This window comes from Strongylocentrotus purpuratus, unplaced genomic scaffold (genome assembly GCF_000002235.5).
Source record: "Strongylocentrotus purpuratus isolate Spur 01 unplaced genomic scaffold, Spur_5.0 spur5_scaffold_16, whole genome shotgun sequence".
Taxonomy (NCBI): domain Eukaryota; kingdom Metazoa; phylum Echinodermata; class Echinoidea; order Camarodonta; family Strongylocentrotidae; genus Strongylocentrotus; species Strongylocentrotus purpuratus.
In genome coordinates, this window is record NW_022145601.1 from 22,905,436 (window position 1) to 23,049,614 (window position 144,179).

The 144,179-nt window shown below is 38.4% G+C and overlaps 4 protein-coding genes and 1 long non-coding RNA gene across 5 annotated transcripts; 4 read left to right on the forward strand and 1 right to left on the reverse strand.

The window, feature by feature from the left end:
* The first annotated feature begins 2,283 nt into the window (after window positions 1-2,283).
* On the forward strand, window positions 2,284-17,019 carry LOC583803 (allene oxide synthase-lipoxygenase protein). The gene is made up of 11 exons (XM_030987066.1): window positions 2,284-2,330; window positions 3,315-3,443; window positions 6,813-6,910; window positions 8,187-8,319; window positions 8,852-8,947; window positions 9,595-9,809; window positions 10,074-10,333; window positions 11,803-11,903; window positions 13,482-13,655; window positions 15,163-15,326; window positions 16,151-17,019. Exons 1-11 carry the CDS (start codon window positions 2,286-2,288, stop codon window positions 16,263-16,265), a joined length of 1,530 nt encoding a protein of 509 aa, XP_030842926.1. The 5' UTR covers window positions 2,284-2,285; the 3' UTR covers window positions 16,266-17,019.
* A 6,628-nt stretch (window positions 17,020-23,647) lies between these two features.
* Window positions 23,648-52,673, forward strand: LOC579368 (arachidonate 5-lipoxygenase). The gene is made up of 12 exons (XM_030987067.1): window positions 23,648-24,320; window positions 38,790-38,834; window positions 39,917-40,045; window positions 43,664-43,761; window positions 46,323-46,455; window positions 46,941-47,036; window positions 47,376-47,590; window positions 47,892-48,151; window positions 49,602-49,702; window positions 50,468-50,641; window positions 51,339-51,502; window positions 52,092-52,673. Exons 1-12 carry the CDS (start codon window positions 23,835-23,837, stop codon window positions 52,204-52,206), a joined length of 2,016 nt encoding a protein of 671 aa, XP_030842927.1. The 5' UTR covers window positions 23,648-23,834; the 3' UTR covers window positions 52,207-52,673.
* A 16,749-nt stretch (window positions 52,674-69,422) lies between these two features.
* LOC115924581 lies at window positions 69,423-70,581 on the forward strand. The gene is made up of 2 exons (XR_004064373.1): window positions 69,423-69,467; window positions 69,750-70,581. It is a non-coding gene; the product is annotated as an uncharacterized LOC115924581 (long non-coding RNA).
* Window positions 70,582-78,534: 7,953 nt separating this feature from the next.
* On the forward strand, window positions 78,535-110,769 carry LOC754628 (arachidonate 5-lipoxygenase). The gene is made up of 12 exons (XM_030987068.1): window positions 78,535-79,035; window positions 93,805-93,849; window positions 94,904-95,032; window positions 96,135-96,232; window positions 97,990-98,122; window positions 98,652-98,747; window positions 99,980-100,194; window positions 101,918-102,177; window positions 105,682-105,782; window positions 108,360-108,533; window positions 109,205-109,368; window positions 110,119-110,769. Exons 1-12 carry the CDS (start codon window positions 78,550-78,552, stop codon window positions 110,231-110,233), a joined length of 2,016 nt encoding a protein of 671 aa, XP_030842928.1. The 5' UTR covers window positions 78,535-78,549; the 3' UTR covers window positions 110,234-110,769.
* A 7,643-nt stretch (window positions 110,770-118,412) lies between these two features.
* On the reverse strand, window positions 118,413-132,293 carry LOC591570 (coiled-coil domain-containing protein 63). The gene is made up of 12 exons (XM_030987069.1): window positions 132,209-132,293; window positions 130,458-130,577; window positions 129,802-129,901; window positions 128,332-128,462; window positions 127,605-127,786; window positions 126,815-126,928; window positions 125,268-125,523; window positions 124,334-124,551; window positions 123,094-123,262; window positions 121,024-121,199; window positions 119,335-119,511; window positions 118,413-118,912 (listed from the first exon to the last, which is right to left on the reverse strand). Exons 2-12 carry the CDS (start codon window positions 130,528-130,530, stop codon window positions 118,796-118,798), a joined length of 1,713 nt encoding a protein of 570 aa, XP_030842929.1. The 5' UTR covers window positions 130,531-130,577; window positions 132,209-132,293; the 3' UTR covers window positions 118,413-118,795.
* Between the last annotated feature and the right edge of the window lie 11,886 nt (window positions 132,294-144,179).

Genomic DNA, 144,179 nt, shown 5'->3' on the forward strand with positions numbered 1-144,179 from the left:
GTAAAATTGCGCTGCTGTCGGGGAAAAAGAGAAAAGGGGGAAGGGAAAAAAGAGAGGAAAAGGGAAAGAAAAGCAAAAAGAAAAGGAAAAGAGAAGAAAGAAAGGAAAAGAAAGGAAAGAGGAAGGGGAGGAAAGAAAGGAAAAGAAAGAAAAGGGAAAAAAGAAGAAAAAAGAGTAAAAGGGAAACAAAAGAAACGGGGGTTAATTAAGAGAGGAGAGAGAGGAGAGGTAAGAGTCTGAGAGAGGAGGAGTGGGAGTAAAAGAGAGAAGGGGGTTGTTGGGTGGAGTCGTCTCGTCGAGGGAGCAAGAAAGACACGGGTAAATATGTTGCTATGTCGGGTCAGCTGTGTCGGTATTCGTGCTCGATCCTCGTGTACTATTTTAATGCAAAAGTTTGTAGTCGGTAACATGTATATTGTCGGTCGGCAGACAATTTTTTTTTCCCAGGAACTGTGCCTTTTTATCCGCTGTAACAATTTCGAGAGTGCTACAACTACAATACTTGTGCTTTCTCGAAGTTTCACTTTCCTATAATATCAGCTAAAGAAGTCAGAGGTTTAAAATTTTCGGGGAAACTAAATTCAAACAAGGTTTAAGACTCAACAATGGTACGACGATCGTCTTCCTTTCTCTAATTGTGATGAAACGCCCCAAAAAACAATTCGCGCTTTACGCGGATGGGGAAAACTTCATTTAGACGAATCGAGACAACGAATCGTCTTCTTTCTCTAATATTTTAAGGAAACGTCAAAGCTTCCGCGCTTCGCGCTAAAGGGGGAAACTGAATTCAGATAATAATAAGGGCTTATTAAGATTCGAAAACGGTACAACGAATCGTCTTCTTTCTCTAATAACTAAATGAAACGTCAAAACTTCCGCGCTTCGCGCGGGAGGGGATGCATTATTCAGACAATGATTTAAGAGTCGAGCACGGTTCAACGAATCGTCTACTTTCTCTTATAATTTAAGGAAACGTCAAAACCTCCGCGCTTCGCGCGGAAGGGGGAACAACTGAATTCAGATATGAATTAAGAGTAAAAAACAGTACCCTAAATAGGGCTTATTAAGAGTCTTCTTACATGAAACGCCAAGGATTTAGAGTCGAGCACGGTTCAACGAATCGTCTACTTTCTCTATATGAAACGCCAAAACTGGAGGAGAAACTGAATTCAGACAAGGATTAACAGTAGAGAACTGTACAGCAAATCGTCTTCTTTTCAAAATAATTTAATGAAACGTCAAAGCTTTCGCGCCTTCGCGCGGGAGGGGGGGGAAACTTCATTTAGACAAGGATTAACAGTCGGGAAAGGTACAATAAATCGTTTTCTTTTCCTAATAATTTAGAGGCCTATCACCCACACCCCCTAATGAGCGCTCTTTAAGTGATTCGCTTGCTCACTACCGCCCTCCCTAAAATAAGATCCTAGCTCCGCGCCTGCATTAAGATATATCAGCTATGATGCTGACTAAGTTGACGAAATAATTCGTATATTTATGTCGTCGAGGAAAATGACCATTTGCGCATACGCAAGTACTAGATAGTCCATAGGAAAAACAATTTAGCCTTCGGCCCCGGGTTTATAGGGTTAAATTTGTTGATATTGGACATTTAATTTTGTCTGTAATTGGTCGCTAGTTTTGTCGGTTATCGTTGGCCTCTACATCCCCCCCCCCTCCCACTGAAAAAGGTCTAGCGACGCCCCTGACAATAGGAAAAAGATAATACATGCTCAGGGGACAGCATACTCAGGAAGTCCAATCAATATTTGTCTCTGATTAGTCTAGCACCTTTTTGAAACAATGCTCAGTGCACAAAAGCTCTGGGGCCTTCCCTAAATCTCCTCCCTTTGCTTGCTCTTATATTGGCTTTTCTTTTGGTCGGAATATGTTGATTTTGGCATCGCTGGGAAGCTTATTGAATCATATGTGAATATAAAACACTTGTCATTAACGTAGGAACAAAATAGAATGCTAAATTTACGTGAACATATATTTACATACCAAAAATACAGGCAGAGAACACTAATATACCAAATAAATGTGATATTATAACAAATGTGATAAAAAAACTCTACAACTTTGCTACATAATATTTATCTTCAACATTTTCAAGTAAAAAGTTATAGCCTTCTGAAATCTGAGATACCTTCTTAACGCAGAAAAAGTTTGATTAATTTATATCTCATGATCAGGATAATGATCAGGATAATTTATGATGAGTTTTTTTTTTAATAAGGGCAAATTCAATTCGCTCAATATTTCGTCTTTCTATTTTTGTGTTTCAGATGGCCAGTCTTCCTAAGGACGAAATGTTCTCCTTCAGTGACCAGGTAATAAGAGACAAGATTGATTGTAATGATAATGATAACAATAATAATAATGATTACAACGCAATATAACGATTTTCTGTGGGTCTTAACCTATACCATATTGCACTGTTTTGTTCATGGTAGGTTTTCTACACCAAACGAACATTTTTAGGCAAAACATGTGTTCTAAAATGCATAGTAAAAGCACTAATGAGCCCCTAAGACATATACATTGGGTACTTCGGAAACTTATTTTCAAAAAATCAGTCGGCGGCACCGTTTTTAGCATTATATTTTTACTTCGGAATCAACAACTGTTGGAGCCGTCTGTGTACGTTACTAATAGGGTAAAAAGACATAAAAACTCGTTTGTTTCCATGGACATGAATTCCGTTATACGACGGAGTTGGCATTACTACGAAATAGCTATGTTTTTGTAAATATTTATGGAATGAGACAGCAGCGACATTTGGTGTCCGACTGAGAACCAATAGTGAAAGACGCAAAATGAAAGCTTTCTGTCAAATTTGGAATATATTATGACGTTTTTTAATTTTTTTTTATTACGGACGGTTCTTTTTGGAGCAGCTGAAGAGCGCGCCCATTAGTAAGACATGTTGGACCTTAAAGGGATGTCCCTTCTTGATGATTTATAACACCCGTTATCGGTGAAATGCGTCATCAACTGCCCTATAAAGGGCTACAAAAAATATAATAATAATAATAATAATAATAATAATAATAATAATAATAAAACAAAATAAAAATAATTATAATAATACCAAATGATAATAATAATAATAATGGAAAGTGCTTAGAATTATATATAGCGCATAATATTTCGGAGAATTCTGTATGCGCTTTACATTCTCTTTAAAACAATAATACATTAACATACATTGTTTCAGAACATATATTATACGTACGTGTGATATTAGGGATACGTGTATTTGACACCTTTTTCCCCTCTCCTTTCTTTTCTCTTTCTTGTTGACGCAATCGCAGTTTGATCTCAAAGCATTAGGAATGAGACTTAAGCTTGAGCACAAACTGATAGGATTTACATCAGAGAGATGGAAGTCCTTAGAAGATCTGGAGAACGTTTACAAACCCCCGCACTTCCCGAAACCAAGTGTAAGTGTTATTAATATAGAGGATTTTCTTTTTTCGGAGTTGTGCTAATATAGTACATATTTTGTTTAACATAGCCAGCATACTTCAAAGCCATGTTACATGTCAATGTCCATTTTCGAATTTGTTCAGGGGTACCTTGCGCAGCACACCCATAATTTGGAAACTTTTGCTTGGATTTGTCTCATAACAGAGGTTGCCCACAAACTAACTCCCACACAGTGTTGAGTGCAGGGGTCACGGGCCACTGGCTTCATCGGGCAGGTAGTGCAATTATGTGAATGGGTAAATTCCGTCGACAATATACAACCAATCAAAACCCTTCTCCAGCGCACCAGAGACAACATTGTGCTGGAATAATATGTTTTTTCCGAAGTACACAGTAAGCGCCACATATTTTTTTGTACTTTTTATACTTTTTTATATTTTTTGAAAGGTTACCTAAGTGACTTCCGGGCAACCAATGCTGGAAAGAAACGCACTTTTAGAATACTTCATGGAAAAATGCTTATTTTTTCTAAGCACGCAAGTCAGATTGACCGGATGATACAACGTTTCCATATGCCCTTAGCCTGTAGGTTACGCCCTGAAGATGGCCCGCGTGAAAATGGTTTCCAACTGGACTCGACTGGTTTTAGTTACTGTCATTCGCATTTTTGGGAGATTGCGTATGTACATATATATTATGTGCATGTAGGCAGTGGTGTACGCAGGATTTTTAAAGGGGGGGGGGGGTGTTCAAATCGGCTCCCAAATTTTCGCAACGATTCCGCCAGCCGCTGAATAAGCGGGGGGGGGGGGGGGGGTAAGGTCACCTTTTTTAGGTCAGCCATTGGTATAATTTTTTTCTCAAAAGGGGGGGGGGGTTTCCGAAAAAACATACAAAAAAACATACACATAAAAAAATCAAGGGGGGTTTAACCCAAAAACCACCCCCCCCCCACCCCTGCGTACGCGCCTGCATGTAGGTGGGCGTGGGGGGTTGTATGTGCGTTTGGGTTTGTGGATGTGTGTGAGGGTATATCTATCACTTGTTCAGTGCAGGATGATGGTATAAGGTCCGTGGGTAGATGAAGTTGAGAGTGGGGGTAACCATAGTAAACATGAAAACCATCGGCATGGTCTTAATAGACTATTAAGCCATTACAACTGACGAAATAGGCCACTATATTGCACCCGGGTAGAACTCCTCCCCCCCCCCCCTCCCCCTCCCCCTCAATCATGATCATAATGGTACACATTTTAGCTCAAGTGCAGTCGTACTTTCTTTGTCAGGAGCAAGTTCTGTTTATACGTGTTCAGAACTCCCCCCTTTCCATATTAGAAATCTGCCTACGCTAGAGAGACCCTGGACAATAGGCGCCGGAAGTGGGGGGGGGGGGCAGGGGGGCAAAACGCATTTTTGCCCCCCCCCCCCCCCCATCTATAAAAAAATTAAAAAAGCAGTACAGGAGTAAACATTCTTTGTATTTTTAACCCAAAAGAACATAACAATAATTAAAAAAAACCTGAATAAAATCACATATACAATTCCATTCAAAGAAAAGAAAAGTTCACATAGAGTCATAAACACTGCGCATGCCACCTATACGGTATTTATCAATGGAGGGCTTTACATTAACGATACGCGCATATCGTGGACATATTGTGCGAGAATGAGAAAGCGTGTCTGTTTTGTTGTTGTTAGGGTGAGAAGACATGAGCCCCTGAACGCTGTTGTACTGATGGGGGGGGGGGGGGGGTGGTGTATTTCTTATTCGATACCAGTGATTTACAAATGTTGCTGTTATGACATGATCTTCCGGTATTTTTTCTCTATTTTTTGGTAAATCATACCTTTTCATGCGTTTGTTGGAAAATAAGAGATTCCCAAATTACGGTCGGGCGAAAAATACGCTTATTTAAAAGCCTTTATGTCATGGTCTGCAAAGTGGCTGGGCTCGAGCCCCCTCCCCCTCACTTTCTGAAAAAGTATGTTAAAGAGAAAAAGAAAGAAAGACGGAGAGAAAGAAATAAGTGACCTGCCAATGTCACAAATAAGGTATTAAAAAATGCTCATCTGACCGTAACTAAATGCCTAAAAGCACAGAGCTTACGGGGACTCCGCCCCCGAACCCCTCCAAGAGCCCTAAGGCGTTTTCCTGGTACTCATCTGACCGTAATTAAATACCTTAAACCCCCGAGCTTTCAGGGGCTATGCCCCCTAGACCCTACCAAGGGCTCTAAGGCGGGCCCCTGGATGCTCATCTAACCGTAATTAAATACCTAAAACCCCTGAGCTTCCGGGGGCTCTGCCCCCTGGACCTACCAAGATCCCTAAGGCCGGCCCCTGGATGCTCATCTGACCGGAATTAAATACCTAAAAACCCCGAGCTTCCAGGGGTTCTGCCACCTAGACCCCACCAAGGTCTCTAAGGCGAGCCCCTGGATGCTCATATGACCGTTATTAAATACCTAAAACCCCTGAGCTTCCAGGGGCTCTGCCCCGTGGACCCCACCAAGGTCCCTTAGGCAGGCCCCTATATACTCATCTGACCGTAATTAAATACCTAAAAACCCTAAACTTCCAGGGGCTCTGCCCCCTGGACCCCACCAAGGTCCCTTAGGCGGGCCCCCTAGATGCTCATCTGACCGTAATTAAATACCTAAAACCCATGAGCTTCCGGGGGCTCAGTGCCCCCTGGACCCCACCAAGAGCCCTAAGGCGGCCCCCTGGATGCTCATCTGACCGTAATTAAATACCTAAAACCCCCGAGCTTTCGGGGGCTCTTCCCTCTGGACCCCACCAAGGGCCCTAAGGCGGCCCCCTGGATGCTCATCCAACCGTACTTAAATATTAAAACCTCTGAGTTTCTGGGGGCTCTCCCCCTCCCTGGAGCACGTCAATAGCCTTAAAGAGGGCCCCGGATGCTCATTTAACCGTAGGTAAATACCTTTAAAAAAACCTGAGCTTCCGGGGGCTCAACCCCTTGACCCCCTGCCGAGGCTCATTCCCTGGACCCCACGCCAATTCACGCTCTACGTGATCGTTAATACTACATTTTGAAAAACGTTCCACGGGACCTGCATGTAACGTGTAAGACTGGTGGTGATGCAGATTTTTTTCGTCTGCCCCCCCCCCCTTCCGAACTTTTTTTCTCATTACGTCACTGCCCCTGGAAGGTGAGCCCCTGGAATGTTTGCCCCCCCCCCAAATCCCAAACTGCTTCCGGCGCGCCTGCCCTGGACCCTGGTGTTAGTAAAATCACTACTTTCACATAAATCAAATCGATAATGTCCCTTTATTTGCCTTTTGACGTATTTGTTGATAGATATGCATAATAACACACTTTTTAATCTAATTTATTGAGTTTTTTAAAATTTGTATAAAAGGTGATGGAAAACTGGAAGTCAGATAAGGAGTTCGGTAATCAGAGACTAACAGGATGCAACCCTGCTATGATCCGACTTTGCACCAAGATACCGCCCAAGTAAGTCTGCATTTATTCTTTAGAGTCAATGTATTTAACATTTCAGTCTTTATATAAAATCTATCTTTTTTAACTGCTTTCTTCTTGTTTTTCATTTTTTTAATGAAAAACACGAATAAGCAGTGTATGCCAGTGATTTTGTCATGCACGCACTATGATATCAATCATATATTTTCGTCATTCAAATTAAAGATTTATTCAAGCTTTTCGCCAATTGTTCATTCACATAAGCATAACATGATCATGTGATCATGTATTCCTAACAAACTCTCTATTAATGGATCTGAGTATTCCGCCATATTACAGGTATCACATATCACACGCGAGTATAACCTCTTTTACCATCTTTTTTTTCTTCATTTGGGGCAAAACTTTTCTGAAAAGTTGGAGAATAATTATGTGAGTAGAGGTGTTTCCGGGTCCTTAAAACGCTGGAAACCCAGGAGCTTATGGGGGTTATGCCCCTTGACCCCCGCCATTAGCCGCTGAGCTCACCCCACTTGCATTAGGGACTTTTAGATTGAGTGGACGAGAACACGACAAGCGCCGACTGATCATGCGTGTCAACGTATTCAACTGCCCATGTTGACTACAATTAGAAATCTTAGATGATAAACATGCATGCAGGAAGTAACACTATGAACATGACAGACAAAAGAACATCCCTTCACTGCTATTATAATATGCATGTGGCACCTGTTCTACACATTTTTACATAATAGCAGGGAAGGGATTGATGTTCCTTTGTCTACCTGAGGAACTGTATATTTTATGCGCACGCGACATACTAGTACCGTACTAGATTTAGGAAAATCAAGGTTGAAGCATTCTCGATCGCCTACTGAGACGACGTGACGCATGCGCAGTGCCTTAAAATGGCGTCACACGTTGCAGTCAAAGCTGTAGACGTGCAAATCTAAAAGTCCCTATTAATAGCTGTACTAAGACCCACAACATCATGCTTCACCCCTCCCACCCTCCTTATCCTAAAATCCTGCACACGCCCATGTAATGTTAACATCAAACCAAACAAACCATTCATGCGTAGCTATTTTTGGTAAACACAATCACACACACAACACACACACACACGCGCGCGCACACGCGCATACACACACGCACACGCACACACACACACACACACAACAAAAAGATGTTTAAAACCTTCAGTTGAACTCGATGGACTTCTACAAGATAATACCATACTAATTGTAGGCAATTGAAATACGAAGAATAGAACAAATTGGAGTTTATCAGTCCTTTTCCCTCCTCTCAGTTTCGCCGTGGACGAGAAGGACGTTGAACCTCTTCTCGAAGGCCTAAATGTGTCGGAAGCCATCAAGAAGAAGCGTCTTTTCATCATCGATCTCAAGCTCCTCAAGGACTTGCCTTGTACAGATGGGCGAAAGGTATGAATTAGTCCCTTCTTGTTGTTACTGGACAGGTCTTTTCAAAATATTCGCCGATGTAATATTTGTTTATTTATTAATTTTATTGTATTTATATATTAATGTATCTATTTTTTGTTTGTATCTATATAAACAATTTTACAGAAAATATCATTCATAGATCGAATTCTTTTATTAAAAAATATTGCTATAAAATTCATTAAAAAGAAAGGTTAGCAGCAATTGACTGAATAGGCGTAATTAAGAAATCCCTTCGAGAAGTTTCGAATTCATTAAAAATGAATCAAGGAAAAAAATACGTCAAAAAAGCCTACGCCATAGAATTGAAAGTTTCCTAGACGAGAAACATTTCATATTAGTACGTACATGTATGGTACGAGAAGTGAATGCTTTATACATTTAATTCAACGATTCTTATCTCATATCAAATGAAGATTGGTTTATTCGAAGCAATGCATATTTCTGAAGACAAAGAGAGAGAGAGAGAGAATTTTTTGTCAATGATATTTGAAGCTTTACTTGCTTCCGTCAGATCCCTGCACCCATTGCGCTTTTCTTCGTCAACAAAGACAAATATTTGATGCCGGTCGCTATTCAGTTGAATCAAGACCCAGCTCCAAACAATCCGGTAAATATTGATAGTGATGATGATGATGATGATGATGATGATGATGACGATGATGACGATGATGATGATGATGATGCTGACGACGATGGTGTTGGTGGTGATGATGATGGTGATGATGAGGATGGTGGCTTTCAAGATGATGGTGATGATGATGATGATGATGGTAGTGATGGTGGTGAGGACATGGATGGCGATAATGATAATGGTGACGATCATAAAAATAGTGATGATGGTGATGTTGTCATGGTGATGGCAACTCTGTGATGTATCTTTGCGAGCTCCCAATCCAATTTGCTTTGTACTAAAAAAAAATTCAGTCATACATTATTCCTAAATATTCCGTTATCAATAACTAACAAAATGAAAGTTTATGACATTTTCTGTACAGAGCACTTTGGAGAGGAGCTCACAAAGTGTTGTCAATTTTGTTTCACTGATGACAACTTCAAAAATTCATAACTCTCCTATTTTTTAAAAATCGGATATTACTCAAACTTTCACTGGTGTAATTATCTCATATTTCCTGCTTTTATTAAACCAAGATAACATCATTGTGGACTTTCCCTTTAATGCGTCCCCCACCCCCTTTAAAAAAAAGAGGACGAATCGACGCATTTGTTCATTCCTTGAATTTTGCTTTATTGCAGGTGTTCTACCCGACTGATCCCGAGTACACGTGGCTCTTGGCCAAGTGTTACTTCAACTTGGGCGAGGCTGCCATCCATGAGTCGGGATCCCATCTTGGATTCACGCATCTTATTGGTGAAATCATCGTCATAGCAACGCATCGTTCCCTGTCTCCATCTCATCCCATCTTCCGTCTTCTTGCTCCTCACTTCTTGTACCTCCTCGCCATCAACTAGTAAGGCTCTTTTATATGTTGAGCATTGCAGTTTATTGTTAATGATATTAACAACAATATAATCATTATACTATTGATGATAATGATATTATCAATCAAATAATAATGATAAGGATAACGATAATGGGAATAATGATCACAATAATAACAATTCGTTACTATAAGTATATAACAAAAGACTACAAATAATTTTAAGAAATCAACTATGAACTCCCCAAAGCATGTTTTTACCATATGTTTTATTCAAAATCATTCATTTTATAGCAAAGGTATGACGCCTTTGCTTGCAGCGGGCGAATTCACCGACTTAAATATGACCATTGGCGCCGTCGGTATGGCAGATATCATCAAACGCACCTTCTCTACATGGCGATTCGACGTAGAGGGCTCCCTTCCGACTGACCTTCTTGTAAGGGGCGTCTCTGACCCTGAAGTGCTACCGAACTACCATTACCGTGATGACGCCTTGCTCCTACGCGAAGCAATATACGACTACGTCAAGGAAGTTGTGGACCACCATTACGGTACAGTAACCACAATCGCGAACGCTTCTTAGAAATCAAGTCAAGGGAGATTTTAATACTCTACCTCTAATAGTAATCATAAACAGATTATGTCATTGTATAGCTCGCAGATTTAAAAACAAAAAGGCCATCGAAATTGCCTTAGGTTGAGTTTTTAAAAGAATTCGTGATCGTACTCTCTTAATTCAGAGGAGAGGAAATTAGATCGTTCCATCAGGAACGATCTAACGCACCCGTTGGATGACTGATTTAATTTAAACAGATCTGGGCCCCATCTTAATAAAGAGTTGATATCAATCGCAACTTTGTACTTTAGAGACAGAAGACTGCAAACTTGCGATTGACTGGAGGACAAATTGCGATTGATTTGGATCAATTGCAACTCTATATAAGAAGGGGCCCTGGATTACATTTGTGTGTACCACGCAAGTGTCGGGCGAGATTCAGTGTTTTGATTGTGGCCAATGTTCTACTGTGAGGCGATAGTGTATGTGTGGGAGGGAGCGGGGAGCTGTGATGTGAATCAAACAATAATAGATATAAATATTTCGTTCACTCATACGCTATAGAGTACTATTCAGTTTATGGAATCAATCAATTTCCTTTTCCCGTATTTTCGTCTGACACAAATTGGATTTATAACTTTCTTAAAACCTTTTTTTTGTATTTAAAAAAAATAAAATAATAATCACATAGTGAACATTCGTCATTGCACCCGTACGTCTTTGTTTTGTTTAATTGTGTTGTGGCATGATCCTTGTTATTCTTAACCAACGGACAAATAATTTCTATATTACAGGTGAATCAATAAATGTTCTCTCTCGTCTATGACGATAAATCGTTCCCTAATGCATCCCCTATCGTTAATAAGTAAAATGCATTGGAAATCCCTGTTCTTATTCAGACTTCAACAATTGATGATAAATTAGCAGCCAATGAGCATCCCTCCGAGATTTCATCGGCTCGTTTGAATCGTTTGGCCACCCTTTATGATATCGGACGGACCTCAAAGATTAAAAGCTTTCAACGTCAACTATACTGATTTATCTAAGAGTCGATCATTTTACTCCTTAACAAAAGGAGAATGGCAAAAACAGGCAAATTGGCTTACGGCGATCACCACAGATACCCATTATCTCCTTGGTGGGAAGAGACAATTGAATGTATTGTCAAAAAGTGTTAGTGCCGCGAATGGGGACCCGAACCGTTTATCATGTGATTCACAGTCCAGTGACAAATCTACTAGACCACGGAACCTCTAAAATATCTTAATTGCCGCAGCCGAATAGTAAACTCAGTTGCAGCTGGAGATAAAATGTTCATGTACCGTATACATGTTTACGTTGGCATGATAAATAAGATATTAAAAAGTTCTGTGTGTCTTAAGATGTATTCTAACAATATAGCAGATAAAATGAGACCGTATCGCTGCATTGTTATTTTCTCATGCGTGTTTGTTTACCTCTTAGATGTTCCCGGGAAGATAGCTGCCGACCATGAATTGCAGGAATGGATCCGGTTCATGGGGACCAAGCCCAAATTTGAGGGAGAGGTCATAGGTTACATGAAGGTACTCCATACTCCTTAAGTGGCAGGGTTGAAATACCACTCTTTTGAGGATTAATATGACTTATATCACTTCATTTTTAGAGCGCCGCGTCGCATTTTTCTCTGTAGCCGCTCGAGCTCTGAGTAGCGGCTCATACAATTAAGGCTTAATAACAAACATGGGGATAGAAAATAGGATTTCACTTTAAAAGCAGCAAAAATGTACGAGACAAATTAAGTATCGGTGTTATGCTGAGTCCTTGAAAACATTGATTTGTTAAAGCAGAAGTCGGTAGCAACGTTACAATTTCAAAGTATAAATAAAAAATATCTCAAAATGTGCACGTTCAATAGCAGTTAGCTTATGAATATAATTTTGTTAGGTTCCGTATTAGAACTCATTGATATTGTTCAATGAGTATTGAGCCTAACCGTGCGCTACAACAGACGGATCTTGTTTTCAGAAATGAAAATGGGGCTATAATGACTCTCAGAAATAATATCATGAAATGGGGCAAACAAGCTTTAAAGGCATGGTATTATTTTACTGACACTACTTTAGATTTACATATACCGCCATCTGCTACTTACAATGTCCCGATGACAGCCATGCCCCACAATCACCAACTGATGATGCGCGCGCGTGGTAATTATGCTTGGGTACGGGAACCGGAAATAGCTCTATGTATGCCTTCGCTGAAAGATGGCGCAATTGAAGAAAAAAAATTAAGAAGTGGTAGCGTTGTAGGCAAAATGCCAGTTTAAGCTACGGTCACAAAGCTCCCTGTTTTTAATTTAATTAATAATAATAATAATAGTCCACTCCAAATTTTATTAAACCGAAACGGAAATTCTTTTTGCCCAATTGATCGTGAGCCCGGCAGCCACTGAGCAGCGCCAGATTATTTATTATTGTTGAACGCCAAACAAGGTAGCAACAACTCCCATCTTTTAACGTCTTTTGGTATGACGCGGCCGGGGTTCGAACCCACGACCTTCCGGTTGTGAATTGTCTTTCCGAATTTCCATTGTCTGAAAATCGTTCGTACGGCGTTCGTAGCAGTTCGTAATAGTATTTGTGATCTAGGCTTTATAACATTGCTCATTTAAAATAGATTAGAGACGATATTTCATGAATATTATTGTAAGAAACACGATCCCAACTATTATCAAAAATCAACTCAATGGCCATTTCAATACCCTATTGTACATCCAGATGAAATCATGTTCGGGTTACGTAATACTTAATAGTCATTTCGATAGGTGATACACAAGGCAATTAATTAATATTGCCTTAATATGTTGATTTTTCGAAAGTGTTGATACGGGTAGCCCAAATATTACTAGCTAAGGTTTGATTTGAAACATGCGAATGAGATTCAGAGTTTTTTTAAAAGATTTTTTAGACCTGTATTTGACAAATAAAAAATACTAAAAAATGAAATAAAAACGCTTATGGGAATTATGCCTAATGTCTTGTTTATACTAGTAGAAACGTTTTTATCTATGGACCTATCGCATACCTTTGTCCATTGATTGATCAATACATTCGCTGATACCAATTTTTCTCTTTCTCTCTCTCTCTCTCTCTCTCTCCTAGGGACTTCCTAATGATGGCCATTTTAAAACCGCAGAAGAGATCACCACCGTTGTTACGGATTGTATCTTCATCTTTAGCGCTGCTCATGCTGCAGCGAACTTCGGCCAGTATAATAACTATGGTTTTCCCCCGGCCTACCCTCTCTGGATGAATGGATCCCCACCGCAAGATAAGGTAAGATCGAGATGGGACAACGATCGAGTGCGCATATCAAGTCCATTGGGAAATTTATCTCCCAAGATAACAATAATATACACTTTGAAATGATAAATGCGGCTAATTTGCGGCTATAAAACGCGACGCGAAGTTATTTTTGTATTGTTTAACCATATTGCTCCGGTTGTCTCATTTTCGCTCGCTAGACGTATATAGCAGACGGCAATCGGCGGATAAGACGACACTTGGTAGTGGATTTGTATGTGAGATTGCTTTGCTAAATATAAAATACAAGAACATTTTCCATATCTTTAAACTATCATTGATATCTGATAATTACACAGTTATTAAAATAAACCTACCAAACTACATAATACAATGAAATACCTGACTTAAAGTAGGGGAGTTTGGTGTGGTGCACAATTGCATCCCTCTCTAAATAATCAAATAGCCCATGGCGATCATGAATATTCATGTTTTCGCTTACCTCGGCAAAATGCTTGCCTATACTAAATGGAAAAAATGGATCAAATTGCGTCCAAAGTTCGACTTGTTTCACATGTTTTATATAGGCAATGGCGAGCTAGCGAGCTATTTTGACCAAATTACGGTGTTTGAACTTTCAAAAGTCAATGGGACATGAGGGTTTCCATGAAAGAGCTAGTGTCCGTCGGGATGGATGTGCTTTTCGTTTTAATAAACAAAAAAAAATTGGTAAAAGTCATCAGTAGGCTAACATGTTAGGCTGCTGGACTCTGACGATAGGGGGCGTTATCCAATGAGACTATCAAAGAGATTCGATCATACACGTATGTCCTCCGTAGACTATTCGGAGCCATAAGCAAAATCCATACATTGGGGACTTTACTCTCTCGCCAACATAGCGATGTTGTGCTCTCATAAAATATATGACCAGAAATTTGTTGCGACAATCTCTTACTAATAAGTATATAGTAGCGAAATTTGACTAGCGAGATTATTGTTTCCCCATAGATTGGCCATTGGCGGATGCAATCCTTTAAATTTACCCCATAAATAAGCAACTATGAAACTTAAATTACGTAACTTGACCTTCAGCCAATCAGACTCACGCATTTTAGACTTGTGTTTTATTACATGTGTATATTTCATTTTGGTGTGGGTCCCAAACTAAACAGTATGGCACTTGGATTTCCATTATTATTATGATTATCATTATCATTATTACTACTTTTATTATGATGATGATGATTATTTTAATGATAATGTTTGTTATTATTATTATTATTGTTATCATTATCATTGTTATTTTAATTATTATTACAATTTTGTATTGTTATTGATTATTATGATTATTTCTTTAAGTATTATCAATATTTTATCATTATGATTATTATTGTTATTATCGTTAATGATTATCATTGTATGTTATCATAATCAAAATACATTATTATTGTTATTAAAGTCATCATTGCTGTTGATGTTGTTATTATTTTTATTGTTACACAACCACTTTTGAATATTAATATTTTCTTTATTTCTCAAGACTCCTCTCACGGAGGCCGACATCATTGAGCAGCTGCCCAACAAGGAACAGACCCTAGACATCATGGCATTCATGAAGCTACTCAGCACTCGAGGCAGCAAGCCTCTGGGAGACTTTGAGGTGCAGTACATGCATGGTGCTACCTATCAAAAGGCCTTAAAGAAGTAAGTTTCAGAGCTTTCTGCAATTTAAAGGCCCACTGCACTACTTGTAGCTTCTTGCGCCCTCTATATAACAAACAATGCCTAATCGGTGACCATTGGTCCCCCATGATCCTCTTTTTCTTATGTTAACTGAGAGCTGAGTTGATGAGATAGCCACATGTCTAGTAACCTTGCAGGGCGCTCTAATCCCTCCTGTAAACTATGGCAGATAAGCTTTAAGATTTGGTGAAAGACGAGATGTGCAGAATCTTCTACCATTGCACTCATGATCATTCACTATTTGTGTAATATTCGGCGGCGAGGTGCCGGCATACAGTACGTTCAATCGTTTCTAGTTCTAATTTGTTATCATTTTGAAAATGTCTCCTCCTTTGTTATTCCTGCTTGTTCACTAAATTAAGGGGGATAATTGTCCTCGGGGGTTATTGTTCTCGGGGGGGGGGGGGGTAATTCTCCGGGGGGGGGGGGGGGGTAACTGTCCGGGGGTAACTTTCCGGCGGATGATTGCCCAGGGGGTAATTGTCCTAGAACCGTCACAGAGCTGCTAATTCCTGTTTTTATTGATCGCAACTACAAAAATGTAAAGCTTTTCTATTTTTAAACAGATTTGGCTAAAGACTTTTGCTGATCGGCTACTTACATTGTTCTGATCTAATAAAAAACAAATTACTTATCATCAGGGTTGCCTTCACATTGAGCCAATAGAGTAAAAATATGTATCCATTAATGTATATTCTATTTCCCCCACCCCTTTCCCCTCTCCCTCTCCATCTCTCTCTCTATCTCCCTCTCTCTCTCTCTCTCTCTCTCATTCTCTCTCCTAGATTCCGAGCTGAACTCAAACGCATTGGAGACATAATCGACAAACGGAATGAGACAAGAGAAGAGAAGTATCTTTGGCTTCATCCACGCGAAGTGCCCAACTCTATCACAATCTAGCTCCTAAATGTCAAGAGAGGAAATACATCAAATGGCTATTGACTTCGAGTAAAAATAGAATAAAGTTCGTTGTGGATGACCATGTTGTTAGTCGATCTTTTAATGGTTATGGATTAATCTTTTGAAGATACACATGTACACAGAATAGAGACTTCGTGAAAAACAAGTGTGCGATGTTCTGCTTGCGTAAATGTTAGATAAGGTCTATACAATATATATATATATATATGTTAAGAAAATTCTAACTTTTGAACATTTTGTTTTTCAAGTCATAACCTTTAATTTAAAAAAACGTTGTGTTCCTTGATTCTACATGTATTTACATCGTTTTTTGATATTCTGTGTCATGGTCATGTTTTTATATCTAGTATGTATGCTAAGACATTTTTTTTACCACGGGGATTTGCATGTACTGTATGTACTCATTCTTTATATTCTGTGTCATGGTCATGTTTTTATATCTAGTAATTAAGAATGTTTGTTTCCACGAGGTTTTTATGTTTGTACTCATTCTTATATATTCTGTGTCAGGGTCATGTTTTTATATCTAGTACGCTAAGAGTTTGTGTTTCCACGAGGTTTTCCTGTATGCACTCATTTTTTAGCAAGGCCATGGATAATAGAATAACATCTTTTGAAATGTGGATTTACAGAAAAATGATGAAAATATCCTGGAAATGAATGAAAACCAACAATGAGATTTTGCACATGCCAGGGTGTAAACAAAATGCACTAGTAGGATTAGTTAAGGAAAAATAAATCAATACTTTGGTCATGTTAAAAGGCACCAAAGCCTCGTAAAGGAAGTTTTTTGGAAGGAAGAGTGGAAGGAAGTAGACTGAGAGGAAGACCCAGAATCAACTGGGAAGAGAATGTCAAGAACTGGAGTGGACTAAAACTGCAAGAGTGCACCAGAATGGCAGAAGATAGGGTGAAATGGAGAGATGTTGCAATCAACCTCCGAACCGGGAGAAGATACTTAGATAGATAGACTCATTCTTAATATTCTGTGTCACGATCTTGTTTTTATATCTGGTATGCTAACAAAATTATTTCCACGGGGATTTGCATGTATGTACTCATTCTTTTATATTCTGTATCATGATCATGTTTTTATATTTAGTATGCTAAGAAATTTTGTTTCCACGGGGAATTTATGTTAATCATGTACTACTTGTGGTTTCTGGAATGGTTTTTGTTATGCCAGTTTGCATGTTATATCATTCTAGTTGAGGTTGGATCAATTCAACTATTTTCTCTATACGACTCGACATGTACAATGTTATTTGTATGTTTTTGTTTAAAGGGACGTGTAGGATTTATAGTAAAAGTAGCGTTTATTTTAGATGGGTGTCTGTATGATATCTTTAATCATTTAAATACACATTATTGCTCAGCTGTCCTTTTTCTGCAATGTGTATGTTTTTAATTGGTGTATTTTCATTCACAAAATATGGTGTGATATGTTGATCATGCATATTCCCTTGTGTTTGCGTACATTTGTTATCTCCTTGCTTTTAATGTGTTCACCTTTCTGCATTAATCATGTTACATACATGTAATTTTAACTACAAGACTTTTATGCACTACTCGTGTAAAACTCTGTAAAACAGCATTGTTATGCTAACAACGCTGAGTAGGGCCATCCCTCCGTTTTCCTTTTTAAGAAGTGTGTCTTTATGATTGTAAATTTATATTGATGTGTTTTTTTTAAATTCACGTAAATAAATACAATACAATAGTTTAAATACAGGACAGTATATAAATATATATAGGGCCCAGGAGTTCCCTGTGCAAAAATTTAAACTCTTGAAAGGAATCAAAACAAGCTGTCCGTTCAACAGAGAACTGAAGAAAAGAAGAGATTAGAAGTATAAAGTTGAACAAAGTTTATTAACTGAAATACAATAACAGCTGTTGCCATCGGCATTCAAATGCAAGTATAGGTTAAATATGGTTGATGCAAAGATAATGAATCATTGGCGAAATTACAGCAACATGTACCCATGTACCAATATCTGAGCTCAGTATAACATTGTCATAACAGGTTGAGTACTCAATTAAATGCTGCAAATTATAGCAGAGTAAAAATTACCGATCAAGTATTGCCGGTTTTAATGGTTTACTGTTCATTCATTCCGAAGAAATTAATGTGTCGTATAAATACAAAAACCTGTTGCGTTGGGATCCAGCGGATGCGTCACGCGATTTGCAGATGTGGCGACTGGTCAATTGACAATGAAAAAGATATATTCACATGAACATGTATAAATGATGATAGTCGACTTTAACAATCATTTAAATAATTAGAAAACAAGCTGCTGCATGCATTTTTCGAAACTTTTCACATGGTGGGCCGTGAATACAGGTATTCCTCTTGCGTACAACAAATTATTTGAAAGTTCAAAAGTACAGAGAGATAATTCTATTACTAGTCATGGCTCTTTAGTAATAGGAGTAAGTTTTTTGATTTTTTTTTTCATCCATTATCTCATAAAAGATAGGCCTACGTCAACACCTCTTCTTTATTGTTGATTTTTGCCCCGGCCACTGCTCTTTAAACGCTCAGTAGGGCCATTGCGCATTTACGAGCAGTGAATATGCTCGTAAATGCGCAATGGCCTTACTGAGCATTTACAGAGCAGTGAATCTCGAACGACCGCACCGAAAAGGGGGAAAGTCCAGTGGCGGATTCAGGGTGGAGGGCGGGGGTCCGCCCCCCTGGGAAAACAAACTTGTTTTAAACACGTCTTTTTTTTGGGGGGGGGAATGGGCGTCAAGGGGGGGGAGGGGTGCAAATTTTCAAATTTTCGAGGGCCCCCCCCCAAAAAAAAAATTGCTTACTTCCCCCCCCCCCTTCACCTCCCTCCCTCCCTCCCTAAATATTCGCCCCCGTCAGGTTGTTCACGGGGGCGATTGCAAAATTAAAAATCGCCCCCGTGGAATTATAAAATAAAGATTATCTTTTCTGTTAGGACTTTAACACAATATTGAGTTTCAATTTACAAACCTTAAACCAATGAAATGGAACTTAGATTAGCGTGCAAGATTTCTCGTTCTATGAGTAGGCCTACCGATTCAGCTCGCAGTGCAGTGCCGCCGTCAGTAGTGGTTATAGGCCTACTGCGCCGTTAGTAAGGGTACGTGTGCACGCTGCCGCGCCATGTCTGCTGGAGCTATGAAGGCGATCGCGCAAGGGCAGAAACATGGTCATGGAGAAGTTTTTCGTTGTGAAAGCGTAAACCCGCTGAAATCTGGTGATTTCAAATGACCAGCAAATAATGAACCTTAGATTTGCACGATGAGAACGTGGACTGCAACGTGTGACCTCCTTTTAAGGCACTGCCAGTGCTTAAAAGGACGTCACATGTGACTGCCAGTGCCTTAAAAGAACGTAACACGTCCACGTCCACGCAAATCTAAAAGTCCCTATTGAGAAGAAGAGGAAGACCAAAATGTCGTGGAATGATATGGTAACAATGGTAGATCTACGGGGGGGGGGGGGGTTAGGGGGTTTAACCCCCTCCTCGATCCCCCGGCCCCCTTGGGCTGCCAAGTGAAAATGTGATGTGCATATAAAAACGCCATTATGTGTCCAGATCGACCCACACAGTAAGATGTTAGTAGATGCCAGGAAAACAATACGGGGGTTCAAAATAGCAACAACAACAAAATAGCCTCGACGCTATGCGGCTCGTGGACGATGCTTCGCATGTAAGTAGATGCCAGGAAAACATCACTTACGGAGGTCCAAAATCAGGGGCGGATCCAGCCGGCGGCAAGAGGGGGGGGGGGGGGCAAATCTTGAGAAAATATTTAGCGACGAATCAGCCAGCCGGCGATCGGCGAATGAGCGGAGGGGGGGGGGGCTGGATAAATGCACATATATTTGTTTTGGGGGGTCCAGTTTTGGGGGAACATTTTTGCGCCGACTCAGCGTGAATATTAAAGCGGGAGGGGGGATGCTGGAGAGGAGGACCACTAATTTATTTTATTTTGTTCAGGTGGGGGGGGGGGGAGGTGAAGCGTCGTTTTAGCATGACTTTCTTTTTAACTCTTACTTTCACCTATCTCAGATAACCCTAAGTTTTTGGTTGCTGCTTTATAATTATTGTAGTTGACAATGCATGATTAAAATAAAGAGAGAGAGAGAGAGAGAACCACCATCATTTTGCAATGGTTCAGGGTTTGTGTAATGTACTTTTAAAACCATTTCTTAGCGTCTCAACCCTAATAAAAAAGCGAAACTATTTTTGAGGAAAAGCATTATACTGAAATGAATAAAGAATAATAGCTTTATATTAGGGACTTTTAAATTGAGTGGACGAGAACACGACGAACGCCGACTGATCATGCATGTCAACGTACTCAACTGCCCATGTTGACTACAATTAGAATTCTCTTAGATTGCACTCGACGAAATACATGCATGCAGGAAGTAACACTATGAATATGACAGACAAAAATATACAGTTCTCATTCTACCCTCAACAATAGGCCATTTTCGTAATGTAACCAAATTTAATGCATAGGTCTTTGTGAAGTGCCTCAATACAAATTATTTCATTCACCTGATAGGAATAATAGTATTTCAATAGTCAGAATGCAACTGCATATATTAAGTATTGCTAGGTAGGTCAAGCCATAATGTTTGTCCAACCTGGCAACAACTAATGTATGCAGTTAGGATTCTGTCTATTGAAATACTATTATTCTTTTCAGGTGAATGAAATAGTTTGTATTGAGGCACTTCACAAAGACCTATGCATTAAATTTGGTTACATTACGAAAATGGCCTATTGCTGTGGTAGAACATCCCTTCACTGCTATATGTAAAAATGTGTAGAACAGGTGAATGTGCATGTGACACCTGTTCTACACATTTTAACATAATAGCAGGAAAGGATGTTCCTTTGCCTACCTGAGGAACTATATATTTTATGCGCACGCGGCATAAACCAGTAGAGAGAGAGCTACGTGGACACACCACACACCACAGTTTTTTCCCCCGAGTTATTCCCATATGGAACAGACTCCCAGCAGTAGCTGTAACATCTAGCTCGATTGCTGGTTTTCAGACCTCCGCAGTCCCGTCCATCATAGCCATGATGGGCATGCCCACCAGGGCCCTGTAGGGAGGGAAGCCATGAAGCCGACATTAATGTTCTCACCAGATGCACCCTACTTCTTCGTACTCTCCAGTTTACATGTCTTCTTCTGCACAATGTCTGGCTTCTTTTACTTGCACGCATCACGCACTCACACACTACCACTATTACTCCACCCTGGACAGCTGTCAACGTAGCTTTTTGGGTGCAACAAATTCAAGATTCAAGATTCAAGTACCGTACTAGATTTAGGAAAATCAAGGTTGACGCCCTCTCGATCGCCGACTGAGACGACGTGACGCATGCGCAGTGCCTTAAAATGACGTCACACGTTGCAGTCAAAGCTGTCAACGTGCAAATCTAAAAGTCCCTATTGGCTCATACTAATACTGATACGGGCTAAAGACAATGTGGTATTTGTATAGAGGTATTCCAAAATGACGTTCTGATAATCAACATTTTGTTCTGGTATCATATGTACATACGCATAATACAACTGATCTTTATGATTTCTTAACGTGACATAGCTTTTCCTTCCCCTGCAATCAAAAAGGAAAACAAGCTTATTTAATAAAAGGATCATGCGACAAATAATCATTGTGATTCAAATTGATGCAAGGATTTTTTTTTTAATAAGCAATTAATGCTTTTCACCAGAATCTTCTTTGTAAAAACGACTTTTACAAATCTCAGCCATGCAATTCTGCCACTGTGTTGTAAGCACTATGAATATGACAGACAAAGAGAGCGGACAAAATATACAGTTCCTCAGGTAGACAAAGGAACATCCCTTCACTGCTATTATGTTAAAATGTGTAAAACAGGTGTCACATGCATATTCACCTGTTCTACACAGTTTTACATAATAGCAGTGAAGGGATGTTCCTTTGTCTACCTGAGGAACTGTATATTTTGTCCGCTTTCTTTGTCCGTCACGTTCATAGTGAAGATCACTATGTCTTTCAGATTAGGAGATGTGTATTCTTTAATGAGTATTTTACATTGAATGGAACGTCTCAACTCAGTAAGCATGGCTGAGATTTGTTTTTACAAAGAAGATTCGGGTGAATAGCAGTGCTTATTCAAACAAATATTCGCATCAATTTGAATCACAATCATTATTTGTCGCTTAATCCCTTTTAATGACCTTGTTTTCTTTCTCGTTTGCAAGGGGAGAAGAAGACATGTCACGTTAAAGACATCATAAAGATCAGTGTTGTATGCGTATATATTATATACACAGGCCCCGCGGAACGTTTATCAAAGTGGTGGGGGGGGGGGCTAAAGTATTTACGATCAGGTAGAGGGTAACGAGCGTAAATTGGTGTGTGGGGGGGGGGGGGTTCAGGGGTTTTAGGCATTCAATTACGGTCAGAGAAGCACAAATATTTTGATGACGCATTTGTGTCACTGGCAGGTCAGGGGGGGGGGGGCGTTTTTTTTTTTTTTTTAAGGTAAAATTTACGTTACTATCCTATTTTTTTACCGGTTTGGGAGGCTAGGGGGGGGGGGGGCGATAGAATCGGCCCGTGGATCCGCGCCTGTTCAAAATAGCACACACACAAAATCGCCTCGACGCTACGCGGCTCAGTAAAGAAAGAATGTAAAGGTTGCTCCCAATAATGAGGAGGAAAAAATCTGCAGAACGGGAAGAAACGAAAGAATGTCATCACGGGATGAAAGTCAGTAACAGCTATGTAGCTTGTAAATTTGTAAGACGGAAAATGCTGATTAAAATGATAATGATGACATAGCAAATAATTGAGGAGTATCATAGGTACCAATTCAATGGATATTTGTATAAAAAAGAGCCCCCGTGGATAAAAAATTAATTTGAGCCCTGTTCATCACCCAATTCATCAATTTCACACTGGGGTGATCGCCCAGGGAATAATTGTCCTTGAACCCTTTCTGATGCAGTTGAATGAAGGATACTTCATATAAAATATTGTCATTTGATCGACACGCTATAAAAAGGATCTTAGAACTGCTGACCACAATTTCTACACCCCAATGCCCCGGATTTAGGGATCCTCAATCTTAACGAGGCACTATTGAAGAAAAAAACAAGAGGCCCCAAGGTGGAGGGGGCGCGTGCTTTTTATTCGAAATTTTCAAAACTTTGTGAAGTGTGACATGTATAAAGAGCCATGGGCGTAAATCCTTACGTAATACCTATTGTTCAGGGGGGGGGGAATGATCTTCATTCACCCCCCTGAACAATAGGTATTACGTAAGGATTTACGCCCATGTAAAGAGCAGAGCACTAGGTTATACATGACATAATCGCTATCAAGTTCAGCTAGCAAAACCAACCTCCGTGCATTTCGTAGATCGGAAAGTTTTTTCAACAGGTTAAGAATTTCTTATTTTATGAGAGGTCTGGGTGTTCGATTGTATATTTTGAATATCATCTTCATGTGTCTTTCCTTCGTCGGCTTACCTTCGTATTCTAGCTAGCATGGGGAACAAATCTTCGAAGAGGAATTTTACCGTGTACGTGAAAACGGGTGACCGTCTGGGCATGGGCACCGACGATACAATCTCGGTCGTCCTTCAAGATGAAAACGGGCTCAGGTCCGGCAAGTGCCAGCTCGACAACCTCCTGAGCAACGACTTCGAGTCCGGCCGGCTAGATAGCTTCCAGATTGCGATTGAGGATGGGAATTTTGGAGACCCTGTCTACATGGAGCTCCGGCGGGACAAGTGCGGTTTACTCGATGACGAGTGGTACTGTGAATTCGTCAGGGTGCTGAGCGAGAAGACCAATCACGTCCACATGTTCCCGATTCATAGATGGGTTCGTGCTGGATGCCCGATTAAGGTGAAGGAGGACGACGCGGTGCTCCCTCAGGACGACGAAAACGTGATCCAACGACAGGAAGAGCTCCAAAGGAAGCGAGACATGTATGTTCCCGCTTTCAACGAGGCAACGGGAACGATCTTGGTAAGCGTTTTCCCTTTTCCTTTCAAGTTATATTCTTGTATGGGGAGTAGGGAGGGGGGGAGTCGAAAAATCTCCGGAAGACAAATGAGGGGGGAGGGTGAAATCACAACCACGGCCACAACAAATCCTTGCACCCCCTCGTCTTCTTTTGAAACCAAAATGGTAAACACGAATCTACACTAAAGTCAGGTCCCGGCCCGGGAACGATTTTTTTTCACCGGGGTGCTGAGATATATATATATATATATTCTTCTTCTTCCCAGAGTAGGAAGCATTTGCAATTTTAGAACCACATTAGGCGTATTTTCAGGCACTTCCTGGAGTAACATGACGTAAATTTGCTTTCTTCTACCCCCTCCAAGAGTAGGGATCTTTTGCAATTTGAGAACCACATTTGGCGTATTAATGTCCACCGGCACTTCCTGGAAAAAAAACGAGGCCTTCTGATCGGTTAGAAGTTAGAGAAAAGTAATCTGTCACTTCGCGAGACGTATTTGCTCCGTTGCTGCACAATGCACAAAGATGGTGGTTTGGCCTGATACATCACCTGGGCTGGCAGACAAAACAATCCGCATCACCCCACTCTTACATGCAGGCCCCGCTGAACGTTTTTCAAAGTGGGTGGGGGGAGGCTAAAGTATTTACGATCAGGTAGAGCGTAGTGTAAATTGGCGTGGGGTCTTGAGGGCTGAACCCCTTGAAACTCAGGGATGTGAGGCATTATATAACGGTCATTGAGCATTCAGGGGCCCGCGTTAGTCCCCCTAGTGGGGTCGAGGGGGCGGATACCCCGGAAGATGAGCATATTTTGATACCTTATTTGTGACACTGGCAGGACACTAATTGACGTGAGGGTCCAGGGCCAAGCCCCCAGAAGCTCAGGGCTTTTGGGGGCATTTTATAACGGTCAGATGAGCATATTTTAATTCCTTATTCATGATACTGGCAGGTCACTAATTGGTGTGGGGTCCAGGGGGCTGAACCCCCTGAAACTCAGGGATTTGAGGCATTTTATAACGGTCATTGAGCATTCAGGGGCCCGTTTTAGGCCCCCTGGTTAGGTCGAGGGGGCGGAGCCCCCGGAAGCTCAGGGTTTTTTGGCATTGAATTACGATCAGATGAGCATATTTTTATACCCTATTTGTGACACTGGCAGGTCCTTAATTGGAGCGGGGTCCAGGGGGCGGAGCCCCGGAAGCTCAGGGGTTTTAGGCAATAAATTACTGTCAGATGAATATCCAGGGGCCTGACTTAGGGCCATTGGTTAGGTCCAAGGGCAGAGCCCCCTGGGAGCTCAGGGGTTTTAGGCGTTTTATTACGGTCAGATGAGCAATTTTGTTTGATACCTTATTTTTGACACTGGCAGGACACAATTGGCGTGGGGTCCAGTTGCGGAGCCCCAAGAAGTTCGGGGTTTTTAGGCATTAAATTAGTTAAGCATCCAGGGGCCCGCCGTAGGGCCCTAGGTGGAATTCAGGGGACAGAGCCCCCGGAAGCTCAGGGGATTTAGGCATTTAATCACGGTCTAATGAGCATATTTTGATACCTCATTATTTTGTGACACTGGCAGGTCACTATTCTTTCTTTCTTTCTCTCTTTCTTTCTATTTCTCTTTAGTATACTTTTTCCAAAAAAGTGGGAGCGGAGCTCGAGCCCCGTCGTTCTGCGGGCCCTGCCATGTAGGCCTCTAAATAAGCATATTTCCTGCCTGACTGTAAATTTACTTTGTAATTTTCCAACAAACGCATAAAATTTACTAAAAAGTGAGGAAAAATCTCGGAAAATTATGTCATTTCAGCAACATTTGTAAATCACCGGTATCGAATTAGAAATGAACCACGTTTGAATTTAATTGTGACAAAGGCAGGTCACCTTCTTTATTCAGGAATTTGCCATTTCCCAACAAACGCATACAAAAATGTATAATTTACTTAAGATTGAGGAAAGATCTCGGAAAATTATGTCATTTCAACAACATTTGTAAATCACCGGTATCGAATTAGAAATAAACCACATTTGAATTTTATTTGGGGGGCATCTATCCCCCAAGCCCCCTCCCTCCCCCATCAGTACGCCATTGCCCCCCCCCCCCCCCCCGATCTATATCTTGTGTGCGGGAAAAATCGCAACTAAACTCCCCTACCTATCTTCTTTCTCTCTTTCTTTCCTTACCTTTCCCTCCCCCTTCCCCTACCCTTCCCTTCCCTTCCTTCTCTCTCTTTTAGGTTTGCTAGGGGGTGAGGCAAGGGTCTTTCGCCCCCCCCCCGATCGACATGTTGTTGGCGGGATTAATCGCAACTGATCTCCCCTTCTTTTCACCCTTTTCTTTTCTTCTTCCTCTTTTTTGTTCCCTTTTAGCTCTCCTCTTTCCCTTTTCATTCTTTCTCTCTTTTTTTTTGGCGGGGGCGGGGGGAGGAGGGGGAGAGGGGCAAGGGCATTTTGCCCCCCCCCCCGATCCACAAAGTGAAGAGTCTAGACTGGATCGGAGAGCTCGCTAGTGCTAGTGTGAATTTACACCGAGGACAAAGTTTGCTTAACTTTTTCTTGGAACACTTGAATGGTTATGGAACCTGTTTGTGTTTATAATCTTCAAATATTAATGTTATTCTGCATCAAATATAAAATATTGATTTCTACTGTGGTATGTAAAGGCATGAACAAATATACTTTTTTTTTAAACCAAAAAGGTGCATCATGGTAATAAATTTTAACAAACACATCAACACTTTACCTAGACATCTCATCACCATAGCCATTGTATTGAAAACCATATATTAATGATAAATGTAAAATGAGGAATTAAGCAATTCTCGTCAATTGGCTGTATCCTGAGAGTGATTTATATAATGGATTTTTGGTAATATTTGCATCTACCTGTACTTGTAGAATAGATACAGTGCATAAACTGGAATATATGGAGATGGGGGGGGGGGCAATATTAAAGCAAGAGAGATTGGGAGATGAGGAAAGCAAAAAGTGATTGAAATCGAGAGATGACTCGCGAGATAGCCTTTATATAATGTTGTCTTGAGAGGAAGCTAGTAGACGAAGTATTTTTTTTTTTAATTGGAGATTAGTGTAAGTATTAGAAAAATCGGAAATAGCATTGATGAGAAAGTTATATATTTGTTTTTATCGAGATCAATACATGTAATTAGATGGGGAATCTCCAACTGGCATTTATGTGCGATGTCACACGTACTCGTAACGCATGTCACACACTCCAAGGATAATTCCCATTTGATTTGTGCACACAATAACTCGAAGTGTCGATTTTTCTGGATTTTTAAAATAATGGAACAGATATTTATTCACAGGGGGTCATATTAACAACTAAAAGTACATCGCCCATAACAAATTACGAACACATGCCATATGTAATGTCACTTATGATGACATAGCCATATTGATATGGCTTTGCCATCATAAGTGAGAAAATTGTATTCTTTTATGGAAATGGGAAAAAGAGAGAACGATGGAAGGAAAACATGAGAAGAGAAAGACATAATAATTTAAAAAGAGAAGAATATAGAGGATGGAGGGAAAATAGAGAGACAGAGAGAGAGGGAGACAGAGAGAAAAAAAAAGGAAGAACATGAAACTTAAATTTACACTTACAGATCACATTTCCGATGAGTTGGCTCGACATATGTGCCTAAAAAGTCTGCGGACGAAAGTACAACAATACGAAAACAGAAGTTCTATAAAATTGTCTTTAAGAGAGAAGGAGAGGTTATTTCTAAAATGAAATGAAAGGGGCTTTGTGACTTTCAAGGAGGAACCCACAATTTATATCGCTTGTGACGACTAATTTGAATTTCCTTTTTTTTTTAATTCAAGAACTTCCTGGGGCTCCTCCCCAAGACTGCCGGCAAAGACAAAATTGGAGAGAGAGTGAGTTTTATGTAGTTAAAGCTTCTAACAACCACTCCTTTGGACCTTTTATTATTTACACAATTTCTTGCTGTCTGCTGCCTTGAGATCACTGGAGCGAAGAAAGGTAACAATGTATAGCAATAATCCCTATCCTTTTTATGCAGATGATTCTTCTACCATTCTTGACCAGAAGTGCGTTTCAAACTCAATGATGTGGGCGTCATTCTAATGAATGTTTATTTATTTATTTATTTATTTATTAGTCTTTTTTTAGTAGGGTGGCTCCATCAGTAGTTCAATACTGTTTTCCGTGGAGGCCCTACAACATAAATACAAAATTAACAAACATATTGAAAACAAACGATCCAAATCGAAACAAAATGAATTAAGTTACAACATTTTCGAACAAAAGAAAAGAAACGAACACAACGGACCAGTTCAATGATTTCAATTATTATAGCGCCAAAACAAAAGAGTAAATGAAGAATTTGATGGCGCATTTAAAAAAAAAAAAATTATGTTGTGTCCAGTATTAAGGGCGTTTTCTGCTACTTAATTGCTGCCTAATCTGAAGGCTTTTTTGTGCTCTTTAAAAAGAACACACAATAGGGGCAGCGTAATTTAAATAGCAAGGGATGGATAAGAGTTTATCTCTAAAAAGAAATGAAAGGGCTATTTGACTTTCAAGAGCGATAAAAACTATATAATCCATCCCTTGAAGTTTAAATTGCACTGCCCCCATTGTGTGCTCTTTTCAAAGAGCACAAAAAGCCCTCAGATTGAACATTCCATCTCATAAAATTGTCTTTAAGAGGTAAAGAGAGGTTATTTGTAAAAGGAAATGAAAGGGCCATTTGACTTTCAAGAGCCCTTTCATTTCATTTTAGAAATAACCTCTTTTTCTCTAAAAAAAAAATTTCTCTCTTGAAAGTCAAATAAACTCGAGAACATCCTGGGATTCTGCTCTGCCAGGCCCCTCAGTGGATCTGCCATGTTGTAGGGATCCATTAGAAAGCAAAATAAGCCCACTCAATAATTAATATTTATATTCAAACGTCATAGCGATTCATCCAAATAAAAAAGAGTAGGGAGATAGAGAGAGATCGAGAGAGAGATGAAAGAGTTATGAGGGAGAGAAAGATAGTGAGAGAGAGAGAGAGAAGGGGAGGGACGTCCTGTGGAAAAAGTATGGTTGAAACAAGTTATTCATAGTTGATACCACTCCAACCATTTGAACACAATAACAGATTCCGAGCAGTTACATATATTAAACAAAAATATTTGTATTTATTTTTGCAATTTGCTGTTGAATATGAGAGCAGAAATCAGCGCAGCGAGCGTGAACATACACACACATGTACACTCAACACCCATCGACAAAACAATTTCATTACATTGTCAAGATATCAGTACAGTACGTACGTGTAAAGGTTTAAAATACAGTCTAGGCTTTCCGCGAGCGGTTTCATTGGAATTAATCGAAAAATTCCCCTCGCTAGTGTGTAAATAAAAAATACGCAGGCCGGTCTTACGGGTATCCAGACTTTTCGCTAAACTGGATCTACGGTTATCTACTAACTAGCGTTACCGTTAGTGGCCACTAAGGCCCATTAGTGCAACAGAAATGGAGAAACGCGCATTTTGTTGAAAATCATGTGATATCACGAACATTTATAACTCACTTAATTGTATGAAATTGAAAATAAGTCATGGTTTAATTTTATTGGGGGGGGGAGGGGGCTGGCGCCCTCCCCCCCCCCCCCCCCCCCACCAGTACGCTAGTGCCGGTACTTCCAAAGTGTCTCGAGTGTATAAATGTTATTAGGGGCGTCGATCGCTATACCTTTTTCAGTGGGGGGGGGGGGGGGGTGGTGTAGAGGCCACCGATTACCAAACAAAACTAGCTACCAATTACCGACAAAATATATTAAAGGTAAAGACCAGTCTTGGAAAGCCCCCTCTCACAAAATGAAATGGAAGCTCTTATTATACCAATCAGGTGAAAAAATATGTTTTGGCTAATACGTGTGAATACAAATGTTGACGAGAAACCGCCTACTAATTGACATATTTGGTAAATTGTTCCATCTATTTGGACCTGATAGATATCGCGCACGTGTCACGCACGTGTCGCCTAGTCCGATATACATCTTTCTGTGTTTAATGCTTGTAACTTTACCAAGACTGTGCTAACAATTCTTATCATTTTGATGATTCCAGAACCTTGCAGTGCACACTTATATGCTAGATAATTAACCTTTTCTGATCGATTCCACAACGTTTCTTTCACAATGCAATCGCATGACCATAACTGGTCTTAATCTGTAATGCCAATGTCCCAATGTCAACAAATTTAACCCTATAAACCCGGGGCCAGGAACTAAGTTATTTTTCAGTTCCCCCCTCCCGTGCAAAGGCGGAAGCTATGACGTTTCATTGAATTATCAGTTAAAGAAGACGATTCGTTGTACCGTTCTCGACTCTTAATCGTTGGCTGAATTCAGTTGCCCCCTTCTCGCGCGAAACGCGTTTGCTTTTACGATTTATTAAATTATTAGAGATAGAAGACGATTCGTTGTATCGTGTCCCTCTCTGAATTCAGTTCCCCCCCCCCCCCCCCCCCGCGCGGAAGCTTTGACGTTTCATTTTATTACCGGTATTACTTTTCATCCTTGTCTGAATTCATTTCGTCCATCGCGCAAAGCGCGGAAGCTTTCACGTTTCATTATATTATTAGAGAAAGAAGACGATTCGTTGTACCGTTCTAGACTCTTAATCCCAGTCTGAATTCAGTTGCCCCCTTCTCGCGCAAAGCGCGAAGCCTCGACGTTTCATTAAATTATTAGAAAAAGAAGACGATTCGATGTACCGTTCTCGACTCTTAATCCTAGTCTGAATTTATTTTCCCCACCCCCTCCACCCGCGCAAAGCGCGAAAGCTTTCACGTTGACATTTCACTGGTCGCGTGCCAGCTAGGGATACATGTTATAGGATTTTGTGATAGAAGTTATAACAAAAAAGAAAAGGAAAAAGCGTCATTTGTGTCTGTTGGCTGTGGGACAATAATTATATTATTGATATACATTAAATATATCATACCAAAAAAATTGTTCAGGGGGTGCTGTGAACCCCCTGAATAATTTCCGGGGGTGCTGCAGCACCCCAAGCACCCCCGCTTCCCAGGGCCATGACTAAAGTATGCTCCCTTTAAACATTTTAGCACCTAAAAAAATATGATGATCTTAACCATACTTTCTGAATTGTGCACCTTATATGAAAATCCGGATCCGCCCATGTTTAAGGTGCTCTAAATCTTAAATTTGAAACGGGGTAAAAGAATTGTTTATGGCGCACACTTTGTTTTTCTGTGCATGCACATGCATGATTCATTTTTTAAAGTGTCGCGGGTGAGTTGTCCCACCCTCCTTATTACATAGGTAAGGCCAAAATATGGTATATAAGTATATGGGACGGCGGGCGGATTTTTTTTTTTTCAATATAAAAATATAAAAAATCATTGGGATGTCAAGCATCTAAACAAAGGAAGTCGATAAACCACTTTAGTATGGTCAAAGACTAGTTTAATATCATCTTTTATAACATATGTACAATGAATATCAAAACCGACACAGAAAGTATTTTGGCTTTAAAATACAGCACCTTTTAAAAATGAGTTTAAGAACTACCAGAACCTGATTTGAATGAATGGCATGTTGACATTGAAAAATAAAAATGGCAACTTAATAAATACAGAATAGCGTACTGAAAGACCAAACTGGCAACGGGACGCATTTTGATCCTTGCAAAATGCATACAATGGAATGTCATGCGTTTAAAATTGCTCCAATTTCTTTTTTAATACGAGCGGGCCGAAAAAAACAAGCGGGCGATCGAGAACAAGCAAATGATTTTTTTTGGCCCAATGAACAGTGAGACCAGGGGCGTCCCTTGTTTTTGAGGGGGAGAGAGTTAATCCGTTGCATTTTGTCGTTAAATTACCTTCGTTGTCTTTTAATTGTAACAGTCAAATATGTTTACTTTTCTGACAAACTAAACACAAGTAAACTAATGACCGCATTGGTTCATGCTCTAAATTTCCCGCAAAGCTATCTCTGACTCGCAGTCCAATCGATCAAAATGCTCTGAATTGCGATCCCCCTAGTAAACGTTGCTTTAATTATGAAAGTTCAAAATCAATAAGGTAACTAATTCGAATCAGAGAAAGAGGAAGAAAAAGAGAGAGAGAGAGAGAGAAATAGAGAGAGAAAAACAAATCATGTAAAATGGCATTGAATTCAGCTTCTGCAAATATTACAGAAAGTGTCTACTGGCCGAATGCTCTTTGTTTCTTGTCTTTACATTCTCTTCATTTTGGTTACTCTTTTAGAAGTCACATCTGATTTTCCTTTTCTAAACTTACCACTGCAATACATATCCTGCCAATTTGTTCGGGTAGATGAAGGAATATAATCAATTCATTTCCGTTGAAGCAGAAGCAAAGCCAAGGTGTATCTTTTATATGCATACTTTGACCCAGAATGCAAAGCTATTTCTAAAGATGCAACGCTTGTGAAAACGAGCCCATGGCTGATTTAAAATTTAAAAAAACTTTCTTATTTTTAATCGGTTTGAGCTCAAACTTTCACTAACCTTTTCTCTTTCATTTTTCTGGTTAAATAAACAAAAACTTGATATTAGGGTGGACCTCCCCTTTAGGAATTGTAGTTTTTGTTCTGTGGCCCTCATGCAGTCCCCATTGTTATCAAATAACCGCGCCATTGTCAAAATGACAATGCGACGTTTCAAAGGAACAAAAAGCGTTTAAAAATATAAATAAAAAAAAAAAAAAAACGTAATGGATGACCAAAAAAAGATGACCTGACCCCCTCCCCCCCCGCTTATTCAGCGGCTGGCTGAGAAGTTGCGAAATTTTTGGAACCCCCCCCCCCCCCCTTGAATTATATCGTGACTGTATAACATGATAAACTGATACGTGCAGTAGAATATGAAAGTAGAGCACAATTTTGTTTGAAGGGTCCATGATTTCATGACAAATTTCGCAACGACTCAGCTAGCCGCTGAATAAGCGGGGGGGGGGGGGGGGGTTAAGAGCACTTTTTTTCTCCCGAAATTTGAAAAATTGGTAGATCGAGGGGGGGTTCGACCCCCAAACGTTTTTCCCAAATGAATTAAAAGAAATTCTCTGGGTTTTAGTATTCTTTCAATCTCATCTTTTCATTCGTATCAATCTTCTTAGCTATTGCTTTTGCGGCACATCATTCTTTGAAATCAGGTCTTTGAGAAGGTGGAAGGGGGGGGTAGGGGATTAGGTGAGTGTCCTTGAGGCTTGAGGGCTCGATGTTTATCAAAAAGACTAATCCTTTATTAAATAACAGGATATCTTAATTCCACCCCTGTAAACATGATAAATGTAGTCAATACAAGAGACCCAGATGAATTTGAACCCGCATACCAATATCATAAAATACTGGAATACAGACATACAATAATCATTCCACGCTAATTATAAAATTCCATAAAATTATTCTCACGTCTAGATTATTGGCTCGTCTCTCGCCAAGTATGTGAATCTCTTTTCTCAACAGATATTAGACCTGCTATCAAATGTGACCATAATGCGGTCTCTTTGAAAGTAGAAACTTCAGAGGAAATACGTGGGAGAGGTTATTGGAAAATAAACAACCAATTGTTAAATGATGCAGTGTATAAAGAAAATATCTCGAATATAATTAGAAAGGTTAAATTGAATGATTCGTTATGTGCACAAATGAAATGGGAAATTTGTAAAGTGAAAATTAAAGAATTTTCAATGAAATATTCAAAAGAAATTAGTAACAAGAAAAGAGTGATTTATGAAGATTTAGAAAAGAAATACCGTTCATTGCAAAAGGAAGTAAAATAGGAATCCCACTGAAGAAAATATGCAAGAGTTAAAAGATGTTCAAAATCAGGTTGATAATTTTTTAATTGAAAAATGTAAAGGAGCCTTCATCCGTTCCAGGAGAAAACGGTTAGAAGAAGGGGAAAATCAACCCGTCATTTCTTGCAGCTTGAAAAAAGAAATGGTATAAAAAAAGGAAATTGATTGTATAGAAAAGTTAGGAAAGAAATTTGTTAAACAGGAAAAGATATCATTCGAAATTTATAATTATTACAAAGATTTGTATCGTATAAAAGGTAATACCGAAAAAGAAGAATATATTGACAATTTTGTTCGTAATGTTCAGTTGACAACTTTAAAACAAAATTAGGCACTAAAGCTATGGTCACAAATCAGAGCAGCGACCGACCGATCAGTAGCCTGCTCGGTCGCTGCTGGAATTAAGCATAGCCCAGCAATTAGGTCGGTGCCCGGGCGGCGACCGACCGCCCAGGCACCGAGCGTATTTTGGGCGGCGAGTGAAAAATGAGCAGGTGCCGCCCAAATTTTAACTCCGCGCTAAAACTTCAGCGGCGACCGAGCGATGCCCTAAAAACGAGCGTTGCCTTCGCGGCCGCCGCTCGGTGGCCGTAAAGCACGTGATTACAAATGGTGTTTGGAAAGACTCGTTTATGTTAAATAGAAAAGTTGGTATTGATCAATTATTATTTGAGTTCGAATATGCAAAATTGAAGAAATGTTTCCCATGCTATTGGTTGAATAATTATACGTTCTACAGAATGTTGAATTAATTAGTAAACAAAACGATTCAAATTTAATTGAGGAAGCTACAGGAGATTTTGTTGATATATCTAGTTTCAAGACGAAACATTAATATTTATCCCTCCTGAAACAAAAACTTCAAAAACCCAATGTTACACGTTACTGGGAATATTACTTGAACTTACCTGTTTCTTTTAAATGGCAGAATGTATTCCATTTTAAATTTCAACAAATAGGAAATAATATGATAAAGCAAGTTAATTTTAAAATATTGCATAACATATTTCCATCAAAACATAATTCATGCAGATGGCGTATAATGAAAAATGACCAGTGTGATATATGTAAAGAAACAGAAAATACTTTTTATATCTTGTTAAAATGTAACAAGGTTAGAGTTTTTGGAAAATTATTGAAAATTTATATTATAATTACTTTCCTGAACAAATAAAAATTAATGAAAAAGCATTAGTTATAGGTTATTTTATTGAAAAAAGGGGAAAATTTGTGATAAACTTCTTGTTAATTTTAGGAAAATACATAATATACATAACGTATATTAAAGTTCGGTGCGATGGAAAAGAGTACAATAGTAAAAGTCTGTTCATTGATTTCAAATTAAAACTACGATATTACCTTAGAAAATAAAGAAAGTTTTTTATTGGCGAAATACAAAGACATTTTTCAAGAAATGTTAAGGTTATAACTAAATTTATTTAAATACTTTTTTTGTTATTATGTTAAAATGTAAATTGATGTAAATACACTGTTGCTCATAACGGTGGAATATTTTTTTTATCCCAATTTATGGAATTATTTTAAAAATAATTTAAAAATACTAGATCTAGATAATAGTATACAGTCTCAGATTTTATTGAATAATAATTTGCCAATATGTGTTTTGCGTGACTGCTAAAGCATGTATATTATGCAACTATGTTTATTAACTAGGGGACCTATGCCCTTAAGTCATAAATGACAGTAATGAGGATTAATGCCTCACAAAAGGGCACTAATATAGCACATCGACACGGTGTTGATCCTGGGGCCTCACAGTTACGAGGCCATTGCTTTGTCACTGAACCATGACCGTACGCAGCGGGGGCTATGGTAGGGGGCAGTTTCCATAAATTAAAAAAAAAACAGAAAATGCAATAAATTTTCAATAATTTATTGCATTCTACACCGGTCCCCAACATAAAAAAATCTTCTGTGTGCCCATGCCTTGAGCCATAATGCATGGCCGTCAAGAGGATTTGTTTATGTTGGGGACCGGGGTAGAATGCAATAAATTATTGAAAATTTATTGCATTTTCTGTTTTTTTTTTAATTTATGGAAACTGCCCCCTACCATAGCCCCCGCTGCGTACAGTCATGGTTCAGTGACAAAGCAATGGCCTCGTAACTGTGAGGCCCCAGGATCAACACCGTGTCGATGTGCTATATCAGAGCCCTTTTGTGAGGCATTAATCCTCATTACTGTCCTTTATGACTTAAGGGCATAGGTCCCCTAGTTGATAAACATAGTAGCATAATATACATGCTTCAGCAGTCACGCAAAACACATATTGGCAAATTATTATTCAATAAAATCTGAGACTGTATACTATTATCTAGATCTAGTATTTTTAAATTATTTTTAAAATAATTCCATAAATTGGGATAAACAAAAATATTCCACCGTTATGAGCAACAGTGTATATATGAAATGTGAAACATGTGAAATATGTGAAATAAAACAACTCGGTAAGAGGACAAGAAAAAAAATCCTTGCTATTTGATCTGCCATTGAATATACCACTATATATAGGTGATAAGTCAAGGAAACAGAATTAGCATTTAATATAAATTGAATCACATCAAATTTCGAAAGTTCGACCTAAGTCGAAAAATTGTTGTGCCCGACTCGGTAGGCCTAATATTCTTGTCCGACTATGATCAAATTCACCCATGAAATGACCGATTTTTATTTGCCCGAAATTATTAAATGTGAAGGTTCTTTGTTATCTATTAAACTTTTTTTCCTCCAAAACTCCCATTGTTCCCTACAGTAAACAATGACAGAGTCCTTAAACAGCCTTCCTTAGCATGTTTAGGAAGCAAATTCAGATTCACTGCTTGTAGTGGGGGCTGTTAGGGATATTTTGGTGCAGATTCTTCTAAAAGCACCAAATTTGGCCCAAAGGTAGATTATACCATACTATTACGATTTCTGCCGGACGCCAAGAAGGGCGCTCTCTGGGACTGCCATACTGGGCAAATCCAAAATGGCCGCCATTTGAGTTAAAGGTCAAGCGTAGTTCCAAAAGGAAAAGCGCTTGTATGATAATAGATTATATATTTATAGGGTTTTGAGGGTCAGAGAATCTGATTATGATGTTTTTTCATTTCAGACAGAGCACATATTATCACCCATCCTCCTTCGTCTCAACTGGTTACCTGTCAAAAAAACAATAGACTTCAATGGCCTACTTCTCACATACAAAATACTTAACGTCAAATCCCCTTCATATCTATGTGAGATAATCCACCCATATGTTCATGCCCGCACTCTCCGATCTCAGCAACAAAGTCTTCTACAAGTCCCACAACCTCCCCTTATATTCATAATGCCCCGACGGTCGATTCTTTCAAATCACTTCTGAAGACATCTATGTTCATCCAATAGTCTGTTAATCATGTGCTAGTTTATGTCAATTAATGTATTTCCTTACTACAATAGAATCGTAATTATTCTATTATAATTGTGTTCATAAGTTTATACCATTTATATTATATCTGAGCGTTTCATTATTGTATTTGATATGTATTTCTGTTAATTCATGCATATAATCTGTAGATTAATCATGTAATATATTGTATAATTAATAGTTGTAAAGCACATAGAGAATTTATTATTATGCGCTGTATAAAAAATGACTTTATTTATTATTATTTAGATGGATTAAAAAGCAGGCACATGTGACGTCATAATATAGCTTGGGATAGGATATTTCGGAGTAATTTGGCGTTGTTCTTTGCATTTATTATGTAATTGAATCTCGACCGAATAGATCAAAAATATATACTGTTACATACATTCACTTCACAAATCTTTCAATTTGAACATGGAGCATCAGTATATTGACCCAGATTTGTGTAGGGCAGGTACAGTATATCCACTTTCAAAATCTGTTTTACAAGAATCCCATTGTATCATCTTGGAAACGAACAAGCGGGAAAAGATAATACATGCTCATGGGACAGCATACTCAGGAAGTCCAATCAATATTTATATTGTTGTGTCTCTGATTAGTCTAGCCCCTTTTTGAAAGAATGCTCAGTGCACAAAAGCTCTGGGGCCTTTGCTAAATCTCCTCTCTTTGCTCATCTGTTATATGGGCTTTTTTTCTGGTTGGAATATGATGATTTTGGTATCGCTGGAAAGCTTATTGAATTATATGTGAATATAATACACTTTTCACAAACGAAGAACAAAGTAGAATGCTAAAATTGTGTTCAAAAGGACTGAAGTGAACATATATTTACATACCGAAAATACATGTTTAGAAAAAAAGTATCATACAGGCAGAGAACACTAACTATACCAAATGAATTTGATATGATAAAAAGCTAATAAAAAAACTCTACAACTTTGCTACACAACATTTATCTTCCAAATGTTCAAGTAAAAAGCTATAGCCTTCTAAAATTTGAGAGACCCTTAATTCTTAACGCAGAAGAAAATACACACTGCAATTACTGCAACGCACAGGGGGTTTACGGGCAAACGCAGAAACAGTTTATAATAAACGCATTTTATTTCAGCTGAAGTGCTCAAGTTTAATTAATTTCAATCTCATGATCAGGATTCGTTTATGATGATTTTTTTTTTAATAAGAGCAAATTGAAATCGCTTAATATTTCGTCTTTCTCTTTTTGTATTTCAGATGGCCAGTCTTCCTAAGGACGAAAATTTCTCCTTCAGTGACAAGGTAATAAGGGACAAAATAAATTGTAATATAATGATATTACAACAAATATTAATGATTTTAACAAGAAGAATGATAATAATATAAATTCATAAAGCGCACACACTATGCGAATCATTGCGCTTCAATAGCCCGTGATGTGCATGAAAAATACGGACATTTAAACGAAAATATGTGCCTTTAATTTTGATTTACAGGTACTTAAATACGGGAATTAACTCAATTCTAACTGAAAGTAATTCCACAATTTGTGGTTGCGCATGCAAATGCTCGATGTCCCAACGTTATTTTCTGTTTTTTTAACGAGATGGGTTTACAACTTAAAGAGAAGGTTGAGTTCTGGGGAGAGGTGAAAATTATTTGTGAGCGTTATTGTTGTATTGGTTTATTGAAATAAAAATCATCGGACATGCAGCTAAACGCTCAAATTGTTCAATTTACAAAGTAAAAAGTACATGGCCTAACATTGCATGAATAACACATTAAATTATGTAGAACACTTATAAAATATTGTGTATATTTAAATACGATTTACAAGTTTAATTGATAATATAAAATTCCCATTCGTTTTACATAAAATAGAGATTTGATAATTAACAATGTACAGGTTTATTGCAACAGTAATACGCAGGTGGGATAACATTTAGATGTTTATACAGATATAATACGATAAAAGATAAGATGTTAAAGCTAAGTTTCAATATTGATTTAACTAGGTGACTTTCCCGAACTCAACGAAATTGGCAAATTAATCTTACATCATAAACTGAAGAAACCTTGAATGCATTAAGTATAGTGATGATAAAGATTGTTATTATGCAAGTGAGGAAGAACGTCAGAGAAAAAAATGTTCCCTGAAAAGCATGGCTATTCATATGTCTATACATATTCTAACAGTAACAGCTTAAAAATGAGGACGAGATTTTTATGCCACATGTTTGTGTAGTCCCATGAACATCTTTATGTGTGCAGTGCTTGTTACTTTTACCAAGACTGGGCCAAATTTCTTATAATTTAGACGATTCCTTTCGTTTCTTTTCTCTTTCTTGTTGACGCTACGCATCATTATCTCACCGCAATCGCAGTTTGATCTCATGGCGTTGTTGATGAGACTTAAGCTTGAGCACAAACTGATAGGATTTACATCAGAGAGATGGGAGTCCTTAGAAGATCTGGAGAACGTTTACAAACCCCCGCACTTCCCGAAACCAAGTGTAAGTGTTATTAATATAGAGGATTTGCTTGTTGGACTTGTGCTAAAAGTATATATTTTGTTTAACATAGCCAGCATACTTCAAAGCCATTATATATTTCAACTAGCAGGACCCGCGGAAATCCGCGGGATTCTAGAGGGGGACGGGGGTGTAAATAGATATATAGAGACTGTCTAAATTAAAACCACCAAGAACTTTATTTGCCATTCAGGCCATTAAAAAATATACATGTTTAGCGTCCCCGCCCGCTTCCTTTTTGGGGGCCGCCTCCTATTTTTTTTTTTTTTGAATTTTTTTTCTGAAAGAAAAAAAACATGAAAAGCACTGCTAAAATGTATTTCTGATTTTAAAAAATAAAAAATAAAAATTGTCGGCCGCCATCTTGAAAAATAGCCCGAATGTCAGGGAAAATGTACGGACGCTATAAGCATGTTTTTTTTTTAATTTGGCCTTATATTAAATTAAAAAAACAATCCAAATGTACCGGTAGTTATTCTTTAAGCCACTGGAACTGCGTAGAGTTCTGTAGTGTGGCGTACCGACTACGCAGAAATTAGGCTGCGTATTAATGGGAAAATAGTCCCTTCGTAGGTTATGCGTAGGCTGGCGTACAGGTTTGCTTATGGTTGCTTACTGTGTGGAAAGCTTTTAATGCTTTGTCGATCTGGCGTAGGGTAGCGTACTGTTGAGTAGGCATGTAGCGTAGTGTTGCGAAAAAAGGCGTACTTTCTGCGTCAAGTTTCTACGCCTAAAGTACGCGAAAAAAATTAAACATGTTGAATTGTTTTCGTTCATCTTGCGTACCCCTTTCCGTCCCTCAGCATATAGTAACGTAGACCAGCGTAGGTGGTACGCAACACTACGCAACTCTACGTATTGACCCCACGCCAATTAGTGACCCGCAAGTGTCACAAATAAAGTATTAAAAATATGCTCATCTGACCCTAATTAAACGCCTAAAACCCCCGAGCTTTCGGGGGTTTATGGCCCCTTGAAACCCGTGTACCCCACGCCTATATTATATATACACTCAACTCGCTGCGATCTGATCTCTCCCCCCCCCCCCCCAACTTTGAAGAACGTAACCCCCGAGCTTTTGGGGGTTTATGGCCCCTTGAAACCCGTGGACCCCACGCCTATATTATATATACACTCAACTCAGGACCCGCGGAAATCCGCGGGATTCTAGAGGCAAAAATTAAGTTTTTCATTTCGGGGGCTCCATTTCAAATTTTCGGGGGCTACTTTTTCAACTTTCGGGGGCTCTTTTTTCTGGGGCTACTTTTTCATTAATTCATAAAAGGATAGGCCTACACTTTGTTGAGATTTGTTTAGTAGGCTAAGGTTTCAGGCTTCCTACTTCATAATTGCCTATTTAAAAAAAAAACAAACACATTTTTCTAGTTCAATAACTAAGTTTTCATGCATTGATTTGATGCAAGTACTGTAACATAATAGACCCTAGATTGTGATTATTTCTGACCATGAATTTCGATAATCATTTTTCAAAGTAAAATTTTCACAAGAAAATCAGACAGTCGTTTAAAAACCTAGACATTTGTAATAATACTACTAATTCTAAGCTCAGGTTTCGTAAATCTATTCACGAAACTAAATTGAAATCGCGGCAATAATGATGCAAACCAACAGATAACAATTTCAAAGTGTCAAATCTCTTCGACTCGAGCTCAGCTCAGCTGAACTTACACATACTTCAGCGTAACTCCTGGAAGCTCGAACACCGGCGCTTCCGACGCCTGCGGTGCGCGGTGCCGGTGTTGGAGCTTCCCGAGCAGCGCAGCTGCACTGTGTGTTGACTGAAGGCAGCTTGCGACTGAACTGTCAGTCCAATGGTTTTCTTGTGAAGACGTTCCTTTAGAAAATGAATATCAAAATTGAGTATACATGCCCGTAATAATCACAAAATAAGCTTTGATTTCATACCTCCATTCACGAAAACTATATAAAAATCGCGGCAATCATGATGGAAATAGGTCTCTAAGTTTGGACGTCGACGGGAAGCCCCGTTTATCTCTTGTGCAGCTACTACATGTAAAGCACGTCCTAGCTACAACAAAGCACATCCTATAGAAAGATGCTTTACTCGGGTAATCCCGACCCTGTGCATCGTGCATTTAATACGCAACTTAAAGGTATTACAAAGTTTTGGTATGGGGTCATGAATTTGGTTCAAATGAACATATTGGAAGCATATGCGACCCTACAATATTTAGTGATCGTTGTCGCGGTTAAAATTGAGTCTAAAGTTATGAAATTTTAAATAATACACTCTTTATGTTGTATAGCTCCCTCTCGAGGTCAAGATATTAATCAAGCTATAAAACAATGTTTCTTGACTAAAATCGACCAATTAGCTAATCCCGTTTGGAAATTATACATTACAACTACATATTCTGAGATTTTCATGGTCGCAGCTACCATTGTACGGCCGTAGGCGCTATTTGAAATTTATCAAAATTTACCGGGAGCACCGGTAAATTTTTATATTCAATTTTTCTCGAAAGCAAAAGTGTTTTAGTGGCTACATTTTCTAGTGCTTATTATACATCCACAGGGGCATCCAAATATATCAAAATTGTAAAGAATCACTATCCACCCAATTTTCAAAATGTCCCAAAACTTTGTATTACCTTTAATGTGAGTGGATGGTCATCGGTCGTGTGTCTACGGATGTAATGTTGAATATCCATGAGGTATCTCTGTCGTCACGCATATCCTGCATTATGCATATCGCGTCTGTTTTCGCCCTGGACGTCGACACGGAGGAGGAACTCGGGCGGAGTATAGCCAATTCCACAGAGTAGACTCTCCCCGGACGATGGCACCTGGCACCGGGACCCCGAGGGGAGGGTTCAGGAGCCTTAGCGTATTACTTATATAGATGTCCATTTTCGCCTGACCACAATGGAACGAGTGAGGGCTTGCGAGATCCGCCGCAGTGCAATTGAAACTCGCTTTTTTGCTCTTCTCCAACGCAAAAAGAGACGACATTGTGCTGGATTGATATGTTTTTTATTATACTTTTTGAAAGGTTACTCAAGTGACTCCTTGGCAAACCAATGCTGGAAAGAAACGCACTTTTTAGAAAACTTATTTATTCTATGCACGCAAGTCAGATTGAGCGGATGATACAACGTTTCCATATGCCCGACACCAACATATGTGGCACGTGCTCTTAGCCTGTAGGTTACGCTCTGAAGATGGTCCGCGTGAGAATGGTCTACAACTGGACTATTGACTGTTTTTAGTTATTATCATTCGCATTTTGGGGAGAGCGCATGTGTGTATGTGGGTGGGCGTGGAGGTTGTATGTGCGCTTGGGTTTGTGGATGTGTGTGAGGGTATATCTATCACTTGTTCAGTGCAGGATCATGGTATGGTCCGAGGGTAGATGAAGTTGAGAGTGAGGGTAACCATGATAAACATAAAAACCATGAACATGGTGTTAACTGACAAAATGGGCCACTATATTGCACCCGGGTAGAATCCCCCTCTCAATAATGATCATAACGTTACATATTTAGTATTTGTTGATAGATATGCATGATAACACACTTTTTAATCTAATTTATTGAGGGTTTTTTTCTTCAATAAAAGTCAATGGAAAACTGGAAGTCAGATAAGGAGTTCGGTAACCAGAGACTATCCGGATGCAACCCGGCTATGATCCGACTTTGCACGAAGATACCCCCCAAGTAAGTCTGCATTTATTCTTTAACGTCGATGTATTTAACATTTCAGTCTTAACGTAACATATATCTCTTTTAACTACTTTCTTCTCGTTTTTCAATTTGTTCAATGAAAAACACTAATAGGGCAGAGTATGCCAGTGACTTTGTTAAACTTAGACTAGCCATCCTTTCAGAGTGTCGTCCGGGGGGGGGGGGGGGGCAGGGGCTTTGCGTAATATTCAACTCAGTGAAAAAATCTCGGAAGCCTTTAAAGAATATGACGATGAAATTTTGTTTTTACTTAACGAAAAGAAGGAAAGGCAATATGCTCTCCGTCGTCCGTTTCAGGTACCAAAAGGTGAGTAAAGTATGTTAGGAATCTGAGCGTCGTGCATGTTATAGCTCGCGGGTTATTCAATGTTTGCACAAAACTCTCGCGAGTGTACATCTTCACGCAGATGCAAAGCTCAGTGAGAAGTGGTTTGTTTGTGGATTTAAAGGAGCTACACAAAGAATATTCACTAACAACTGATAATTAGAACAAATTATAAATGGATGGAAAGATTTTCTCTTGAAAAACACGAATAATTTGCTGAGAAATCATATAGATATCATGGAAAGGCGTAAAATGCAATTTGTCAAGACCCTTCTCAGACCCCCAAGCGCCCCGAACGTAAGCCAAACACACGAGCGTAGCGAGCTCTGAATAGTGACGTCACACACTGGACAAACAGCTCGGTACCGGAGTCGCGCGTGTATTAGTCTCCAGCTAGCCAGCCGTGTCCCGTGTTTGACGTCACAAATATTGACGCTCTACAAATTACCGCTAAAGGCAGAAAATCTGGATCTCAAAACTAACATTTTTAAGAGTTAATTACTGCGGGCCCCAAACATATTTTGAAGAGGAGAGTTGTTGTATTTGATCAGTAAGGCTCCCCCTTCGCAATGATATGAGTTTTGCATCAATTTAAAACACTTTTGATTCTTCGTGTGTCTACTTTAACAAACTACTCAAATGCACTCTCTAAGTTCAAGTATCTTAGGGCATATGGCGTGATTTTCAATTCAGTGCAGGCGCGTACACAAGGGGGGGGGGGGGGGGGGGGGGGGTTGGGGTTAAACCCCTTTCCCCCTTGAATTTTTTGTATGTGTATGTTTTATGTATGTTTTAGCGAAACCCCCCCCCCCCCTTTTTTGTGGTGTTTGTTGTTTTTTTGTTTTTTATTTAAAAAAAAAAAAAATATGCCAATGGCTGACCTAAAAAGGTGACCTTACCCCCCCCCCCCCCCCCAACGGACGAAATGCCAAATTTGCAAATTTCGAGACCGAAAAAAAAAAAAGTGTCCTCTTAACCTCCCCCCCCCCCCCCCCCCCCCCCCCCCCCCCCGTGGCTGCGTGTCTGGGCATACGGCGTGATTTTCAATTCAGTGACAATATCAGTGAGAAATGGTTTGTTTGTGGATTTAACAAACTACTTTATGCACTCTGTGATTTTCAATTCAGTGCCAAAATCACTGAAGCCTTTAAAGAATATAACGATAATATTTTGATTTTAGAAGAAAAAAAACATTGTTTGACTGTAAACCAATCACCTTGATTTAACTATGTCCGCATGTTTGTATTGTACAGAACATCGGGTCAAGGTGAAATATTAAATCATTGCTATTTTCAAGTGTACTGTAAACGTGTTTTGCATTAACTTTTGATCGTTTATAGTATCGGTTTCAAATGACTTTCTCTTCTTTTTTAATACATATTTTCTTCCCATTTTGTAAAATATATTATTAATGCAATAATAGAATTATTACTCTTCAAATGCACTCATATTTTGAATAATTATGACTAGACATACATGAAGTCATGATTTGATCAGACAATATAGTTTAATATCCCCAAATCTGTGTCTCGTGCATTTCATCGTTAGAAATTTTCAGAATTAGTTTATATTCATTATCTGCGCATTTAAATTCGTATTTTCGTCATTGAAATAAAATATTTATTCAAGCTATTCGTCAATTGTTCATTCAAAAAAGCATAACATGATAATGTGATCATGTACTCCTAACAAACTTTCTCTTAATGGATCTGAGGATTACGCCATATTACAGGTATCATATATCACGCGAGTATAACCTCTATACCATCAGTGTGTTTTTTCATTTGGAGCAAAACTTTTCTGAAAAGTGGGAGAAGAATTATGCGAGGAGAGGTGTATCCGGGTCTTTAAAACGCTGGAAACACATGAGCTTATGGGGTTATGCCCCTGGACCCCCGCCATTGGCCGCTGAGTTCACCCCGCTTGCTTTCATAGCTGTACTAAGACCCACAGCATCATGCTTCACCCCCCTCCTTATCCTAAAATCCTGCACACGCCCATGTTAACATTAAACCAAACAGACCATTCATGCGATTGCTAATTTTGGTAAACACAATCACACACACACACACGCCCACACAAAGATGTTCAAAACCCTTTAGTTGAGCTCGATGGACTTCTACAGGATAATACCATACTGATTGTAGGCAATTGAAATACGAAGAATAGAACAAATTAGAGTTTATAAGTTTTTGTTCCCTCCTCTCAGTTTCGCCGTGGACGACAAGGATGTTGAACCTCTTCTGGAAGGCCTAACTGTGTCGGAAGCCATCAAGAAGAAGCGTCTTTTCATCATCGATCTCAAGCTCCTCAAAGACTTGCCTTGTGCAGATGAGCGAAAGGTAATGAATTAATCCCATCTTGTTGTTACTGGACAGGTCTTTTCAAAAAAATTGCCGATGTAATATTTGTTTATTTATTAATTTTTATTGTATTTATATATTAGTATATATTTTTTTTTTGGTACCTATGAAAACAATTACAGAAAATATCATTCATAGATCGAATTCTTGTATTAAAAAATATAGCTATAAAATTCATTAAAAAAGAAAGGTTAGCAGCAAATGACTGAAAAGGCGTAATTTACAAATACCTTCGAGAAGTTTCGAATTCATTAAAAATGAATCAAGGAAAAAAATACGTCAAAAAAGCCTACGCCATAGAATTGAAAGTTACCTAGACGAGAAACATTTCATGTTAGCACGTACCTGTATGGTACGAGAAGTGAATGTTTTATAAATTTAATTCAACGATTCTTATCTCATATCTAATGGGGATTGGTTTATTCGAAGCAATGCATATTTGAAACCTTACTTTCTTCCGTCAGATCACTGCACCCATTGCGCTTTTCTTCGTCAACAAAGACAAATATTTGATGCCGGTCGCTATTCAGTTGAATCAAGACCCAGCTCCAAACAATCCGGTAAATATTGATAGTGATGATGATGATGATGATGATGAAGAAGACGGTGATTTTGTGATGATAATGGTGACGATAATGAAAATAGTGATGATGGTGATGTTGTCATGGTGATGGCGATGATCATGGTGATGATGATGGTGATTATGACGGCGATGATGATGATGAAAAAAAAAAAGTGTCCGCTTACACCAATTTTGTATCACCGATGACAACTTCATCAATTCATAACTCTCCTATTTTTTTTAAATCGGATATTATTCGAACTTTCACTGTTGTAATTATCTCATTTTCCCTGCTTTTATTAAGACCAAGATAACATCATTGTGGACTTTATTGCAGGTGTTCTACCCGACTGATCCCGAGTACACGTGGATCTTGGCCAAGTGTTACTTCAACTTGGGCGATGCTGCCGTCCATGAGTCGGTTTCCCACATTGGATCCACCCATCTCATTGGTGAAATCATCTGCATAGCAGCGCATCGTTCCCTGTCTCCATCTCATCCCATCTTCCGTCTTCTTGCTCCTCACTTCTTGTACCTCCTCGCCATCAACTAGTTAGGTTCTTTTATATGTTGAGCATTGCAGTATATTGTTAAAGATGTTAATGATAATGATAATAACAAACATATTAACAACAATATAATCATAATACTATTGATGATAATGATATTATCATAAAATAATAATGATAAGGATAACGATAATAGGAATAATGATCACAATAATAACAATGATAATAGCAATTCGTTACTATAAGTATATAACAAAAGACTACACAGACTTTTAAGAAATTAACTATGAACCCCCAAGGCATGTTTTTACCATATATTTTATTCAAAATCATTCATTTTATAGCAAAGGTTTAACGCCTTTGCTTGCAACGGGCGAATTTACCTACATAAATATGACCATTGGCGCCGTCGGTATGGCAGATGTCATCAAACGCTCCTACTCTACATGGCGATTCGACGTGGAGGGCTCCCTTCCGACTGACCTTCTTGTAAGGGGCGTCTCTGACCCTGAAGTGCTACCGAACTACCATTATCGTGATGACGCCTTGCTCCTACGTGGAGCAATATACGACTACGTCAAGGAAGTTGTGGACCACCATTACGGTAAAGTAACCACAATCGCGAACGCTTCTTAGAAATCAAGTCAAGGGCGATTTCAATACTCTACCTCTAATAGTAATCATGAACAGATTATGCCATTGTATTGCTCGCAGATTTTAAAAAAAGAAAGGCCATCGAAATTGCCTTAGGTTGAGTTTTTCAAAGAATTCGTGACTGGTATTGTCTTAATTCAGAGGAGAGGAAATTCACTTGCCATCAGGAACGATCTAACGCACCCTTTGGATGACTGATTTAATTTGAACGGATCTGGGCCCCATCTTAATAAAGAGTTCATATCAATCGCAACTTTGTACTTTAGAGAGAGAAGACTGCAAACTTGCGATTGACTGGGGGACTAATTGCGATTGATTTGGATCAATTGCAACTCTTTATAAGAAGGGGCCCTGGATTACATTTGTGTGTACCACGCAAGCGTCGGGCGATATTCAGTGTTTTGTTTGTGCCCAATGTTCTACTGTGAGGCGATAGTGTATGTGTAGGAGGGGGGGAGGACTGTGATGTGAATCAATCATTAATAGATATAAATATTTCGTTCACTCATACGCTATAGAGTACTATTTAGTTGATGAAATCAATATCCTTTTCCCGTATTTTCGTCTGGCACAAATTAGATTTATAACTTTCTTTAAACCTTGTTTTTGTATTTAAGAGAAAATAATAATCACATAATGAACATTCGTCATTGCACACGTACGTCTTTGTTTTCTTTAATTGTGTTGTGACATGATCCTTGTTATTCTTAACCAAGGGACAAATAATTTCTATATCACAGATGAATGATCAATAAATGTTCTCTCTCATCTAATTATGACGATAAATCGTTCCCTAATGCATCCCATATCGTTAATAAGTAAAAGGCATTGGAAATCCCTGTTCTTATTCAGACTTCAACAATTTATATTAAATCAGCGGCCAGTGAGGCTCCCTAAACGATTTCATCGGCTCGTTTGAATCATTCGGCCACCCTTTATGATCCCGGACAGACCTCAACGATTAAAAGATTTCAACGTCAACTGCACTGATTTATCTAAGAGTCGATCATTTTACTCCTTAACATAAGGAGAATGGCAAAAACAGGTGATCACCACAGATACCCATTATCTTCTTGGTGGGAAGAGACAATTGAATGTATTGTCAAAAAGTGTTAGTGCCGCGAATGGGACCCGAACCGTTTATCGTGTGTTTCACAGTCCAGTGACAAATCTACTAGACCACGGGACCTCTAAAATATCTTAAATGCCGCAGAATAGTAAACTCAGTTGCAGCTGGAGATAAAATGTTCATGTACCGTATACAATTTTACGTTGGCATGATAAATAAGATATTAAAAACTTATGTGTGTCTTAAGATTACGTATTCTAACAATATAGCAGATAAAATGAGACCGTATCGCTGCATTATTATTTTCTCATGCGTGTTTGTTTACTTCCAGATGTTCCCGGGAAGATAGCTGCCGACCATGAATTGCAGGAATGGATCCGGTTCATGGGGACCAAGCCTAAATTTGATGGAGAGGTCATAGGTCACATGAAGGTACTCCATACTATCCAAATGGCGTGGTTGAAAATCCACTCTTTTGAGGATTAATATGACTTTTATATCACTTCAGTTTTAGAGCGCCGCGTCGCATTTCTCTCTGTAGCCGCTCCAGCTTTGAGTAGCGGCTCATACAATTTAGGCTTAATAATAAACATGGGGATAGAAAATAGGATTTCACTTTAAAAGCAGCAAAAATGTTGGAGAAAAATTAAGTATCGGTGTTATGCTGAGACCTTAGACAAATTTTTGTTGTTGATAAAGCGGATCAAATCGGTAGCAACGTTATAATTTCCAAGTATAAATATATAATAATATTTAAAAATGTGCGGTTGATTCATTTTGTGAGGTCCCGTATTAGAACTCGTTGATATTGTTCAATGAGTATTGAGGCTTACCGTGCTCTACAACAGACGGATCTTGTTTTCAAAAATGTGAAAATAGCTCATTTTAAATAAAAATGGGGCTAATGACTCTCAGAAATAATGTCATGAAAAGGGGCAAACAAGTTTTAAAGGCATGGTATTATTTTACTGAAATAATGAGATTCAGAGTTTTTTTTAAAGATTTTTTAGACCTGTATTTGACAAATAAAAATATTAAAAGATGAAATAAAAACGCTCATAGGAATTATGCCTAATGTTTTGTTTATACTAGTAGAAACGTTTTTATCTATGGACCTATCGCATACCATCGTCCATTGATTGATCAATAAATTCGCTGATACCCATTTTTCTTTTTCTCTCTCTCTCTCTCTCTTAGGGACTTCCTAATGATGGCCATTTTGAAACCGCGGAAGAGATCACCACCTTTGTTACGGATTGTATCTTTATCTTTAGCGCTGCTCATGCTGCAGCGAACTTCGGCCAGTATGATAACTATGGTTTTCCCCCGGCCTACCCTCTCTGGATGAATGGATCACCGCCGCAGGATAAGGTAAGATTGAGATGGGACAACGATCGAGTGCGCATATCAAGTCCATTCGGAAATTTATCTCCCGAGATATACACATTAAAATGATAAATGCGGCTAATTTGCGGCTATTAAACGAGACGCGAAATTATTTTGTATTGTTTAACAAAAGCCATAGATTGGCCGATGGAAGCCTTTCAAATTTACCCCATAAAATAAGCAACTCTGAACCTTAAATTACGTAACTTAACCTTCATCCGATCAGACTCACGCATTTTAGACTTGGGTTTTATTACATGAGTATATTTTGTTTGGTGGGGGTGCCAAACTATTAAAGAGTATGGCACTTGAATTTCTATCAATATTATTATTATGATTATCATTATCATTATTACTACTTTTATTATGATGATGATGATTATTATAATGATGACGTTTGTTATTATTATTATTATTTTTATCAGTATCATAGTTATTATAATTATTATTGTAATTTTGAATTGTTATCAATTATTATATCATTATTACTTTAAATATTATCACTATTTTATCACCATTATGATTATTATTTTTATTATCGTTAATGATTATCATTGTTATTACTGTTATCATTATCAAATTACATTCTTATTGTTATTAATTCCATCATTTATGTTGCTGTTGTTATTGTTTTTATTGTTACACAACCACTTTTGAATATTAGTATTCTTTATTTCTCAAGACTCCTCTCACGGAGGCAGACATCGTCAAGAATCTACCCAACAAGGATCAGACCTTGAACACCATGGTATTCACAAAGATCCTCAGCACCCGAGGCAGCAAGCCTCTGGGAGACTTTGAGGTGCAGTACATGCATGGTGCTACCTATCAAAAGGCCTTGAAGAAGTAAGTTTCAGAGCTTTCTGCAATTTTAAGATTTGGTGAAAGACGAGATGTGCAGAATCTAGTACCATTGCACTCATGATCATTCACTATTTGTGTAATATTAGGTGGCGAGGTGCCGGTATACAGTACGTTAAATCGTTTCTAGTTCTAATTTGTTATCATTTTGAAAATGTCTCCTCCTTTGTTATTCCTGCTTGTTCACTAAATTAAGGGGGATAATTGTCCTCGGGGGTTATTTTTCTCGGGGGGGGGGGGGTAATTGTCCGGGGGATGATTGCCCAGGGGGTAATTGTCCTAGAATCGTCACAGAGCTGCCAATTCCTGTTTTTATTGATCGTAACTACAAAATATAAAGCTTTCCTATTTTTAAACAGATTTGGCTAAAGACTTTCACTGATCGGTTACTTTAATTGTTCTGATCTAATAAAAAACAAACTAATTATCATCAGGGTTGCCTTCCCATTGAGTCAATAGAGTACAAATATATATCCATTAATGTATATTCATATTCCCCCCCACCCCTTTCCCCTCTCCCTCTCCATCTCTCTCTCTATCTCTCTCTCTCTCTCTCTCTCATTCTCTCCCCTAGATTCCGAGCTGAACTCAAACGCATTGGAGACATAATCGACAAACGGAATGAGACAAGAGAAGAGAAGTATCTTTGGCTTCATCCACGCGAAGTGCCTAACTCTATCGCAATCTAGCTCCTAAATGTCAAGAGAGAAAATACATCAAATAGCTGTTGACTTTGTTGAGTAAAAATAGAATAAAGTTCGTTGTGGATAGTCGATCTTTTAATGGTTATGGATTAATCTTTTGAAGATACACATGTACACAGAATAGAGACTTCGTGAAACACAAGTTTGCGATTTTCTGCTTGCGTAAATGTTAGAAAATGTCTATTTAGATATACGTTAAGAAAATTCTAACTTTTGAACAGTTTGTTTTTCAAGTCCTAACCTTTAATTTAAACAAACGTTGTGTTCCTTGATTATACATGCATTTACATCGTTCTTTGATATTCTGTGGCATGGTCATGTTTTTATATCTAGTATATATGCTAAGATTTTGTTTTTACCACGGGGATTTGCATGTACTGCATGTACTCATTCGTTATATTCTGTGTCATGGTCATGTTTTTGTAAGCTAAGAATGTTTGTTTCCACGAGGTTTTCATGTTTGTACTCATTCTTATATATTCTGTGTCATGGTAATGATTTTATATCTAGTACGCTAAGAATTTGTGTTTCCAAGAGGTTTTCCTGTATGCACTCATTCTTTGGCAAGGCCATGGAAAATAGAATAACATCTTTTGAAATGTGGATTTACAGAAGAATGATGAAAATATCCTGGAAACGAATGAAAACCAACAAAGAGATATTGCACATGCCAGGGTGTAAACAAATTGCACTAGTAGGATTAATTAAGGAAAGAAAAATCAATACTTTGGTCATGTTAAAAAGGCACCAAAGCCTCTTAAAGGAAGTATTTTGGAAGGAAAAGTGGAAGGAAGTAGACTGAGAGGGAGACCCAGAATCAACTGGGAAGAGAATGTCAAGAACTGGAGTGGACTAAAACTGCAAGAGTGCACCAGAATGGCAGAAGATAGAGTGAAATGGAGAGATGTTGCAATCAACCTCCGAACCGGGAGAAGATACTTAGATAGATAGACTCATTCTTTATATTCTGTGTCACGATCTTGTTTTTATATCTGGTATGCTAGACAAAATATTTCCACGGGGATTTGCATGTATGTACTCATTCTTTTATATTCTGTATCATGATCATGTTTTTATATTTAGTATGGTAAGAAATTTTGTTTCCACGGGGAATTTATGTTAATCATGTACTACTTGTGGTTTCTGGAATGGTTTTTGTTATGACAGTTTGCATATTATATCCTTCTAGTTGAGGTTGGATCAATTCAGCTATTTTCTCTGTACGACTCGACATGAACAATGTTATTTGTATGTTTTTGTTTATAGGGACGTGTAGGATTTATAGTAACAGTAGCATTTATTTTAGATGGGTGTCTGTATGATATTTTTAATCATTTAAATACACATTATTGCTCAGTTGTCCTTATTCTGCAATGTGTATGTTTTTAATTTGTGTATTTTCATTCACAAAATATGGTGTGACATGTTGATCATGCATATTCCCTTGTGTTTACGTACATTTGTTATCTGCTTGCTTTAATGTGTTCACCTTTCTGCATTAATCATGTTACATACATGTAATTTAACTACAGGAATTGTATGCACTACTCGTGTAAAACTCTGTAAAAAAGCATTGTTATGCTAACAACGCTGAGTAGGGCCATCCCTCCGTTTTCCTTTTTAAGAAGTGTGTCTTGATGATCGTAAATTTATATTTTGTTGATGTTTTTTTTTTTTATTCACGGAAAATAAATACAATACAATAGTTTAAATACAAGACAGTATATAAATATATATAGGGCCCAGGAGTTCCGTGTGCCAGAATTTAAACTCTTGAAAGGAATAAAAAACGAGCTGTCCGTTCAACAGAGAACTGAAGAAAAGAAGAGATTAGAAGTATAAAGTTGAACAAAGTTTATTAACTGAAATACGTTAACAGCTGCTGCCATCGGCATTCAAATGCAAGTATAGGTTAAATATGGTTGATGCAAAGATAATGAATCATTGGCGAAATTACAGCAACATGTACTCATGTACCAATATCTGAGCTCAGTATAACATTGTCATAACAGGTTGAGTACTCAATTAAATGCTGCAAATTATAGCAGAGTAAAAATTACCGATCAAGTATTTCCGGTTTCAATGATTTACTGTTCATTCATTCCGGAGAAATTAATATTTCGTATAAATACAAAAACCTGTTGCGTAGGGGTCCAGCGGATGCGTCACGCGATTTGCAAACTGGGACAGTTTGATGAAAACTTGAAAAGCGACGCATTTGACTGCACTCAGTCAAACCGCCAACGTGACGCCACGTTCTTGGCCTTTCCAGACGATGTGCATTTTTGTTCCGTCTGCTGCCGGTGTGGATGGCCCATATATTGCCCTTTTAATATGCTGTTGTTTTTTTAACGAGTCCGTTTATTCTACCGAAAGGCTTGAGAGGCACCTTTTTGTAAACACATGATGTGCTTGGTAGCGACTTATATTTACATGATTCATCACCCAATTCATCAATTTCACACTGGGGTGATCGCCCAGGGGATAATTGTCCTTGAACCAAGAAGCTGTAATGAATGGAGATCACGTCCAAGAGGTCCCTTTGAAGCCATCCGTGGCACCGCGCGTCTTTTGTTTCCCCCACCCTAATCCCCTTAACCCCTCTCCGAGACCTTACAGCTCCCTATTGGCTCTAAGTCCTCCCGTTCCACCCACAGCCCAGGCCAGCGAGCACGGCGGCTTATGCGTTGCCGGCCCGTAATTGGGGTGAAAAGTGGTGATGAATCGACAACTTCTAACCATCGTTCAACAAATGCGCTAACAAACAACACAATTTTATTTAGTTCTTTAGGGAGATGAACCTTTGGACTATCTTCCTAGCTATAAACAAATTTCGGAAATTTTCGGCAAATGTAAATGTCAATCATGATGATGAAAACCTTACATTCGCTCCAACTCACGATTTCCTTGGTCGATTTTGCTGGTTGAAATGGTTTCGTCTTCAGTAGAGCTATCCGAGCACGAACAAAGCATTTGATAACCAAAATAAAGTTTCATTGGTCATATGTCGGGAATTCTGTGTTTTATATGTTATAGCTAAATACATCTTCACTGAACATGACCTAATTTGTTCGGTGCCACGCATGTCTTCAAAGCTCGATGCCTGCATATTTGTACGACAGAGTAAATAGAGAACTTCGGGAAGCAGACGGCGTTGCGTAACATTTCGTAATATTTGGAATACTAGAGGAGAACTGTGCATTGATATGGTCAGCTGTTGGTGGATTTGATAGCTGGATTGTTGTTGTTGTTGTTGGGTTTATCGGCGCTATCCATCGATTCCGATGATTTCCGCCAGGCTGTGTGTGAGGGCGTCTTGCTCTCACTTCTGCTGCTCTACGTTTCTGTGATTCTGATACTTGCCCAGTGTGTGAGATAAAGATTTATCTTGGCCTTTGTTATTGGCGAAGTGCAAGATTATGGGGGTTAATGTGCTCGTTACTCTTTATTTTTTAGACATTTAGTGTTAGAGCTGGTTGGAATTAATATCATGAGGTTTCGATACGATATCATATGCCTTTTCCAAGTCTAAGAAAAGTACCACCGTATATTCTCTGTTAATCATCCCTTTCTGTATATCCGTTTCCAGCCTTATTATTTGATCAACAGTGCTTCTTTTTTTCCTAAATTCGGACTGGATAGGGGTAATAATATTATTCTTCTCCATATACCAAGTCATTCTGTTCTTTATCAACCTTTCCTAGTACCGGTGTAAGGGAAACTGGTCGGTATGATAGTGGATTGGAGGCGTCCTTTCCTTTCTTTAAAATTGGAATTTGTATCGCTTCTGCCCATTGACTTGGCAGTAAGCCCAGGTCCCATATTTCATTGAATAACTCTAAGACAGTGTTAACTAACTTATCTGATAGATTCCATATCATTTTGGCTTGTATGTCATCCTTACCTGGCGCAGTGTCCTTTATTATAGAGATTGCAATTTCCAATTCTCTTATACTAAAATTATCGTTGAGCGCATTGTCTTCAAGTTCGTTTGTATTTTTAATGATGTTTTTAAGTATATCCTCTTTCCTTTTCCTCCTGTCTAATTCTTTCTTATCTACGCTTGAATTTATAAAATTGAAACATTGAAGGAAAATGGCTGTTTTTTCTTCTGCCGACTTCGCAATAGTCTTTCCACTGTCCATAATCAAATTAGGTATCTGGGATTTACTACCTTCTTTCATACCTTTTATCCTTTTCCGTACTGAACTAATGTTCACCAATCGATTTAACTTTCCACAGTAGTCTTTCCAATACTCCCTTTTCGCTTTTCTGAAAATGGCCTCAAAGTCATTATAAAGAAATGTTTTATACATCAATCTATTTTTAGCCCGCCTTGTTCCACCAAGGTACCGGCGATTTGTCAGTATGCTTGGGTTTACTCCCTTTCATTTGTTTATCAAAAGCAGCTAGCATGGTACCTACTAATAAATCGTATTTTCCTTGGATGTCTAAATCACAGCTCTTTTTTCTTATATCCTCGAAGTGTGAGCCCATTTCCATCTCATAAAATTCCCAGTTTATGTTTGTGTGTCTTCTAGTCATAACTGTTTTTTGTTTTTGTGTTGTTTCAAAATTATTCTGTATTTTTGAGAACATGTTAAAACTTATGACAAAGTGGTCGCTTCCAAAATTATGTCTTGAGACCGACCATTGGGTACGACCACTCAGTTCCTTAGACATGAACGTAAGGTCCAAACAGGATAGACCCCCACTATGAGGAGCCATTCCGGTTGGAGTACAATCATTAAGTAAAACTAGATCATATTTGTTCATAAAATCTTCCAGAGTCTTACCGTTTACATCCAAACTGGTGCTACCCCACAGTGGATTATGGGAGTTGAAGTCACCACACACTATAACCTGTTCTTTACAATTCACCATAATTTCGTCCAGCAAAGAGGTGATGATTTTCTTACATGTGTTGTAGAAATTTATGAGAGAAAAAAATACGATTTTGTAAAAAGATGTCTACAACCTGATACTCCCTATCTTCGGGGACGTTCAGCACTCTAAATGTTATAGACGAGTGTATATATATATATATATATATAGCTAGGCCTCCGCGCCTATTCTTTTTAACCAAATGGTAGTTAGGAAAATGTACCAGATTGAAATCATCATACCATGTTTCTTGTATACACATAATTCCAGGTTTCTCGTGTATAGAAACATTTTTAATTATACTAGCATAAAAATCAAAACCATGAGCATTCATGGATTGCGAGTTCCACTGTAATATCTTAAAACATGATTACTATGGTGGTCAGTGCGAGGGTCATAGTGGTCTTGGCAGATAATTTCGAATAGTATCGAGAAAACCAATAAAATAAAATAAAAGGTAAACGAGCAATATTCATGATATTTGTGTTGCCAACGCCACATGCCGTACGGAACTGGTTTCTGCCCCCTCTCTCTATCATTCATTAGAAGTTGCTAGTCTCTCGTATATCATTTGGGGAAGAATTTTGGTAAGTCCCATACAAGATTTTGCTGCTTCTATTACGAGTCGTATTCTGTTTGAATGTGTATGTTCGTGTTCTAAGTTATTGATCACGAAAACAATAAATGCTAAGAAGTCTAGACTGTTGATAGCAATGAATAGTTGAAGAAAGGGAAAATGGAAGTTGGAGAGTCCAGCCGTAAATGGAGATATTAAGCTGTGAAGCTTATTTATTCGATCTGTAAAGACAGATAAAATAACAATGACAGATTTAGTATATCATTCATGTTACACAAGAATGCAATATATAATCCAAATTATCTGAACAAACCAAGTAACTGAATCTATAAAGATTCATTTAAACACATTTGCTTTTGTTCTATAAACTGTCAATCTTGACCTCGTCCTTTAACTATCAAAAACTCAGAGTAACCAATGGCTACAAAACTTATGCATTCTCTAATATGCATTACTTTGATGAACTCATATTTTCAGAGTTTCTCAAAATGAGCTGATTCTCCTTTAAACAGATTACTTCCACTTTGCATAAACCAAAAATAACTGTAAACATCTTTATCTTGCATCCATACACAAGCTTGATTATTCACATATTTCTTCACAGAATAAATTCGTTCTAAAAAACCTCAATAATAGATTGTCACTTTAAATATACTATATGACCTTCGACTGACTTTGACAGGCGCTTAATTTGCATATTTATGCTCGCCTAAGAAAAACTGTCTTATAAAATGACTTCATACAATTTAACCCTGTTTGATGAATTAAACTTAAATATCTGACTTGCATAAAACTTCCCAGTAATAATCTAGAGATTACACTTCAATACAAAATAAACTATTTGGCAAAACTTGTAATTTACACCTGTAATTTACATCTGTAATCTACTCCTGTAATCCACACATGCACTACAGCAAGCCTTTCAAGTTACATTATTAACTCTTAAAAATGATTAAACACCGTCTTCAATTCTGACTCTAAATACCATGCCAGAGGTGCAAAGCTTAACCTTTCACCAAGTCAATAAATGGTGTCTTGCAACTTTTAAGCAAGCTAAATCAAATTCCACAGACCAACTTTTGTCACCCAAACAAACTGCATAAAATCCAAGATTCTAGCATGCACAAATATAAACATCCTTTATCTTTAGGACTTATACATATATACACTGTTTACTCTATAAATGACATAAAACAATATTTGCCTAATATTGTAATTCTGTTTTGACAATTATCATTTAACTGGAAAAATACATGACGAAAAGTACGTGTCATGGGCGCGGCCATTTTAGGTGCAGCCATCTTGGAATTAATGCCACACGTGCATTATGCAAATGAGTTAATTACAGTTCTTTAGAGTCCGTTTTACAGTTCAACTTGAATCTATCTTATTTTCCGTTTTAAGAGTTCACATTCCCGTTTATATTAATCTAAACACTCACTTCTGTGGCGGGACAAAACTTCGTCGGGAATACTTCTATGACAACTGACGGGTTAACTGGGAAACTAGTCAAACTTGACTACATTTCTGACTGCGTTCTGTGCTGACTGAAGAACATGGCGACAGTGCCGAACCTAACCTATGGTAGCTTATAACAGCAAAAAAAGAGAAAATCTAAACCAAGCAAAAATCATCGCTCGGCGAAACAGTAATATTCGCGTCTGCACTTTTTTTTTTGGGGGGGGGGGGATCATTTACTATGTATTCTTCCCCAGATGGAACCGAAGAAGCTGTGGCATGAGCCTCCGCTTGCGTGTGATCTGTGGTAGGTGCAATTGGATTGCTAGTTGCCTCCTGATCCTTATCTGGAATAAATAGGGAGTGTCGTCCAGTGGCGGATCCAGGGGGGGGGGGCCCGGGGGGCCCGGCCCCCCCCCCCCCCCCCCCCTTGAGAAAAAAATCATGTAAAATGACGTGATTTTTACCTTTTTTTTACCTGGCGCTCAAGGGGGGGGTGCAAATTGATTTTTTTTTTGAGGATCAAAAAAAAAAAATGTGCTCACTACCCCCCCCCCCCCCCCCCCCTCTCCGTCTATTCTTTTCTTGAACCTTTTTGCCGATATGACATTATCTTTCTTTAAATTGTAGCGGCTCTTACATTCGCCCTACTTGTACCGTACATTCATGTTCACAGTTATTTTCCATCACGCTACTTATTTATATTCATTATTCGGGCCACGTGTGTATTTCTTTCCAATCGCGCATCGTGGTTCCGCACTGTTCACCCCGCGTATTTTCAACGCCACGAGGTTTTACTCCACTCCCGCTCTCATCTTGGTCGAGTCAAGACGTCTCCATAATTTCCTCTCCAGGCTGTATTCTTCTGTGCCTTTCGTCTTTTCTACGGCACGTCAACTCTTTCTCTGCCGTGTTCATCTGGCTGCAGTCTTCCAGTGGAACAGTTTAATCAGGACCGACATGGCGCCTGATTCTCCGCTGGGAGCTGCCAGTTTCTTCACCGGTAGCCTTTCACCCACATGAGCTCGATCCACCGCAGCTCATCTAAACATTCATCATCAAAGTTCGGCGCATCAATCGAGCGACTCACTGCTCAGCACCAATGCCGGCTTTGATGTCTGCATTTTCTACCTTGGCCTCCGACATCAACGACTCACTGTTTCATCGTCGAGCGTCACTTTCTTCTCTTCTCTTCTCGCCTGAGAGCTTCTTCATCATCTTTCATATGGCTCCGTTTAGTCTCATTTCACAACGCCCCCTATCGTCAGAGCATGGTCAGATTCAGCAGCCTAACATGTTAGCCTATGGACGTTTTTTTAAAAAATCGTTAAAAATTCATTTTTTGTTTAAACGAAAAGCACATCCACCCCGACGTACGTTATCACTAGCTCTTTCATTGGAGCCCTCATGTCTCATTGACTTTTGAAAGTTCACCCACCGTAATTTTTCAAAATAGGTTGCAAGCTCGTCATTGCCTATAATACACATGTGAAACAAGTCTAACTTTGGACTCAGTTTACCAAGCGATTTGAAGATTATAGGTCGAGCACACGAAACATAAAAAGCATGAATTATCATAGATCACTTCTGCCTATTTCGTTTTGTCCATTTCATCCAACCCCCCACCGTAATTTTTCCATTTAGTAAAAGCAAACATTTTGCCGAGTTTAGCAAAAACATGAATATTCATGAACGGTCAGACAATACAGCCTTTTAGTACGTAACGTATAGTGAATGGGAATGTGCGATGATCCGTGTAGGAGGTAGAGGTCAGTGGTTTGTGCTGGCAATGTTCACGCGAGCGAAAATGAGACAATCGGAGCAATATGATCACGAGCGTCAGCGTCGAGATCCTTCACTGCTCTTCAGCCACGAATACGAAGCTGCATCTCCGCCTTCAAGCCTCCGCATATTTCATCGCGTGAGCCCCTTCCTTCGTTCTCAACTCTATTCATCTTCATTGGACTTTCGACTTCATTTCTACTATTGTCGTTAGCAGGGGCGTAAATCCGTACCGAGGAGTGGGGGGATGATCGGCGATAGCCATCACATACTAGCACGAGCACACGCCCACACTAATTTACGCAAGCGCTCGCGAACTTTTTTTTAATTTTTTTTTTAACAATTTTGTTTTATTTCTCCAAATGTGTAATACAAACCATGACATACAATTGAATAAAATAAACGTGTTCAATATTGATCCTTTTACATAAACATAATTAAACACAAACTTATTTGCAGTATAATATAACTTAGTAACAAAGTAAACGTATAAGTACCTAAACATAATATGTCAATTGTAAATGTTATTCACTTATATATTACAAAAAAAAAACTTAAACAAATCTGGAGGTAATTTTACTGAAACAATCCTGCCCCCTCCCTGCCCCCTCCCTGCCCCCTCCATCACACAAACATACTCACCCTCTATCACACAAACATACTCACCCTCTATCACACAAACATACTCACCCACCCACACACATACTCACCCACTAAATAAGTTATCCAGGCCGCAAAATAGAGTTACGCTTTATACAGGCTTACGGCGAACACACAAGAACTGCTGTTCACAGCACAAGAACTATGCGTGGAGCTAATTGCTTGACCGATCACCAGCTACTAAGATCAAAGATTGCATTTGCTTTACGTTCAAAGCGTAGGAAGCAAGGAGCTACTAAACTTGCAAAGCTGAACACAGACCGGCTACACGTCAACACACAACGGCTAAAGCTAGAGCAAGATATGGAGAAAGCTCTGGCGACTTGGGGAGTGCAAGAGGGAATGACAGTTGATCAGACCTGGGCATCACTCAGCAAAGTAGTATATGACACAGCGAGCAACACCCTCGGTAAACCAGAGCGAAAACACCAGGACTGGTTTGACCCAGAAGACTCCGAGCTTCTGATACTCATGAAGAAAAGGAATGAAACTCACCAACGTGTATTACAGACTAGAAGCACCAGGTCAACCACCACCGCGTACAAGGAAGCCTGCAGACACTTGCAGAGGTACACACGGAAAATGAAAACCACCTGGTGGGAGAAAAAGGCAGAGGACCTGCAGCGCTCCGCAGACAATAATGACATGAAGTCCTTCTACACTGGACTGAAAGAAGTCTGGGGCCCCCAGACTAGGAGTACAGTTCATCTCAAGTCCCTGGACGGTAACACAACCTTTTCAGACAACAAAAGGGTGCTTGAACGATGGTCGCAGCATTTTGAGACACTACTCAACCAGCCAGGAGATATCGAGCCTGCAGCGCGTGATAGGATCAACCAGCGACCTGTAGTTACTGCACTCGATGATATTCCAACACGAAAAGAGCTAAACCTGGCAATTGCCTCCTTGGGTGATGGCAAGGCACCCGGAGTGGATGGGATACCAAGCGAGATATGGAAGCACGGAGGAGCCACACTAACCAACAGTTTACTAATGCTGATACAACAAGCATGGGCAGAAGGCTCCGTACCTCAGGAATGGAAGGATGCTAATATTGTCGCCATCTTCAAAAAAGGAGATAGAACTCAATGTGGAAACTACAGAGGAATATCGCTATTGTCAATAGCAGGGAAAGTTTTTGCCAGGATCCTTCTGAACAGATTGAATACCCACATAGCACCAGATATATTGCCGGAGACGCAATGCGGATTTAGGAACAACCGCAGCACAGTAGATATGATCTTCTGCCTCAGACAACTACAGGAGAAGTGCATTGAGCACAACCGATCCCTCTATGTGGTTTTTGTCGATTTCACGAAAGCCTTTGACACTGTTGGTAGGACAGGTCTTTGGGAACTACTACGAAAGTATGGATGTCCCGAGAAGTTCACCGGAATGGTAGAGTCCTTACATACGGGTATGATGGCTAAAGTCAAGGAAGCAGGCGAAACATCCCATAGCTTCCCTGTAAGTAACGGTGTAAAACAAGGATGTGTGTTGGCCCCTACGCTGTTCTCCATCTTTCTCTCGGCGATGCTGGAGGAGGCCTTTGCGGACTTTGAGGAAGGCGTTTACATACAATCACGTCAAGACGCCGACCTATTCAATGTCGCACACTTCAAAGCTAAGACGAAGTCTACACAGATTCTCGTGAGGGAACTCCTCTTTGCAGATGACAGTGCTCTTGTTTCTCATACACCAGAGCAGATGCAACATGTTATAGATGTATTTTCATCAGCATCAAAGAAGTTCGGTCTACAAATAAACATCAAAAAGACTGAAGTACTATTCCAACCAGGTACAGACCACCGAGAGGAGGAGGAGATCCTAGTGGATGGGACAGCCCTAAACCAGGTAGATGACTTCACTTACCTCGGCAGCACTATATCCAAAGACGAACGCATCGACTCTGAGCTGGTGAAAAGAATGTCAAAGGCCAGCAGTGCCTTTGGAAGACTGCGAACCAGGCTATGGAACAACCATCATGTCTCAACAAGAGTGAAGTGCAAAATCTACAGGGCTATCGTCCTATCCACTCTCTTATACGGTGCGGAAAGCTGGACTCTCTACACAAGTCAAGTAAAGAAACTTCACGCGTTCATGATGAGACACCTTCGAGCAATCATGAGAATCAGTTGGAAGGACAAGGTGACCAACAAAGAGGTACTAGAGCGAGCAAACCTTCCTTCTATGGAGGACCTGCTCATCAGGAAGAACCTACGATGGACAGGCCATGTCATCAGGATGCCCTCTGAGAGGTTACCAAAGCAAGTACTATTCTCGCAACTACCCGATGGCGAAAGAGGGATTGGTCGTCCACGGCTTCGCTACAAGGACACGATCAAGAGGAACCTTAAGCGGAGGCAAATTGAAACCAAGACTTGGACAACTGCTGCAGGCCAGCGAGCTGTATGGAGAACAGCTGTAAAGTGAAAATGAAGGCGGTCATTGTCGCTTCGCGACAGACAGCTACTACTACTACGGCGAACACACAACACTTTTTTTTTTTTTTTTTAACAATTTTGTTTTATTTCTCCAGATGTGTAATACAAACCATGACATACAATTGAATAAAATAAACGTGTTCAATATTGATGCTTTTACATAAACATAATTAAACACAAACTTATTTGCAGTATAATATAACTTAACAACAAAGTAAACGTATAAGTACCTAAACATAATATGTCAATTGTAAATGTTATTTACTTATATATTACAAAAAAAAAACAAATCTGGAGATAATTTTACTGAAACAATCCTGCCCCCTCCCTGCCCCCTACATCACACAGACATACTCACCCACTCACACACATACTCACCCACCCACCCACCCCCCCCCCCCCACACACACACACACACAGTACTCACTCAGTGGATGTCTGCCAACATTCTCAACTTAAGAAAAATATACTAAATAAGTTATCCAGGCCGCAAAATCGAGTTACGCTTTTAACAAGCTCACGGTGGAGAAGAAAGCAAATCTTAATTAATCTTAAGCTGCTCCCACTTTAAAAAATGTGATCCTAGCTTTCCCATTTTAATTGCTATTTTCTTTTCCTCATCCCTATACTTAAAAATGCTTTTTTTCATCTTTTCTAAAGTTAGTACTCGCCCCCCCCCCCCCGATCTTGACATAAATGTAACATACTTCACCATGAAAATGATAGTATTACACATTTTTATTCTATATGAACTACCTACCAACCCAACAAATATATCTCGCCATTCTAAATCTTTAATTTCATCTAACTCAAAAAGTTGTATTAAAGCCTGCCATAACCTTTGAACGCTCCCACAAGATAAAAATAAATGTTTGTATGTTTCTATTTCCTGCTTACAAAACGAACATAAATTATCACCAACAAAACCAAATCTATGAAGATGCTCATTAGTGTATATGGCTCCATGCAATAATTTAAATTGAAATTCACGTTGTTTTCTAATGAGTATAGTAATTCTTGGTCTCACAAATATTTCTTTTAATTCTTTATCTATAAAATCATAATCATTTTGCCCATCCCTTACCTGCAAATCATACGTTCGCTGCAGTGCTTTGATGAAATAATCATAGATTGTTCTTGAACCCACATCCACAAACTGTATTTTTTTACTAGAAATATGGAAATAAGTATTAAAGCTTATCAAATCAACCTCGAGGAATTCTATTAACCCTGAATCATCCTTCCATAACCTGGGTATCGCATCATAAATATCAATAATCATAAGCAAATTATTACCTTTCATACCGAGGTTCATAAAATATTTAACAGGCTTAACATGACCTTTCTCAACCAAATGATTCAGTTGAACAATCCCTCTTTCAAACAAGTATCTATCAAATATACTTTTTCCATTTATACATATATTCTGATTATTAAAAATAATTGGATTAATATAACCCTCCAAATATCTTAAATTACTTGTCTCTTGCCATGCTTGCAACATTTCCATATAGTATGGTGGAATATCTAAAACGAGTTTAATCTTGTTTAAATCATAATCACATAAAAAAATAAATCTACCACCCACAAACTGTAAGCAATGATCAAAAAACAATTTCCATCCCAAACTTTTCTCTCCATATAAAAGACGTTTTATCCACATTATGCGCTGTATTTTAACGGACATTTCAAAATTAATCATTCTTAATCCTCCAAAGTCATAATCCTGATACATTATTGCCCGTTTAATTCTATCTTTCCCCCTCCATATGAATTCAAATGAAATTTTTGCAACTTCTTTATATACCCAATGAGGGACAATAACGAGAGATGAAATATAATTTAATTTTGAAAGCGCATAAGTTTTTAGCAAATGTATTTTACCCATAATAGTTAAATCTCTTTGTTTCCACCATACAAGCAATTTTTTTATTTTACTTAGAATTTTTTTATAATTCAAATCATCTTTTAAACTTCGATCTAATGAATAACTAACCCCTAAAATATGTATTTCCTTAACCAAATTTCCAAATAAAGGCCCATCAGGTTTGTTCTCATCCTCACCCATCCACATAAAATGTGTCTTTGTTTTATTCACTTTAAGACCACTAATTTTTTCAAATGATTCAAAAATATATTGCAACCTTCTAACCGAATCAATATCCTTCAAAATATTGTCATATCATCTGCATATAACACTTGCCTAATTTCAGATTTTCCAAATGTAATCCCTTTAATACCGTTGTCCCTCCTTACTGCATGCGCCAAAATTTCGATGGCAACCAAAAACAAATATGGCGATAATGGATCCCCTTGCCTTACTCCCCTTTCTATTTCAAAATACCCCGTGGAGTGACCACCGTTCATAACACAACTACTTATCCCTTTATACAATAATTTTACCCAAGAGCAAAATGAATTTCCAAAACCGAACAATTTCAATATTTGAAATAAATATCTATGAGATACAGAGTCGAAAGCTTTCTCAAAATCCACTGCACACAAAAACCCTTTCCCTTGTTCCCCATAATGCATAGAATAAAATAACATGTCATCTATCAATCGTACAGCTTCCCCAATATTTCTATCTTTTATATATCCAACTTGATCATGATGAATTATTTCATTTAAAACCTCTTTCATTCTTTTTGCTAGAACTTTAGATACAATTTTATAATCTACATTCAAAAGCGTGATGGGTCGATAATTTTTTATATGGAGAGTATCTTTCGCTTCCTTCTCAATTAAGGTAATTACCCCTTGTTTTTGAGATGCCGTTAATTCCCCCCTTTCGTATGTTTCATTCAATACTTCTACTAACAAATCACCCAAAGCTGGCCAAAAAGTATAATAAAATTCAACTGTTAACCCATCATTTCCCGGGGTTTTATTCAATTTCATTTCTTTTAAAACTTTCAAGCATTCATCTTTAGTTAATTTACCTTCACAGATTTCCTTATTGTCTTCATTTAACTTTGAAATATCATTGAAAAAGAAAGGGTCGTTTTGATTTATATCAGCCCTTAAAGAATATAAATCTTTATAAAATAGTTTAATTTCCTTTAAAATTTCCTCCTTATCTCTAGTAGTTTCCCCATTTTCTTTGTACACCTCCCTAATTACACTTTTCCTTTTATTCGATTTTAACAACTGTTCAAAATATTGCGTATTGTTTTCTCCATCTTCAAACCAAGGTGCTCTTGATCTTATTTTAATGCCCTGTCGAGAAAAATCATACAATTTATTTAGTTTATCCCTTTTCTCCTCAATACAATCAACAATATATTTAGTGGGTCCCACTACCAGTTCGCCTTCTAAATCCTTGATTTGTTTCTCTAACAGTTCTATTTCAACCCTCCTTGCTTTTGCCTTTTTCCGCGAGTATGTTATAATAAATTCTCTCATTTTCATCTTTAAAAAATCCCAAAATACTAATTTATTCAAAATCTGTAATGACCATTCAGCTTTTAATTCCTGTATTTCCTTATTCATCTCTTCAACAAAATCTTTATCCATACATAAACTACTGTTAAATTTCCAATATGATTTCCCAAAAACAAACTTATCAACAAGATCATTAAATTCTAGCCTAACGCCAGAATGATCTGGCGTAATAGATGTCAAAATCTCACACGTACCCACCAATTTTTCAACACTACAAGGTATAAACCAATAATCTAAACGGCTTTGCACCACCGGCCAATTTTGTCGAAAAGTAAATTGCTTTACATTCGGATTTTTTTTCCTCCATATATCTTCTAAATCGTATTTATTTAAAAATTTCTTAATCAAATCAATAACCCGAGATTTCACCGTTGTTTTTGACCCCACATAATCTAATTTTCCATCCAATATACTATTGAAATCACCTCCTAATAAAACTAAATAGTCCCGATCACACTGATCAAAAATACTTTCATCTAACTTCTTCAAAAATTCAATTTGTAAAGTTTCTTTATCTCTCGTTGGAAAATAAACATTAACCAATAGCATTTTAACCCTTTGTATTTCACCTTTAAAAATAATGTATCTCCCCTCTTCATCTACTTTAATTTTTTTTTCTTCAAAATCTAAATGATTAGAAAATAAAATAAGAACCCCTCTACTATGGTTTGACCCATGACTAAAAAACATTGGCCCTCCCCAATCTTGTTTCCACCGCTCTTCTATCTCTACTGTACTATATGTTTCTTGTAAGAAAATTATACTATTCTTTTTAGTTTTGCACCATTCAAAAATATTCACTCTTTTTAACCTATCTCTTATTCCTCTAACATTTAATGTCATGAAAGATAATTTCACTGCCATGTTATTTTATGTGTAATTGTATCCAAAACCTTACATCGATAAACTCCAAAGAAACTTCCACACAATCTATTTCCACCGTGAGCAAATGTATAGAAAAAACTATCTGCAGCCAAACATATATGCATACTTATCGTCGAATTATATAAAAAAATGCAAGCAGAATCCACCCCGTACCACACAACCCAACGCATTCATACACACAAGCATATTCACTACACACACAACACCCCCACACAAAACAACCAAAATCTGCTCTTCGGTGTACGTAAACATCCGAGAGCAAGAGCCTCCCCCTTTCCCTGTCAATTTAACTAGACCAATGACAGAATAAACCAATGAACATTTCTTCTTGCACAAGTCGATGAGAAATACGTTGTATTGTTATATAACCGTAATCTAATTAAACAAAAAACAAAAAAAAAATACAAAGAGCTTTTATCCCTTAACAAATGCCTTGAATTGTATTACGGAACCCGCTCGTCATAACTAAGTTAAATGATTTTCCTAAAATGCATTACAGTGAATTGACCGGCCCGCGTACCTAATTACAATACGCACCTTCTAATTAAAAATAAAAACACGATCCCAATAAACCAAATTCCCCCAAACGACACCAGTTCGGCAACCTAATAAACTGTTCGTGCAAACCGAACCCATCATGCTATCATTTACCAAGTTCTATAATTTGCATAATAAGCCTCACCCATGAATGAATAGGCTCACACACCTGATCGTTTTGTATGCACTCCGTAAAAAAAACTCCTAAAGGGCGTTCCCGACAACTCGAAAAAACACCAAACGTCAGCCCGACATAATGATAGGCAAGCATGCATACCGGATCCCAACACGTTCCTCCCTCTCAAAACATCACACCACCACCTGGCTTTAAAACAAAATAGTTTTGGCTGGGTGAACAGATCGGACCATTATCCAGATACTCGAATTGTTTTCACTTTACAGAAAAAGTTTTAAATATGTATCAGTCATTTACTAAGATATGTGAATTTACATAGAAAGCGTTATCGAAATAAAGCTCATTGTAATATTAAAAAAAGCCGTCGTTACCCAGATACTATGGCATTGTATAAAGGCGTTGCAATATACATCGTGAAAGAAAGCGGACGTTCAAAAGAGTTTATGGAAAGTACCTTGCAATAAAGCTCATTGTAATACCAAGAGCCGTGTTACCCAGATATTATGTTTTGCATAAATAGGCGTTACCACAAAGTACTTGAATATCGTGAAAGAGAACAAATCCCCAACAGACCAGCAAGGTTTATGGAAAGTACCTTGCAATAAAGCTCATTATAATACCAAGAGCCGTGTTACCCAAATATTACGTTTTGCATATATAGGCGTTACAACAAAGTACTTAAATATTGTGAAAGAGAACAGATCCCCAACAGACCAGCAAGGTTTATGGAAAGTACCTTGCAATAAAGCTCATTGTAATACCAAGAGCCGTGTTACCCAGATATTATGTTTTGCATAAATAGGCGTTACAACAAAGTACTTAAAAATCGTGAAAGAGAACAGATCCCCAACAGACCATCAATACATTTACCCCTCTATCTGAATTTACATAGATTTGCGTTATAAAATAATGAAATAGTCAATATACTGTTTAAGCATGTTTTGAGGGAAATGTTTCTTCTCACTTCACGCATGCATGCTTAGGGTTGTAATACAAATCCTGCTACAATTCTTTTTGTTTTCTTTTTTTTAAATACCAAGTTATATAATTTGCATATCATGCGTCACAAAATGATAAACAAATGATGAAACACTACTGCCAATTCGAAATAGCACCAGGGAATGTATCCGGACCGGTCCCCAAGCATTTTAGCCCCCTTAATAAACAACACCACCTGGCACCATTGAAATATTTTGGAAACCTCACTCCTACACATACTTAACCCCTTTATTCCACAAGTGGCAAAGCTTAGAAAAGGGAACTGAAACCAACAGCCCTTGGCGCGACAATCTTATTAAAATATTATTATTGCTTTGGTTAGAACAATTAATGAACAACCTCTGGCAAAAAAAAAAAAAAAAAAAAAAATTGCCTGAAAAATCCCCCTTTTTTCTCAATGTTGTCACTTCATCTCCGATATTCAACATTTAAGGCATTATGGAGACGAAGTTGCACACAAATCAAACCTCGCCTTCCACATACCCAACAACGATGAGAAACCCGAGGCTTCGCTTTATATTTCATATACACTGAAGAAAGAAAAAAAAAAAAAATGTGTGTGATATTAACTCTTGGTAAACGTACGATAATCTTCTCAAGTTTTGTATCATTTTTTTTAAAACTAACGAAACGAACAGAATATGTATATATGTATATACATCCTTTTCTTCCTCTTTTTGAACAATAATTAAAAAAATAAAAAAAAAACCACCATTGTCATATACGTGACAGGCTAGTTTAGCCCAAAAATTTCACATTGGCTAATGTGTAGTAAACATAAACAATACTTTATAACTTATAACTGGTACTTTCCTTAATTATTTCCTCGCTTATTCCTTCTCTTTCCCTCCCTTCTCCTCTCCTTTCCCCCTCTTCCTTCTTTTCCCCTTTCTCCCTCTTATCATTTCTCTTCTATTTTTCCTTTCCAAACTTCCACATTAAACCTGTCGTTTCCAATAGTATCCCCAAGTTGAAAGCACGTGAAATCTCCTCCATGCAGCCTTCATTAATGGGGAGGTAGATGGGGATTATTTATTAGGTGGTCTGTCGTTTTCGACAGATCACCTATTGTTTTCGTCAGAATTTTCTTTCTTTATTTATTAGGTGGTCTGTTGAAAACAGATCACCTATTGTTTTCGTCAGAATTTTCTTTCTTCTTTATTATTATTTATTTATTCTTTATTTTTATTTCTCCCCCTTTTTTGTTCAGAGGATAACTGAAGATCAGTTTAATCAATTTCTTTTAATTTTAGCACAGTTATAGGTCATTGTCATGAGACGTGACAGGAACATTTTCAAGGTCATTAGGTTATCGTGACGTCATCCAGACGCCATTTTGTGAAATCACGTTATCCATCATATCTTCATGATGCATAAGCAAAGGTCATTCATATTTATATCACATATACTTCAGGTCAAGGGTCAACAGGTCATGTCATCAAAGGTCACATAAAGGTCATGACGCGCGCGTATGCGTGCGTCAAAATTTTAAAATGCTCAAAATCACCTAACTATTAAACGAGAGTACGAATCAGGCCATTTTAAGCTTTTCAAAATTTTCCGTCCGTACGTGTCCCCGCGCGCGTTGCGCGCGCTCACAACGCGCGGAAAAAGGTCAAATTCAAAATGTTTACATGATTTAGATTCCTCTTACCGTAAATGACAATTTACATTAATTTCAGTCACCCTTGACCTTTCATAAGGCCGTGAGCGCGCGTCAAAGTTCAAAATCCGCGCGTGCTGCTATGGGCAATATAATGCAAATTTGATCAAAAACATGCCATTTTAAAAATCAAAATAGCTCTTCAGATAGTCCAATGACCCCAACTTTTATATCATGGTTAGAAAAAACATGAGTTGGAGATATGATTTCATGTCTCATTTGACCCTCAATTAATTCATGACGTCATCCTAATGGCCTCCCAACTCAAAATTTCAATTTGCATATTATGACGTCAGCAGATTTCTGGAAAATTGATTGTATCTCTGTAAATATTGATCGATTTTCTTCCAAATTTCGATATGATCTAGCTGAGACAATTCTCTACAAATGCAGTTGCCCCACTTTTTCATTTTGACAAAGGTATCATGGCGTATTTTTGTGATTAAAGGTGGCATGTCAATTTTTCACATTTTGCGTGTATTCTCTATGGGACATGACTTTTTCTCAAAACTGGATTCTACATCCTGTCTTTTGCGAGCAATATCTCCGTCGTTTTAGCTTTGTTTTCGCTGAGCTTCGAGTATGTTGTAGCTGAGACAATAAGCTATCACAAGTGTGCCCTTTATTTTTCGATCAGATGCCGGGATCATGCTCATATCTCACTTGCAAAGTGGGATTTGATCATTCCATTTTCCGTTTACGTGTAATCTCTATGGAAAATGTTTTGGTATATCGGTAACGCACTTGACTTCCGACCTCGAGGTCCCTGGTTCGAGTCCGGGGGTCTCCAACAAATTTTTTTTTTCACTTTTTTTTCTTTTTGACCTTTTACTGTACCATCTCCTTTAAATATTAAAACACGTACAATCGCAAATAATGTAATAGACAACCATATTTACTTTATTATTACCCTATTATCACTTGATCCATTACTTTTTGCATGTAATCCTTATGGGAGATGACTTTTTCTCAAATCTGGATTCTACATTCTTGTCTTTTGATAGCAATATCGCCATTATTTCGGCTTGATTTTTGTTGATTTTTGAGTATGTTGTAGCTGAGACTATACGCTATCTCAACGTCCCCTCATTTTTTTAATCAGATGTCATCATGGTCTGTTGATGATCATCAACATCACCATCATCATCATCATCGTCATCACCATTACTATCAAGATCATCATCATGATCATCATTCTTTACATGTCTATATAACTTCTCCCTTTTTCAATATAGTAAATATTGAATTAAAGATGAGCATGAACATAGGAATTAAAGACAGACCACCTAATTCGTCCCCATGACGAATTAAATTTCTAGTTTATTATTATTATTATTTATTTTTATTTCTCCCCGTTTTTTGTTCATCGGTTAACTCAAGATCGGTTGTGTTAATTTCTTTCAATTTTGACACAGTCATAGGTCATTGTCATGAGACGTGACAGTAACCCTTTCAAGGTCATCAGGTCATCATGACGTCATCCAGGCGCCATTTTGTGAAATCACGTTATCCATCATATCTTCATGATGCATAAGCAAAGGTCATTCATATTCATATCACATATACTTCAGGTCAAGGGTCAACAAATCATGTCATCAAAGGTCACAAAAAGGTCATGACGCGCACGTACGCGCGCGTCAATATTTAAAAATGCTCAAAATCACTTAACTATTAAAGGAGAGTACGAATCAGGTCATTTTAAGCATTTCAAAATTTTCCGTCCGTAAGTGTCCCCGCGCGCGTTGCGCGCGCTCACGACGCGCGGAAAAGGTCAAATTCATTTTTTTTTACATGATTTAGATTCCTCTTTACGTAAATGACAATTGACATTAATTTCAGTCACCCTTGACCTTTCATAAGGCCGTGAGCGCGCGTCAAAGTTCAAAATCCGCGCGTGCTGCTATGGGAAATATAATGCAAATTTGATCAAAAACATGACATTTTAAGAATCAAAATAGCTCTTCAGATAATCAATTGATCCCAACTTTTATATCATGGTTGGAAAAAGCATGAGTTGGAAATATGATTTCATGTGTAATTTGACCCTCAATTAACTCATGACGTCATCATAATGGCCTCCGAACTCAAAATTTTAATTTGCATATTATGACGTCAGCAGATTTTTGGAAAATTGATTGTATCTCTGTAAATATTGATAAATTTTCTTTCAAATTTTGATATGTTCTACCTGAGAATATTCTCTACAAAAGCAGTCGCCACGATATTTCATTTTGACAATGGTATCATGGCGTATTTTTGCGATTAAAGGAGGCATGTCAATTTTTCACATTTTGCGTGTATTCTCTATGGGACATGACTTTTTCTCAAAACTGGATTCTACATTCTCGTCTTTCGCGAGCCATATCTCCGTCGTTTTATCTTTGTTTACGCTGAGCTTTGAGTGTGTTGTAGCTGAGACAATAAGCTATCACGAGTGTGCCCTTTATTTCTCGATCAGATGCCGGGATCATGCTCATATCTCACATACAAAGTGGGATTTGATAATTCCATTTTCCGTTTACGTGTAATCTCTATGGGAAATGTTTTGGTATATCGGTAACGCACTTGACTTCCGACCTCGAGGTCCCTGGTTCGAGTCCGGGCGTCTCCAACAATTTTTTTTCTTCACTTTTTTTTCTTTTTGACCTTTCACTCTACCATCTCCTTTGAATATTAAAACACGTACAATTGCAAATAATGTAATAAACAACCATATTTACTTTATTATTACCCTATTATCACTAGATCCATTACTTTTGGCGTGTAATCCTTATGGGAGATGACTTTTTCTCAAATCTGGATTCTACATTCTTGTCTTTTGCGAGCAATATCGCTGTTATTTCTGCTTGGTTTTTGTTGATTTTTGAGTATGTTGTAGCTGAGACTATACGCTATCTAAATGTTCTCTAATTTTGTTCAGTCTGATGTCATCGTGGTCTGTTGATGATAATCATCAACATCATCATGATCATCATGATCATCATCATCGTCATCCCCATTACTATCAAGATCATCATCATCATGATCATCATGATGATCATCATTGTTTACATGTCTATATAACTTCTCCCTTTCTCAATATAGTAAATATTATAATCTCTCATAAGACTTGAAGACAGACCACCTAATTCGTCCCCATGACGAATTAAATTTCTAGTTTATTTATTTATTTATTCAAGTCTTCTTTATACAGGGTGGCCCTTTCAATAACGAGTATTGCTCTTCCAAGGGGCCCTGTCTATACAATTAAAAACATGTAAAACATTGCACATTAATATGGTATACATACAAATAAAACCGATATACAAAGTAACTAAAATTACAACAAGAAATACGAATACAATATATGAAATATTTAAAAAAAAAAAAAAAAAAAAAAAAAAAAAAAAAAAAAAAAAAAGTTTAAGCATAAATATTGCAAATGAAAGAAGAAGAAGAAGGAAAAAAAAGAGTGTTTGTCAGAGGGCGTTTTGGTTACTGAGAAGCTTGCATTGCCTCTTAAAGGACAATAGGGACACACTAACACGTACATTAGGAGAGAGGTTATTCCACATGAGTGAGTGATGAACATAAATTCATCTCTTCCATACCAATAGATCGCTGACAGAGCAATAATAAACAAGCCCTGCCAAACAAACCATCAGCCTGAGAATCTTTTATTTTAAAAAAGAAACTCAAAGTTGTCACTTCATCTCCGATATTCAACATGTAAGGCATTATGGAGACGAAGTTGAACAAAAATCAAACCTCGCCTTCCACATACCCAACAACGATGAGAAACCCGGGCTTCACTTTATATTTAATATACACTACGATTATATACCATAAATTATCAGGAAAAACAAAAAATGTGTGTGATATTAACTCTTGATAAAAGTACGATAATCTTCTCAATTTTTGTATCATTTCTTTAAAACTAAACAAACAAAACTAAACACACACACACACGCACACAAACGCACACACACACACACACACACACGCACACATACAAACAACAAACAACAAACAATATTAGAGAAAGAAGACGATTCGTTGTACCGTTCTCGAAAATAATCCTCGCCTGAATTCAGTTCCCCCCCCCCCCCCTCCCGCGCGAAGCGCGGAAGCTTTTACGTTTCATTAAATCATTAGAGAAAGAAGACGATTCGTTGTTTCGTTCTCGACTCTTAATCCTCGTCTGAATTCAGTTCCCCCTCCCCTCCCGCGCGAAGCGCGGAAGCTTTTACGTTTCATTAAATCATTAGGGAAAGAAGACGATTCGTTGTACCGTTCTCGACTTTTAATCCTCATCTGAATTCAGTTTTTCCCTTTCCCCCTCCTGCGCGAAGCGCGGAAGCTTTTACCTTTTTATAAAATCATTGTAGAAAGAAGACGATTTGTTGTACCGTTCTCGACTCTTAATCCTCGTCTGAATTCATTCCCCTCCCCCTCCCGCGCAAAGCGCGGAAGCTTTTACGTTTCATTAAATCATTAGAGAAAAAAGACGATTCGTTGTTCCGTTCTCGACTTTTAATCCTCATCTGAATTCAGTTTTTCCCTTCCCCCCCCCCCTTCCCCCCTCCCGCGTGAAGCCCGGAAGCTTTTACGTTTCATTAAATCATTAGAGAAAGAAGACGATTCGTTCCGTTCTCGACTTTTAATCCTCATCTGAATTCAGTTTTTCCCTTCCCCCGCCCGCGCGAAGCGCTGAAGCTTTTACGTTTCATTAAATCATTAGAGAAAGAAGACGATTCGTTGTACCGTTCTCGACTTTTAATCCTCATCTGAATTCAGTTTTCCCTTTCCCCCCCCCCCCCCCCCCTCCCTTCCTCTCGCGCGTCTCTGTCTCTCTTTGGACTCCTGAGAAATGTAAAAAGGAGATTATAAAATATCTTGAATATCATAGAAAAATTGATCAAATCCCGGGATCAAATTTCTGAAATTCCTGCTAGCTTTGAAAGCTCATTCAGGATTATTTCATTTTGAAAAGTAAAAGCATTGGCCCCCAGTCCCCCACGATCGACTAGAGCTCACCTGAAATTTGGGAGGAGGGTGTGGTACATTTAGCAGTGTTCCTGATTTTTTTTTTGTTTTTTTTTTGTTTTTTTTTGTTTTTTTTTGGGGGGGTCTCCAAGGTAGGAAAAGCCAGCAAAAAGCCGGCGAAGGGGGGGGGGGTGCTTTCAAAGGGAGGGAACGAGCGTACGCGTACCCTAAATAACACTAAGTGGGGGGGGGGGAGCGGAGTATCTACTGTACATGATTGCACCTTTTAAGCGCTCGCGCGCAGGCGCACTTTACGTCTGGGCTATAATAATACCTTGCAAAATAAAAAAATTATTCTGAAGTTTATGAAGTGCTTGTTCGCGCACGTCGCGCAACTACTCTTAATGATCGTGACATACTGTATACGTGTAGGCTATACAGTTATACATACATTAAAAAAAATAACTCATTTCTCATGCATTATGCTGAAATTGAAACAATCACATTTTTCTCTTCTTCTTCTTCTTCCTTTTTTTCTCTCTTTTTGTTTGTAATATCAGGGGGATGATTGTACAGGCCATCCCCCCTACTTCAAGCCAGGGGGATGCAGCCCCCCCCCCCTCCATCCCCCCGGGATTTACGCCCCTGGTCGTAAGCTCTATTTATTCATCGCATTTATTCATGTTCATTCTCATCTTTGATCATTATGTAATCTCCGTGCAATATTCACATTTACCATTAATGCATTTTTATTCTGAGTCATCGACTTCATCGACATGTGCTTGGCTACACTTTGCAAGTGTACGTCAGCCTCAGGCGCGTACGCAGGGGGTGGTTTGGGGTTAAACCCCCCCCCCCTCGATTTTTTTTTAAGTGTATTTTTTTTTGTATGTTATTTTGGAAAACCCTCCCCCTTTGATTTTTTTTAAATATTTTTTTTAAAAATAACTTAAAAAACATTAAAAAATAATAAAAAAAAAAAATGCATATAGGTGACCTTAAAAAGGTGACCTTACCCCCCTCCCCCCAACTGGACAAAATGTCAATTTTTTAAAATTTCGAGACCCCCAAAAAAATAAAAAATAAAAAGTGTCCTCTTACCCCCCCCCCCCCCCCCCCCCCCCCCCCATTTCAGCGGCTGGCTGAGTCGTTGCGATTTTTTTGGGACTCGTAAAAAAAGAAGTGTACGCTTAAAACTTGGTGAAGTGTGATATAAAGAGCAGAGCACAAGGTTGTACATGACATAATCGCTGTCACGTTCAGCTAGCAAAACCAACCTCCGTGTATTTCGTAGATCGGAAAGTTTTTTCAACAGGTCAAGAATTTCTTATTTTATGAGAGGTCCGGGTGTTCGATTGTATATTTTGAATATTACTTTCAGGTGTCTTTCCTTCGTCGGCGTTCGTTCGTATTCATGACATTATCGCGTTTAACTCTTAAGCTGCCACCCATACAATGCACCCAATGCCACAGTGCTAATCCCTATTGTGCCAGCCACAAATCTCCTGTGTGCCAAGTTAATTTTAAGGTTGGTTCAAGCGCGTGTTATTTAAATCTTTACAAAAACAAATCGCTAAATTACTCGAGAAAATCCACTCTGACTGTTGTATACAAAGACGCGTAATCCAAAGCCGATAATCTGATGCACGCGATGGTACTTTCAATACCGCTGCAAAAGTACTCAGCACGGTGGCATGGGCATGAACAATGACTGTTATTACATATGCGCCCTTGCGTGCACAAAGCAGAGTAGCGGTGGCTCGCTAGCATGAACGTGGCATTCAATCGATAGCGCGCTCGCATGCACAGAGCACTATAACAATAGCGCGCTAGCAGTCTCATGGCAGAATATGAGTTAAATAACAAATTCTAGTTAACATTTTTTTTTACCAACATGTGGAACCTATTTTCGAAGAAGAATTTCACCCTCTACGTGAAAACGGGTGACCGTCTGGGCATGGGCACCGACGATACAATCTCGGTCGTCTTTCAAGATGAGAACGGGCTCAGGTCCGGCAAGTGCCAGCTCGACAACCTCCTGAGCAACGACTTCGAGTCCGGCCGGCTAGATAGCTTCCAGATTGCGATTGGGGATGGGAATTTTGGGGACCCTGTCTATCTGGAGATCCATCGGGACAAGTTTGGTTTCCACGATGACGAGTGGTACTGTGAATTCGTCAGGGTGCTGAGCGAGAAGACCAATCAGGTCCACATGTTCCCAATTCATAGATGGGTTCGAGCTGGATGTCCGATTAAGGTGAAGGAGGACGACGCGGTGCTCCCTCAGGACGACGAAAACGTGATCCAACGACAGGAAGAGCTCCAAAGGAAGCGAGACATTTATGTTCCCGCTTTCAAAGAGGCAACGGGAATGATCATGGTAAGCGTTTTCTCTTTTCCTTTCAAGTTATATTCTTGTATGGGGAGTAGGGAGGGGGAGTCGAAAAATCTTCGGAAGACAAATGAGGGGGGAGGGTGATATCCCCCGGGGATATCACAACCACGGCCACAACAAATCCTTGCACCCCCTCTTCTTCTTTTGAAACCCAAGTGGTAAACACAAACCCACACTAAAGTATGCTCCCTTTACACATTTTAGCCCCCGAAAAAAATGATGATCTTTAACCATACTTTCTGAATTGTGCACCTTATAGGAAAATCCGGATCCGCCCATATTTAAGGTGCTCTAAATCTTAAATTTGAAACGGGGCAAAAGAAGTGTTTATGGCGCACACTTTGTTTCTATGTGTAGGCACATGCATGATTCATTTTTAAAAGTGTCGCGGGTGAGTTGTGCCGCCCTCCTCATTGGCGGATCCAGGGGGTGGAGGGCCCGCCCCCCCCCCCCCTTGAGAAAAAAAAATCATGTATAATCACGTGATTTTACCTTTTTGGGGGGGTTGGGCCCCTCTGGCGCTCAAGGGGGGGGGGGGTTAAAATAAAAACATTTTCGAGGACAAAAAAAAAGAATTTGTTCAGTGAGACCAGCTGACCAGGGGCGTCCCTTGTTTGTGATAGGAGGGGGGGGGGGTGTATCAACCCGTTGCATTTTGTCGTCAAATTACCTTCGTTGTCTTTAAATTGTAACAGTCAAATATGCTTACTTTTCTGACAAACTAAACACAAGTAAACTAATGACCGCATTGGTTCATGCTCTAAATTTTCCGCAAAGCTATCTCTGACTCGCAGTCCAATCGATAAAAATGCTCTGAATTGCGATCCCCCTAGTAAACGTTGATTTATGAACGTTCAAAATCAATAAGGAAACTCCTTCGAACCAGAGAAAGAGGGAGAGAGAGAGAGAGAAATACAGAGAGAAAAACAAATCGTGTAAAATGGCATTGAATTCAGCTTCTGCAAATATTACATAACCTGTCTACTGGCCGAATGCTCTTTGTTTCTTGTCTTTACATTCTCTTCATTTTGGTTACTCTTTTAGAAGTCACATCTGATTTTCCTTTTCTAACAGGGTTGGGCGGTAAATACCGGTGGCGGTAATTACCGGCGGTAAATACCGGTAAATACCGTCCGGTAAATAAGATGCGCGTCCGGTAAATATGTAAAAAACGGGAAATATGATTTTAATTCTCTATTTATTCATAATTTTACTTTTTTTTAGCCTCATAACTGAAAATATTGTTCTGAAATAATTAGCAGCACAATACTCATAGTAGGAACACACAAACAGATTTATAAAATCCTCACTGCATACAAAATTGTACACACCCAAACAAATGGCATTTTGTGCATATGCTAATTAATAGGTATTCATGAATATGGTAATTAGCAACTGGGAACCAAAACCTTCATACAAGTTACTTTTATTGTAAAGTTTAAGATATTTGAATGAAATCAGTGAAAATTTGAATAAAATCGGGCAAGGAATAAGGAAGTTAAAGCTTTTTGAAATGACTAGTCACTAGAGGGCGATATTCAATTTGATGACATCATTTGTGGACAACTCTCCATGCCTTTTGTACATCAAATTTCATGTTTTTCCTTCTTTCTTGTGATTGAGATAATAAAATGCAAAATGATATTCTACTTCACATGTTATGAAATCTGATCAAGAACACAAATAAATAGGAAAAAACGAAAGACTTGTGAAATTTGATGTACAAAAGGCATGGAGAGTTGTCCACAAATGATGTCATCAAATTGAATATTGCCCTCTAGTGACTAGTCATTTTAAAAAGCTTTAACTTCCTTATTCCTTGCCCGATTTTGTTCAATTTTTCACTGATTTTATTCAAATATCTTAAACTTTACAATAAAAGTAACTTAGTATGAAGGTTTTGGTTCCCTTTAATGAAGAACATCATATCTAGATTAGGTGTATATTTGGTATCTTTTTCCTGTATTTTTTTCCAGCATTACCTAACTACAGACATAGACAAACACAAGAACAAACACACACACACACACACACACACACACACAAAAATAGTACACACAAGAGCAACCATACTCACCACCATTGTTATTATGTTCAAAATTGGACAATCCCTATGAACAAGTGAGTGGAAAAATATATTTCCCAATATTTCCCGGTAAAAAGTGGTAAATACCGGTAAAAAGCGGTAAATACCGGTAAACACCGCTTATTTCCCGGCGTCCGGGAAATAAGCCTCCGAAGCGGGAAATATGCCAACCCTGTTTTCTAAACTTACCACTGCAATACGTATCCTGCCAATTTGTTCGGGTAGATGAAGAAATTTAATCAATTCACCTCCATTGAAGCAAAAGCAAAGCCAAGGTGTATCTTGTATATGCATACTTTGACCCCAGAATGTTATTTCTAAAGATGCAACGCGTGAGAAAATGAGCCCATGGCTGATTTAAAATTTAAAAAAACTTTCTTATTTTTAATCGGTTTTAGCTCAAACTTTCACTAACCTTTTCTCTTAAATAAACGAATTTTTCTGCTTAAATACAAAACAACTTGATATTAGGGTGGACCTCCCCTTCAGGAATCGTAGTTTTAGTTCTGTGGCGGTCATGCAGTCCCAATTGTTATTAAATAACCGCGTCATTGTCAAAATGACAATGCGACGTTTAAAAGGAACATAGAGAGAAAAGAAAGAACGATTAAGAAGGAATACAAAAAACAAGAATAAATAGCGCATTTTTGTGACACAAACTGTCTTACACATGTATAAACCTACATGTACTGCAAAATACTAGAGTACCTGATGTTAAGGAGATTTCGGTCTAATTCAATGCAAAAAATGAAATTATATCGTGACTGTATAACTTCATTTTCATTATTGCAAAGTTGAAGCTTTGATTCGACAAGGTTATCAAAATTCAATGATTGGACACATTCGAAGTAATGATTATTATAAACTACAAAACGCTTAAATACAACCCCGGCACAGCACCTGAAGAGCTCTCTGAACGCTGCTGAGATGTGTGAGATCCATTATGGACATGATTTGCACAAGCAGACGATGTCCCATGACATCTCACACATTTTCAGTGCCTGTGTTTTCATCTTCTCGTGAGTTCTTTCTCTTACTTCACTACCGTCAGGCTAAATGTATAATCTATTGCCTGACTCTAAACCCCACACTTGGTTTATTTTGATGACAAATGCAGCGATATTGAAATAAAGGAATCTGTCGCTTGTAAGCAAAATAAGACGCCATTGTATATTCAGCTGCACACTACGCGGTATGTTCGGCGTTTCAAGAGGGAACAAATGCCGTCCTTAATATCATTCCGGGGGTTTTTTAATTTGAAAGTCTGGTTTCTTTGATTGTTAATTAACCCCTATCATGTGGCTTTTGAAGCTACATAGAAATGCCGTCTTTTGTCACCAAATATTGTTCAAATAGCATTGTAGAGAAGATGAACAACTACTAAGGCAAAGTCGTTAGCCATGAGAATGTCAATTTCTATCTCGTTCTGCTAAATAATCCGAACAATAGAATCAACCAAGTAGAATCAACTGTTAAATGAATTTATTATGAGTTCTGAGATTTCAATTTGTTACTGCACGTCATAATAGTATTAAAGAGCAGCAATGCATGGCGAACGATTGTCGCTAAAATTCAGAAATTGTTGCTTAGAGTGATTAAATTACCATGAGACATCAAGCTACATACGACTATGATCGACAAACATGATATTGTTTTGAAAACAGTCTGAAAAATTGGAGGTAGAATGAATAAGAGATAATGTGGTCATCTAAACAAGTGCCTTATGTCCATGTTAATCCCCTAGTTCCAAAATCATGATTGTATTCTCTATTTATTTCTCCTATATAATTTATTTCAATTTAAAATAGAAATTCTAATGTTCCTTCTTTTGGCTTGATAATATTTAAGGAACGAATTGACAGTTTTGGTAGACATCTTGGATGTATCATAGCAATAAATTCTTGGCACATGACGTATTGTGTATACGATAAATATGATCAGAAGAAAAATATAAATAACTATAAGAATGATAATAAAAAATAAGCTTTATGATAATGATTATAATTACGATATTTACTATAATTAGGTGGGCTGTTGTCAACAGACCACCTAATGATTTCGTCAGAATTTTCTTTCTTCTTTATTATTATTATTTCTTTATCAGGTGGGCTGTATAACGTACAGACCACCTTATAATTTCGTTAGAATTGCCTTTATTTATTTATTATTTATTATTAAATATTTTTCTTATTTCTAACCACTTTTTTGTTAGCAAGATAACTTGAAAATGGCTCGATGAAATGCCTTGAAATTTGGCACACATATGTATAGGCATATGTACAAAGCATAGAATTTTTTTCAACCTTGACCTTGACTGATGACGTCATCTAGGTGCCATTTTGTAAAATTTTACGAAAATCAATTCATGATCATATCTTCATAACCAAAAAGTATTTCTCATTTATATTTATCATGATCAAGGTCAATATCCTTCCGGTCAATTGCAGGTCAAATAACGCGCGCGTGCGCGTACGTCCGCGCGTCAATGCGCGCGTAAAATTTTAAAATGCTCAAAATCGTCTCAAAATCATTTTGTATACGTTTAAGGCCTTTCTAAGCATTTTATAAAAATCGCACACACGCACATGCGTGCGCGTTTTCGCGCGTAAAACTATTGCACAACATAGAATCGCCATTTTTTTCTTTCATAATATTCCACATATTTTTACAAACAAATTGATAGCATGTTTATCTCTTTATGACTATTAATGACGGAATGATCGACCGTTAAACATAAATTTCCGTGCGCGCGAGCTCTTGTAATACATAGCATATATGGGCAAAAACATGCCTATGCAAAATCCATTGTAGCTCTTTAGGATGCAAGGTGACCCCAAATATTTTTTCATATTTTGATTGAGTATGAATCGGAGATATGATTTCATGTCTCATTTGACCCTCAATTAACTCATGACGTCATCATAATGGCCTCCGAACTCAAAATTTCAATTTGCATATTATGACGTCAGCATATTTTTGGAAAGTTGATTGTATCTTTGTAAAAATTGATCGATTTTCTTCAAAATGTTGATATGTTCTAGCTGAGACAATTTTCTACAAATCCATTTTCCACAATTTTTCATTTTGACAAAGGCATCATGGCGTATTTTTGCGATTAAAGGAGGCATGTCAATTTTTCACATTTTGCGTGTATTCTCTATGGGACATGACTTTTTCTCAAAACTTGATTCTACATTCCCGTCTTTCGCGAGCAATCTCTACGTCGTATTAGCTTCATTTACGCTGAACTTCGAGTATGTTGTAGCTGAGAAAAAAGCTATCTCAAATGTACCCTTCATTTTGCCTCAATTTTTTGTTGGATCAGCCCACCTATACTTGTTCCAAACAAGTATTACAAATCTAGTTTTTATTTATTTTACCCCCTTTTTTGTGAACAGGATAACTCAAGATCAGTTTAGTCAATTTCGTTCAATTTTGGCACAGTCATAGTTCATTGTCATAAGACGTGACAGGAACATTTCCAAGGTCATCAAGTCTTCATGACGTCATCCAGGCGCCATTTTGTGAAATCACATTATCCATCATATCTTCATGACGCGTCATCAAAGGTCATTCATATTCATATCACACATACTTTAGGTCAAGGGTCAACAGGTTATGTCATCAAAGGTCAAATAAAGGTCATGACACGCGCGTACGCGCGCATTAAAATGTTAAAATGCTCAAAATCACTTAACAATTAAACGAGAGTACGAATCAGGTCATTTTAAGCATTTCGCAAAAAACGCGCACACTTGCATGTGCGCGCGTTTTCGCTCGTCATGGCATTTTGCAACATAGAATCGCCAAATTTTCAGGTCATCATATTTGGCACATTTTTCCAAGCATTTTGATACCTTGTTCATCTTTTTGTGAACATTGATAACGGAATGAGCGTCCGTTTAAGATACATGTACTTGAGTGTGAGCTCTTGTAATACATATCATATATGGGCAAAAACATGCCTATACAAAATCCATTGTAGCCCGTTGGCCCCTAATTTTATTTTCATATTTGGATAGGATATGAATCGTAGATATGATTTCATGTCTCATTTGACCCTCAATGAACTCATCATCATCACCATTACTATCATGATCATCATCATCATGTTCATCATCATCATCATCATCTTGATCATCATTGTTTACATGTCTATATGATTTCTCCCATTCTCAAATCTATCATAAGAAGTGAAGACAGACCACCTAATTCGTCCCCATGACGAATTAAATTTCTAGTTATAAATATAACAATGATTATTATGATACTGCTGCTATTACTACTCCAACTAATACTACTAGGAAGTAGAAGATGAAGAAGAACGGGGAGGAGGAGAATCGTTTCAGCGAAATAAGTGGTTATATTCTCTATATAATTATGATTGAGGCATACACTCAAATTTAAATTATAATCAAACAGGCATCTGAAGTTTTTAGATGCTTACTATTTGCTTCATGTTGTTGAGAATCGCCCCCGGCTGGATCGCACCCTGCTTCCCTGAATCAACAAACAAACTTTGAGAAAAGATTTGTGTCTCCCTTTAATTCAAAGTCGCTATGCAAACTTTTGACCATCGAATAATACCTGCATTCATTCAGGCTAATTGTTTGTCGTGTATTTTGTAGAAAGATACAAACCCTCGTGTAATTTACATAACGTTGGAAATTTGGAATTGAATTGGGGCCTTGAGAAAATAATACACGTTAAGATGACCAAAAGTGCGAGGTAGTTTCCACTGCCCGTGGGATCATAAAATATGTCATCTAAATCGTTTGCCTGTAGGTCTGGAGTATCAAAGGTCGATAAATTTAAGATCAGACCTGCGAAGGGTCATTTTATCCAATTTTGATCTGACAAATTTGAAGCATAAAAAAAATCAAAAGCAGTTAGAGAAAAGACATCTCCAAGTCTCCAGCGGTAAGACAATTAATGACGAGCACAATAGAAGACCAATCTAAGACGCGTTTATAGTGACGGCAGACTTCTGTGGGACGTTTAAAATTTTACTGCGATCATTTGAGTTCGATCGTCATCACAAGTGCATATAAAAACTGAAGTTTGATTTGGACTCGTCGTCTTTGACCACAAATTTCGTCATGATCCCGTCTACAAAATGGAAAATAAATGTCACAAGTAATTTAAAAAATAACCTCAGCAACAACACAATAATTTATGAGAAATTCGAATAAAGATGAACGATATATGGTCCAACGTGCATTGTCGTTAATTACTTAATCAATTAAAATTAAAAGTTTTGACTTGAACGAGCAATATGATGATATCGGAAAATCCGATAAGCCAAAAAGATGTATGGAATAAATATATACAACTCATACTTAATCCACTTATTAAAAGAAATTGGATTATCCGGGCACTTATAGATGTTATGACCTATTAAACATAGGCATGTTTTTGTTTTAATATTGCAAATGTGTGCTCGCGCGTGTTGTTATCTTTGATCATTATGATTTTCCATCATTATGTGTCAAAATTGACTGAAATTTACAGGTATTGTTGAGGAAAGTATCAGAAATCCAAAAAATGCAAAGAAAGGAATTTCTCCGTTCCACGTACGTTATGCGCACAAATACGCGCGCACCGACCCGCACGCGCGGAAATTTTTGAAACGCTTAAAATTGTCTGAAACGTATAGAAAATTACTTGGTTTGGGGTTTTAAGCACTTTAAATTCTTATTTCTTTTTGACGCGTGTAATGACGATATTGATGATGATTTTTTTGTTTGAAATGATGATTTTTTTTTTTTTTAAAGCTTTTTTGCCTTTATTCAGATCTTCATAATTATACAAAATGATGAATAGGAACACAATTGTTCTTACAGTATAAACATACATGTAGTACATTGTCTCATACATTTTAAACACAGACATATTTAAAAAATATTTTCCATGAGTATCCAAACTAATTAAGTACACATTCAAAACAAGTGTACAGAATATGCTCCAATTCCTTTAAAAAGGAAAAGGTGACGGTAATACTTGGATACAACAATATACAAAGGAACAATTTTTACAACATAATAAGCAAATTAATTAATTCAATATAAATTAAGCAATCTGAACAAAGATTTTCCTATATAAACAAAAAGTATAAGGTGAAGGTGCTGCTTCATAAACCATGATAACAAAATTTGTTATATTCACATATAATGATATGGTGCATTTTTTATTATAACTATATAAGGGTCTTGTATCAGTAGAGGTCTTTAACTATACCGTTATTTAAAAAAATATAAATATAAAATATAAACAACAAAGCTAAAACGATAGCAGGTAAGTGTCCGGATCGATGAGAAAGTGAGGGAGTGACCAGGAAACAGGAATTACATTATAATACAATCAGTTCCCCTGCCTTAAGGGGTAAAATTTTCCCATTTTTGATAATGTATTGGCAGTTTGTCCTTAAATTTTGCTTTTTCATGTTCAACTTTTTTTGAGTTCTCTACAGCCTTACATATTTCTTTACTAGATGGGAACTTTCCTTTTTTACGATTACTGTAAATCATATATTTGACCAAAATCAATACATGATTTAACAATATATTATCTTTCATATTTTTTCTGAAACCAAGCAACACATCAATCCATTGCATATTAAGAAACTGAAACATCTTTAAACTGTTTCCCATCTCATTCCATATTCTGGACCCTTCAGAACATTCAAAGAAAATATGACGATAGGTTTCTACTTCTTTTCTACAAAAGGAACATAAATTTGACTGTGTTAATCCAAAAAGATACAATTTATCATTACAAAAGATGATGTTATGTAAAAGTTTATACTGAAATTCCCTTAACTTCCCATCCAGAGTGGAAAATCTAGGGATTGAGAAACATGTTGTAGTTTCCGACTTATCTAGATTTAAAGCTATTACCTCTGGATGTTTAAAAGCAAATGCATCTTGTATTATAGCAATAAAAATGTTATAGAGCATTTTGGAAGAGACAGACTCAAAAGAATACACTGTTTTGTTAATGATAAAGTTAATGTTGGAAAGATCAACAGTGTCATTTAGAGTATCATCTCTCCCTCTGCAAATTCTCTTAATCTTTCAGGCAGCTGGCAATTTGGTGTATAGATCATTAAGAAAAAACAGATCGTCTACATTAAGACCTTTCCTTATAAAATAGTCCCCTGATCTCATATCACCTTCAGCGTCTGTCAAATGTTTAACTTGAAAAATGTTCACATGAAACAATTTTGCATTAAAAGGAATTATCCTACCTTCAATAAAAATATTGTTAAAGATAATTTGATTTTCATTATGTGTTTCTTTTACAATATATTCCTTCTCCTTTAGATAATTCCAGATGTTCAAAAAATCCAAGTATATATTGGGTGCCTTAATGTTGATTGTTTTGGGATTATAATTGCAAAGAAATATTAACTTTCCTCCTACCGTACTGAATATATATTCAAAAAATTGTTTCCATTTCATGTCATTATTGCCACCAAGCAGTTTCTTAATCCACACTACACGCTGTGCATAGATCATGTACTTGAAATTCAACATTTTCAAACCCCCTTTATCATAGTTCAAATATAAAATATTCCTTTTTATCTTATCCTGTCCATTCCATATAAAATTAAAACATATCTTTTCAACTTCCTTGAAAACACTTGGTGGTACCGAAATTATAGAAGACACATATAGTAATTTAGAGATTGCAAAAACTTTAACCAATTGAATTTTCCCAAAAAGTGTTAAATCCCGTTGCTTCCACCAGCCTAACAATCTTTTTATTTTGCTCAATATTTCCTTATAATTCATTTCTTCTTTAACATTAATATCCAAAGAAAAGTATATTCCAAGAACTTTTACCAGAGAAACCGTCTTACCTAATGTTATACCGGTCAAATTTTCATTACTGTGACCAGAAGAACCAAGCTTCATAATTTGTGTTTTGTCCCTATTAATTTTTAATCCAGATACCTGAGAAAAGGAATCTAATATTTTTTTCTAAGATTTTCATGTCTTCTGTGTCTTTCAAAAAAATTGAACAGTCGTCCCCATACATTACTATCTTCTTCTGTATATTGCCTATCAAAATACCTTTTAATTTTTGTTCATTGCGAATAACCACTGCTAATGTTTCTATGATTAACAAGAATAAATATGGACTTAAGGGATCTCCTTGTCTTACTCCCCTGCCTATTTCAAAATAGCCTGTGGAAAAGCCCCCATTCATGACACAGCTAACTACATTTTTGTACAATACTTCTATCCATCTACAAAAATATGGGCCGAAACCATATTTTTTCAGTAAGAAATTCATATATGAGTGTGAGACAGTGTCAAAAGCTTTCTCGAAATCAACTGTTACTAGAAAACCCTGTACCTTGTATACCTGTGTGAAAAATATGACATCGTCAATAATTCTAACCGCTTCTTCTATATTCCTACCAGGCAAAAAACCAACTTGATCTACATGTATCACCTCTTCCAATACATTCTTTATTTTTTCCGCCAACACTTTAGACAAAAGTTTATAATCCACATTAAGGAGGGTAATTGGTCTGTAATTGCGAATATATAAAGGGTTTTTATCTTCTTTTTTTATTACTGTTATTACACCCTGTTTCTGTGTGGTGGACAATTCACCCTTCTCAAAGGAGGCATTGAAGGAGTCCAAAACAAGGTTCCCTATATCAGGCCAAAAAATGCGATAAAATTCCACTGACAAACCGTCATTCCCAGGCGATTTGTTTAAAGACATTTTATTTAACATTGAAGTACATTCCCCAAATGTAATTTTCTCATCACACGACTTCTTACTAGCTTCACTTATATTTAAGTGAGACATATTAAAAAAGAGATCATCTGTCCTATCCATCTTTTCATTTTCTGAGTATAGTTTATGATAAAAATGTTTAATTTCTTTTAAAATTTGTTTTGGATCAGATGTTTCTTCATTCCTACCATCTAATTGTAATTTGTCTATAAATGTTTTTTTCTGATTAGATGCCAACAGTTGTTTAAAATAATTTTCATTGATTTCACTTTCTTCAAACCATTTTGCACGCGATCTAACTTTTAACCCGACTACTTTCTGATCATATAACACTTTGAGTTCCTTTCTCTTTGACTCTAAATTTTGTAAGGTATCATTATCTGGAGAAATAAGCAATGAAAGTTCAAGCTTCTGAATATCTCTCTGTATTTTGCGTAGGTTTTCCTTCGTTTCTTGTGCCCTACCTTTGGAATATTTCTTTGTTTTTTCATGAACTTTCATTTTAACGAAATCCCACAGGACTCTGGCGTCTGTAATATCTTTCTTCCCCTGATTTACGACAGATTTAATTTCTGCTCTCATATATTGAACATATTCTACATCTAAACACAGACTATTATTGAACTTCCAGTAAGATGGACCTATATTCTGAAAAAAATTATCAGCCAAAGACAAACCTAGATAGATGGCAGAGTGATCAGGAGCTATGGAGGGTATACTCTGCAATTTGTTTCTCCAGTTCGTTTGAAACTATCCAATAGTCTAACCTACTTTGAATTAAAGGGTTATTTTGTCTGTAAGTAAATTGAATCGTATCTAGGTTTCTTTTCCTCCATTTATCCAGCATATCAAACCTTCCAAGGAAATCCTCGAATTCTAAATTAAACTTGTGACCTCTAATACTCCCTTTACTTGAAATATCCCATTCAAAATTCCGAATCATATTAAAGTCGCCACCAATTATCATAAGGGATTTGTTTAAATTGAATTTATTTAAGCGAACACTTAAATGATTTAAAAAATCTATTTGTTCCTGCTTTTTTTCTCGAACTGGAAAATAAACATTACAAATAATGTATCTTATGTTTTGTACCTCAATTTCTAAAATAATGTACCTCCCGTCTGAATCACACTCACTTCTCAATACCTTCAACTTCAGTTTTTGTGAAATCAGAATACAAACTCCTCGACTGTGGTTGCTTCCGTGACTAAAAAAACACTCCCCACTCCATTCCCTCTCCCATCGATCCTCAACATCGTTTGTACTAAAAGTTTCCTGAAAAAAAAATTATATCTCCTCTCTGTCTACTCCACTTTACTATAGCATTCCTTTTGGTAACGTCTCTAAGACCCTTAACATTCAATGAAACAAAATTCAACAGATCGTTCTTCCTATCCATCATGCATTATTACATTTTCTAATATACGTGTATATACGATCAACACCTCATTTCTTTTTCCTTAGATCATTAAATTGAACATTAAATATCGACAAGTGTACCAATGATAGCATTTTTGCACCTTTCACCTTAACATAAAAAGACACAACACTAATACAAAGACAAAACATCACAACACACACACACAAACAAAAACTAACCAAAAACACACAAAGACGTGGACGCATCATAGCGCACCGAAAGGAACCGAGGGCCCGCCGCAAGAAGCTAAACCCCCTTTTCCGGACCATTTTAAGTAACTTTTTGTTAACTTGCAGTACTCCATCCCCCTACTCTATAAAGTCCATACCACTTCTAACATATTCTCTCTATATATTTAGGTTCTAATAAATTAATTTCAATGGGTAGCTTATAAGTATCCTGAAACAAAACAAGTTGTATGGACAATAACAGCTTTCTTGTGAAAAAAAGGAAAAAAAGAAAGAAAAAAGAAAAGAAAAAGAGGACTACTGCTAATAAAAGTCTTCTTCTGAAATATGGAGATCTTTTCCATAACAATTACTTTTTTTTTAAAATAATTTCACAGTCATACAATTCTCTATAGTACAACTTTTTTAAGTACATAGAAATTGTAAGTTAACAATAACACGAATATCAATTGAGAGCGCAATGAACCACATTCCAGACAATATCATATGAGAAAATTTGGACACCATTCATGACCACGTTTTGATCCATTTCATGATGACCATGATTAAAAGTCGTATAGCGCCCTCTTCAGGTATTCGATAGAGAATTGTAGAATCAGGATTTCAGAAAAAGTCACCCCCATACGCCTAACACGCAAACTAAGGAAATTCTGACATGTCGCTGGCCATAATATTATATCTAGATCATCAAGAATACTGTAGCCAGAATGATTGAGCAATCCCGGCGGACAGAGCACATATTATCACCCATCCTCCTTCGTCTCAACTGCATGGTTATCTGTAAAAAAAAAACTAATAGACTTCAATGTCCTACTTCTCACATACAAAATACTTCACGTCAAAGCCCCTTCATATCTATGTGATATAATTCATCCATATGTTCCTGCCCGCACTCTCCGATCTCAGCAACAAAGTCTTCTACAAGTCCCACGCACCCATACTCAATACGGCGAAAGATCCCTCAGGCCTCAGCTACGAGGACCCACCCTATGATACAACCTCCCCCTATATTCGTAATGCCCCGACGGTCGATTCTTTCAAATCACTTCTGAAGACATTATGTTCATCCAATAGTCTGTTAATTATGTGCTAGTTTATGTCCAATAATGTATTTCCTTACTACAATAGAATCGTAATTATTCTATTATAATTGTGTTCATAAGTTTATACCATTTATATTATATCTGAGTGTTTCATCATTGTATATGATATGTATTTTTGTTAATTCATACGTATAATCTGTAGATTAATCATGTAATATATTGTATAATTAATAGTTGTAAAGCACATAGATAATTTATTATTATGCGCTGTATAAAAATGACTTTATTTATTATTATTTAGATGGATTAAAAGGCAGGCACATGTGACGTCATAATATAGCTTGTCATTGGCTATTTCGAGTAATTTGGCGTTTTTCTTTGCATTTATTATGTAATTGAATCTCGACCGAATAGATCAAACATATATACTGTTTACATACATTCACTTCACAAATCTTTCAATTTGAACATGGAGCATCAGTATATTTACCCAGATTTGTGTAGTGCAGGTACAGTATATCCACTTTCAAAATCAGTTTTACAAGAATCCCATTGTATCATCTTGGAAACGAACAAGCGGGAAAAGATAATACATGCTCAGGGGACAGCATACTTAGGAAGTCCAATCAATATTTATATTGTTGTGTCTCTGATTAGTCTAGGACCTTTTTGAAAGAATGCTCAGTGCACAAAAGCTCTGGGGCTTTTCTCATCTGTTATATGGGCTTTTCTTCTGATTGGAATATGGTGATTTTGGTATCGCTGGAAAGCTTATTGAATTATATGTGAATATAAAACACTTTTCACTAACGAAGGAACAAAGTAGAATGCTAAAATTGTGTTCAAAAGGACTGAAGTGAACATATTTTTACATACCGAAAATACATATTTGGAAAAAAAAGTATCATACAGGCAGAGAACACGAACTATACCAAATGAATTTGATATGATAAAAAGCTAATAAAAAAAAACTCTACAACTTTGCTACACAACATTTATCTTCCAAATGTTCAAGTAAAAAGCTATAGCCTTCTTAAATTTGAGAGACCCTTAATTCTTAATAACACTGCAATTACTGCAACGCACAGGGGGTTTACGGGCAAACGCAGAAACAGTTTATAATCAACGCATTTTATTTCAGCTGAAGTGCTCAAGTTTAATTAATTTCAATCTCATGATCAGGATTCGTTTATGATGATTTTTTTTTAATAAGAGCAAATTGAAATCGCTTAATATTTCGTCTTTCTCTTTTTGTATTTCAGGTGGCCAGTCTTCCTAAGGACGAAATGTTCTCCTTCAGTGACAAGGTAATAAGGGACAAGATAAATTGTAATATAATGATAACAACAAATAATAATGATTATAACAAGAAGAATGATAATAATATAAATTCATAAAGCGCACAAACTATGCGAATAATTGCGCTTCAAGAGCCTCTGATGTGCCTGAAAATTACGGACATTTAAACGAAAATATGTGCCTTTAGTTTTGATATACAAGACTTGTACTTAAACACGGGGATTTCCTCAATTCTAAAGGAAAGTTATTCCACAATTTGTGGTTGCGCATGCAAATGCTCGATGTCCCAACGTTATTTTCTGTTTCTTTTACGAGATGGGTTTACAACTTAAAGAGAAGGTTGAGTTCTGGGGAGAGGTGAAAATTATTTGTGAGCGTTATTGTTGTATTGGTTTATTGAAATAAAAATCATCGGACATGCAGCTAAACGCTCAAATTGTTCAATTTACCGAGTAAAAAGTACATGGCATAACATTGCATTAATAACACATTATATTATATAGAACACTTGCAAAATATTGTGTATATTTAAATACGATTTACAAGTTTAATTGATGATATAAAATTCCCATTCGTTTTACATAAAATAGAGATTTGATAATTAACAATGTACAGGTTTATTGCAACAGTGATACGCAGGTGGGATAACATTTAGATGTTTATACAGATATAATACGATAAAAGATAAGATATTAAAGCTCTATTAACTCAACGAAATTGGCAAATTAATCTTACATCATAAACTGAAGAAACCTTGAATGCATTAAGTATAGTGATGATAAAGATTGTTATTATGCAAGTGAGGAAGAACGTCAGAGAAAAAAATGTTCCCTGAAAAGCATGGCTATTCAAATGCTTTTACATATTCTAACAGTAACAGCTTTAAAATGAGGACGAGATTTTTATGCCGCATGTTTGTGTAGTCCCATGAACATCTTTATGTGTGCAGTGCTTGTTACTTTTACCAAGACTGGGCCAAATTTCTTATAATTTAGACGATTCCTTTCGTTTCTTTTCTCTTTCTTGTTGACGCTCCGCATCATTATCTCACCGCAATCGCAGCTTGATCTCATCGCGTTGAAGATGAGACTTAAGCTTGAGCACAAACTGATAGGATTCACATCTGAGAGATGGGAGTCCTTAGAAGATCTGGAGAACGTTTACAAACCCCCGCACTTCCCGAAACCAAAAGTAAGTGTTATTAATATTTTATGCCACATGCCACGATTTGCTTGTTAGAGTTGTGCTAAAAGTATATATTTTGTTTAACATAGCCAGCAGACTTCAAAGCCATTATATATTTCAATGTCCTTTTTCGCCTGACCACAATGGAACGAGTGAGGGCTTGCGAGAGCCGCCGCAGTGCAATTGAAACTCGCTTTTTTTTTGTGGCTCTTCTCCAACGCAAAAAGAGACGACATTGTGCTGGATTGATATATTTTTTCCGAATAAAATACAGAGAAAGTGCTATATATTTGTTTTTTATTTTACTTTTTGAAAGGTTACCCAAGTGACTCCCTGGCACCCCAAAGCTGGAAAGAAAAGCACTTTTTAGAAAACGTATTTATTCTATGCACGCAAGTCAGATTTAGCGGATGATACAACGTTTCCATATGCCCGACACCAAAACATGGGGCACGTGCTCTAGGTTACGCCCTGAAGATGGTCCGCGTGAGAATGGTCTGCAACTGGACTATTGACTGTTTTTAGTTATTATCATTCGCATTTTGAGAGCGCATGTGTGTATGTGGGTGGGCGTGGAGGTTGTATGTGCGTTTGGGTTTGTGGATGTGTGTGAGGGTATATCTATCAGTCTTGTTCAGTGTAGGATCATGGTATAAGGTCCGTGGGTAGATGAAGTTGAGAGTGAGGGTAACCATGGTAAACATAAAAACCATGGACATGGTGTTAACTGACAAAATGGGCCACTATATTGTACCCGGGTAGAGTCCCCCCCCCCCCCCCCCCCCGCCCAGCCCCTCTCAATCATGATCATAATGGTACATATTTTAGCTCAAGTGCAGTGTAATGGTACTTTCTTTGTCAGGAGCAAGTTCTGTTTATACGTGTTCAGAATTATCCCACCAGGGGACTCCCCCCCCCCTTCCATATTAGAAATCTGTCTACGCTAGAGAGACCCTGGACCCTAATGTCAGTGACTTCACTCCGTACACATTGAATCAAATTGGCAATATCCCCTTATTTGCCTTTGGACGTATTTGTTGATAGATATACATGATAACACACTTTTAATCTAATTTATCATGATTGGGGTGTTTTTTTTTAATAAAAGGCGATGGAAAACTGGAAGTCAGATAAGGAGTTCGGTAACCAGAGACTATCGGGATGCAACCCGGCTATGATCCGACTTTGCACCAAGATACCCCCCAAGTAAGTCTGCATTTATTCTTTAACGTCAATGTATTTAACATTTCAGTCTTAACGTAAAATATATCTCTTTTAACTACTTTCTTCTCGTTTTCCAATTGTTTAATGAAAAACACTAATAGGCAGTGTATGCCAGTGACTTTGTAAAACTTAGACTAGCCATCCTATAAAAAGTGTCGTCGGGGGGGGGGGGGGGCTTTGTGTATTTTTACAATTACTCAAATGCACCCTTCAAGTTCAAATATCTATAGGGCATATGCAGGCACGTAGCCAGAGTTTGGTGTTTGGGGGGGGGGGCACATACATGTAATCGATCGAGGTAAAAAAAAAGGGGTCTAAAAAGTTCAACCGATCTTGGAAATTTTAGGGGGGCACGTGCTACGTTCCTGGGCATACGGCGTGATTTTCAATTCAGTGACAATATCAATGAGAAATGGTTTGTTTGTGGATTTAAAAAAACTACTTTATGCACTCTGTGATTTTCAATTCAGTGCCAAAATCACGGAAGCCTTTAAAGAATGTAACGATGACATTTTTATTTTAGATAAAAAAAACATTGTTTCACCGTTAACCAATCACCTTGATTCAACTATGTCCGCATGTTTGTATTGTACAGAACATCGGGTCAAGGTGGAATATCAAATCACTGCCATTTTCAAGTGTACTGTAAACGTGTTTTGCATCAACTTTTGATCGTTTATAGTATCGGTTTCAAATGACTTTCTCTTCTTTTTTAATACATATTTTCTTTCCATTTAGTAAAATATATTATTAATGCAATAATAGAATTATTACTCTTCAAATGCACTCATATTTTGAATAATTATGACTAGACATATATGAAGTCATGATTTGATCAGACAATATAGTTTCATATCCCCAAATCTGTGTCTCGTGCATTTCATCGTTAGAAATTTTCAGAATTAGTTTATATTCATTATCTGCGCATTAAAATTCGTATTTTCGTCATTCAAATTAAAGATTTATTCAAGCTATTCGTCAATTGTTCATTCAAAAAAGCATAACATGATAATGTGATCATGTATTCCTAACAAACTCTCTTTTAATGGATTTGAGGATTCCGCCATATTACATGTATCATGTATCACGCGAGTATAACCTCTATACCATCCGTGTTATTTTGTCTTCATTTGGGCAAAACCCACAACATGATGCCCATGTTAACATCAACCCAAACGCACTCTTATGCGATAGCTATTTTTGGTACACACAATCAGACACACACACACACACACACACACAAATTATGTTCAAAACCCTTCGGTTGAACTCGATGGACTTCTACAGGATAATACAGGCGCGTACGCAGGATTTTTTCAAGGGGGGGGTTTTAACATTTATAAATCGGTCCGAAAATTTCGCAACGACTCAGCCAGCCGCTGAATAAGCGGGGGGGGGGGGGGGGGGGGGGGGTAAGAGGACATTTTTTTTTTTTTTGGTCCCAAAAATCGCAACGACTCAGCCAGCCGCTGAATAAGCGGGGTTAAGAGGACATTTTTTTTGGTCTCGAAATTTGGAAATTTGACATTTTGCTCCGTTTAAGGTCACCTTTTTAGGTCGGCCATGGGAATAATTAAATAAAAAAAAAATAAAGGTTTTAGGTTTTTTTTAGGGGGGTTACACACAAAAAATTTCCAGAACTGCGTACGCGCCTGGATAATACCATACTGATTGTAGGCAATTGAAATACGAAGAATAGAACAAATTAGAGTTTATCAGTTTTTTTTCCCTCCTCTCAGTTTCGCCGTGGACGAGAAGGACGTTGAACCTCTTCTCGAAGGCCTAACTGTGTCGGAAGCCATCGAGAAGAAGCGTCTTTTCATCATTGATCTCAAACTCCTCAAAGACTTGCCTTGTACAGATGGGCGAAAGGTAATGAATTAGTCCCTTCTTGTTGTTACTGGACAGGTCTTTTAAAAAAAAATTGCCGATGTAATATTTGTTTATTTATTAATTTTTATTGAATTTATATATTAATATTTTTATTTTTTTGGTATCTATAAAAAAAAAATGAAAGAAAATATCATTTATAGATCGAATTCTTGTATTAAAAAATATAGCTATAAAATTCATTTAAAAAGAAAGGTTAGCAGCAAATGACTGAATAGGCGTAATTTACAAATCCCTTCGAGAAGTTTCGAATTCATTGAAAATGAATCAAGGAAAAAAACACGTCAAAAAAGCCTACGCCATAGAATTGAAAGTTACCTAGACGAGAAACATTTCATGTTAGCACGTACCTGTATGGTACGAGAAGTGAATGTTTTATACATTTAATTCAACGATTCTTATCTCATATCAAATGGGGATTGGTTTATTCGAAGTAATGCATATTTCTTAAGACAAAGAAAGAGAGAGAGAAAATTTTCAATCATATTTAAAACCCTACTTTCTTCGTCAGATCACTGCACCAATTGCGCTTTTCTTCGTCAACAAAGACAAATATTTGATGCCGGTCGCTATTCAGTTGAATCAAGACCCAGCTCCAAACAATCCGGTAAATATTGATAGTGATGATGATGATGATGATGATGATGATGACGATGATGACGATGATGACGATGATGATGATGGATAATGGACGATGGTGGTGGTGGTGGTGATGATGAAGATGATGGTGACGCTGGTGATGAAGACGGTGATTGTGTGATGGTGGTGGCAATGATGGTGATAATGATGATGACTTTGATGGCGGTGGTGGTGATGATGATGGTGGCTTTAAAGATGATGAAGGTGATGATGATGATGATGGTAGTGATGGTGGTGAGGACATGGATGGCGATAATGATAATGGTGACGATCATGAAAATAGTGGTGATGGCGATGATGATGGTGATGATGATGGTGATTATGACGGCGATGATGAAGATGATGATGATGGTGATGATGGTGACGATCATGATAGTGATGATGATGATGATATGATGGCGATGGTGGTGGCGGTAAAGATGGCGATGATGATAAATGGGATGATGGTACGGCTGATAAAGATGGTGAGGATTATACTGAATGGCGGAGGACTGCGTCATCGATTGGTGCGATCTCTGACGCGCCGTGGTGAAAATGCTTGAAAGGGGAAGTCAACAACGGTATTATCTTGGTTGTGATAAAAGTAGAAAAATGAGAGAATCAGTTCTTTGAAAGTTGCATAAAACCAGTAAAAATATGAAAGTTATGGGAATTGAATTCAATCAAACACGAATTCTCACCTCTGTGATGTATCTTGCGAGCTCCCCATCCAATTTGCCTTGTACTAAGAAAATATTCAGTCATACATTATTCCTAAATATGACCATTGCAAATCCGTTTTGTATATTGATTAAGTATATTGATTTATCCCAGTATAACTTCTTGAGTGAGCTGCCGAAGGGATTACCCAACCAAGTACCAAGTACCCCGTATGACACACAAGACTATTCCGTTATCAATAACTAACAAAATTAAAGTTTATGACATTTTCTGTACAGAGCACTTTGGAGAGGAGCTCACAAAGTGTTGCCAATTTTTGTATCACTGATGACAACTTCATCAATTCATAACTCTCCTATTTTTTTTAAATCGGATATTATTCGAACTTTCACTGGTGTAATTATCTCATTTTTCCTGCTTTTATTCAAACCAAGATAACATCATTGTGGACTTTCCCTTTAATGCGTCCCCCACCCCCTTTAAAAAAAAAGAGGACGAACCGACACCTTTGTTCATTCCTTGAATTTTGCTTTATTGCAGGTGTTCTACCCGACTGATCCCGAGTACACGTGGCTCTTGGCCAAGTGTTACTTCAACTTGGGCGATGCTGCCGTCCATGAGTCGGCTTCCCATCTTGGATTAACGCATCTCATTGGTGAAATCATCGTCATAGCAACGCATCGTTCCCTGTCTCCATCTCATCCCATCTTCCGTCTTCTTGCTCCTCACTTCTTGTACCTCCTCGCCATCAACTAGTTAGGTTCTTTTATATGTTGAGCATTACAGTATATTGTTAATGATGTTAATAATAATGATAATAACAAAAATATTAGCAACAATATAATCATAATACAATTGATTATGATAATATTATCAATAAAATAAGAATGATAAGAATAACGATAATAGGAATAATAATCATAATAATAATAGAAGTAGTAGCTGTCTGTCGAGAAGCGACAATGACCGCCTTCACTTTCATGAAGGCTGCTTGCAAAGGTAGGCAAGTTCCGGTAGCTCTTGCAAGTTACTAACGGCACTCTCTCAGGGAACTGGTGGCAGTTTCACACCGGCGAGGACAACCAGGACGGGTGTGAACCAAAACCCTGCAGGACTGGTCGAAGGATGTCGGGAGTTCCATATCGTCAATCGACCTCAATGCTGTCACAGTGGAATGGTTTTCTGTTAGGGTTTGCTCCCTTAGTCTTAGATTATAAAGAGAACCTGAACCACATGGCAGTGGTTACAAATATGTATGGCAATAACAATTAACTTTTATTAACATAATGAGGTGATTAGAATTACTCTCATGTTGCGTTAAGTTAAGATTACTAATTAAGCACAACCATAATACTAACAACGATACTACTAATAATAATAGCAATTCGTTACTATATTAAGTATAGTTAAGTATATAACAAGAGACTACAATGTAGGGCAGTTCCAATACCCTATCATCTGTAGAAATCATGTCGGATTACGATGTCATTATCATAATTTTTACACACTTCAATAGGTGACGCGCGAGGCCATTGAATTTGCTTCAGTGTCATTCTGTAAAGTCTTTGAGATTGTCAGTATAGCGCATTATCATAATGGTATAACGTCCCTTTGCGCTTCCTACGGACTTTGGATAAAATTACCCTCGGTAACTGTACGTATAGCGCATTGTGCAGGCCTTGAAAAAATCTTACCAAGTAGGGATCATAGGCAGGGAATCCAATCCCGTTCCGTGGGACGTATCCACTAGACCGCTACATCTTCACATTTGGCAATTTAGGCTCTTGACTCTCATACGAGAGGAATGGGATTCGATCCTTCATTGGTGCAGGGACATTGGTGCTCAATCCTTGGACAATGTGTTTTACTTGTCCCTCTCGGCATGTTGAAAAAGGCAAATGCCGTAGTTCGGGTAAATGTAATTGCAACTAAAATGATTATTAGTTTAATCCATACCGCTCGTAAACGATTTGCCATTTACGGCGGAATCAACTCGTGTAAGGTGTTTCACAAAGAGTAAGATCGACTTTAGGTTGGACTTTACTATGGCAGGCCATTCATGCCACTGGTTGCTCGCACTATTGGTCTCTCAATTATGATCTTTAGATAATATTTTTTCCTTCAATGATGAACTATCAAAAAAGCTAAATTCTGTAGATTTGTGACCACGATTTTTACATCCCTTGAGAGACCAATGCCAGTGCATGGGGAGAGCAAACAGTTGCATGAATGGCCTGCCACAGTTAAGTTCAACTTAAAGTCGGTCTTAGTCTTTGTGAAACACTCCTTGGTTTATAAAGCACCGTTTTGGTCGATAAATTGTTTTCGATTCATGATCAAAAACAATTTTATTGATGAGGTATGAATTAGGACCATTCTATTTAATAAGTACTTTTATTAATCATTTTTTATTTACACTGTGAACTCCTCAAGGCATGTTTTTACCATATGTCATATACAAAATCATTTATTTTACAGCAGAGGTATGACGCCTTTGCTTACAGCGGGCGAATTCGTCGACTTAAACATGACCATCGGAGCCATTGGTATGGCAGATATCATCAAACGCACCTTCTCCACATGGCGATTGGACATAGAGGGCTCCCTTCCGACTGACCTTCTTGTAAGGGGCGTCTCTGACCCTGAGGTGCTACCGAACTACCATTATCGTGATGACGCCTTGCTCCTACGCGAAGCAATATACGACTACGTCAAGGAAGTTGTGGACCACCATTACGGTACAGTAACCACAATCGCGAACGCTTCTTAGAAATCAAGTCAAGGGCGATTTCAATACTCTTCCTCTAATATAGGATTTCCCGGCCAAATTCGCGAGTTTGTCATTCAAATTCATTTGTCTTGCGTTCAAATTCGACGGTTTTAGTGCTGTCGGGTATATTTCGGGTTTATATTCCTTTTTCTAGATTTCAAATCTATGAAGTTTTCGTTAGAATCTATGTATGTTTCATTCCAATTAATGAACAAATTGCTTCTTTCGCTATTTGGTCATTCGATTTAGCGTAACACGATTTTCTGACATCGCGACGGTGTACTTTTATCATTCTAATTCATTTGTAGCATTCAAATTAACACTTTGTGCACTAAAATTAATGGTCAATATACATTTCTCGCTTTTTAAACACTTTTTATAGCGCATTCTTTTTCTTTCAAGATCATTTTTTAATGTGTATTTCATCCTTTTTTATTTTCTTGCATTTATACTCTTTATATACTTTTATATTTATCAGATATTCATCAGCCTTTAAGTTTGATTGTTAAAAAAAAAAGACTTATTGTACATCTACAGACTTGATGGTCTCAATATGTGTGTAAATTTTCATGTAAGGAAGTTGTTTGTCTTGTGTTTCATCATAAATTTATCACAATTTCATTATGGAGGAAGGGTACAATATTGTGACTGGGGTACTAGGCGTTTTCGTGTCCCCACTTTTCCGGGGTATATGAACATGTCCGTTCAGAGATGCCATATCCCTTGATTTCGCCCTTCTTTACCTAATGTCTGACTACAAACATATGCTTTGTCCTCAAAATTAATAAATTAAATAACAGAAAAGACCCCAATAGCAAATCATGTATTTAATTGCATTTTTTAAAGCTGTAAACGTGTGTTGCATTTTTCCCCCTAACATTCCTAACTTGAATAAGCATAATTCGAATACGAAAGACAGGTGTTAATTTGAATGATAAAAATGACGCCTCGACAAGTGACAATTAATTTGAATGCTAGTTGAGCAGTTTCTAAATTGAATGACAGATCTATGAAATCCTTCGACCAAAATCCTAAATTAAATACAAAATCGGGAAAATTGAATGATAATTGGCATGGCAAAGCTGATCTGCGCTAACTTAAATGCAAAGTAAATGAATTTGAATGACAAACTCGCGAATTTGGCCGGGAAATCCTATAGTAATCATGAACAGATTATGCCATTGTATTGCTCGCAGATTAAAAAAATAAAGGCCATCGAAATTGCCTTAAAGGTTGAATTTTCAAAAGAAGTTGCAATCGTACTACTACTCTCTTAATTCAGAGGAGACGAATTTCACTCGACATATATAACGTAGCCTAGCTTTGAATGACTGTTTCACTTTCTACAGATCTCCTGGTCCCCGTCTTACAAAGAGTTGATATTGATCCGAATCAATCGTAAGTCCTTGAATCAATCGCAACTATAAAATTGATATTGATTCCATCTTATGAAAATTTACGATTGATATCAATCGCAACTTTGTACATAATAGACAGGAGAATGCAAACTTGCGATTGACTGGAGGACTAATTTATAAGACGGATAACATTTGTGTTTACCACGCAAGCGCCAGGCGAGATTCGATAAATCGTTCCCTAATGCATGCCCTATCGTGAATAGGTAAAAGGCATTGGAAATCGCTGTTCTTAGTCAGACTTCAAAATTTTCTAATAAATTAGCGGCCAGTGAGCCTCCCTCAACGATTTCATCGGCTCGTTTGAATCGTTCAGCCACCCATTCTCTGATGCGACAGTCCTCAACGATTAAAAGGGCATGTTCTCCGTATTCCAGAGGACGTTCAAAATACGTACCCGCTGGCGGACGGTGTTAGCTGCCTATTGACACCAACAGAATACGCAGATGGCATGTTCCGAATGCCCGCACAATGCCGATTATCGCATACATGTGCCGAAGTAATACCAATCGCAGTTCGGCTCTAATATTCGGCTGCTGTTTCTACCCACTTTCGTAACGTCAGGATCGGCAGCGATTAGCTGGCTTGACGAAGGAAGGCCAGGCCGCGCGTACTTTGATTGACAGCTGTATGCAAATTAGAAGTCGATCTTCGGAACCAAGATGGCGATGACTAGAGCAGCGATATAACTACAATGGCGGGAACGTGCTCCTTTAAAAGATTTCAACGTCAACTATACTGATTTATCTAAAGCTATGGTCACAACCCCCCCCCCCCCCCCCCCCCCAAATTAGCCTGCTCAGCGGCCGGGCGGCGAGTTTTTAACCAATTTCGTCCAGGCACCGAGCGGCGGCCGCCAGGGCACCGCTTTTTTTTAGGGCATCGCTCGGTCACCGCTGAAGTTTTAGCGCGGAGTTAAAATTTGGGCGGCGCCTGCTCATTTGCACTCGCCGCCCAAAATACGCTCGGTGCCCGGGCGTCCGCCGACCGGGCACCGACCTAATCGACCGTTCACTGTCGAGCGGTTTAGGCCAAAAATCGAAACCGCTAGGTCAAAAGCTGCCGAGTGGTCATCGCCCGGTCGCCGTCCGGTCGCCACTGGGAAATCAGTCGGTCATTGCGCAGCGAGTTTAAAATCGGTCGGCAGCCTTTGACCTACAACCGCTTAACAGGTAACGCCCGATCAGGTCGTTGCTCGGGCGGCGACCGCCCAGGCACCGAGCGTATTTTGGCCTACGAGATACCAGCAGATGCTCCGCCGATCGATGGGCGATCACCGGTCGACAGGGCATCGCTAGTGCTCTACAGCCTGCTCGACTTCTTCATAAATCGTTGGGCGATGCCTAAATTCCAGCGGCGACCGAGCAGGCTACAAATCGTTTGGTCGCCGCTCTGAGTTGTGACCATAGCTTTAGAGTCGATAATTGTAAATATAAAGTCATTAATGAGATCATGTGATCATATTTATAAGTATGATTTACTGTTGTAAAGTTAGTGTTGCTTCTATTCGGATTAAGTTTAAATTATTATATGACTTAGGCCTACTCGGTGATTATTGAGTAATGTGTTATTCGACGTTTATTCAATGGCATATACTTTGTAACCATGTGAAAAAAAGAATTTACATTTATTTGGACAATAAAACGAATCAAATCAAATCAGGTCAATGGCAAAAAAAGTCAAAATAGCTTTCGGAGATCCCCACAGATATCCATTATTGCCTGGGTGGGGAGAGACAATTATTGAATGTATTGTCAAAAAGGTATTAGTACTGCGGAGGACCCGAACCGTTTATTATGTAATTCACACTCCAGTGACAAATCTACTAGACCACGGAACCTCTAAAATATCTTAATCGCCGCATGATTGTAAACTCAGTTGCAGCTGGAGATTATTTTTTCATGTGCCGTATACAATTTTACGTCAGCATAATAAATGAGATATCATAAAGTAATGTGTGTCTTAAGATTATGAGTTCTAACAATAAACAAAGCAGATATAAAATGAGACCGTATCGCTGAATTATCAATTTCTCATGCATGTTTGTTCACTTCCAGATCTTCCCGGGAAGGTAGCTGCCGACCATGAATTGCAGGAATGGATCCGGTTCATGGGGACCAAGCCCAAATTTGAGGGAGAGGTCATAGGTCACATTAAGGTACTCCATGCTCTCTAAGTGGCAGGGTTGAAAATCCACTCTTTTAAGGATTAATATTAGGCCTGCTTTATATCACTTCGTCGCATTTCTCTGTGTAGCCGCTCCAGCTCGGAGCTGCCGCTCATACAATTTAGGCTTAATAATAAACATGGGGATAGAAAATAGGATTTCACTTTAAAAGCAGCAAAGAGGAAGGAGACAAATTAAGGATCGGTGTTATCCTGAGACCTTGGAAAAATTGATTTATTTGTTATTTTTAAAGCGGAAGTCGGTAGCAACGTTACAATTTCCAAGTACAAATAAAAATATTTTAAAATGTACACGTTCAATAGCAGTTAATTATAAGTTATGAATATAATTTTGTTAGGTTCCGTATTAGAACTCATTGATATTGTTAAATGAGTATTGAGCCTAACCGTGAGCCACAACAGACGGATCTAGTTTTCAAAAATGTGAAAATAGCGGATTTTAAGAAAGTGGGGCTACTGACCTAGTGATTTCAAGATCGGTGTTGAAAGCTGGTGTTGGTGTTGTGAGAACACCAACACCAGCCACAACACCGAACTTGAAATCAGGCTGGTGTTGGGATTGACCTCAGGAAATATGACGTATTTCCGCTAGTCTGTGTTGAGGCTGGTGTTGAATGTCGTCTGCTGAACCAAGTACCGCGGTTGGTGTTGAAGATTTACGTGTTATTTTCCTATTCACCAACACCAGCCCCTAGGGATTGGGAAAGTCATGATTTCAAGTTCGGTGTTGGTGTTGGTGTTGCAGTATACCGCATGTAAATATGCGGACATCTGGCACGAATCTCACGATCATGCCAAGGTAAAAATCCATTGTACAGTAAAAACAGCTGTAAATCATGGGAGCTATATATTTTTTTCAGGGGCGTAAATCCGTACCGAGGAGTGGGGGGGGGGATGATCGGCGATAGCCATTACATACTAGCACGAGCACACGCCCACACTAATTTAGGCAAGCGCGCGCGATCGCGCACGCACAAACACACAACACACACACACACACGCACACACGCACACACACACACCACAAACACACACATACCCAAACACATGTACGTAAATTTATACATGCATACATACATGCACGCACATGCCAAATTTGACAACCATAAAGTAAAAGAATTGGACATATATTTCGAAATACTGACAGCTGCAAACTGTAGTGTTTTATTATAATGAACTCCGAAATAAGACGACACACTTTCAAGTAGTAACATAAAGATTGAGTATTTCGTCAGGAAGATGTGAACTCTTTATTTTGAGTCCCATCACTTAGAAAATGATGTATAATGGTAAGAGGCGTCGCTAGACCTTTTTTAGTTGGGGGGGGGGGTGTAGAGGCCAACGATTACCGACAAAACTAGCCCCCAATTACCGACCAAATTAAATGTCCCAATATTTACAAATTTAACCCTGTATACCCGGGGCCGAAGGCTAAATTGTTTTTCCTACGGACTATCTATAGTACTTGCGTATGCGCAAATGGTCATTTTCCTCGATGACATAAATATACGAATTATTTCGTCAACTTAGTCAGCATCATAGATATATATTTTAATGCAGGCGCGGAGCTAGGATCTCATTTTAGGGAGGGGCGGTAGTGAGCAGGCGAATCACTCAAAGAGTGCGCGAAGCGCGCTCATTAGGGGGTCTGGGCGATAGGGCTACCGCGCGAAGCGCGGAAGCGCGGAAGCTTAGACGTTTCCTTCAATTATTAGGAAAAGAAGACGATTTATTGTACCTTTCTCGACTGTTAACCCTTGTCAATATGAATTCCCCCGCCCCTCCCGCGCAAAGCGCGAAAGCTTTGGCGTTTCATTAAATTATTATAAAAAGAAGAAGATTTGCTGTACCGTTCTCGACTGTAAAAGAGGAAGATTTGCTGTACCGTTCTCCACTGTAAATCCTTGTCTGAATTCAGCCCCCCCCCCCCGACCCCCTCCCCCCCCTCAGTTTCTCCCTCTCTCTCCCGCGCGAAGCGCGGAAGCTTTGACATTTCATTGAATTATTAGAGAAAGTAGACGATTTGTAAAACCGTGTTCGACTCTTATTTCTCGTCTGAATTCAGTTTCCCCCTCTCGCGCGAAGCGCGGAAGCTTTGACGTTTCCTTAAATTATTAGAGAAAGCAGACGATTTGATATACCGTTTTCGACTCTTAATAAGCCTTATTTATCTGAATTCAGTTTCACCCTCTCGCGCGAAGCGCGGAAGCTTTGACATTTCATTAAATTATTAGAGAAAGTAGACGATTTGTTAAACTGTGCTCGACTCTTAATCTTTGTCCGAACTCGGTTAACCCCTCCCGTGCATGGCGCGGAAGTTTTGACGTTTCATTAAATTATTAGAGAAAGCAGACGATTGGGTGTACTGTTCTCGACTCTTAATTCTCGTCTGAATTAAGTTTCCCCTTCCCGCGCAAAGCGCGGAAGTTTTGACGTTTTTATCTATGGACCTATCGCATACCATTGTCCATTGATCGATCAATAAATTCGCTGATACCCAGTTTTTTTTCTCTCTCTCTCTGTTTGTCTCTCCCTCTTTCTCTCCTAGGGACTTCCTAATGATGGCCATTTTAAAACCGCAGAGGAGATCACCACCGTTGTGACGGATTGTATCTTTATCTTCAGCGCGGGGCATGCTGCAACGAACTTCGGTCAGTATGATAACTATGGTTTCCCCCCGGCCTACCCCAGCTGGATGAATGGATCACCACCCCAGGATAAGGTATAGTAAGAGATGGAACAACGATCGAGAGCGCAGATTGAGTCCATTGGGAAATGTATCTCCTGAGATAGACACATTAAAATGATAAATAATTTGCGGCTATCAAACGAGACGCGAAGTTATTTTGTATTGTTTAAAAGCCATAGATTGGAAGCCTTTCAAATTCACCCCATAAAATAAGCAACTCTGAACCTTAAAACACGTAACTTAGCCTTCATCCGATCAGACTCACGCATTTTAGACTTGGGTTTTATTACATTAGTATATTTCTTTGGTGGTGGTGCCAAACTAAGAGTATGGCACTTGAATTTCCATCATTATTATGATTATGATTATCACTATTACTACTTTTATTATGATGATGATGATTATTATAATGATGACGTTTGTTGTTATTATTATTTTTTTTAATCTTTATCATAGTTATTATAATTATTATTGTAATTCTGTATTGTTATCAATTATTATATCATTATCACTTTAAGTATTATCAATATTGTATCACCATTATGATTATTATTCTTATTATCGTTAATGATTATCATTGTTATTACTGTTATCATTATCAAATTACATTTTTATTGTTATTAATTCCATCATTTTGTTGATGTTGTTATTGATTTGATTGTTACACAACCACTTTTGAATATTAATATTCTTTATTTCTCAAGACTCCTCTCACGGAGGCCGACATCATTGAGCAGCTACCCAACAAGGATCAGACCTTGGACAACATGGTCTTCGTGAAGGTCCTCAGCACCCGAGGCAGCAAGCCTCTGGGAGAATTTGAGGTGCAGTACATGCATGGTGCTACCTATCAAAAGGCCTTGAAGAAGTAAGTTCCAGTTTTAAGCATTTAATGACAATGATGATTATAAAGATTATGGTGATGATGATAAAGATAATAATGGTAATAATATTAATGATAATAATACTAATAATGATAATAACTATAATGATACTAAAATCAACAAGTACATGTACTGATAAATACTCAGTAAGAGAGGCAGCAAGACTTTTGAAAACTTCCAGGTAGAGTACATCCATGGTCGTGTCTTTCATGGGGGGGGGGGGGAGGGGGAGTAATTGTTCTCGGGAGGTAGTTGTACCTCGGGGTAATTGTCTTCAGCGGGAGGGAATAATTGTCCTTGGGGGGGGGGGTAATTTTCCGGGGGTTAAATGTCCTTGGGGGTTATTGTCCTCGGGGGTTAATTCTCTGGGGGTAATTGTCCTCGCGGGGTAGTTTTCCGGGGGGGGGTAATTTTCTGGGGGGGGGGGTTATTTCCCAGGGGGTAATTGTCCTAAAACCGTCACAGAGTTGCCAATTCCTGTTTCATTGATTACAACTTTTAAAATGTAAAGCTTTCCTCTTTTTAAACACATTTGGCTAAAACTTTCCCTGATCAGTTACTCTCATTGTTCTGATCTTATCAAAAACAAACCAATTATCATCAGTTTGGCCTTTCCCATTGAGTCAGTAGAGTAAAACTATATATCCATTAAATATTACATGTATATTCTTATTCTCCCCACCCTCTCTCTCTCTCTCTTTCTCTCTCTCTCTCTTTCTCATTTTCTCCCCTAGATTCCGAGCTGAACTCAAACGCATTGGAGAAATAATCGACAAACGGAATGAGACAAGAGAAGAGAAGTATATTTGGCTTCATCCACGCGAAGTGCCTAACTCTATCACAATCTAGGTCCTAAACGTCAAAAGAGAAAATGCATCGAATGGCAATTGACTTTGACTAAAATAGAATAAAGTTCATTATGGATGACCATGTTGTTAGTCAACAGGAGGGTTCTAGCTCCTTCTTTCATTCTCGTAAATTCGACCAATTCACATCGTGACCGCTCCACAAAGTCAACCAGGGCCCCGTCTTATCAATCGCAAGTCCTCCAATAAATCACAAGTTTACATTCTCCTATCTCTTATGTACATAGTTGCGATTGATATCAATTGCAAATAAGTTGTAATTAATCGCAACTGTTAATGATACAAGTCCCAGTTTACCCCCTACATACTTGAGCATAAGACCCCCTTCCGGGGCGGATCAAGGATTTTCCAAAGGGGGGAGGGGGCGTGAAACGTACGAAATTGCGAGCACGAAGCGCAAGGCTTTTGAGGAGTTGGGTGACCGGGAAAATTTGAACCTTAAAGTGGAAATTCAAAGCAAATCACAAATATGTCAACTGATGTATCACTAGAACCTGGTAAGCTAACAGATGGCCATCGTACAAGTATTAGGTCAACTACATATCGGTTGATTTATAAACATACAAATACAACCACCTCCATGCATAGCGGCTGTGATATACGAGAGATTCGCCAGAAAAATAGCGATGTTTTAATGACGTCACAAGAGGGACCAATACTGCCAAAGCGGACGACATCCCATAAGGAATGAACATAATTGCAAAGCTATTATTTGTCAAATTATAATGAGTTTAGTGTATATGGCATTTCAAACCATTCAAAAGGGGGTATAACCAGATTATGATACTTAAAATATTGTGCTCGTAAATAAACAGGATAGGGGTTAATAGACCAGTTTGTAGTTGGCACATGGGTCATAATTATAACCCCAAATATCCACATAAACATAAATAAATCCAACTTTGTGCCTTTTGGAATAATCACAGCTAAATTCATGGAGGTGATTCTTTGATTGATTACTTCCACCTGTGTTCAATAGAATGCATCACAGGTGCATGCATGAATAATGATTACATAACTTTCGTGAGCATGTATCCAGTATTAGTCTCAGTGGGTTTTACAGTTTTGTTCAAGTGACCTTTATCTGCGCATGCGCAGATCAATCCGCGCATGCTCAGATTGTATCTACGATCTGGTATATCAACAATCAAAGAACCAGACTTTCAAATTAAAAACCCCTGGATTGATATTTAGGACGGCATTTGTTCCCTCTTGAAACGCTGAACATACCGTGGTGTGAGTAGCTAAATATACAATGGCGTATTATTTTGTTTACAAGCGACAGATTCCTTTATTTTTGTATCGCTGCATTTGTCATCAAAATAAAACCATGCGCAGGGTTTAGAGTGATGCAATAGATTATACATTTAGCCTGACGATAGTGAAGTAAGAAAAAGAACTCAAGAGAAGATGAAAACACAGGTACTGAAAATAATTATGTGAGATGTCATGGGACATCGTCTGCTTGTGAAAATCATGTCCATACTATGATCTCACACATCTCAGCAGCGTTCGGAGAGCTCTTCAGGTGCTATGCCGGGGCTGTATTTAAGCGTTTTGTAATTTATAATAATCTTTATTTCGAATGTTTCCAAGCATTGAAATTTGAACACCTTGTCGAATCAAAGTTTCAACTTTGCAATAATGAAAATAAAGTTAGCTTTTAAAATCAATGAATATCTACTTTAAGATGCTCTATGATACATTCTGACACCATTGCTTCTGGTCATCTGGCTCCATTTTAACTATTTGGATTAATCGTATCGAGTACGTTGTATATATAGTGATCTTATCCTCATCTTTCTCACTCCTTTCTTTCGCCTCATCACTATGTATTTCTTCACCCTTCCCTTCAATTTGTGTTCCTTCTTTGTTTTCGTTCAATGAATTTATTGATAAATATATGCTTTTGAACATCCTTATAGCATCCTTATATAATTCAAATAAAGCATTCTTGAATTACATAAATGCATTATTTTTTTGTTTTATAATACTTTTACATTTCTTAAGTGATTATGGATTAATCTTTTGAAGATACAAATTTCTGTTTGCATAAATGCTAGATAAAGTGCGTATTTTGAGAATATTATGATGAGAAAATTAAAACTTTTAAAGGTAATACAAAGTTTTGGTATGGGGTCATGAATTTGGTTCAAATGTACATATTGGAAGCATATACGATCCTACAATATTCAGTGATCGGTGTCGCGGTCGAAATCGACTCCAAAGTTATGAAATTGTAAATAATAAACACTTTATGTTGAATAGCTCCCTCTCAAGGTCAAGATATAAATTAAACTATTAAACAATGTTTATTGACTAAAATCGACCGATTAGCTATTCTCGTTCGGAAATTATATACCACAACTACATACTCTGAAACTTTCATGGTCGCAGCTACCATTGTACGGCCATAGGAGCTATTTGAAATTTATCCAAATTTACCGGGAGCACCGGTAAATCTTTATATTTAATTTTTCTCGAAAGCAGAAGTGTTTTAGGGGCTAAAATTTCTGGTGTTTTTAATAAACCCACAGGGGCATCCAAATAAGTCAAAATTGTAAAGAATCACTCTCCACCCATTTTTCAAAATTTCCCAAAACTTTGTAATACCTTTAAACATTTTTTGTTGTATAACCCATATACCTGGAATTTATGTTCCTCGATTCTACATGACTGTATTTGCATGTAGGTACCCATTCTTTGATATTCTGTGTCGTGGTCGTGTTTTTATATCTAGTATGCTAATATTTTTTGTTTCAACGGGGAATTTATGTTAATCATTTGTAATACTTGTGGTATCCGGAATGGTTTTGTATGCCAGTTTGCATGTTATATTCTTCTAGTTCTAGTTGAGTGTAGATCAATTCAGCTATTTTCTATGTACGACTCGACACGTAAAATGTCCATTGGTGTTTTGTTATAGGGACGTGTAGGATTGATTATTACAGTAGTCTAGGACTCTAGAGTTTATTTTAGATGTGTGTCTGTATGATCTCATTTGTCATTTGAATACAGATTATTAATCAGTTGACCTTTTGCTACAATGTATATGTTTTTTCATTGGTGCATTTTCATTCACAAAAACTGGTGTGATAATGTTGATCATGAATATTCCCTTGTATTTACGTAAATTCATTATACGTGTGTTTATTGTATGCACTTCTCGTGATAGTTTAACTACATATTATATATTTATGTAGCACATAATTCCATACCATGCATATTTTGCATATTGTAGTTGTATAAGCATAAAGGCAATAAATGGTGGAGAAAACTCTAAGCTATTGTCTTCAATGACTTCTTTAATGATGCTGACTATAAATGTGAACTGATTTGCTAGTGTTTTTTTTTTACTGTTTTCAATATGCTGGATTCGCAATTCACAGCGCCATCTAGTGACACCAGTTTTTATTTTATTTTACATGGTACATTATTATGTTATATGGGGGGGGGGGGGGAATTGCGCTGTTTCAAAAAAATATAATTGACCCTTCTCACAACGTTTTTGTAATTTTGACCACTTTTTGCCCAAAGGGACTGGTATGGTGACTTTGGCAAAGTGCCAAAAGTGACAAAGTGACTTAGTTTGGTCACTTTTGATATTAAAGGGGCAACTTTTCCAAACTTGTTTTCAGCAAAGGAGCTTTGATGGGCCAATTCTATGTTAAAATATACCCTGATGCTAGAGAAAGTGGTCAAATTGACTCCCCTCAATAACGATTTGGTCGATTCGGTCACTTTTGGGGCCAAAACAATAACAATTACCAAAAATAATGATTTAAATCTGTCCTGTTGTTTGATATCTTTTATCAGGCCAAACATTTATTCTACCAGTCTATACATATCCCCGGCCCCCCCCCCCCCCCCCCCCCCACTCAGAGGTCGGAATGACCGCATGCGTGTTGCCAAAATGTCCGGTAAAGGGGTACTTTTCGTGCGACAAAGTCCGGCCCGAGAATTGTAAAAAAAAAGGGGTGTATTTGACTTTTCACCCGGAGATTTCTTTAAAAAGGGGTGTTTTCTTTTTTCTTTCATCTCTTTGGACTCCTGAGAAATTATTCCGAATTTAGGGGGGTACATTGAGCATTTTTCCTGATTTAGGGGGTCTCCAAGGCAGGAAAAGTCCGCGAAAAGCCCGCGAAAGGGGGGTTCGGAAATGTTGGCAGTCCTCAGATAGGGGGTGCTTTCAAAAAGAGGGTACGAGCATATGCGTACCCTAAATAACACTGAGTGGGGGGCCGGGTACATATCATTACAGTTGCCAAGATATTTATTATAACACACGACCTTGGCACGTGGCCCTCAACGGCACAATAACGTGAAAGTCCAACAAGTGCATATTTTACCCATGTTTGGTCAGAATAGGATTAATGATTGTCGGGTTATAAACTTCAACATTTGTTATTATTATTATTAGTTATTCAGCATAGCAAAGTGTATACAAAAGAATTACATAGAAGAACAAATCATCAAAACTAAAGGATGAAAATCATTTTTTTTATAACCATCATTGTGATTCCCATGAGCATTTACAAGTTGCCAGGAATGGGGCAGGCAACTAAATCACCGGAACCGTGAAGGTCCCCCAACAAACAACAGCTTGGAACCTTCGTCTCACCCTCATCTTCAGTGGACAAGCCAAAAGAACAACATGAAAAACAAAAACAAAAAACTTTAGGAAGGTATTTCTGTTCTTAGACCCAGACCTAGACTAAGACAAAAGGGATATTTTAAGTGCATATAAAGCCCATCTGTCTCAAAAGTTAGACTATTTTACCTCACACCTTACTAAGAACTAGTGGAGGACATAGTGCCAGCGGTTTTTTAAACCTTTCTATATGTTTATAGGTTCCTTCAATAAAAATCAATGAAAAATATATATCCATATGAACATGTATAAATAATGATAGTCGACTTTAGAAATTAATAAAATTATTAGAAAGCAAGCTACTGCATACATTTTTCAAAACTAATCACTTAATTAGTGGGCCGTGAATACAAATATTCCTCTTGCGTACAACATTATTTGGAAAGTTCAAAAGTAAAGAGAGAAAATTCAATTACTAGTCATGGCTCTTTAGTAATAGGAGTAAGTTTTTTTGTTTAACCCATTATATATTAAAAGATAGGCCTACATCCACACATCTTCCTTTATTGTTGATTTTTCAAGTTGTCCACATGAAGAGTGACATTTCGTGAAGATGTAGATCTCGTTCTAAAAATGATTTGTCTTCCTTTTCTTTCTCTAATCGTTCCTCAGTTCTCCTTCCTTAACCATTTCCCTTATGGAAATGGATATCCCTGGCCCTGCAATGTGTTCTTGATCTGACAACTGAGGGCATCACATAAGAGCAACACCACAACAGCCAAATTAAAAATCCCCCAAAAATGTGATTTAAACAAATTGATGATTATCCATTTTTTGAAACTTATTTCATTTTCAGTTGTTATGCAGTTGAAGTTGATGTTCTGTATCATGGTTCCTTCTTGTGTGTGTTTATGTAGCCATAATGCAATCGTAAATCTAAATTCATGAAATGATTAACATAAAATGGAGAGTAGTACATTACTTCACTGTCTATGTCTTGGTATATGCCCCCCCCCCCCCCCTGCCTCCCACTCAGTGTTATTTAGGGTAAGCGTATGCATGTTCCCTCCCCTGTGTGTAAAGTCAATACGGGCCAATATTTTGTGTATTACGAGCCAGACTTTGTTGCGTGAAAAGTAACCCTTTAACAGAGATTTTGGGAACATGAATGCAATCCCTCCATTCCTGGAGTGGGGGGGGGGGGGGGGGGGCGGGGGTATATGCAAGATATATCTACTGACACAATCGGATTCTTACAAAACAAAAGAAATACTAAAAGAGGAATTACAATATAATATATACAATATTTATTAGCCAATGTGACAAACATTGGTAAAGCAATGTTTATAAATTCAATATTAAGAACGATGTAAATTCAACACAATCATGAACTTCTGTACAAAAATAACCATGATTTAGTTAAACAAAACTGAAATCAATGAACCATTATACACAGATTGAACTTCTTCAAAATGATGTGAATACATAATTCAACAAAAATGAATAAGAAATGTTTTCTCTTTACAATGATATAAATATCTGTTACATACATGTTTATGAATAATTACAGGAGTAAAACTGAGCAAATCTTAATTTCTGAATCATAGTAAAAGTTCATCTCAATAAGAACAGAAAACTTCAAGCTTTTGTTCCCATAGGAAAGAGAAAAGTATGCCGCAGACCTGCCACAGACCTGCCGCAGATCTGCCGCAGACCTGCCGCAGACTAAAAGTCTGCGGCAAAGAGTATGCCGAAGTATGCGGCAGAAAGAAATTTTGCTGCAGACTTGCCGCATACTAGTATGCCACAGGAACAGTCTGCGGCAGATCTGCGGCAGGATGAAATTTTGCTGCAGACTTGCCGCATACTAGTATGCCACAGGAACAGTCTGCGGCAGATCTGCGGCAGGATGAAACTTTGCTGCAGACTTGCCGCATACTAGTATGCCACAGGAACAGTCTGCGGCAGATCTGCGGCAGGATGAAACTTTGGTCCATACTTGCCGCATACTAGTATGCCACAGGAACAGTCTGCGGCAGATCTGCGGCAGGATGAAATTTTGCTGCAGACTTGCCGCATACTAGTATGCCACAGGAACAGTCTGCGGCAGATCTGCGGCAGGATGAAACTTTGCTCCAGACTTGCCGCATACTAGTATGCCACAGGAACAGTCTGCGGCAGATCTGCGGCAGGGCGAAACTTTGCTCCAGACTTGCCGCATACCAGTACCCCACAGGAACAGTCTGCGGCAGGTCTGCCACAGGAAATCCCATTAAAGTCTAATAGGGCCAATTGAAACCAATCATCTCATGCATATTCATTATTACTTTACACGTGTGACAGAAAAATACATTTATCATGATTTGTTAAGCAAATTAAGACAATGCACATCATTTTTGTGATTTCTATTTTCCTTTTGCCATTATTAACCAATAAATTATTTTGTCTGATCATGTTACAATTACATTCACGTTTAAGCAATAGATATATTGATTACTAACCAAGAAACTATGATTACTAACCAAGAAACAATATACATATTTAGTATATATATGTGTACGAGCCTGTGTCACTTTATATGTTACTCTTGAATACACTTCAAATGATCAATGTGATGAAGTTAATACAATTGAGAATAGAATATACCTAATTGGTAATATCGATATATATTGGTATTACCTAATTGGTAATATCGATATTGCCAATATCGATTATGAAGTATCAATCAGTTTATCACTGGTTCTTCTACATGCATACTTTATTGCCACGTACTGGAAAGAGTATGCGGCAGGTCTGCAGCAGGTCTATATGAGATATGAATATTCATGACGAAGAGTCTGCGGCAGGTCTGCAGCAAGTCTGCGGCAGACCTGCCGCAGACTCTTCATCATACTGAAAGAGTATGCGGCAAGTCTGCAGCAAGTCTGCGGCAGACCTGCTGCAGACTCTTCATAATACTGAAAGAGTATGCGGCAAGTCTGCGGCAGACCTGCCGCAGACTCTTCATCATACTGAAAGAAAATGCGGCAAGTCTGCGGCAAGTCTGCAGCAAAACTAATTTGCATGTGAAAAAGATGACTGTCTGCGGCAGGTCTGCTGCAGACTCTTCATCATACTGAAAGAGTATGCGGCAAGTCTGCGGCAGACCTGCCGCAGACTCTTCATCATACTGAAAGAGTATGCGGCAAGTCTGCAGCAAGTCTGCGGCAGACCTGCCGCAGACTCTTCATCATACTGAAAGAGTATGCGGCAAGTCTGCAGCAAGTCTGCGGCAGACCTGCCGCAGACTCTTCATCATACTGAAAGAGTATGCGGCAAGTCTGCGGCAAGTCTGCGGCAAAACTAATTTGCATGTGAAAAAGATGACTGTCTGCGGCAGGTCTGCCGCAGGAGTATGCGGCAGGCTCATTTCTTTCCTATGGGTTATGCTTATAATTCTAAAGGCGGTAACATACAAGGTATATCTTTTATATTATTTTTTTATATTTTACAAGAAATACACATTTCCTGAAAATTTCTTTCCTAATACAACATACGGATGTATTGTTGTGATATTTTTAACAGTATGTTCTTGGGTCTTTTAAATGAATAAAGAAATGAGTGATGCCAAGCTTTTAGAGAATAGCAAGTATACTCTAATATGTATTACCAATATAAAAATAATGTAATTATTCGAGCACTTACGCCATGAGCGTCCAAGTTGGCAGATACCAGCGCTATATCATTATTATCATCATTATTATCATTGATATCATTAGAGAGCTCATTACATTATAGAGTTCACCCATATAGGGGCCAAAGTAATTACCTGACGATATTTGTTTTATATTTCATCATTTCACAATCTGGGGTATATTATATACTTTCATGAGAGGGTTTATTTTAAAGTGGTTTCCTCTCATAAGGCCAAGTACAGGTAACTGGTATAATTATTACCTCTTATTACTTTTCATTTTAATGCTTGGCTCCTCTCTTCTTGTCTGGCATGGCCTGCTTCTGTTTCAATTCTTTGGCTCCTGAAAGATCGTACTGGAAGCCCTTCTTCTTGGCGGCTTCTTCTCGCTTCAAAACCTGCACAGCGAGAGAGAGAGAGAGAGAGAGAGAGTGGAGGAAAAGAAATGATCAAGGTTAATCATGACATTCATGAAACAATTACATCCGCGTACATGATATGATCGAATAGTAATCTAATATCTAACCTAATATAATAATCAAGTCTGATCCGGAAACATTAACCAAATTTGTGACTTTCATCCTTGATTAAAACACTACCTAACCTTAACCCTAACCCTATAAAACCTAACCTAAAACCCCAATAGCATTCCTAACCCTGTATCATGGACAAAATAAGGCAAAGAGCCATTGTCACCACGGCCAATGGTTAGACCCCCGCATTTCCCCTTTGAAATTCAACTGTTACTTAAAACTTGTTAAAAACATTATGAAATATGCACAACCTTTTTTGGGGGGGAGAGAGAGAGGTGATGACTTACCCCTTTCATGATCTTCTGTTTGAGTTCATTCTGCGTGAGCGGTCTGTTATCGTCGTCACTCATCTCGGAGCCCTGATCGCTGTCATACTCGTCCCCTGTCGAGGGTGGGAGAATGTTGAGCTGAGCGGGGGCTGCAATGGGTCCCTTGCCGAGCAGACCGGGTACTTTGGACTCAACCTGTCAACAAGAAATAACATATCTTTGTTTATTTGTTTGTTTCTTCTTCATACTAAGAATTGCATTTAACCAAATACCTGGTAGCTTTCACTGGTATAATTTGTATTCAATTTTCATTTCAAGTCCATTGAATGAGTCAAGGTTAAATTTTATGAGAATTTCTTTTAAGTTATGTTTCCTCTTTCATTATTAATTATGACACAAAATATGCTTCATGATATCATGTACCAGAATACATAAACCACAGCTTAAACTACAAGAAGGAAGATAAGCATAAGAATTAAATTTGATATAAATGTCGGTTTACTAAAAGGATAGACAACTTGAATGCAACTGCACAAGACTACACACTGTGCATACATTAACCCTAATCCCATTGGGCTATTTTGATCACATTGACTTTGTACATGAAATCACGTTTTTGAGCCATTTTTGGCTTGACAAATTTTTTTCAAACGCGCGTAACGTCGTAACCACACACCCGGTCATCGCAAATTTGGTCTCAAAAGTTGCGCGAGACTTAAAACAAAAAAGTCACATAAAATCATGGCGCGAGCTTTTCGCGTTTCAGACTTATCGCAAAAATGTCGAGGGGGGGGGCCTAAAAAGCCCCCCCCCCCCCCCCCCGATGGGATTAGGGTTAAGGAATTAACATCTTGTCAGTGCCAATACCTTAAACACATATCTTGTACCATACAGGGGGGGGGGGAAGAAAAAAAAAGCAGATTTCTATCCCTCTGATGACTTCTAGTGCATTACTAATTAAGGAAGTACCCCATGAGAATATTAAATCGATTGTGATTTAGGGAAATGTTCATCAACTGGCTCACAAATTCCTTTGCAATTCAGACTTCCTTTTCCATTTATGGTACAGCATACACAGGACAAATCCTGACATTTAACGCCATTAATCCATCATCCAATATCATTGATGATTTTCCCTTCTTCTTTTTCTTTCTTCCTTTCTTTCTCTCTTTTCATACTTTTTACGGATCAGTAATGAATATGAAGTTACATTTTGAAGAAAAAAAAGCATCAAATTTCAATATCTTTCCCGTATCATTGATGAATTTCCTTCTTTTTTTTTTCAATCTTCAATCTTTCTTTTTGCCTTTCTTCCTTCTGTTAAACTTTCAACGAATTAGTAATGAATATGAAGTTTAAATTTTGCAGAAAAAAACAAACTGGATTTCAAGATCTTGAAGACTCAAAAATGTAGGATTCAATTTTCAACACCATGGCAAAGATTTTTTTATGAGATCAATAAAAGGGACATTTCAATGCTTTTGTATGGCATATAATTCAAAATCCAAACTTGGTTTCCAAATGCACATTTACAATAGGGTAATCAAAATGCCTTGGAGTCTATATTTTACGAGTCTCTGTAGCTGTATTGTCTGTGATTATTCAATAGAGTACAGTAGAGAACAGTATATATACTGAGGAGGCTACCTTGGGTAAACAAATATTATTGTTATTATTATTATCATTATTACAAGGATAGGAGCGTACCTGCTCTGCATTCTTTCCATCATGGTAGATGCTCACGGTGAGAAGCTCATTGGTTCTCTGCTCAACCAGTCCTAGATACTGCATTATGGTATCATCGGTCACGCCCGCTGCGCTGCCCAGCATGCTCGTGATCATCGAACTGTCACAGTTGGTCTTGGCGAAGAGGGAGTTCACACCTGGAATTAATGAGCAGAATCAAGGAAATATCAGTTGAATGGCAGTGTGAATGCAATTTTAGTAGTGTGAATGCAATATCGAAGGTGTGAATGAAAGTATATTGGAGATTATTGACTGTCACAGTTGGTCTTGGCGAAGAGAAAGTTCGCACCTGGAATTAATGAGCAGAATCAAGGAAATATCAGTTGAATGGCTGTGTGAATGCAATTTTAGTAGTGTGAATGCAATATCGAAGGTGTGAATGAAAGTATAATGGAGATCATTGAACTGTCACAGTTGGTCTTGGCGAAGAGAAAGTTCACACCTGGAATTGATGATCACAGAAATATCAGTTGAATGGCAGTGTAAATGCAATTTTGAAGGTGTGAATGCAATTTCGAAGGTGTGAATGAAAGCTATTGACCATTAACCCTTACTGTACTGGGGGGGGGGGGCCTGGGAGGCCCCCCCCCCCTTGACATTTTCGAAGATTGCGCCGCAACCGCTTGGAATTTTGAATTGTCGTTTCATGACTTTTTTCCCTCAAGTCTTACGCACATTTTGATACCATTTTCGTCGAAATCGGATATACCTGTAAGGGGTTACATAACAATTAGTATGCGCATGTCATCAAAAAAAAAAAAAATAAATAAAAATCGCATCAAAATTTGCATAAATTATCATTATTAATTACATTAAAATAACTTTTTTGTGTTAGAAAAGAAGTTTCATATAAATAATGAGTTTCAACATTCAAAAAGTGGAGTTTGAGACGTTTTCTGTAAAATGCATAAAATTAGCGCATTTTGCATAATTAATTAGGCTAACGACAAAAATTTGCATATTCAGAAAAAAATAATTATACCATCTTGTTCCTTACGTAAATATCTACAAACATGCAAATTTTTGTGTTCATCGGACAATCGACGGCCGAGATCATAGGGGGGGGCCTCCCAGGCCCCCCCCCCCCCCCAGTCAGAGGCTGCTCAAAATAGCCCAGTACAGTAAGGGTTAAGGCTATTTGGTTTAATATCAATAAATCTACTAACCATTTGGTCTATTGCTCATATAGTCTAATTCCCAGGTTGCCTAATGTACATTTCGTCTACTATCCATATAGTATAATAAACATAATAATAATAATAATCATATGTTTATTAGACCTTATGGATAGTCTACAAAATGGGCATTAGACAAAATGGGAATTAGACTGACTGGTTATTAGATTAAATGAACAAAAGACCAAATGGCTATTAGCCTAAATGATCATTAGACCAAATGATAAGTAGAAAAAATGATTATTAGACCATGTTGATAGTAGACGGGATGGGTGTAGACCAATTGGCAATTCACCCATACTCTAACTAGTGGCTGTAGCTTACAAATCCTTTGTTTAGAGCCAGAAGGGCATTAGCTCATAAGTATCATTTCGTCGCCTGGCTGGCAGAAGGGCAGCTCGAATTTCAGGTAAAAAATGAAGCGTTAAGCAGAAGGGCGTTAGCACTAAATCGCCTCAACCTTTTATAAAATGATGTTCTTCTATAACATTTCTAGTAGTCTTTAAGTTTTAAACCAATTTTCGGGATGGAAAGCAGTTTCAATATAAAACAAACCTTTAAATGCGAATAATTCGAGAAATAGTTTTTGAGTCGCTCGCGCGCTAACGCCCTTCTTCCAGCCGGACGACAATTGATACATGAACTGAGCTTCGGTGGAACCAACAAAATCAACATTCCTTTTACAATGGATAGTTTTGGCATCGTTTGGCATCGTAAAATTGGTAATCCTTAGCCTAGCAGAAATCGGTAGCCTAGCAGAGCTGGGGTAATATTGGAGCGCTTTGAGCACCTTGCATGGTGGATATGTGTGCTATATAAATATTGAATATTATTATTATTAATAAAAAATTCTTACCTCCTTTGAGCTGGTCTAAGATCTTGTTGACGCTCTTGATCTTGGAATCGTTTTCATCAGCATTCTTGGTGGATGTGACCTGCTTCTCCTCAAGATCCTTCAAGATGGCCTTGCGCTCAGCCTCCATTTCCGAACCTTGGTGCTCAAACTCGCGCATCTCCTCCTTGATCTAGAAAGGACAAGAAGATGATGGAAGTGATGATTTGGATTTGGATACTGAAAATGTTTTCACCCGAGAGCTCATATTGTGGAAAGTAGATATTACTAATAAAGGAATTCGGACTATTTTGCTTCTTCTCTTTATTAAAAATAACATAGCTTTACACCCCGGTGCTAGCCTTCCATGAAAAGGTAAAGTATGGGTTACAAATCTAACATTGTAACTGCATCTAGGCAGTGTAAGTATCGATATTTATATTGATTAAATCACTCCGTCCCTCGTATAAGACGACACGTTAAATAGAGACCCCATGTAGAGGAGAGGCATCACCTTTCCACGTTAAGAACCCACTGCACTATTTGTATAAAAGTAGGGGAAACCCCGGTATAGTTGTCCACCTGCACACCCCAGTATACCGGCCGGTACCCAGATGGACCTTGTGGAAGATTAGCCCTGTGCTAAATAAGTTTAATTATCCAATAAAGTCTACTACTACTACTACTACTACTACTACTACTACTACTACTACTACTAAATTGTGTATTCTATAGAGAGTAGTTTATATCATCACCACACCATTTATTAAAGTCAGCAATTTCCCTCTCACGAGGGGTTTCTGACTTTATGTGCCATACATGATGACACTCCCTTCCTCCCTCCCTCAACTTCTTATCTCTTGTTTTGTGGTATATGTATCCTTCCTAGAACGAAGACTACACCTTTATGATAAACAGACAGGTGAATTCATATAACCTTAAAGAAATTCCATTTCGTATATATGATCAAAATATACAAATATAAAAGAAAAATCAGATTTTGTTGGCCTTATACCCCTTGCTTTAAAGCCCAACTGTACTACTTGTTGCTACTTGCTCCCTCTATGTAGAAAACAATGCTTAATCGTTGACCATTGGTCCCCAATGATCCTCTTTTTCTTATGTTAATTGAGACCTTAGTTGATGAGAAAGCCACCTGTCAGTGACCACCCTGGGTGGTCTAATCCCTCCTGGCCAAACTAGTACAAATGGGCTTATATATACCCTTGCTTGTCCTTCCTAAATCGAGAATGAGATGACCTACCTCTTCAATCTGGTCAGAGAGCAGTTCCATCTCGTTGTTCTTCTCGTTGACGAAGTTGAAGAGGGCAAAGTTCCTGTCCTCTGTCTCGATGAACTTGTTGACCAGGAGAGTGAGGTCCTCCTCCTTGGTGATCTCTGAGATGCGCTCAAAGGCAGCCTCATAGGCCTCGATGGAATCCTCCTGGCGCTCGCGACGACGCTTGTCAGCTGCTTCCATTTCTGTAGAAATAGGTAGAGTAGAGGGAAAATGATTAATAAAATGGGTATTGTAAATTATGCAATGACATTCATTGTAACAATGATCTTGCCTCTTCTTTCTTCATTTCTGTAGTAATGGGAAGAGTAGAGGACAAATCATTTATCAATGGGTAGTATTGCACATACCGTTTATGCGATTATGCAATGACATGAATATTACTTCATTGTAACAATGATCTTGCCTCTTCTTTCTTCATGAAAAAAAGGTTCCTACCTGGTCAAAAGCACCAATAAATTGCAAGCAAAGAGAGCTGCAAAGAGACGTTGCATCTATCTATCTATATTATCATTATACTATTTTTGTGATTTACAAGGTTGTTTTATGATTCTATCATCAAGGAGTATAATCTAAATCATGCTTTTCCATCATAACAATTTTGAAATTACCATCAAAACATGTTATTTGGTCATTTGTAACACCCTGATGGTGAAAAGATAAAGTGCTGAACTATTTTTAGTCTCCAAGCTGTAGCTGTCCTCTTCCTTTTCCTCGCCTTGAAATTTCACAATCGCCCTAAACATTCTCATTCATTTCTCATTCATTTCTTTAAAAATTCTTCACTAAATTTCATCCATCATACAGATTTGTAACTAATTGGTAGGACCAGAAGGATTATTAAAGCATCTTTTGATGAAATACCATGATGGAGCAAAAAAAAACAAGTACATGTACTGACCTTTCTTCTGTCTCCAGGCCTTGAGGTAGTCGTCCTCTTCCCTTTCCTTGCCCTTGACATTCATGAACTCCCTGAGCTTCTTGTCGTGATCGATGATCCTCTGGAGTTCCTTCATCTCCTGCTGGTGCTGGGCCATGTCCTTATCGGCCTTCTCCTTGAGAAGGATCATCTTGGCCTGGGCTTCGTCCCGAGAGTCGTAGGCCTGGGTGGACTGGTCGATCACCTCTCCGATCTCCTGCCTCAAGTCAGACTTTTCCTGTGGGACGTCGATTAAGAAGGCAAATTTATAATAATAATATAATATGCAGTAGGTTTACTGTTGCACCATGTGAGAGAGAAAGGGAAGGATTGGGGAGTCCTGAAAAGGACCGTTGGTAATCTTTCTTTTCAAGACTTTTCTCTCACATGGTGCAACCGTAAACCTACTGTATATCTACATCACCATGTAAACCGTTACTCATAAGCAGCATCTAAGAATACAATAATAAGATAATATGTCTTGTTTACCCAGGGTATAGCCTCATCGATATCAATACTGATCTCCTGAGGGCCCTGCAATCACATCATTACCCCGGCTTTAGCCGAGCTTCCATGAAAAGGCGCTTAAGCATTCAAGGAATTTCTTCCCACTGGGTACCCATGTACCTCACCTGGGCGGAGAGTGGCAAATGTAGATGTCATGTCTTGCCAAAAGATATTATTGCTGTGGCAGACTTGAACCCTAGCCTGACTGATACATGCAACTATGCATAAACCCAAATTCACAAAGGAGGTCTAATAATTAAAACCACGGTCTAAACCATACTTTCATACACGGACATGGACTAAAATAAGTGTAAATCATAGTTGTACATGTAAGCATTTTATTGCCTTCCCATTGGGCACAAAGATGCACGCATATTATGCTTATGGGGATTGAAATCATACACTGAGTGGCGGCATCATGGTATAGTGGTTCATTCACTTGACTCTGAATCCAAGGGTTGAGGGTTCGTATCCCAGCCTGGTGACCATACGGTAAGTATACTCCCCAGGGAGTGGATATGTTACACATTGTGAGTGATTGAATCTGATGACCGGTACAATAATATCTCTAAAGTGCTTAGCAACATTATTTTGGATCAAACGCTATATAAATCCAGTTTATTATACTTTATAATATTATTATTGTATTATGATGACATGGATCCTAATCAATGATTGGTTGAAAGCGTACATGTGACCAGGAATTTATCTTGCCTAATGCGAAATTTTTGGAAAATGATCGCTCATTATCCAATTCTAATGACCGGTTATTAGTAAAATCTTGTTATAAAAAATCATTTTATAAAACAAATAAAACATAATCTTATAAAACTAATAATACACATCATTCTGTTCGGGCATTAGTAAAATTACCCACACTCTGTACCTTCAAAACAGTCCAAATACCCTCGGCTACTGCCTCGGGCGCGTTAGACTGTTCCAGAGGTACCTTATATGGGTAATTCTTACTAATGCCCTCACTGCTGTGTATTATTTGTATATTAATTTAACGATATTCTTACCTTGTCCAGTTTCTTGCGGATGTTTTCATAACGGGTACGCTCCACTCTGAAGCTGTCAATCTCCTCACGAAGGCTTGCATTCTCTGTCAGCATGGCGTTAAACTTCTCATTAGCCTAAAAGAAAACAATGAATTCAATAGTCAGGAAAATACTAATATACTACCAGAGCTAGAGAAACCTTTTTTTTTGTACATGTATAAATACATTTTCAGGGATTACAGCCATATTAAGTCATTTTTCATCTTGACTATTCGTTATTTAGAATATGTACAGTCAAACCTGCTTTGCCAACTACAGGTATAGAAAACCCGCCCATCTATAAAGACGAGGCAACTTTGTTTTCCAAAAATCATTTCTCACAGCACTAAATGAACCTGTACACTTTTCTTGTCTCCCTTGAGTGGTCTTTAAACACATGATTCACTGTAGTTGGATTTTTGCTTATCCCTACAGCAGAAATATGGTTATGGATGGTCTCATCTTATACCCATGAAAAATATTTTATGCCATAATTAACCCATTCTCTTAACAATAGGGTCGAATAGTCAAGATCCCCCCCTCATTTTAATATGATTCTTGTCTTTACACCAATCTGTTACTCTCTGTGTGTGTTTTTTTTTCTTCAATAGTCTATACTTATTATTATTATGTGCAATCATGCACTTTTTATCCATTGTATTTTACATTGATGAGTGAAATAAATAAATCTTGGAAAAGGTCAAATTTAATTTTCAATCACTGATATTACACTCTGTTTTACCCAAATGGGATATGCAAGTGCATTAATTACCTGGTGTAATCTGTTCTCTTTCACCCTGATGGCTTTGACCGTCTTCTGCGTATGCTGTTGACTGGCGTGTACTCCTCCCATGCACTTGTGCTGGTCACGAATCCCCTTCTCCTTCTTGCGGATCATGGTGTCCAGCTCGGCCTGCTTGGCCTTCTCATCCTTCACCATTTGCATGTAGTTATCTAAGAAGATTCAATTAACACACACCAAAAAAAAACATTATAATAATCTGCTGATGATTTTTGCACTAAAACAAACATTGCAACTGGGACCCTGCCCACAAGCACTTTGCTTTTAAAGACCGTCAATACTACTGGGCCAGAAGGTATTAGACCACACAGCGAGGTCACTGACAGGTGGCTATCTCATTAACTCAGCTCTCAACTAACATACCGGTAAGAAAAAGAGGATCATGGGAGACCAACAGGCACAGATTGGGGAAGTTTTCTATATAGAGGGAGCAAGTAGCTACAAGTAGGACAGTGCGGCTTTAACGGTATCCCACCATTATATCTTGTGGTTTTTAATGCTGTACTTTACTCTTTTGTTCACATATTTTTTTATGGAAAAATAAATGAATTGAATTGGAATGAATCAAAGCCGTTTATGAAGTAATGCTTAAGACTTCATTAAAAAAATGATCAGATTGCTTTTGCTAACCCTTTGGTCTAACATGGACACCTATACCTATGTATATGGAACCGATGTCTTATAAGAGTTTACTTACCTCTCTCATCGATGAGGCTGTTGAGCTTATCCACGTTGCCACCGTCTCGGGACTGGTTGGTCTGACTGTCTGAGAGTTTGAAATCTTTGTTCAATTCTTCCTTCTCAGCCTCCAAAGTTTTGATCTCATTTCTGTCAAAAAAATATTCATACAATTCAGTGTCAGTTTCATATATAGCCTATAGAGACATGTGGGCTTAAAACTCAATCAGATACTGTATGACATGGAAAGCTTGGTGTGTTTTTTAAGACAACGTAAAGTGTAATAACCTTAAAGGTAAAGACCAGTTATGGTCATGCGATTGCATTGTGAAAGAAACGTTGTGGAATTGATCAGAAAAGGTTGATCATCTAGCATCTAGCATCTGCAAGGTTCTGGAATCATCAAAATGATAAGAAATTTGGCCCATTCTTCGTAAAGTTACAAGCACTATACACAGAAAGATGTATATGGGACTACCCTATATCTCTCACAGACCATGAGAGAAACAAATTTACCAAATATATGAATTAGTAGGCGGTTTCCCGACAAATATTTTATCATCATGTATTAGTCAAAACATATTCTTTCACATGATTGGTAATGAGAGCTTGAAGCTTCCATTTCATTTTTTTAAATTGGGCCTTTCCAATACTGGTCTTTACCTTTAACATTTCTGAATCTTATAGAGCTTGGTGAATATATACGTGCAGAAACTTTGTTTCATACAGTTGCCATGTTTAAAACCACTGCAACTTTTTTTTTTGTGCTGTTCACCGCGCCACATTTGAACAAGCCTGAAGACAGCAATTTTTTTTTTAAGTGTAGAAAAATATGCATGGTGCACTTCACAATTATGGGGGTGTAGTTGAGTATTCAATTCCCCACCAAAAAAAAAAAAAAATCAAGAATATATACCGGAAGTGCTTTTTGCTAGTGATTTCCAACAAAAACAAAAGGCTTGCTGTGGCATTTTTTTTTCTTTTAGGGTCTACTCGATAGAGGCTAGATTATGATCATGGCTTTATAGGTACAATAGATAGGCTCTCGCACCAAAATGTATTCAGACTGCCTACAAGGACACGTTTTTGTTAATGCAAACTAGTGGAAATTTGCTTCATCTGAAATGGCCTACAAATTTTGATCATGAATGTTGATGATACATGCACATGTAAGATTTGTGCTCCATTGTATGGTTGTTAAACCTTTAAGCCATAAATGCTTTCAGAAAGCCCAATCGGACATATTTCTCATGCACACTAGAGAGAAGCTGCGCAGTCTAGTGTTGTACACGATGTTCATCAGTTGTATGATAACGACAGGACAAACTGTTAGACTTAATTAGGGTCAGGATTTTCATCCCTTACAACCAATCATTTCAACAGGCCATATCGGAAACATTTCTAAGGCAAACTAGAAAATTCTTGTTCTTCTAGGCCTACAGTATGTGATCAATGAATTTCAAGAAAAGGATAGTGCGATGTTACTCACAGTTGGCGTCTGATGAGATCCTGAGATTCAATGTTGTAAGCGTTCCGATCACCTTCCATGATACGGTACTGGCGCTGGAGCTTACTCAGCTCAGATTCAGCTGAAAAGTCAAAAGAAAACAAAGGATTTATTGTAACGGTAATCATAAAGTCAACATTCATTTATGATACATTTACAAAGTATAAATGAATTGCTGAAAAGTCAAAAGAAAACATAGGATTTTGTGTAATCATAAAGTCAACAATCATCTAAATCTATGATACATTTACAAAGTATAAATGAATTGCTGGAAATTGTTTGACAACTTTGGGAGGACAATGTGGAAAATTAACAGAAGATTTTGTTTTTACATGTATACTTAAAAATCCAAATTGTTTAAACCATTGCCTACTGGAGCCGTACAGCTCCTGTACTAAGCCTATGTGAATGCGAGAATCCAGTTGTCAACGGGTTACTGTAAAAACCAAGTAAACATTCATCAGACACAAATTTCTAAGTGGGTTGCGGAATTATACAGGTTTCTTTGCAGTCAGGGAGAACAGTCATCATCAAACAAATAATCATTTAGATCATATTTTTGTTTAATTCAAATTTTGTATTATTCATTAAAGGTAAAAATGAACATGACAATTGAAAACTATTGTCTTGATTCTTACCCAATTGTTGATCAGCATCGACATCGCTGATGTCCGAGCGACGGCTCGCAGATCTAGGAGCTCCTCGGGGCATGATGGTAGGTTTCTTTTCAATTTACGCTCCACAAAAGAAGATAGATCCTGAAAAATTGAAGCAAAAATAATTAAATATACCTTGAATATACCTTGAAGTCCACACCTCGCCATCGTGGTGATAAAGATCCCGTAGATAGTGTGGTGTGGCAGGGTTAAGGGGGTCCCATGGGACCCATTTAAAAACCCAGGTTGGATAGTTGTTGTTTGAAGCTTAGGAGTGTGGGAGCATCAATGGCAGTTTGTGGCAGCTTGTTCCAATTGCTTACAACTCTCTGGCTATAGAAATTTTTCCTGATGTCAAGGCGGCTTCTTGTTTTGGCTAGCTTCATGGAATGGCCTCTTGTTCTTTCATAGTTAGCAAACTGAAAATAATTCTCGGGGTTGGATTTGTCGATTTGCGTCATTATCCTGTAGGTTTGCAGTAGGTCTCCTCTCTCTCTTCTTTTCTCCAAAGTAGTTAGTTTCAGTTTTGCTAGGTTAGTCAGATCTAGCCATTCATAGTAGCACTACTAATTTTTATAGACATTTGTGTGTCATGATAAAACTAATTTTAGATATCGGTACCCTCGACTTTTATTATACAGTATAGAGTCTACCCAGATGTTGAGTATCCTTACGTCAATGACAGGTTGTGTATCTGGACAGTTGATTTAAAACAGCAATGAATTGAAGAAGCTCATTACAAGCAATAAAAGCATACACTGTAGGCCTAGCCTAGATCTACATCATAGATCATATAATGAGAATTATTATTAAAGAGTATGAGTGCAAGAAGATAGACCAAGAAGATAGACCTGGAAGCTCGACTGCTGTCTCAGCATTCTTCCAGTATTTGCGGTAAAGGTAAAGGTAAAGATCTAAATCTTCTATTCTATTAATCAGAGTGCGCGATCAGACACGCATATAGGCTAGTACACACATGTACTAAATGTAGAGTCTATGTCCGACAAAATTATAGGCCAATCTAGATCTAGATCTAGACTAGACCTAATACAATTTTTTAAAGACAAACATTCATGATGGTTAGTGGTGCCAATGAATATTTTTTGTTAAATACGAAGGCAAAAGAGAAGTTTATGTTTGTAAAGTTTCCAGAAACTCAAGACCCCCCCCCCCCACCCCCACAACAAAAAATCATACTTTTGTCATCGATACATATTTTGACTCTCACTGCATTCTCAGTCTCCTCTAGACTTAACTCTGTCTAACGTTAGATCTAACTTAGATCTTAGTAAAAGTAAGTTAGATTCTAAAAGTAAAACTTAAAAGTAAAGACCAAGGGCAAGACCAAACCACTGACTGTATAAAAGCACCAGAATTCCCAAAGAAATTGCACTGTATTGACAACTGATGTATAATTTTTGTTTTAAAAAATCAAAATGCAAAAGTGCCGGCTTTATTTTCATTAAGCGTCTGGTAGCTGGTCACACAACCCCCAAACATTACAACATATCAACTGATCGAGGGCTCGCACTTCTGCCGCATACGCCATATTCTATCTGCCTGCACACGCCAAGAGCGTCGGCAGGGAGAGACCATGTGAATCGCATTCTCCAGCCTGCTGCGCATGTTTTAGTGAACATAAAACGGTTAAAATGTAAAGATTTTGAAACATGGAACAGCATTTTAAATATCTTTTTCACCTAAATCAATCCTACACACAATCGTCTACTCACCTCTGCTCTGTATAATACCTCAGTAAAGTTGATTTACAATGTTATGTTATGTAGATCTAGTCTTTGATGTCGCTTTGGAAAAAGGTTTTACGAATATTGTGTGTGCGTGTTTGTGCGATATATCATCAGTGATAATTGATTGGTTACGTTTCGATTCGTCGTTCGCGTTGTGTACAGCGACGACTGTTTCCTTAGCAACAAAGTTGCGTTCTCTACGGCGAGCTTCGCACAATGATTGCTTCGTCTTGTGATATTGTGTTGCTCGACTCTTTGATATATAAATTATTCTTTACTTTTTTCTACCCTTCTCCAGTGGAGTATTCAAGGGGGCACCAGTGGCGTATCTAGGGGGGGGGGGTGCCCGGGGAGCCCGGCCCCCCCCCCTGGCAAAAAAAAGAAAACAAAAGAAGGGGAAAAAAGAAGGGAAAAAAAGAAGAAAAAAAAAGAAGGGAAGAAAAAAGGGGGAAAGAAAGAAGGAAAAAAAAGAAGGAAAAAAAGCAGGAAATAAAAGGGGAAAGATATCAAAGGTTTCAAAATATGTTCATCTGACCGTAATTAAATGCATAAAACCCCTTGACTTCCGGGGGCACTGCCCCCTGGACCCCACTTTAGGGCCATAAGGCGGACGGCTAGATGCTAATCTGACGGTAATTTAATGCATAAAACCTCTGAGCTTCTGGGTCTCGGCCCCCTGGACCCTACGGCAATAAGTGTCCTGTTAGTGGCACAAATAAGGTATCAAAATATGTTCATCTGACCATAATTAAATGCCTAAAACCCCTAAGTTTCCGGGGCTCCACGTACCCTCGACCCCACCAGTGGCCCTAAGGCGGCCCCTGCATGCTTGTCTGACCGTCATAGAATTCCTAAAATCCCTGAGCTTCTGGGGGCTCTGCCCCCCCCCCTTCCGAACCCAACCATTGGCCCTAAGGCGGGGCCCTGGATGCTGCATCTGACCGTAGAAAAAAAAAGGGGGAAATAAAGGGGAAAGATATCAAAATATGCTCATCTGACTGTAATTAAATGCCTAAAACCCCTTGACTTCCGGTGGCTCTGCCCCCTGGATCCCACATGCTAATCTGACCGGAATCTATTGCCTAACACCCCTGAGCCTCCGGGGGCTCCGCCGCCTTGGCCCCACGCCAATTCATGACCTGCCAGTGTCACAAATAAGGTATAAAATATGCTCATCTGACCGTAATTCATTGCCTAACACTGAGCCTCAGGGGGCTCCGCCTCCTGGACCCCGGCCCCACACCAATTCGTGACCTGCCAGTGTCACAAATAAGGTATGAAATATGCTCATCTGACCGTAATTTATTGCCCCGAACCCCTGAGCTTGCAGGGGCTCCGCCCCCTGAACCCCACGCCAATTCGTGAACTGCCAGTGTCACAAATAAGGTATAAAATTATGCTCATCTGACGATAAATTGATGAATAAACCCAGCTTCTGAGGGCCCCGCCCCATGGACCCAACGCCAATTTGTGTCCTGCCAGTATCACAAATAAGGTATCAAAATATGCTCATCTGACAGTAAGTTATTGCCCAAAACCCCTGAACTTCCGGGGGCTCCACCCCTGGACCCTACGCCAATTCGTGACCTGCCAGTGTCACAAATAAGGTATAAAATATGCTCATCTGACGATAATTTAATGTTTAAAACCCCTGAGCTTCTTGGGGCTCCGCCCCCTTGACCCAACACCAATTTGTGTCCTGCCAGTGTCACAAATAAGGTAAAAGAATATGCTCATCCGGCCGTTATTTATTAACAAAACCCCTGAGCTTCAGGGGGCTCTGCCCCCTGGACCCCACGCCAATTCGTGACCTGCCAGTGTCACAAATAAGGTATAAAATTATGCTCATCCGACGATAATTTAAGCTTCTGAAGGCCCTGGACCCAGTGGCGGAACCCTGGGGAAAACACGTTAATTTTACCCTTTTTTGGGAATCACCCCCCCCCCCCCCTGGCGCTCAAGGGGGGGGGGGGTGCGATTTTTTCAAATTTTCGAGGGCCCCCCAAAAAACTAGTGCTCACTATTTTCGAGAATCGTCTTCTTTGTCTAATAATTTAAGGAAACGTCAAAGCTTTGGCGCCTTTTGGAGGAGGGAGGGGGTAATCGCCTCCTCCCTGCACCCCCCCCCCCCCCCCCCTACGTCAATGCAGGTCACCATTACGTACCGATATTTGGGTCGCATAATTTCAAATTTAGGCCCCCCTAAGAAATCCTGGATCCGCGCCTGGTGTAGAGCCTCTTAAGCGTTGGGAGCCCCAAAAGTTTGATGGTAAAATTTGATTCAAATGTTATCATAATGTGAAAGAGGATCTAATTTAAAACTTATTCCTCGAGGGTTTTCAAAACAGATGCGTTTAAAGTCGAATATTGATGAAAGAATACAAAATTTGATTTTTCTGCGTACAACAGAAAACCCAAATTATTGTTCTGCTTCTAATTAAGCTAACTTAATATCAGGGTGGACTTCCCCTCCCTGTATTCAATAATGAGCAGAAAAGTGTAATCTATTCCTTTTTCCATTAGACCATTTTTCTTCAACATGTCTCAGCAACAATTTGTTTATATTCTCTCAGCAAAATAAACCTACATTTCAAATATATACAGGGCGTCTATAGGTTTTTTGTTTGTTAATAAAACTTTAAAAAGTTACGCAAAACTTTGTTTGAATATAAAGCTAAAATCTGACCGAACGTTGCCTACCCCAGATATCGATTTGCACAATCATGGATTGTATGTACTAATTCCAATCATGTTTTCACTCCGATGGATTGATTATACTCCTTAGCATATAAAACAAGCTACAATAAACACACCGTTTGCAATAGTAGAATTGTAAACAGGTTACGTTGGGTTCTTGATTATGTGCATGACAATCAAACCTTTCTGATTATCATAATAATTAAAACACCATATGGAATAGATTTGTAAGCAGGTAACTTTAGGTTCTTGATTAGTGCACAACAATCAAACCTTTCTGATTATCATAATAATTAAAACATCATATGGAATAGAATGGTAATCAGGTAACTTTAGGTTCTTGATTATAACATTGTGCATGACAATCAAACCTTTCTGATTATCATAATAATTAAACACCATATGGAATTGAATCTTAAACAGGTAACCTTAGGTTCTTGATTAGTGCACGGCAATCAAACCTTTCTGATTATCATGATAATTAAAACACCATATGGAATAGAATCGCAAACAGGTAACCTTAGTTTCTTGATTATGTGCATAACGATAAAAACTTCATGATTATAATATTACTAAAAACACCTTTGTTTTACAATCTTTTTAGGTGCTCTTCAAAAAAAGATAAGAGATAAATGAGGTAAAAGTAATTATAGTTCTACAAGTTAATGCACAGAGATATTCAAGTCCATTGAATTGAAAGAGTGTATAAGCAGGCTAAGGTAATGAGAGTATTATGGAAAGCATATTATCTAGGTACTCTAAAATGCAAAGACTCTCCGGAGTCATACATTTTGCACAATAGAAATTTTAGTTATTTTGTGAAAAATTGTTGGACACCAGTGGTGGATCCAGGGAGGGGGGGGGGGGGGGCGGCGGGCTGAGCGAATTATCAGCCGGCTTGATTTTCAAATTTTCGGGAGCAAAAAAATAAATAAATTAGTGCTCATTACACCCCCCCCCCCCCCACCCCCTCCCCCAATATGCGAATTATCGGCCGGCTGTTTCGCCCCCAGTTATTTTCTCACGAATTGGGCCCCCTCCCCTGCCGCCGGCTGGATCCCCCCCCCGGTAAAAAAAAGGGGGGGTGAAGGGGGAAAGTAAAGGGGAAAAGGGAGAAAAGGAGAAAAAGCTAGGAGGAGGAAAGAAAAAGGAGGGGAAAAAGAAAGAAAAGGAAAAGAGAGAAAGAAGAAGAAAAGAGGGAGGAGAGAAAATATTAGGGATCTGAGGAGGAAAAGGAGGGGGAAGGAAAAAGGGGGAAGAGAGAGAAAAGACGGAAAAGGATTTTTTGTTTATGTGTGTGTTTTAGAGGTAACCCCCCCCCCCCCCTCAAAAAGTGACCTCCCCCCCCCCCCCCCCCCCCCCCCCCCCTATATACTGAACGAAATATCGGTCGGCCTAAAATGCAATGAATTATTGAATATTTATTGCATTTTCTTTGTTTGTTTTTTTAATTTGTGGGAACTGCCCCCCTACCCTAGCCCCCGCTGCGTACAGTCATGGTACAGTGGCAAAGCAATGGCCTCGTAACTGCGAGGCCCCAGGATCAAAACCGTGTCGAAGTGCCATATTAGTGCCCTTTTGTGGAGCATTAATCCTCATTATCGTCATTCATGACTTAAGGGCGTAGGTCCCCTAGTTGATAAGCATAGTAGCATACACATGCTTTAGCAGTCACGCAAAACAAACACTGGCAATTGTTATTAAATAACATCTGAGAATGTATACTATTATCTAGATCTATTAGGAATAAATCATTGTCAAAATAATTCAATAAATATTGGGGTAAAAAAAATATATTCCAACTATATGAGCGACAGTGTACGAAGTTCCGGTAATCCCCCAAATAAATAGTATTCTTCTTTAGTTTTACGCTTTTTCAGACAAGGAGTCATTTCTTTCTTCTTCTTTTTTTTATTTATTCATTTATTTATTTTCATTTATTTTTTATATCAAAGTCGATTTCTTTCTTCTCCCCCCCCCCCCCTCTCCCATTTTATTTGAACAATCAGGGTTAGGGCTGTTTAACATAAATTCAATTAGAAAATATGCTCAGTTTGTAGAATCTGGAAGGTATTTTTTATCGTCGTGTGATAATGATATGGCTGCATATATTATTCAAATATTTAAACGTCCTTTAACAAAACATTATTCTACATTTGCCACGCTTGACCTAGGTGAGGTTCATGGATACCTGACAAATATTAATTCCTTAAAATGCTCGAGCCCTGCAATAGCAGTCATGCCATGTAAAGGTGTCGTGGTCTAGTGGGAACGTCTCTGTACTTTCATGGTTCGCGGTACGAGTCCCGCTGCGGCGCTGCGGTAAATGGTTACCTGACAAATATTAATTCCTTAAATTGCCTAATAAGCGCTGTGTCGGATGGCAGCAGTGCGAACAAATATCCGACCGACACTAGACTGTCAGTTTAGACAGACCATAGAAAAAGTTAATTGTCGGTCGCTTTAGTTTGACAGTGTATAAGCTAAGGTGCGGCCAGCCTTTTGTCACTGTGTAGAAATACCACTATTTCATACCTACCCCAGTTATACCAACTAGACTGACACCAGACAAAAGAAGAAGAAAGAAAGAAAAATGAAAAAAATTGATCATCGGTCGGTTTGTTTGGCGGTGAAAACTAGGGTAGCGCGTCAGCCCTTCACTTCAAACGTCACGATTGAAAGAGCACATTAATATAAGAACCTGGATCAAATTTCTTTCATCACTTCTCAGGCTAGCTGTGTTCCTGTGAGCAAAGGAGGTAAGACTTCTAATCTTATTTACTCATCAATAATTATTTTGACTCTCTAAATATTTTTAAAAAGATATGTATATTTACAAAAAAATTAGATACGAAGTTAAACGAAATGGTGTTTATCATACCGGTTTGATTCAAACTAAAAAGCAACTTCTTATTTGTTCTTACAAATGCTATGTTAATTTTGATGTCAGGTTTGTCAAATTTAAGAACCTTTACGGACTTTGTATGCGTTGTTTATAGTTTGAATAGGTTCGGTCAATATATGTTTGTAGCACAAACATTGACCCCAAACCGAGTGCCGCAGCCCCAATTCCAATAGTCTCCTTTTCCTTCTGCTGTTTTTTGCTGCTGCCTCTTCTTCTTCTCCTTCTTTTCTCCCTTCCTCCTCTTCTTCTTCTTCTTCTTTTCCTACTCCTCCTTCTTCTTCTGATTTGTATCATTAGTGTTGGTACTCTTGATGTTGTTGGTGTTGATGTTGTTGTTACAATTGTTCATCAATGTTGTTGATGTTAAGATAGAGGGGCGGCGGAGCGTCTTTCTAAGTGGGGCCCAACAAACAAGGGCACTTCCTGGAAAAAAAGTTGCACCTACAAAGAAAAATCTCAAAGCGAAAATATACAATTTTTTAGACATTGTTACATGTTTACATTCCTCCAAGGGTGAGAAGAATCTTGTTAGATTTCTTTTTTCCTTGTATTGTCCTCTGTAGAATAAGATGTCTTTGGATTTCCCGAAATTCTTACACGAATAATAAATGAGCTGAGCTTGATTTGATTATTGTTTGTTAGGCCTATGTCATTGTCTACATGACCTTTATGTACCAACTAATGCTAGGAGTCCACTGGGCCAGCGCCAGTTGGTGCCAGTTTGCGCCAATGCAATTTACTGTGGCGCCTAGTGTCGCCAATAAGGTGCCTAGTGGCGTGTAGTGGCTCAAACTGCCTCCCAACTGGCTCGTGGTGGCCCGTGACGGCACCAAATTTGAATGTGGCGGCAAGAAAATTTCAAAATGTTTGAAATTTTCGTCGCGCCACTTGCATCGAGCAATCAGCGCCAAGTGTCCGCCAAGTGGCACCAAATGGCGCGAACATATCGCCCTAATTTGGCGCAAACAATCCGCCTATTGGAATCCACTGGAATGTAATGGCGCGCGCCAAGTTGCGCCAATGAGATTTCGCGCCACATGGCGCCACTTGGCAGTGGCCACCTCAGACATATCAAAATTGTAAATATTTAGTAGAGATGTTGTTCATACAGCAGCTGAGGAGGGTCTGAACCAGCTAGCCGATGGCCGGTATTTATATAGTCGGCAAGTAGCGCCAAGCGGCGGCAAGTTCAAACCAATTTGGCGACCTTTGACACAAACTAACCATGGCGCCAACAGGGTGAATTTTGGAATCAAATGGCCGTGTAATGGCGCGAACTGGCGCAAACTGGCGCAACATTTTGGAGCAACCCGGGTGGCATTTGGCGCACGCCATATGGCACCCAGTTTATTCCACTTGGCGACACATGCCAACGGACATTAATTTGGCGCCACAGCGAGCCTATACGCGCCAATCAATAATCTTTGGCGCGAACTGGCACTAACTGGCGCTGGCCCAGTGGACTCCTAGCATAAGGCGCATATAAAGGCTTATTAATGAATCTTAAGTTGCTTCCTAAAAATGCTAAGGAAGGCTGTTTTTTAAGGGCTCTGTCATTGTTCACTGTAGGGAACAATGGCAGTTTTAGAGAAGAAAAAAAGTTTAATAGATAACAAAGAACCTACAGATTTAGATAGAATCATAATAATTTTGGGCAAATAAAAATTGGTTATTTCATGGGTGAATTTGATGGCTAAATATGTTTTTATACAGTAGGCTTGCGGGTGCACCATGTGAGAGAGAGGGAGGATTGAGGAGTCCTGAAAAAGACACTCGGTAATCTTTCTTGAGGGTTTGTAGTCCAGGCGCGGATCCCGGGGGGCCGAGCGGGCCGAGCGGGCCTTGCCCCCACCCCCCCCCCCCCGCAAAACAAAAAGAGACAGAGAGAGAGAAGGAAAAGAAGGTAAAGAGGACTGAAAGGGAAAGAAAGAAGAGGAAAAAGAAAAGAAAAGGGGAAAAAGAAGGAGATCGGGGGCCGAAAGGGCCTTATTGCCTCCCGGCTGTTACCCATCAAAAAAATAAGAGAGAAGGAAGGAAAAGGAAGGAAAAGAGTAAAAGAGGAGATAAAGGGAAGGAAAAAAGAGGAAGAAGAAAAGAAAAGAAAAGAAGGGGGATATCCCCGGGATATCAGCTGCGTTTTTCCCGCCAAAATGTTATAGTTCGGGGGGGGGGCAAAAGGCCCTCGCCTCCCCCCCCCCCCCCCTTAGATGCCTCTCAAATATAACTCAAACGTGGTTTATTTCTAATTCGATACCGGTGATTTACAAATGTTGCTGAAATTTTTTTAAATTTTTTTAGCAGATGTTTCTGCATTTATTGATAAATCAAATATAAAACATTCAAATAACAATAATAGTATATAATATAATTGATTTACATCAAGAGTGACAACTTAATACACACAAAATAAAATATATTAAAAAAAAATGCATAATTGAAAGCTTGAAAGTATGGAGGTAAGTAAAATAATCAAGATAAATGCAGAGGCCAACTATCATAAGCAAGGAAGCTTGAGTCGATAGCAGCCGGGGAGGGGGGGGGGGTACATGGCGCTGTTTTAGGAGAATGTAGGGGAATAGAGAGTCACATATAAAGATTTTGTTCAGAAAGTATCTGAATAAAAAGTGGAAAGAAATTAATAAAAGAAAAAAGAAGAAAAATGTGCAAGTGTGTGCAAGTGGGTGTGTGCAGATGAAGTAAGTGTTCGATTCGTATTGTTAATGAACTGGTCATCTAAAATTAATTTAAATAAACAATCAAAACCTCTGAGACCCTTATGATGTTTTTGAATATGTAGATATTAAATATTTTTTCATCGATGCTTTGAATGAATAAAGAGTTGCAGAGTGTTTAATATTGTCAGGTAAAGCATTCCAAATGTCTGGACCATGATGTCTTATCGATTTATAGGCCATAATAATTTTGGGGTTTGTTAAGTGGAAATCGGATGAGTGTCGTGTGGGATAAGAATGTATATCACTATTGTAAACAAAAATATTTCGAAATGCCAAAGGTATAGTATTTATCCAACATTTATACATAAAGATTGCAGTGAATGTCAGCGATTTTTAATGTTTTTAGTTTACAAAATATTGGATCAGTATGGGCTAAATAATGTGAATGTGTACAAAGACGAAGTGCTTTCTTTTGGAGACGATATATTAACATAATTTTCATCTTACTACTATTACCCCAAACTATGTTACAATAAGATATGTATGACAAATTGAAGTAATTGTAAAGCATAAATAGTGACTTTTGTGATAGATAATATTTTAATTTATATAAAATGCCTATGCTTCTCGAGACTAGACATAATTTTCCGAGATTTTTCCTCAATGTTTAATAAATAATACTTTTTATGTGTTTGCTGGAAAATAGCAAAGTCATAAAGAAGGAAAGAAAGAATAGTGACCTGCCTTTCTCACAAAATAATAAGGTGTCAAAATGTGCTCATCTCACCGTGATTAAATGCCTAAAACCCCTAAACTCCCGGGGGCTCTGCCCCTGGATTCCACTTAGGGCCCTAAGGCGGGGACCTGGATGTTTATATGACGGTAATTTAATGCCTAAAACCCCTGAGCTCCTGGGGGCTCCACCCCCTGGACCCACACGAAGTAGTGACCTGCCATTGTCACAAATAAGGTTTAAACATATGCTCATCTCACCGTGATTAAATGCCTAATACCCCTAAACTCCCGGGGGCTCTGCCCCTGGATTCCACCTAGGGCCCTAAGGCGGGGACCTGGATGTTTATATGACGGTAATTTAATGCTTAAAACCCCTGAGCTTCTTGGGTCTCCACTCCTGGACCTCACGCCATTTAGTGTCCTGCCAGTGTCACACGTAAGGTATCAAAATATGTTCATCTGACCGTAATTAAATGCTTATAACCCCTGAGCTTCCGGGGTCCGCCCCTTCGACCCCACCAGGGGCCCTAAGGCTGGCTCCTGCATGCTTATCTAACCGTTATAAAATGCCTAAAACCCCTGAGCTTCCGAAGTCCGCCCCCTCGACCCCACCAGGGGCCCTAAGGCTGGCTCCTGCCTGCTTATCTAACCGTTATAAAATGCCTAAAACCCCTGAGCTTCCGGGTGCTCCGCCCTCTGGACCCCACGCTAATTCGTGACCTGTCAGTGTCACAAATAAGGCATACAAATATGCTCATCTGACGGTAATTTAATGTATAAAACCCCTGAGTTTTCTGGGGGCTCCGCCCCCTGGATCCTGCACCAATTTGTGTCCTGGCAGTCTCACAAATTAGGTATCAAAATATGCTCATCTGACCGTAAATAAATGCCTGTACCCCCTGAGCTTCTGTGCTCCACCCCTTGACGCCCTAGACCCCACGCCAATTTACGCAACGCTCTACCTGATCGTAAATAACTACCCCCCCCCCCCCACCTACTTAGAGAAATGTTCAGCGAGGCCTGCATGTAAGTGTGGGGTGGTGCGGATTTTTTTCGTCTACCCCCCCCCCCCCCCCCCTGCTCCGTCCCCAAACGTTTTTGCTCAATTCGCCACTGCCGGTGTCAACATTACATACCAATATTTGGCCCGCATAATTTCAAATTGCCCCCCCCCCCCCTTAAGAAATCCTGGATCCGCGCTTGGCTCAATCTTTCTGGCTACAGTTTTCTGGATGATCTAGGTATATTATTATGGCCATTAATACCCTAATTACACCGACGAGACATCTCCTTCTTCTTCTTCTTACAATCATTATCCTCATGAGTTGAAATCCTCTTTTAAAACTGTATTAAACAGAAGACTCGATTGAGGGTGTTCAGGTAGGCCTACGTACTTGTTTTAAGAGAGGATTGAGTTCTGACAAGGGTGAAAAGTACCTTGTTAATCTCTTTTTTCCTTGTAATGTCCTCTGTAGAATAAGATGTCTTTGGATTTCCCGAAATTCTTACACGAATACTAAATGAGCTGAGCTTGATTTGATTATTGCTTGTTTGGCCTATGTCATTGTCTACATGACCTTTATTTACTGAATCTGAATTTGCTTCCTAAACATGCTAAGGAAGGCTGTTTTTAAGGGCTCTGTCATTGTTCACTGTATGGAACAATGGCAGTTTTGCAGAAGAAAAAAGTTTAATAGATAAAAAAAGAACCTTTACATTTAGGTAGAATCATAATAATTTTGGGCATATAAAAATTGGTTATTTCATGGGTGAATTTGATCATAGTCGGACAAGAATATTAGGCCTACCAAGTCGGGCACAACAATTTTTCGACTTACGAACTTTAGAACTTTCGAACTATGATAAAGTTGTAATTTGTATTGAATGCTAATTCTGTTGCCTTGACTTATCACCTATATTTCTTCTAAACCGCTTAGAGGAATTGTGCAACTTACGGTATAGAAATAACTTTTTATTATTGATATTTTCTTCAGGCCGTTCAAAGTGGGCCTCTTTTGACCCGGTATCGCTTGTAAGTTCACACGACTTCTATAATTATTCAGGCTTGGTGGTATATTCATTGACAGATCAAATAGCATGGAATGATTATTGTATGTCTGTATTCCTATGGTCAGTATTTATGTATTTATATAACGGATTAGTCTTTTGTATGAACATCGAGCCCTCAAGCCTCAAGGGCCTCGAAAAAGTGCAAACTAAATGTGTTTGTGTATATTAAGCGCATGAAGATATTTCAGCAAATTTGTCCTATTCACATATATTTTGCAGATTGCATTATATGTGGCCTTCTTTTGTTCTATTGTACCACGAATATAATTTACTCAGTCTGGCAGGTACCTCAAAAGAGATATTACCCATTCTTAAATTCAATCAAACATCTTTTTCAAAGTAAGTAATAAATATTGAGGTTCGGCTGATTATTAAGAGATGGCGGAATTTCGAATCGTTCAGCTCAATCTTCTTAATAGGGAGTTTTAGATTTGCACGTCGACATAGTGGACTGCTACGTGTGACGTACTTTTAAGGCACTACGTCACGACGTAGCAGTCCACTATGTCGACGTGCAAAGTCCCTATCATACCCTATAGAGAGAGAGAGAGACAGACAGACAGAGACATCAGGGGGACAGATAGAGCAATAGGAAGAGCGATTGGGCAATTTTTCTTTTTTAAAGAAAAAGTTGAGTTCTGGTCATGCGCAGGCACGTAGCCACGGGGGAGGGGGCCACGTGCCCCCAAACATTTCCAAGATCAGATTGAACTTTTTTAGACCCCTCCCTAGGACGTCGATCAATTACATGGAGGTACCCCCCCCCAAAAAAAAAAAAAAAAACAACAACAACAACAACAACAAACAAACAAACAAACAAAACAAAACAACAACAAAAAAACATCAAACTCTGGCTACGGGCCTGGTCATGCGA

Coding starts and splice junctions, on each gene's coding strand:
- LOC583803 (XM_030987066.1), top strand. CDS start 2,286: ATGGCCAGTCTTCCTAAGGACGAAATGTTCTCCTTCAGTGACCAG. Junction 6,911..8,186: donor TGCACCAAGATACCGCCCAA/GTAAGTCTGCAT, acceptor CCCTCCTCTCAG/TTTCGCCGTGGACGAGAAGG. Junction 11,904..13,481: donor AGGTCATAGGTTACATGAAG/GTACTCCATACT, acceptor TCTCTCTCCTAG/GGACTTCCTAATGATGGCCA.
- LOC579368 (XM_030987067.1), top strand. CDS start 23,835: ATGGGGAACAAATCTTCGAAGAGGAATTTTACCGTGTACGTGAAAACG. Junction 47,591..47,891: donor TACCTCCTCGCCATCAACTA/GTTAGGTTCTTT, acceptor TTCATTTTATAG/CAAAGGTTTAACGCCTTTGC. Junction 49,703..50,467: donor AGGTCATAGGTCACATGAAG/GTACTCCATACT, acceptor TCTCTCTCTTAG/GGACTTCCTAATGATGGCCA.
- LOC754628 (XM_030987068.1), top strand. CDS start 78,550: ATGTGGAACCTATTTTCGAAGAAGAATTTCACCCTCTACGTGAAAACG. Junction 102,178..105,681: donor AGTTGTGGACCACCATTACG/GTACAGTAACCA, acceptor GTTCACTTCCAG/ATCTTCCCGGGAAGGTAGCT. Junction 109,369..110,118: donor TATCAAAAGGCCTTGAAGAA/GTAAGTTCCAGT, acceptor TTTCTCCCCTAG/ATTCCGAGCTGAACTCAAAC.
- LOC591570 (XM_030987069.1), bottom strand. CDS start 130,530: ATGCCCCGAGGAGCTCCTAGATCTGCGAGCCGTCGCTCGGACATCAGC. Junction 126,929..127,604: donor AAGAGAACAGATTACACCAG/GTAATTAATGCA, acceptor GTTTTCTTTTAG/GCTAATGAGAAGTTTAACGC. Junction 123,263..124,333: donor TCTCTGACCAGATTGAAGAG/GTAGGTCATCTC, acceptor TGTCCTTTCTAG/ATCAAGGAGGAGATGCGCGA.